Raw genomic sequence first — 144179 nt, forward strand, 5'->3', positions numbered from 1 at the left:
CGGGATGGAGATGAGGTGTCACGAGGTGGCTTTGGATATTCTGACTTTTGAAAAGACATCAGACTGAATGTGGTCTGCTGTGTTGTGGTTGCAGGTGAAATTCCCGCTGCACGAGCCTCAGGTGAAGCTGCTCGGTCTGCCTGTCGGCGACTATGAGATCAGAGTTCGCTGCCGTTCAATAAACTACGGCCTGTGGAGCAAATGGAGCTCCACGATGTTCATGAGCATCCCATCTAAAACAACAGCAGGTACACACACACACACACACACACATTCTTGTACTTGCTGCATACTGAGGACCAGGTATAAGTGCTGACAAAGTGAGGACCAGCATTTCCACTTTATAAATCAACACAATTACAAATATCTACTTCATGAATGACATCTACAAAGAACTACTGGTTGCAGTACCATGAAATGTCTGCAGGTGGAGCCCCAGAACAAAAAGGGCTGTAAAACTTTTTCAATGTTTTTTTTGCATAATTTTTGGTCCAAAATTTGTCGTCATACTATGTCGACCAAAATGTTTAAAAAAAATGTACCCGAAATGTATGGCCCAACATTTGACAAAAGCGTCATACTATACTATGTCATCCAAAATTTAAAAAAGAAATTTGACAAAAACGTCATACGTCCAAATTTTGAAGAAATCTTTGACAAAAAAATTTGGTCCAAAATTTGACAAAAAAATTTGGTCCAAAATTTGACAAAAAAATTTGGTCCAAAATTTGACAAAAAAAATTTGGTCCAAAATTTGACAAAAAAATTTGACACAAAAATTTGGTCCTAAATTTGACAAAAAAATGGGTCCAAAATTTGAAAAAAAAATGAAAAAAATTTGACAAAAAATGTGGTCCAAAATTTGACAACAACGTCATACTATATGATCGTCCAAAATTTGAAAAAAAATTTGACAAAACAATTTTGGTCCAAAATTTGACAAAAACGTCATACTATACGATCGTCCAAAATTTGAAAAAATCTTTGACAAAAAATGTTGGTCCAAAATTTGACAAAAAAAATTGGTCCAAAATTTGACAAAAAAAATTTGGTCCAAAATTTGACAAAAAAATTTGGTCCAAAATTTGACACAAAAATTTGGTCCTAAATTTGACAAAAAAATGGGTCCAAAATTTGAAAAAAAAATGAAAAAAATTTGACAAAAAATGTGGTCCAAAATTTGACAACAACGTCATACTATACGATCGTCCAAAATTTGAAAAAAAATTTGACAAAACAATTTTGGTCCAAAATTTGACAAAAACGTCATACTATACGATCGTCCAAAATTTGAAAAAATCTTTGACAAAAAATGTTGGTCCAAAATTTGACAAAAAAAAATTGGTCCAAAACTTGACAAAAAAAATTTGGTCCAAAACTTGACAAAAACAATTTTGGTCCAAAATTTAACAAAAACATTTTGGTCCAAATTTTGAAAAAAACGTCATACTATACCAGGGGTCACCAACGTGGTGCCCGCGGGCACCTGGTAGTCCGCAGGCAGCCAATACGGTGCCCGCGGGCTCACTTCACTTCACCTCACTTGCATGTATCCGTATGATCGCTCAGTAAAATATCTTTGATATTGTTTATAAAAACTGATAATCGTTAGGAGTAAGCACTGGAATGAATGTGTATGCAGTTGAATGCATAATATTAATCATTTAAATGGTAAACAAACAAAAAAATGTTAACGTGGTAGCCCTCCATATTATTTTTTACCCTTAAGGTAGCTCTCATCTCAAAAAGGTTGGTGACCCCTGTACTATACTATGTCGTCAAAAAATGTTTTTGACAAGTTGAGTATAGCATGTTTACTACCTAAGGAAGTGATTTGAAAGAAATCAAAGTGAGGACCGGTCAAAATGTCCTCACTTTTTAAAAATGACCTCACTTTGTTGGTTAAAAACCCTCACTGGTTCTCAGTATGCCACAAGTACAAGAACACACACACACACACACACACACATACACACAGGGTTTCCATGGTTTACATCATATAAATCCTACGATGTCTTAAGATCATGTTCACGTCTTTATCTTTAACTGTTAGACAGACTTTAACAACAGGAAACTGACGTTAGTAAACCACTCACTCTCCCACACCAAACCTCATAGAGAAAACCAGTGATTTTTGCTCACAGGGACACAGGAGCTGCTGGTACTCTGCTGCCTCGTGTGGTCAATTTGTGTCACTGAAGTTAATTTGAACAAAAAATTTCAAATGCAGAATTTTACAATCACTGGTTTTCTCTATGGGCTTTGGTGTGGGAGAGTGAGTGACTTTGGTGTGGGAGAGTGAGTGACTTTGGTGTGGGAGAGTGAGTGACTTTGGTGTGAGAGAGTGAGTGACTTTGGTGTGAGGAGAGTGAGTGGGCTTTGGTGTGGGAGAGTGAGTGACTTTGGTGTGGGAGAGTGAGTGACTTTGGTGTAAGAGAGTGAGTGACTTTGGTGTGGGAGAGTGAGTGACTTTGGTGTGAGAGAGTGAGTGACTTTGGTGTGGGAGAGTGAGTGGTCTTTGGTGTGGGAGAGTGAGTAGGCTTTGGTGTGGGAGAGTGAGTGGGCTTTGCAGTGGGAGAGTGAGTGACTTTGGTTGTGGGAGAGTGAGTGACTTTGGTGTGAGAGAGTGAGTGACTTTGGTGTGGGAGAGTGAGTGACTTTGGTGTGACTTTAAGTCTATAATATGTTAATAACATGTTCATGTCTTTATTTCACTGTTAGACAGACTTTAACAACAGGAAACGGAAGTTTGTAAACCACTCGCTCTCCCACACCAAAGTCCATAGAGAAAACCAGTGATTTTAACATCACAGCACACAGGAGTTCACAGGAGTTGTTGATCCACTGCTGCCTCCATTAATAAGTTCAAGCATGTCGTTTTGTTCGGATATACTTCAGTGACACAAAGTGACCACACGAGGCAGCAGAGGACCAGCAGCTCCTGTGTCCCTGTGAGCTAAAATCACTGATTTTCTCTATGGGCTTTGGTGTGGGAGAGTGAGTGGTTTACTTGAATTAAATGTTATTTCATAATAACACGTGTTGCTCTGTGTGCAGGTAAGCTGGTGGTGATGATCCTGGTGACGAGCGTGGCTGTGGTGTCTCTGCTGGTCATCAGTGTTGGTGTGTTTCCACAGAGCAGAAGGTGAGCAGACACAGACACAGAGTCATGATGATGTGAACGTGACCTTCACTGAACCGTGTGCTCTCTCTCTCTCTGTGTCTTCACTGCAGAATCAAAGACTACTTCCTGCCTCCCGTCCCTAAACCGAGGATCATGGGAATCGACCCACTGCTCCTGAAGGTAACATCAGAGGATGATCAGAGGTGGTGCTTTCAGTCATCTGTTTATACTGTGTGTGTTACAGTGTTTGTTTATTCTCTGTGGGCTTTGGTGTGGGAGAGTGAGTGGTTTACAAACTTCAGTTTACACAAGGAAAAGTCTGTCTAACAGTAAGATAAAGACTTGAAATCTCAAATGTGAAGGTGCCAAACTGTGCCAAACGAGAGAACGCCCAGACATCTCTTTACTAAAACCTCTGTAATTTCACTCTGCTTCACTTCAGCAGCATCAGACTTTGCACAGCTCATGTCCACATGTAGTTACATGACCTCCGTGTGTTTTTAAGCTCCCGCTGCATATTTTAAAGGTGATATTTGCTTTAAAATGCAATATTTTTTTAGGCGAGAGAAAAAAAATCCTTCAGTTATGCTGTGTTCCATGTACATTTTCTCTGACACAGTGACATCTGGTGGAATCTCACAAGTGTTATCTTCATTTTGATACCAAGATAATCCACATGGAGCTTGTAACTGCAGAGATTTAGTTTGGGCATGTGATTTTAGAGCAGGGCCTCCAAAAAGAGGGTCAGGGAACAAGAGGTTAAGATGTCGTAGACTGAAGCTGACGTAGAGTTTATCGTTGAGCACTTTTCTTCTTCTCTTCTTCGTGTATTTGAATCTTCTCTTTCCCTTGTTTTCTCTTCTCCTCTCGTCCTCCTCTTCCTCTTTTGTTTTTCCTCCTCTCCTCTTCCACCCTCAGAAGGGTCACCTGGATGAAATCAACCGTCACTTCAGCACCTTCCACAGCTACCGTCCTCCCAGCTTCACAGAGGACCAGGTGTGGGACCAGGTCAGCACCGACAGCTTCTGTTTCTCCAGCACAGAGGACGTCAGTGTCCGGGCAGACAACGGGGACCAGGAGAAAGATCCTCTCATGGTCCCACGTGACATCAAACCCATCGCTGCTCATGTTCAGCTTCCTGTCCAGAACCAGAGTCCGTCCTCGTACGTCCAGAGTCCATCTCCGTACTGCTCGTCGCCTCCTGACGCCCACGCTCCTCCACTTCCTGTCTCGTCTCTGTGGTCAAAGCCTGAGCTCGCTGCTCTGCCGGACTACAACGTGATCGGCCACGACAACTCTTTAACTCCTCCCACCGTCGTCACCGCCGCCGTCACCACCGCGGGCCACTCCCCAGCGGACTTCTACACCTGCGTCCAGCTGGTGAATGAGAGCAGTCAGCTTCACCTGGTGCCGTACGTCTCCACGCCGTACTGCGGCGAGTTCCCGCCTCCGCTGGTCAGCGCGGGCGAGAAGGAAGAGAAGAAGAAGAAACTGGCCGAATACCAAGCCAGGAAGAATGATCAGAAAGAGGCTGAGGCGGTGGCGCCTCTGCTGGCCGTCGCCGTGGACAACAAAAGCTAAGCTACAGAAACACGCTGTTTAAACCTCACTGTCAACAAACTTTAAAAACACCTGTTTTACACGTTTTACTCTCACAAACGTCTCTGTTTTCAGGTTTTATTTTGTGTTCTTAAAGGAATCGTCTGGGATATTTTTTATTGAAGCCTGGTGATTGTTCACAGATCCACATTCTCAGAGAAAACATGGCCGCCAGTGTAGAAAAAAACTGATTTTAATCACTTAACAGACGTCAGCTTCAGTCTACGATACGTTAAGAACATATTCACAACTTTATTTCAATATTTAACAGACTTTTCCTTGTGTAAACTCAAGTTTATAAACCACTCACTCTCCCACACCAAAGGCCATAGAGAAAATCAGTGATTTTAGCTCACAGGGACACAGGAGCTGCTGGTCCTCTGCTGCCTCGTGTGGTCACTTTGTGTCACTGATGTTAATCTAAATTAAATATTTTAAAAGCTGAATTTGACAAATTAACTCATTGTAAGTTAGTGATGGAGGCAGCAGTGGATCAACAACTCCTGTGAACTCCTGTGTGCTGTGATGTTAAAATCACTGATTTTCTCAATGGACTTTGGTCTGGGAGAGTGAGTGGTTTACAAACTTCAGTTTCCTGTGAAAAAAAAACAAGGCTATATCTAGTTAAATGTCTTAAAAAATATTGTTTGTCAATTGATCTCATTGTTAGACAGACTTTTACAACAAGAAACTGAAGTTTGTAAACCACTCACTCTCCCACACCAAAGTCCATAGAGAAAACCAGTGATTTTACAGGAGTTGTTGATCCAGCTTTTAAAAATCCTGCATTTTGATTTTCCTCAGTGACACAAAGTGACCACACGAGGCAGCAGTAGACCAGCAGCTCCTGTGTCCCTGTGAGCTAAAATCACTGATTTTCTCTATGGACTTTGGTGTGAGAGAGTGAGTGGTTTACAATTGTCTGTCTAACAGTGAAGATAAAGACGTGAACACGTTCTTAAAGATATCGTAGACTTTAAAGATTTTATTTCAGGTGTAATTCTATTAAATGAGAGTAAGAGGGTGACATTTTATTGAGGAAAAATAACAATAAATCTATAAAAAGTAAGAAAAAAAGTCACGATCACATTTTCACATCACATCTTTATCTGTGCTTTTCTTTAAAAAAGTCACTTTCAGGTTCGTACCTCAAGAAAAAAGTGCAATGTCCTTGATTGACAGCTGTGGTGTGCTGTGTTTACAGTTGTAATGTTACACAGGTAAATAAGCTGCTTCTCTTCAACGACACCATGTGTGTGAGTGTTCACTGACCTGATGATTCTGTCCTCACTCCTGCTACTGTAAACTCAGCTTTGTTCACATTTCTCCTGCTTTTACATGTTGGCAAAAAAAGTGCCAAAAAAAAACTCAGTTACAGAAAAGTGACGCCGACGCCTTTGAGCAAAGACGAGGCTCAGAGCGGCGGGTTTTTCACCATCACTTCTGACTCTTTTACGCCTTCACAGTGAGGGGAAAAGTGTTGACGCTGAGTTGATGATTTCACTGGTTTTGAAACGTGATTGAATTTAATGTCAATGTTTTCTAAATGGACTTTAACAACAGGAGAGTGAAGTTTGTAAAATAACTCACTCACTCTCTCACACCAAAGCCCATAGAGAAAACCAGTGATTTTAGCTCACAGGGACACAGGAGCTGCTGGTCTACTGCTGCCTCGTGTGGTCACTTTGTGTCACTGATGTTAATCGAAACGTGGGTTTTCAAATGCCGAATTTTACTAAATAATATTATAATAATATTTGAAAATCAGTGATGGAGGCAACAGTGGATAAACAGCTCCTGTGTCCCTGTGATGTTAAAATCACTGATTTTCTCTATGGGCTTTGGTGTGGGAGAGTGAGTGGTTTAAAGTCTGTCTAACACTGAGATCGATTGACAAGCAATATTTTTACGACATTTAAGAACGTATAGCTTTGTTTTTTTAACTGAAAACTGACGTTTGTAAACCACTCACTCTCTCACACCAAAGTCACTCACTCTCCCACACCAAAGTCCATAGAGTAAACCAGTGATTTTAACATCACAGCACACAGGAGTTCACAGGAGTTGTTGATCCACTGCTGCCTCCATCACTAACTTTGTAAAATTCGGCATTTGAAATCCTTATGTTGGATTAACTTCAGTGACACAAAGTGACCACACGAGGCAGCAGTAGACCAGCAGCTCCTGTGTCCCTGTGATGTTAAAATCACTGGTTTTCTCTGTGGACTTTGGTGCAGACAGAGTGACTTTCTCAGTCCTCACCTGTGATCATGAAGATGTTGTTGTGTGTTTGTCTCAGTGATCTGTTGATGTGCCTTCACTTCTAAATGAATGTTCCGCCTCACTCACACACACACACACACACACACACACACACACACACACACACACACACACACACACACACTGTGTGTGTCCTCTCACACTCGTGCACTTTGGGTTTTTTTCTTTAATGCAATAAACATGTCTAAAGTTTGTGAAGGGTTTATTATTTCTGACAAGTGACAGAGTCATAGGTGTCAGGTGACACTGGGGGGGGGGTCTCTCTCTCTCTCTATGTCTCTCTCTCTCTCTCTCTCTCTATGTCTCTCTCTCTCTCTCTCTCTCTCTGAGTCACTGTGACCGTCATCAGCCTCAGAACAAACCACCTCCTCCACTCTGACCACTGTACACACAGAGGTAAGAACACACACACTCTCTCACACACAGAAGAGGTTTTTATTTCAGTGTGTGATACCGTTGTTCAAAGTTTGTTGTTGTTGTGTTACTTTAAAGTAGTTTGTTCTGTTCTGTCAGTGATCTGCTGCTCTCAGGCCTGACACACACACACACACACACACACACACACACTGAGGCAGCTGTCACTTCAGGTATAAATAGACTGCGAGGCTTCACACACACACACACACAGACACTAACTCACACAGTCTATGACAGTGATGTCAGTTACTTTTTAAAAGAAATCAGATTATAACAGCAGCTCAGTCACAGTCAGTCAGTGCTCACACTGGTTACTGTTGGTTAGTGTTGGTTAGTGTTGGTTGTTTCACTGGTTGTGGTCGTTTTTTTTTTTTGGTAAGTTGTGGTAAATGAGTCAGTTGTTTGGCTCATTGTGTGTTTTGGTGTTTGTGGTAAATGAATGTGTTGTGTTGTGTTTGGTTGGTTGACTGTTTTTATGGTCAGTTGCTTGGGATTCTTTAGTTTTGTTGGTTGTGGTTTTCTTTTGGTTAGTTGTGGTTGATGAGTTGACTGGTTGATAAGTTGGCTGATTGTGTTTTCATGGTTAGTTGGTTGACAGTGGTTAGTTGGTGTTGTTCAGTGTTGGTTGTTTTTGGGTAGTTGGTTGTGGTTAGGTTTGGTGTTAGTTGTTTTACTGGTTGTGGTTGTTGTGTTTTTGGTAAGTTGTGGTAAATTATTTGGTTGGTTGACTGTTTTTTATGGTTAGTTGCTTGAGGTCAGTTGTTTTGTTGGTTGTGTTTTTTTTTGCTTAGTTGTGGTTGATAAGTTGACTGACTGTTTGTGGAAAATTAGCTGGTTGTGTTTGTTTGTTTGGTTGGTTAGTATTACTGGATTGGTATTGGTTGCATTGCAATTAGGTGTAGTTGGTTGTTTGTGGGTAGTTAGTTGTGTTTAATTAGTTAACTGGTTGGTTGATTGTGTTTTGGTGGTTAGTTGGTTGTGGGTTTGTTTGGTTAGTCAATTAGTTGACCTGTTGTGTTTTCTTGGTTTTTTGTTGATAAGTTGGCTGATTGTGTTTTGGTGGTTAGTTGGTTGTGGGTTTGTTTTGTTAGTTGTGGTTAATTAGTTGGCTGGTTGTGTTTTTGTGTTTTGTTGGTTGTGGTTGTCTGTTTGGAGTCAGTTGTTTTGTTGATTGTGGTTAATTAGTTGACCGGTTGGTTAGTAGGTTTGGTGGTTGACCAGTGTTCCTCCTCCCCGCTCAGAGCTGAGGGATCTGTGTTGCCATGGCGTCGTCCAGTGAGAGCGATGATGGTGGAGATCAGGCTGTTCCTGATGGAGGTGAAGAGGAGAGGAGCGTCAGAGGAGTCCAGGCTCACTACCTGCGTTGCTCCTCCCCCAGGTGAGACGCCACTTCCTGTTTCATGATGTTTCCTCCAGATTAAAAGCTGCTGACTGACTGACCACCTTCTTCTCTCTCTCTGTGTGTCTGTGTCTCAGTTTCTCCATGATGTCTGAGTCCAGATTCTCCAGCATCTCTGGTTCTGATGCCGCCAGCATCTACATGGAGCCCATTCACCTGTCGTCAGCCATCGCTGCCAAGAAGATCATCAACGAGGGTGAGACCAACGACTGTCACTGTTACGACTGTCTTTATCTCACTGTGAGACAGACTTTAACAACAGGAAACTGAAGTTTGTAAACCACTCACTCTCCGACACCAAAGCCCATAGAGAAAATCAGTGATTTTATCTCACAGGGACACAGGAGCTGCTGGTCTACTGCTGCCTCGTGTGGTCACTTTGTGTCACTGAAATACATCAAAATGCAAGATTTTTAATGCTGAACTGACAAAATCAGTCATTGTAAGTTAGTGATGGAGGCAGCAGTGGATCAACAACTCCTGTGAACTCCTGTGTGCTGTGATCAGTGAAAATCACTTGTTTTCTCTATGGACTTTGGTGTGGGAGAGTGAGTGACTTTGGTGTGGGGGAGTGAGTGGTTTACAAACTTCGGTTTCCTGTTGTGAAGATAAAGACGTGTTCTCAAGACATCACAGACTTAATCTGACGTGGATTTTATCAGATTAAGTGGCTAAAATGAGCTGCTTCTCAGTGTTGATGATATTTAAATATAGTTGTTAATTTGCATTTATGCAGATTAATGCAAATACGAATGTCTATTAGCATTAGTTACAATAACGCCTTGACATGACACGTAACAGCATCTTCTTTTCTGACCAATGTAGGTTTTAAATTCCATGTTTTTATAAAAGTACAGACTTTGAAAAAGGCAGAAAAACCTTTCCTGAGTTCATCTTCATCTTTAAATCAAATGAGAAGAAGAAGAATTCAGAGCAGGAATCAGACGAAAGTGACTTTTACATTCAATGACTCTAATTATCTCAAATGGAAGCAGATCCATGTTTCACTCCTTCACCTTGTTACCACACACAGATGTAAATGTTTCTCATTGTCACAGTGTGTGTGTGTGTGTGTGTGTGTGTGTGTGACTCCTGCTTCACATTAGCGTCACATTAGCGTCACATTAGCGGTGGAGCCGTGTTCCATCTCCATCAGTGCTGGTGAATATGAAGCGATGGTTAGCGCTCGCTCCATCGTCTCCATCGTGTACTTTATACAAATAGACTTCATGCTTTTACATGATGATGTAATATATGCAGCAGCTCCATAATTAATGCAAGTATGCCATGTGTTCTCCCACAGCTGGGTTCATACATACGATCATGACCATCTTTAATTTAAGTAGAAGAGTTTTTGTTCAAACTAATGTGTTATTATATTCTCACTGTCTCATTTTCCACTGATATCTATATCTTAAGAACATGTTCACGTCTTTATTTCACTGTTAGACAAACTTTAACAACTGGAAACTGAAGTTTGTAAACCACTCACTCTCCCACACCAAAGCCCATAGAGTAAACCAGTGATTTTAGCTCACAGGGACACAGGAGCTGCTGGTCTACTGCTGCCTCCATCACTAAGTTACAATATTATTATATAATTGTTTTGTCAAATTCGGCATTTGAAAACTCACGTTTCGATTAACCTCAGTGACACAAAGTGACCACACGAGGCAGCAGTAGACCAGCAGCTCCTGTGTCCCTGTGAGCTAAAATCACTGATCTTCTCTATGGACTTTGGTGTGGGAGAGTGAGTGGTTTACAAAAGTAACAGTGAAGATAAAGATGTGAACGTGTTCTTAAAGATATCGTAGACTTGAGTTTATTTGGTGTTCAGTGGCTCAAACTTTTATAGATTTTATTTCAGGTGAAATTCTATTAAATGAGAGTAAAAAGGTCACTTTTTATTGAATAAAAATAACAATAAATCTATAAAAAGTAAGAAAAAATCACACAAAGATCACATGTTGCTTCTCTTTATCTGTGCTTTTCTTTAAAAAGTCACTTTCAGGATCGTTTCCTGTTGTAAAAGTCTGTCTAACAGTGAAATAAAGACGTGAACATGTGACATAGACTTAAGTGGCTAAAAACCTCCTCCTTTCTCCTCAGAGCTGCCTCCTCGTGTGCGCACAGAGTCCATTCCAGACTCCATGTTAGAAACAGCCGAGGGTCTGATGGTGGAGGACCTCTACAACCGGGTCAGGGACATGATCGACGACCGCAGTCCCTACAACACTCCCTGTGTGCTGGACCTCCAGAGGGCCATGGTGCAGGACCGCCTGGAGTCTCCCATGAACCCCGTGGACGAGGTGTGGCCCAGCATCTTCATCGCTGAGAAGTGAGTGGCGTCCGCGGTCACTGAACACGACGGAGGAAGTTCACGAGTTCACGTTACAGACGTTCTGCGTTCTCCGTTCTCAGATCTGTTGCCGTCAACAAGGCTCGTCTGAAGCGAATGGGCGTGACCCACGTCCTCAACACCGCCCACGGCACCGGCGTCTACACGGGCGAGAGCTTCTACGCCGGCATGAACATTCAGTACATGGGCATCGAGGTGGACGACTTCCCAGACTCGGACATCTCCGCGCACTTCAGACCGACGGCCGAGTTCTTGGACGAAGCTCTGCTGACGCACAAAGGTGAGAAAGTCTTCGTTGTCTTAGCTAAAAACAACATCAGATCCAGGTTTGCTCACCGTGTTCTCCGCCTGCAGGAAAGGTCCTCGTGGTGTCCATGATGGGCATCAGTCGCTCTGCCGTCCTGGTGGCCTCGTACCTGATGATCTTCCAGCACATGTCCGTCATGGAGGCCTTGACGTCCGTCAGGAAGAAGCGCGCGATCAACCCCAACGAGGGCTTCCTGAAGCAGCTGCGAGAGTTCAACGATGCGCTGATGGAGGAGCGCGACGACGACGACGACACGCTCAGTCAGTGCTCGGTGATCGACGCTCGAGCCCGGGCTCGCATCTTCAACGAAGCTGGAGATGATGATGAGGAGGAGGAGGAGGAGGACACGGACAAGGAGGACGACCAGAGTATGGTCAAAGTCAAAGCTAACTCCATCATGATGGAGGAGGAGACAGATGGACAGAGTGTGATGAGCAGCGTGGCCTCCTCTGCAGCCGCCGCCGCTCTCAGGAGTGGACTGACCTCAGCTCATGGACCGGAGAACCAGGAACCGACCGGCGCTCCACAGGCGTTGGTCCTCCCCGACCGCGAGGCCAAGGACGACGACGACGACGGTCTCGACGGGATGATCCGCGAGTGGCAGCGCAGAAACGAGAAGTACCAGGACGACGACTGGCTGGAGGCGCAGCTGAACAGCGACGGCGAGGACGAGGAGTCTCTCGCAGGAGGACGACCCAAGAGGATCAGGGACGGCGCGGACGCCGACGTGGAGAGCGTCACCAGCGAGGACGTGCGAGCGGTGAAAGAGCGGCTGAAGCGCCGCGGCAGGCGTCCGCCTTCGGACGCCGTGTCCACGTCCAGCTGCACCAGCTACTCCGATCTCTGGAAACAGAGGCTCAGAGAAATCGAGGAACAAGCCGCCGCTCGATACCGCAAGAAAGACGACGAGGAGGAAAGTGAGAGCACCGCGACAGAAGATGGAGGAGGAGGAGGAGGAGGGAGGAAGAAGATTGACGAGGAGGTGCAGAGCATCCTCTCCGACACCAGCTCCATGTACAACTTCTGCCACAACAACAAGGAGAAGCTGACGCCTCTGGAGCGCTGGCGCATCAAGAGGATCCACTTCGGCTGGAACAAGAAGGAGAACGAGGACGGAGACGGGAGTTCCGCAGGAGACGGAGAAAAGAGCGAGGGAGGCGCGGCGAGGACGCCGTCCTTCCAAGACGTCAACCTGACGGCGTATCAAGCGTGGAAGCTGCGGCAGCAGAGGCGCTACGGCGAGGAGAACCCCGACGAGATCCTGGAGATGAGTCGAGGCGAGGACTCCGCCACGGTCAAACGGAGGCAGAGACGAGAGGAGGTGCTGGAGCGATCCAAGAAGACCTTAGAGGAGAGTCAGTCTCTGAGCGGCTGGGACGACGAGAGCTGCGTCAGTGGAGGAACGATCCCTCTGTCGGCCTTCTGGGCTGGAGCTGGAGTCACAGGAGCTCCCAGCGTCTCCAACGACGACACCGTGTCCACGCTGAGCGGCAGATCCTCCGTCATATCTTCAGTGTCGCAGCCTCGCAGCAGCAGATCAGCTCTTCCTCTTCGTACATCCACCCCGGTTCCTCCCATCCTGCCCGTCCCAACCGTCCAGGGTCCAGGAGGAGAACCCATGGTCAACCTGGCCAGCATCCAGAACTGGATCGCTAACGTTGTGACGGAGACCATCAAACAGAAGCAGAGTGAGATGAGTCTGCCGCCTCCTTCGCGAGCAGCTTCAGAGCTGAGCTTTGGAGGAGCTCGCAGTGTGATCTCCAGCCGAGGAGGAGATGAAGATAAAGCGTCTTTACTGAGCGGAGCTTCTTACTCTGGAGGTCGAGGTCGAGCCGAGTCGCTCCTCTCAGGAGGAGGAGGAGGCTCCAGCAGCCTCTCGGGTCTCAGCGCTAAAGGCTCGGTGTTGGACTCCACCTTCAGCTTGAAGAAGAAGAAGATCACCACCACCAGTGTTCCTCTCTTCAGCCTCTTCCAGGACCAGGTGGACCTGGGCAAACTGGACGCCATGGACAAGGAGATCAAGTCTGGAATGAGGGACAAAATGGCCACCTACGAAAAGAAGAAGATCCTGGAGGACAACAAACGCAGCACACTGTACAAGAAGAAGAAACCAAAGGAGGAGGAGGAAGAGGAGGAGGAGGAGAGGAAGAGGAAAGAGGAGGAGTTTCTGGAGGAGGCAAAGAAGAAGGAGAAACCTGTGAGGACGTACGGTCTGTCGGGCTGTTTGAACCTGAAGACGGCGCTGGAGAAAGACAAGGACACCAGCGTGGACGACTGGCTGAGGAGCGTCAGGCCTCCTCCGAGGAGATCAGGAGCTGCAGAAGATCCCTACGATGATCTGGACGCCTCCGCTTCTGAATTTGATTTCCGCAGAGATGAAGAGGAGGAGGAGGAGGAGGAGGAGGAGACGTACGGCTCCAGGTTCAGATCCAGATTACGAGCAGATCTGACCGGCGACGACGCAGATTATTCCTGCAACGGCTTCAGCTCCAGCAGAGCGAGGAGGACGTACGACGACGACGAGGCTCAGCAGAGCTACGACGACGTCTCCACCAGGAGGCGATACGCTGAGACTGAGGGCGGAGCCAGGAGAGGGAGGGCCACCAAAGAGGAGGAGAAACAGGAGCAGGAGGAGGAGGAGGACGTCGAGACCTTCATCGCTCAGACCAGGCAGAGGATCAGAGCTCGAGCGGCTGCAGAGGCCGAGGACGACGAGGTCCTCGCTGCGTGGAGAGAACAACAACAAGCTAAGTGTCAGAGTCGCAGAGAATCATAGAAAACATCGGAAACAGAAGCTTCTGCTTCATCCAGCGTTAGAACCTGAGTCTGAAGAACTGAAGCACCAGGGGGCGCTGTTTTCAAGGTTTAAAATCATCAGACGTCAGAATGTTAGTTTTGATTTTAAATGTAACCGATCACAATGTTTCAAAACTTTAGTTTATTCTTAGAGTGTTTTTTTTTTGAGGTGATCCAAAAAAACATCACATTTGCAGTACTCCTGCAAAGCCACACGAGGGCGCTCGTTCACTTTTCTAACACAGTTATAGTTTCAGCACAAGAAAAGGCCGTAATAATGACAGAATCTAACAAATACGTTAGGTTGCTAAGTTACGTCTTTATAGAATCCTGTGAACTCCAGCCTCGATGCATTTATTTGCTCTAATTTATTGAGTTTTTAACATTAACGTACGTTTATCTTTCAGAAATAATGACACTTAAATATTCAGAAACGTGTCATTGTCTGATTTTTTTTTTTTACTGTAAATTTGCTCCTAAACATTTGTTTTCTTTCCCCCAAATATGAGGTTTTTGAAACTCTTTGTACAGTGACGTAGTTTTATTCTTACAATAAAAACATCTGATAAATAATGAGTCATGACTGCATTGTGTGAGTCGTTGTGTGGAGAAATGATTGTCATTATAACATCAATACGTCCATTATTATTAGTCTCTGAATGTCATTCTTTAAATATAACCTTCATTAATCAGCTGTGACTGTTATCGTTAGATTAAATATGACATTTTTCTGGTGATATTTTCTGTGTCTTGTGTCTAAACATGACTTTATTTTTCTCTTCAGCTTCATGTTTGTGTCTCAGTGTTTACTGTGTGTTCTCCAGTTGTTCTCTTACATCATAGTGCCGTCTAGTGGACAAAGAGAGTACTGCTTTTGACATGTTATCTGAAAATATGACTTTAAATGATTTACTGATTATTTATTTGAACTAGTCGTCATATTTCAGCTCAACAGCAGTGACGTAACAGACTGAGAGTGAAACACTGCTGTGGTTTTATTGTGAAGTTTCACATCCCACTGAGGGATAAACCTCTGTGAGGGAATGTTGATCTTTAAGCTCTTGTGTTTTCACTGAAATCTACTAAAAACTATATGAATCTTTTATTTTGGGACACACTTTGTCACTTTATTATCCTAACAAGTGTTAAAATGTCAAATTACATCAATTTAAAAACATTAAAGGGCAAGTTTGAAGTGTCTTTAAGAACATGTTCACGTCTTTATCTTCACTGTGAGACAGAGTTTAACAACAGGAAACTGAAGTTTGTAAACCACTCACTCTCCCACACCAAAGTCCATAGAGTAAACCAGTGATTTTAACATCACAGCACACAGGAGTTCACAGGAGTTGTTGATCCACTGCTGCCTCCATCACTAACTTACAATGACTGATTTTAGTGAATTCAGCTTTAAAAATATTTAATTTAGACTTAAATCAGTGACACAAAGTGACCACACGAGGCAGCAGAGGACCAGCAGCTCCTGTGTCCCTGTGAGCTAAAATCACTGACTTTCTCTATGGGCTTTGGTGTGGGAGAGTGAGTGGTTTACTTACTTCAGTTTCCTGTTGTTAAAGTCTGTCTCACAGTGAAGATAAAGAAAGAAAATGATGACGTTTGTGTTTCCAGATCCTCGGTCATCAGATGTGACCGTGATGGAGGACGACAGACCAACAGACAGGAAAGACGAGACAGAAAGACGTCAGACGACAAAGTATAAAAGTGTGTCGTACAGAAGGATCCAGAGAGGAAACACACAACTGAGAATCAATGTGTTTGAGGCCATGATGAACTGATGATAAACCTCACTGTGTTCATGACAGCACTCACGTCAACACAAACAACAAAGGATCAAACAAAGTTATTTCTGTTAAAATGTGTGTCTGTGTTCACAAAAACTACTGAAGTCAGGCGTAAATCTTCATGAAATTGTTAACTGACCAATAATAATTGACCATTTCTTCTTTCCTTCTTGATTGTAATGTTATTAACTTTCACTATTTTCTGCAGATGTGTCAATTAAAAAAAGAACCTTAAAGACTGTCGCTCATCTGCTGATGTTTTACTGCAGTTAGCTTCACAATGAACAATGAAAAAATTACTGATTTTATCATTTAACTTTACTGTAGACTCACAGACAAGTCAATACGTAAAAAAAGTATGTTAATGAATAAACAATTAGTGAGTTAAAATGATTTATTTCCTACGGAAGCGTATTGCATTCACTTGAAAAAAAAAAATCCTGTTTTTCTCACTAATTAATTTTCGGTTTGATTTTTTGAATAATCTTTTTTCTGACTAATATTTTTTTCCCCTGTTTTTCTGTCTAATTATTTCCTGTTTTTCGGAGTAATTTTTTTTCTGTTTTACGGAGTAATTTTTTTTTCAGAGTTTAGAGAGCATTTGAAATAATAAACACATTCACTCCTTTATTGAGAGTTCGATTTATAACAACATGAATGGCTTGTTTAGTTTAATCAAGTTTTACTTTGATCTGGGTTTAAGACACTGGGAGATAGTCCTGTCTTTAAGTCACATAGATGGTATTATCATTAGTTTGTCGACTTAACGCAGGCACCTGAGGACTTTGCGGTTGTTTTAATTGACCCGCTACGGTAGATCATTTATGAGGCATGTATGTGCGGGAAGGAGTCACCATATGTGTTTGCATGGATGTATATCCATGGGTGTATGGGAGTCACTTGCAGGTTGGAGGTTCTCGCGAGAGTTCTCGATAATTCAGAAAAAAAATTACTCTGAAAAACAGGGAAAAAAGATTTGGACGAAAAACAGAAAAAAAAATTACTCCGAAAAACAGGAAAATAATTAGACAGAAAAACAGAAAAAAGATTATTCAAAAAATCAAACCGAAAATTAATTAGTGAGAAAAACATGATTTTTTTTTTCAAGTGAATGCAATACGCTTCCGTAATTTCCCTTGTGTTTCTGCCTAATTTAGAGTTTGTCAATAAACTGAAGTCAACTACAAGTCCCACAATCCTCCGCTCGCCCGCTGACGTCACCGGGACCCCGGACCCGGCATAGCTCGGTCAGCAGCTGTGGCATCGGTGTGTGTGTGTGTGTGTGTGTTTGAGTGTTTTTGAGGACATTTTTCTTCACACTCGTGTCGTTTCGCGTGATTTTATCACAGGTAAGTTCGTTGAAAAACGAACTCCTACGAGTTTGACTCCGGTTTTGAGTCAGAATTCGATGTTTTAGCTTAGTTTGTTGTGATCGTAAAGTTAGCCGGTGCTAGCTAGGTAAGAGCTTGCAAGATGGCCGCCGTGAAACAAAAACAAACGCTAAATCAACGAAGACGTTCGTTTTAAAGTACAGAGAGTGGCTTTTAATGTTGTGTAACATTGAAAAATACCCAGTAAACTTTATGTGTGGGTTAATTTAGGTGTTTAAACTGTGATGATTTGCTTGTTTAGCGTGTGTGCAGCCCCGGGTTGAGGCTGTAGCCCGCAGCGATGACACCGCTGCTGCAGCTGCTGTTGTCCACCGGAGGAAGAGGAAGAGGAAGGAGGTGATGATGATGATGATGATGATGATGGTGAGGAGGAGGAGGAGGATTACACGCAGTTAGCTGACGGAGCGACAGAGCCGAGCCCAGACAACCGGAGCAGGAGCGGGGACACGAGAGGCGAAGATGCCGCGGAGAAAACAATCCAACCCTCAGCCGGTGAAACGTGAGTTCTTCTTCATCTTCATCTTCTTCGTCTTCTTCCTCCTCCAGCTGTTTCTGCTGGGTCACGTGCGTCACGAGACCGTCGTTCACTTGTCACACGTTCTCTCGTCGTTTCCGTTGAACGAAGCGTTTTCTCCTGTGCTTTAAAAACGCTTGTTTTGACGCAGTCACGCGTCTGTTTGTGTGAACGAGGAGTTAAAGTTGGTCACAGAGAAGTTGTTTGACTGGTTGAACGCGTTGACTTTGCAGCATGAGTTCTTCCTCATTATCTAACACACGGTGAGGAAGAGTGTGGAGTTAAAGGGACACTTCACCTTTATTTAAACATGTGAACAACTCCTGTGAACAACACTGTGTGCTGGGATGTCTGTGGACTTTGGTGTGGGAGAGTGAGTGGTGAGAAACTATAGTAAACATATATTTAAGATATCTTTGGAATCTTTGGTTAAGTGTCTAAAGTCACGAGAAAGTATGGATATTATAGATTCTGTGCTGGCAGCCATTTTTTTCAGTAGAAGTACTAAAACATGAACGTGTGTGTGTGTGTGTGTGTTATCTCATCCTGACCTAAGATGGACTCTCCACTTCCTCTCTTCCTCTCTCTGCAGGCCTTCACTCGACCTCCTCGCCTCCTGCTCTCCTTTTCCTTCCTTCCTTTCACCTCACTTCATGTTTTACTCTTTTTATTTTTTCAGAACAGTTGAACTTGGTCGACTTGCTGCTCTCTTTTACCAGAACACGCGCGTTTAACGCTGATTCTCATCCTTTCTTTCTTTCACTCCTCTTCCTTTTCCTGAGCTTCAGCGTCACTCCTCCTCTTCCTCCTCCTCCTCCCACAACTCTTCCTCCTCAACTTATCTCATCCTCACCAATTTCCTCTCGCCTGCAGCCTCTGCTTCCTCTCCAGCTCCTCCCCTCCTCCTCCTGCTTCTTTAACTTCTTCTTCTTCTTCTGAGCATAAATGTGAATTATTTTCCTGTTTCTTCCACGTTTGTCAGAATAAAACAAGAGCGAAAGAATTGAATAAATCAGTAGCTATTTATTTAGATTTTATAAATTGTTTAAAGGGAAAAATACCTGGTTTCAGTTTCTTAAATGTGTGGAAATCTCTAGTGCAGCACTTTTAAATGATATTAAACTTGTTTAATTGTTGTTTTTAAGAATGTATTTAACAGGTTTTAAAATATATTGCATTAAAATCATGCATTAGAATGTCTGGAGTTAAAAGTAGAGCTGAAACGATTCATCGATGAATCGATTTTTAATCGATTACTAAATTAATCGTCAACAATTTTGATAGTCGATAATCGGTTTGAAGCTTTTTTCATGATTAAAACCAGATTTCTGATTGTTTTAGCTTCTTAAATGTGAATATTTTCTTTGTTTCTTTGCTCCACGTAAACAAAGAAATCATTAAAACTGATCAACGTTTTTCTCACATTTTATGGACCAAACCATTCATCGATTAATCGAGAAAATAATCGACAGATTAATCGATTACGAAAATAATCGTTAGTTGCAGCTCTAGTTAAAAGTTTAAAGTTGAAAATAATCACTGTCTGAAATGTCAGCGTATAAAATTAAGATTCAATACCCACGACTCTGAATTTGAATATTTCTTACAGCGAAGACGTAGAAACTATTATAAATACATACTTTCAAAGCAAAAATGCTCATTGCTATAAATCCAAAGGTGTATTTTGGTGTGAAAGCAGCGTTTTTGTCTGATTTTTCTTCACAATGTGTCAGTAAAGTGACACAGGAGGTTAATAATGACGTGAAAATGACGTTTAATACCTGTGTGTGTTTAGTGGAGTCAGAGGACGGCGTGGTGCCGTGTGAACCCAGCTGCCTGGTTCTGGAAAGCGACTTCCTGCTGAGTGGAGACCTGGAGTTTGGAGATGCAGAGATCATGGGTCTGGACAGAGACGCCGGTGAGTCGCACAGAATCATCTCTCAAACGTATTATTAGTCGTGCTTTAAAAAACCCCGAACCCTGGTGTTCAAATGTCGTCTGCTTTTCTTCAGGTTTGACTGTGTTCTCTCTGAGCGTAGAGGAAGAAGAACCTTCAGCTCCATCACACTCCACATTTCCAGCTTTCCTCTCGTGTAGAGGATGCGGTCAACTTCTGGGAGACACTGCTCTGGGAGCAGGACTAGACCTGGGTAACATCTCGACACATTCTCACATTTAAGATTAATGAGGGTATTTCAGGTTTTAAGGTGTTGTATTTGAGTACTGCACACTGTCAGCTTTAGCCTGCTGTATCTTAAAGTGATTGTTCGGAATTTTGGACATAAGACCTATTTTCCAATAGTCTCAAGACGTCTGGAGACGTTTTCAAGAAATTTCATTCAGTTCTTCTAGTTCACAAAACTAACGTCGCATAGCATTAATTTTTGAGGGACTACTTTCTCAGCACTGTACTTCCGGCAGCGGAATCAGTCCGCCTCTGCCGGAAGTATGACGCGCTGCTGCTGCTGAGACATAAATCCTTCAAATTGCAAGGTTGGTTTTATTTCAAACATTATTCTATCAACACAGATATGTACATAGATAGTCTGCCCTTACAATCGATTTGCCTCGGGTGCACTGTGGAGTCAGTATGAGTGTTTCTAATGCCATGCTAGCTGATACCATTGACTTGCGCTAGCCATAGCATCAGCGAACTCGGCAACTAGAAGAACTGAATGAAATTTCTTGAAAACGTCTCCAGACGTCTCCATCACACCGGCTGAGTTGGAAAATAAGTCTTATGTCCAAAATTCCGAACTATCCCTTTAAGCTGTTAGACAGACTTTAACAGGAAACTGAAGTTTGTAAACCACTCACTCTCCCACACCAAAGAGAGATAAGATTAAGATTAGTCCCGCAGTGGGGAAATTCCAATTACTGCAACCGTGAATTACTAACTAACTAACCCGGAGCAGTGAGCTGCCTGCGGCGCTCGGGGGAGCAGTGAGAGGGTTAGGTGCCTTGCTCAAGGGCACTTCAGCCGTGGACTGGTCGCGGATCGAACCGGCTACCCTGCGGTCTCAAACTCGAAGCCCTAACCACTAGGCCACAGCTGCCCTACTAGGCCTCAAAGCCCATAGAGAAAATCAGCGATTTTAGCTCACAGGGACACAGGAGCTGCTGGTCTACTGCTGCCTCGTGTGGTCACTTTGTGGCACTGAAGTAAAGTCTAAATTAAATATTTTAAAAGCCGAATTTTACAGAATAATTCATTGTAAGTTAGTGATGGAGGCAGCAGGGAATCAACAACTCCTGTGAACTCCTGTGTGCTGTGATGTTAAAATCACTGGTTTTCGCTATGGACTTTGGTGTGGGAGAGTGAGTGACTTTGGTGTGGGAGAGTGAGTGATTTACAAAAGTCAGTCCCCCTTTTCTTTTCTCATATAAAATGACCTTTGTTCCAGGTGTTGGTCTGGACCTGGGGGCGGAGCTCTACTGTCTCAGCTGTGAAGAAGGAGTCCAGCACGCGTCCTCTCTGGTGGAACGTTCCACCCTGTCGGACGCTTCCATCAGCAGCAGCTGTGACAGGAAGAAGGGGGCAGACCCAGGTGAGACGTCTGCTGCAGGTGAGCCTCCGGCGAAGCTTCACTCGTGCTCTCTGTGCACGTTCACCTCGCGTTACTCCAACCACCTGAAACGCCACATGAGGACCCACAACGGCCTGAAGCCGTACCACTGCCCCGCCTGCCCGTACGCCTCCGCCCAGCTCGTCAACCTGCAGCGTCACATGCGAACGCACACTGGCGAGAAGCCGTACCGCTGCCCACAGTGCAGCTACGCCTGCAGTTCCCTGGGCAACCTGAGGAGGCACCAGCGCATGCACACGCAGGAGAGACCGCAGAGGAGGGACAAGGAGAAGAAACGAGGACGACAGAAGAAGAAGAACCACGATGAACAAGGTGAGGAGATTATTCTGATTAAGAGATTATTAGAGTTTATATTGTACATTTTACAATGTTAGTTACTTATTGTTCTAACTTAACTACATTTCACTACATTTTACAGTAATACAAGTACTTTTTTATCATATTAGTTACTTATTGTAACTTTACTACATTTTGTGGTAACACAAGTATTTTTTCACAATGTCAGTTACTTATTATTGTAACTTTACTACATTTTACAGTAACATAAGTACTTTTTTTAAAACGTTAGTTACTTATTATTGTAATTTTACTACATTTTGTGGGAACACAAGTACTTTTTTACGTTAGTTACTTATTATTGTAACTTTACTACATTTTACAGTAACACAAGTACTTTTTTACAATGTTAGTTACTTATTATTGTAACTTTACTACATTTGACAGTAACACAAGTACTTTTTTACAATGTTAGTTACTTATTATTGTAACTTTACTACATTTTACAGTAACACAATTACTTTTTTACAATGTTAGTTACTTATTATTGTAACTTTACTACATTTTACTACATTTTACAGTAACACAAGTACTTTTTTACAATGTTAGTTACTTATTATTGTAACTTTACTACATTTTACAGTAACACAAGTACTTTTTTACAATGTTAGTTACTTATTATTGTAACTTTACTACATTTTACAGTAACATAAGTACTTTTTATAATGTTAGTTACTTATTATTGTAACTTTACTACATTTCTTGGTAACACAAAGTACTTTTTGTCACGTTGGCAACATTTTTGATTGTTATTATAACATTTTTATCACAGTGCAATACTTCATCTAAACTAAGTAATATTTTGTCTCATTCATAACTTGAGCTCGTAAAGTTTAAAGTGACGATCAGACGTCAGACTGTGGTAAATGTGTAAACGATGACACGCCTCGACCTTTGTGTGCAGAAGAACATTTGAATCATGGAGCGTACAGTAAATACAAGCTATCGCGTTTATGAAGAGCATCGTTTTAATGTAAGAAAAGAGGAAGTAACCAGTGGAAAGTAAAAGAGTTTTAAAATGAGGAAGAGGGTTAAGCTAACGCTAACCCCTAAAATTAACCTCTGCACAAACATCAGCTCTGAGTTTGTAAAGCAAACGTCTTAATGAGCTCTTTTTTTCCCTCTGTCGTCATCATCATCATCATCATCATCATCATCATCATCATCATCATCATCAGTGGTGTCAGACCTGACTCTGAGAGTTTCTCAGGACTCTGGTTACCTTCATACATTAGGAGGTCTGGCCTCTCCCTCTGCTCCTCTCCCCGTCCTCCTCTTCCCTCTGTGCTGCAGAGTGTGTGGCCTCACGCTGGAGGAGGACGACCTGGAGGGAGACAAGACTGAGGAGGAGGACGAGGAGGACGGGGACACGCAGCAGGTATGTGTTTGTGTTTAGACTCTGTCCCCTCACTCTACCACACCAAAGTCCATAGAGAAAACCAGTGATTTTAACATCACAGCACACAGGAGTTCACAGGAGTTGTTGATCCACTGCTGCCTCCATCACTAACTTACAATTGCTTATTTTGTACAATTCGGCTTTTGAAATATTTCATTCAGATTGACCTCAGTGACATGAAGTGACCACACGAGGCAGCAGTAGACCAGCAGCTCCTGTGTCCCTGTGAGCTAAAATCAGTGGTTTTCTCCATGAGGTTTGGTGGGGGAGGGAAACTTTTGGGACCAATTCCAATTCTTATCTTAACCCTTAATCTTAACTGGTCCTCCAAACCAAGTGTTGAGGGTTATTTTGTCACTTAGAAAATGGGACACCCCTTAAATGCAGATACGTCTTCAGACTGTAGGGGGCAGAATAACGCCAAAGCTGCGTCCAGTCTGTCAACTCCAAAAAAGAAGACAAAGAAAACACTTCATTTGTATCGCACTCGCTTCGCTGCTTTCGACGCCATCTTTGTTATGTGAAAACATGCAATGCATTCTGGGTAGCCTTTGCTCCCAAGGGTGGTCTTGGAAAATCTCAATATTGAGGGCGATACAGCCCTTAAACTTGACCCTCAACTTAATTTTTCTGAGAATCGGGACAGAACTTGCACTAGAGGGAGAGTATTTCAGAGATTGAGGATTAAGATTGAGGATTAAGCAAGGGATTGGAATTCACCCTTAAACTGATGTAGATTTTACGAGGTTTTTCTTTTGTTACGTGGTTTTAATTCATGTAAAAACCATGTCAATTCTTCCTAAAATGACTTCTAAAAAGCTGAACTGTCCCTTTTAATATCTATTTCAGGTGTGTCGCCGTTGCTCGCTGGACCTGCTGTCTAAAGACGCGGCGGCGCCCCCCTGCGGCGCCACCGTGCCTCGCGGATCGCGGCGCGGTCGGCGGGGGACCGCGGTGTACCGCTGTCCCCACTGTCCCTTCCTGTCCCGCTACCCCAACCACCTGGCTCGCCACGCCCACACCCACTCTGAGGAGAAGCCCCACAGCTGCCCCCACTGCCCGTACACGTCCTCGCACCTGGACAACCTCAAGAGGCACCTGCGCGTGCACACGGGCGAGAAGCCGTACCAGTGCCCGTCCTGCAGCTACGCCTGCGGCAACCTGGCCAACCTGCGGCGCCACGAGCGCATCCACTCGGGCGCCAAGCCCTTCCACTGCGTCGTCTGCGGCTACTCCTGCAACCAGAGCATGAACCTGAAGCGGCACATGCTGCGGCACACGGGCGAGAAGCCGTACACCTGCGCCGAGTGCAGCTACACCACGGGACACTGGGACAACTACAAACGCCACCAGAGGAAACACGGACACAACACGGACAACTGGGACAAACACGCTCCTGAAGGCGGATTCAGCTGGACACCAGACGCCCAGGACACACCGCAGTAGTGTGTGTGTGTGTGTGTTCTTGTACTTGCGGCATATTGAGGACCACTGATAGGTTTTTAACCAACAGAGTGAGGTCATTTTTACAAAGTGAGGACATTTTGGTCGGTCCTCACTTTGTTTTCATTCAAATCACTTCCTTAGGTTGTAAACATGCTACGGTCCTCAATTTGGTACAAAAACCCGTTTTCCAGCCCTGGTGTTTCACACACTTTTTGCTCTGGGGCTCCACCTGCAGACATGTCATGGTACTGCACCCAGTAGTTCTTTATAGATGTCATTCATGAAGTAGATATTTGTAATTGTGTTGATTTATAAAGTGGAAACGCTGGTCCTCACTTTGTCAACACTTTTACCCGGTCCTCAGTGTGCAGCAAGTACAAGAGTGTGTGTGTGTGTGAGAGAGAGAGATTAATACCTGGATAATCTTCATTTCTGAAATACTTATGACATTAGCACATTATTCAGTCTGGACGTCGATGCAGTGTCCTCAGGAGTATAGCTGCACAAACCTGTGTGTGTGTGTGTTCGTTCTTGTGTGTGTGTGGCCTCTTAAGGACCTCCTTCTGTCATAAACACTGACCTTGTCAGGACCAGTAGTCCTCATGGACACCAGAACCTGGTCCAGAACTAGTTATGGTTGGTCATTAACTGGTTATGGTTAAGTTAGTGATAACTGTGTGTGTGTGTGTGTGTGTGTGTGTGTGTGTGTGTGTGTGTGTGTGTGTGTGTGTGTGTGTGTGTGTCGGTCTCAGGTTGAATCTCAGGTGCCTTTAATGAACTCTTTGACTGCACTGACTTTATTTATCCACAGGGGGCATTAACATATTAATGTGCGTTCGAAGTGGACACGAGATTATTTGGGATTATTTTTATCGAGCGTTGCGATAAATATCGCTCGGTTTAAGTCGCCCGAGGTGAGTTTTCGTTATCAGGATGATCGCGAAACAGAGGAAACGGTTGATATTTCACGCGAGTGACTCACTCACACATCACACAGTCCTAGTGATTTATTATTTTTTTTATTTAAGTGCCACAAGGGGGAGCTGCATCTTTGCAGTTATGCCTCGTTTCAATCTTCTGACTAAAGCTCCGCCCCCAAACGAATGGAAATAATGTTGTTTTTGTATTGAACAACTTGCAAGCCAAATGTAGGCGGAGTCATGACGGAAGGCTCCACCCATTTTTTCATTTCAGAATCTAAAAATAGTCGAGATAAAAAAAAGTTGTACATTTTGACCATTAAGTGCATTCTTGAGGTTTGAGGTTTTTTAAAATACTTTTCGCAATCATGTCGTGATCATATCCTAATTTTTAATATCGTTATATCGCAATTAGCAACAGCTGCTACACTGACGAAATGCACCCGATAGATCCCGCCCCCTCTGGTTAAAGCCCCGCCCCCAAAACACTGGAACTCGCATAAAGTTTGCGCCATTAGCAACGTTTTTGTGATATTTTGTAATTTGTGTAATTTTTATTTTTTTAATTTACAGGAAAATGTGAAGGCGGAGCACAGATTGTAGGCTCCGCCCAATTTTACTAAGAACGTTAATTTACCGACAAAACGTAAGTGACAGTGACTGTAAAGTGCATTTTAGAGATATTTTAAGAGCTTTTCTTACAATTATCGCAACAATGTTGTCGTCGTATTTACGATGTTTTGTTTTGGTCGGGATTATCCTGACTGTAAATGTTCGTAAAGCTTCGCAGATAATTATCTATATTTAGTTCAAACAGCAGGGGGCGTCCCGTGTTAAAACAACAGAAGGTTTTGAAAATAAGACTTTAAAGGTTTAGTGCAGAATATTTTTTGAAGTGTGGATTTATGTGTAACTTTTGTTCTTAGTCGGCTCATGTCGCCCCCTGGTGGTCTGATTTGTCTTAGAACGAGAATTGAAATACTTTTATATGGAGATGAGAAGATTTTGCGACACTATTCTGTCGCTGTTTTCAGCTCAAGATTTAGATAAAAAATGACTTTTCAGGGAAGTTTGAGTGAAATTTAAATTTATTTGACCAAAAATTTGACTTTTTTTTAATGATGTTAAACTTTTTTTCTTCTTAAAAAGAAACTCAGGCTTTAAGTAAAAATCTAAATGTGAAACTGAATTTTTGCTTCTTTTTTTGTTGAATTTTCCCTTGTTTTTATTTCGCTTTGATTATTTTGACGCGTTTGTCGTTGGCGGATGAACGTCTGGCACTTTTCTGGAACTTTTCAGGAAATAAATCTGAAAAAGATCAAACGTCTGCGTGTCGTGTCTCGTCAGTTAAAGTTAAAGGGACAGTTTTTTTCTTTACCACGTGATCCGTGAGACTGAGAAACTCTTATCATCTCGACATCAGCGTTACATAAACGTCTGACTGAAACTACTTCCTGTTTTCAGGCTGCGGGCGCAGGAAACACCTGCTTCACCCACGGGACGAGGACGCTGAGAGACGAGGACGCTGAAGGACGAGGACGCCGAGGGACATGTGGTTTCTTCAGTCTTTTTAAAGTGCAGCGAGGCGTTGTCCCCTGAGACGTCACCTGCTCACAAGAGTCACCTGAAATGAAACCTAGACGCAACGAAACACTACAAAACAACTAAATATGTGAACATCAGGATGAGGTGTTCCTCAGGGATCTATTTAAGGCCCTTTTATTATCTCTATTATCTCTTATGTATAAGAATAACTTAACATCTGTATGAGGTGTTCCTCAGGGATCTATTTAAGGCCCTTTTATTATCTCTTATGTATAAGAATAAGTTAACATCAGTATGAGGTGTTCCTCAGGGATCTTTTTAAGGCCCTTTTATTATCTCTTATGTATAAGAATAACCTCATAGTTTCAAACATTACTTTATGTTTTTGAGTTTCTGTTGTAAGAAGACCACACCCAGAAAAACAGTGACACTGTGCTGTTCACTGTATCACATGAATGCATCTTGTATGTAAAGCAGGGTGAGTCCCTGTGTGTGTGTGTGTGTGTGTGTTTTTTATTTCAGACCGAGGAAAACAACAGTAAACATCGTAACTCATGGGTTCGGTGAGTAAAAAAAAACATACTTTATCTTGATCTTTTTAGGCTCTTAATTAAAAACTCGCCTCATAAAATCTGCATCAGCTTAATGCTACGATATCTTTGTTATTTGTTCTTCTTTAACAGTAAACTGAAACTCACTCTGCCGCACCAAAGCCCATAGAAAAAATCAGCGTTTTAAATACATTTTAACCTTGTGTGGACACAGGAGTCATTGATCCACTGCTGCCTCCATCACTAAGTTCATACGTCTTATTTTGAACAATTCGGCTTTTAAAATCCTTTGTTCAGATTGACCTCAGTGACACAAAGTGACCACACGAGGCAGCAGTAGACCAGCAGCTCCTGTGTCCCTGTGATGTTAAAATCACTGGTTTTCTCTGTGGCCTTTGGTGTGGGAGAGTGAGTGGCTTACAGACTCGATATCACATCACTTTTGTGGCCGAAATCTTGTTTTTCCAGAACATTTCTCAGCCTAAGTTGTTGCCGGGCGACATCGTGGAGTTCCCGCGGAACAAATACTTCTCTCATTTTGGAATTTACTACGGAGACAGGGACGGCGTTCCGTACGTGGCTCACCTGACCTGTAGAGGTCAGCGCTTTGCTCTTTACTGTCATTGTCATTTTTATTTGAATTCACACACATTTTTAGGATAATTATTCACATGTTTTTGTTTGTTTTTGTCAGATTCCGACGCCAAACTCCCGCTCTTTGGTCGAGCTCTGAGGTCAAAGGTGAGACTGGACCCGCTGGACCTGCTGGGGAAGAAATACAAGGTAACACACACACACACACACACCTTCACACACATTAAAGGTGTCAGTGTTGCTGACCGCGTGTCCACCGCGTGTCTCAGGTCAGTAACATGTTGGACGACTCGTTCTCTGCGAGGGATTTTTACGACGTGGTGAAGCCGGCCATCGACGACCTGCTGAGCACAGACGTGACCTTTGACATCCTGTTCCACAACAGCGAGCATCAGGCCACGCTGCTCAGATACGGAGTGAAGAGGTCCCAGCAGGTCAGTGGGCGGAGCTACTGTAGGTCATCATCATCATCATCATCATCATCATCATCATCATCATCATCATCTTTACCTCAGATTAAGACGATCATCCAGACTGAAGTGACACAGATTAACGATCAGAATTACAACATTTCATGTAACGTCGTGAAAATGAATTGTTGGGAATGAAATAATGTTTCAAAAAGTCACGTTTTATAATATTTTATCAAAAAGTTCACAAAATTGTTTAGGAAATTTATATAAAATTGTTACATTAAAATGACTTGAGTCATAAAAAATGTTTCAAAAAAGTAACAGTGACATTTTTTTTTGTGTGTGTGTGTGTGTGTGTGTCCAGATAGAGAAAATCTACACACACATCATGCCTGCCTGGAAGAAGCCATTTGCGAACAGGGAGCTGTGAGACTTGACCTCCACCACCAGAGGGCGACGTTGTTCTCTTGAACATCAGTTTATATATTATTATATATTCCCATATCACCATTTAATGGTAAACAAAAAAAAGATGAACTTTGAAATGTAATGAAAACAAAAAGACTCGGTTGTGTTCAGCACATCTATGACGTCATCGTACTTTACTGTAAACAATCACAGAAGTGAAGGTTAAATGTAGTGTTTGCATTTTTTAAAAATCTGTATTTGTATATTTGTAACTTTCTGGTACATTTTCTATAAATAAATAAAAAAATAATTTTGCTCTAAAATAATTTTGACTCATTTAAAATTGTTTTCATTGTTATTGTTCTGTGCAATTAAAAACACACGAAGAAGAAGAAGACTACGCCAACGTTCTACTTCCGGTTCACACGCGAGCGGGAGAAACGACATCAGGTTCGTACAAATCCGTTTTTTTCAGTTGCGTCATTTAATTTAAAATAAAAAAAGTACGAAAATAAAGAAATAAATAACCGACTGTTTTATAATTCTCTGGTTTCAGGAAAGGACGAAAGACGAGAGTCGTTTTTCTTCGGCCGGGTGAGTTTTCTTTCTTTCAATCTTTGTTTCCGGTGATTCACGGACATTGACATCCGGTTTTCGAAATAAAATACTGCCGGCAGTTCCGTGTCAGAGACCTAACAACGAGACGTTTGGCTCTTTTTAATCGACAAAATGATCAACTTTGAGATGTAATAACAAACTTGAATGTCGAACACTTGTGACTGTGTTGTGTTCAGGACATCTGTGACTACTTTCATTCTGTAAATCACGTCTTTACTGTACAGTTTTAGAGATATTTCAAAGTAAAAGTCCCATATTCACAATTCAAAATCAATTTTGCGATGCAATAAAAACACAAATGTTAATAAGTTCTGACCAGGACTGACTCGGTTGTGTTCAGAACATCTATGACTGCTGTCACACTGTAAATCAGACATTTCTATTGTACCGTTGTAGTGAAATTTCTAATTTAAAGTTCCATATTTGCACTTTTTAATTGAATAATAATAAATTAATTACTGACCACAGCCTCACGTTTAGATGGTTTTGTATTTTTGTTGATTCAAGGTTGTTGTCATCATAAGGAATATTTATGAGATAAAGTCAAAAGTATATTGATGTTATTTTAAGTCAAAATTGTGAAATAAAGTCAAAAGTATGTGACTAAAACATCACTGTTAAATGTTTAAGAGTCAATTATATGATATAAAAAATCAAATATATCATAAAAGTCATGGTTAAGTGACAAGAAAGTCAGAATTCTGAAATAAAATCATACATTTGTGATGAAAAACGTCTAAAATCTGAGATAAAACTTAAAATCATGAAGTTCTTGACTTAATGTCATAATTTAAATACTTAACATTTGAATAGTTTTTTATTATTAATTATGTTTCTTCTTTGTGTCGCGTAATATCGAGCTCCCACGTCCGTTTCATTTAAAGAATAAATATTGATGTCGATGAACGAGGCTCAAAGTTCAGTTCACAGCAAACAGGAAGTAGAAGGTTTGTGACAAAGTGAAGACATGAGTGTGGATTTGTCTCTTTGTTTCTATTCACAGTCACATTATTATAGGACACAACGATAAAGGACTCGTTTACCTCATGTATACATGTTCACAGACTGAGTGAGGTCACATGACTCCCAGAATGCTTTATGGGCAAAACGGGTACAAAGATCACAAAATAAAATAAACCACAAAAACAAAACAACAGCATTAACACAAAAAACTGCTTCAAAATACTAAGCAACAGAAATAATAATAATAATAATGCACCCTTTAAAGGGAAAGTTCAGGTTATTTGTAGTGTTGTTGTTTGAGGTACTGACGAAAACCACTTCACTGTGTTTTAGTCTGCGGTGTCTGAAGAACATGTTTACGTCTTTATCTCACTGTTAGTCTGTAAACCACTCACTCTCCCACACCAAAGTCCATAGAAAAAACCAGTGATTTTAGCTCACAGGGACACAGGAGCTGCTGGTCTACTGCTGCCTCGTGTGGTCACTTTGTGTCACTGAGTTAAGTCTAAATTAATTATTTCAAAAGCCGAATTCACTAAAATCAGTCATTGTAAGTTAGTGATGGAGGCAGCAGTGGATCAACAACTCCTGTGAACTCCTGTGTGCTGTGATGTTAAAATCACTGATTTACTCTATGGACTTTGGTGTGGGAGAGTGAGTGGTTTACAAAAGTCTTGTCTTGAAGTGAGACAAAGACGTGAACGTGTTCTTAAAGACATTGTAGACTGAAACTGACGTAGACTTGTGGTTCTAATCCATTTTTTCCTGAACGATCCCTTTGTCTTGTAATTGTAGTTTGTTCTCCTGTGGCTCATTGACAGACAGTCCCTTATTATCACTGTTATTTCCACTGTTATTACAGTTATTATTATCATTTTGGATCATTAGAGCAGCTTCTTTCATCACAGTCGCCTCAGAAAAAAACATTTATATACTGTATATATATTAAAAAAAAGGCTCAGAGAGTTTGGTTAAAAGTAATAATAATAAAAATAATAAAAAAAATAGCACAGTAAGTGTGGCCTCATTGCTTTGTTTGTGATTGTCTTGTGTTTGGTTTTGAGAGACGAGACGACGTTAGGAGAAATCCCACACACACTCAGCAGCGTCACAGGGGGCAGAGGAGGAGGAGGAGCAAGGGGAGGAGTTACTGGCGTACGCCGCGTGAACGGCGGACGACGTGGAGGCGTGGCAGGAAGCGGCAGGCGGGCAGGAAACTGGAGGGTAGTCAGGGCTGGACAGAGGCACGGCCGGGTACATGAGGCTGAGGAAGGAGTCTCTGGTGTGTCGCTTCACCTGTCGCCACGACAACAACAACAACAACAAGAGTCTGAAACACAACGCGTCACGTTGTTCGTGAAATAACCGCGACAAACGCACTCACCTGTCTGAAGAAGGCGTGGCTTAGCAGAGCGGACGCTGACGGTCTGCGGACAGAAAACAACAACAACAACAACATAAACACAGAGAGTTTGTGTCACTGTTACACAAGCGTGTTTAAATAAAGTTTGTTGACCTGTGCTCGGGCTGCTGCTGCAGACACTGCTGCACCAGGTTGTGCAGCGTGGCCGAGTGGTTCTTGGGGGCGGGGCTCTGCGGTCGGTCGGTGGGCGGAGCCGTGGCGCTGTGCGTCAGACTCCCCGTGGCCACGCTCTCCCCGATCCCAGAGTCCACGCCGGAGCGCGACACCTTCAGACCGCCAAGCTCCCCCAGAGGGAAGGGGGCGACGTCGAGCAGGCAGCAGTGAGAGCCGCGCAGCTTCTGCAGCAGCATCTGAACACAACATAAAGACATCAGCCTGTCAGTAACTTAGTTAGTTAGGCAGGTGGGTAGGTAGTTATTTAGTTAGTTAGGTAATTAGTTTGTTATTTAGTTAGTTAGGTAGTTTGTTTGACAGGTAGGTAGTTATTTAGTTATGTGGGTAGTTAGTCAATTATTTAGTTAGATAGGTAGTTAGTTATTTAAGTAACTAGGTAGTTAGTTCATTCGGTAGTTGGTTATTTAGGTAGGTAGTTAGTTCGTTAGTTAGTTATTTAGTTCGGTAGGTAGGTATGCAGTTATTCATTTATTTATTTAGGTAGGTATGTAGTTAGTTATTTAGTTAGGTAGTAGTATATTTAGTTAGTTAGGTAGGTATTTAGTTATTTAGTAAGGTAGGTAATTAGTAAATTATTTAGTTAGTTAGGTAGTTTGTTTGGCGGGCAGGTAGTTATTTAGTTAGGTGGGTAGTTAGTCAATTATTTAGTTAGATAGGTAGTTAGTTATTTAAGTAACTAGGTAGTTCCTTCGTGAGGTAGGTAGGTAGTTAGTTATTTAAGTAGGAAGGTAGTTTGTGAGGTAGGTAGGTAGTTAGTTATTTAGGTAGTTGGTTATTTAGTTAGTTCGGTAGGTAGGTATGCAGTTATTTGTTTATTTATTTAGGTATGTAGTTAGTTTGTTAGTTATTTAGTTAGGTAGGTAGTTTTTTTTCGGCGGGTAGGTAGTTATTTAGTTAGGTGGGTAGTTAGTCAATTGTTTAGTTGGGTAGTTAGTTATTTAAGTAACTAGGTAGTTAGTTCGTTCGTGAGGTAGGTAGGTAGTTATTTAAGTAGTTGGTTATTTAGGTAGGTATGTAGTTAGTTTGTTAGTTAGTTATTTAGTTAGGTAGTTGGTTATTTAGTTAGTTCGGTAGGTAGGTATGTAGTTATTCATTCATTCATTCATTTATTTATTTAGGTAGGTATGTAGTTAGTTTTTTAGTTAGGTAGGTAGTTGGTTATTTAGGTAGGTAGGTAGTTAGTTACCTGAGTGGGCGCCATGTCCTGGAAGGGAACTCTTCCACTGACCAGTTCACACGCCACGATTCCTAAACTGTAGATGTCCGACTGAACTCCGTAACCGTGCAGGTCCTGCTCAGGACAGACAGCAGAGGGCGACACCACACACACACACACACACACACACACACACAAACAACACAGAGACACCACAGAGCAAGAACAGACTGTAAAATCCCATGGTTAGTTGCAGCATTAATAACTTTGACCTCACGTGTTTTAGGTGCTGACCTGACGCAGGAGTTCGGGGCTGAGCCACGGCAGGAGGGCGGGGCTATGGTGAGGCATGTCAAACACCGCCCTCATCCTCTTCCCCTCACGCATCATACTGTAAACACTGTGGAGGCCGGAGAGGTAGACACGCCCCTCTGCTGACAGCAGGATGTGACTGGCCTTCACCCCACTGACCACAACAACAAACAACAACAAAGAAACAAACACGGTAAACCTCACTAAAACTGTAACGTTCGTCACCTTTAAGGCCAAAAATGTCCACTCCTTACAAACCGTTATTAAAACTTAATGAAAAATCATTACTGAAGAACTCAAACGTAACTTTTATTAACATTATTAAAAGCTTTTCAGGCAATAAATATGTTTATTAAGCTACATTTAATCCTTATAAAGTCTTTAATGTTATCACAGGTCTATAAACCTGAAACAATGTGTCTAATAAGAGCTTATAATGTGTCTTTAAAGCAATAATAAATGTGTTAACTATACTTAACAATAGAGTCTCTGTAGAGCAATAATTAATGTGTTTATTAACACTTATAATGTCTTATTAAAAGGTTAATTATTACAATGTAAATATTTGATCCACGAGAGATTAATAAAAGGTTATTATTGTTTTCTAGGTTGACATTTTATGTCCATAAGGTGATGAATGTAACAATTATTTATTAAATCAATAAATGACATATTATTGATGAATTAATAGGAGCTCATAATTGTCTTAAAAGCTACAATAAATGTGTGAATTATCCACACACAGCTATAATTATTTTCATTAATCATTTATCACGGGTTTAGTGTCTAATAAGATAAAATAAAAGTGTCTAAGAGCAATAAATAATGTGTTTATTAAACTTATTTTAGTTTCTGGGTTGACACTTTATATAAATAAGGTGATGAATGAATTGTCAGTGTGAAAGATAAACAGTGAAAGGGTACACGAGGGTTAAAGGTCATGATTTCTGACCGGTGAACGTAGCCCATGCGGTGCAGGTACTCCAGCGCTTTGAGGACGCCGTAGAGCAGGTACGCGATCAGAGACTCGCTCATGCCGTCGGGGAAGTAGGTCCTCAGCAACGTGTCGGCAGAACCTGCGAAACACGAGCGAGAAGCTGCTCAGTCACCTCAGCGTTAGAGGACGAGGAAACGTCTGAAACAGCGTCGGCTGACCGTAGGACATGAGCGGCGTCAGGACCCACAGCTGACAGCAGGAGCTGAAGACCAGGCGAGACGTCAGGAGGTTCTGATGACGGAACAGTCTGGAGAGCAGAACCTCGTTCTGGAGTCACAGAGAGAAGAAGAAGAAGAAGAAACACACGTGAGCTCGGGTTCAGTTGTTCCACGCGACGACGTCAAACCAGGTGTGACTGACCATGAGCTGCAGAAGCTCCTCCTCCGTGCACTCGTCCAGGTTGGTGCGTTTGACGGCCACCAGCTGAGCCGTGGGCCGGTGTCGCCCCAAACTCACCCGACTCAGGTTGTTGAAGCCTCTGCCTGGAAAAGAAAAGAGTCCAATCAGAGCTGACGTGACAAAGCTCCGCCTCTCTGTGTGTGTGTGTGTGTGGGCGGGGCCTGGCGTTCTCACCCAGCTCGGACAGCAGCTGGTAGTGGGCGGGGTCAGCTGATAAGCCTGTGATGTCATCACCGCCCTCCGGTCCCTGCAGGGTGAACTCAGAACTGTCGCAGCTCTGCACAAACAGATCAGCGGTCACAATGACAGGGGAAACACTGGTGCATTATGGGAAATTCTGGGGATTTCAAACATGTGGATTTCTTGGCTTCTGTTCACTCGTGTTTAAATCAGAGATTGACTTATGTATGAATTCTAGTAGTAGTGAAACTGAACCTTTACAAATCAACTTTTGGAAGAAAAACTTTTAAGTTTAATCGATATTAAAAGTGAGTAAGATTGTTACAAATGTGGACTTCTCAGATGAATCAGTTTAAAAGTGTCTCATGTGAGTTTTCCGACTTTACAGAAGTGTGTCACGTGTTTAAACCACGCTGTAGCAGCACTTCCATAAAGCCGGTTAATGATGGATGAAGCGCGATGACAGGAAAGGGGGAGGAGCATCAGTGTCTCCATGGTAACAGCTGCTGCTGCTGCTGCGGCTACTGACCAGGAAGTGGTGACTGGTGTCCTCATACTGATCCTCCAGGTCCATCGGCTGGACCTGAGTGTGGGAGATACAGGAACAGTCCTGCAGGGAGGAGGAGGAGGAGGAGGGAGGAGCAGAGGTGAGAGCTGCTCCTTCACCACGAGGGAGGAGGAGGAGCAAACATGGAGGCAGCGAGGGAGATGAGGAGGAGGAAACATGGAGGCAGCAAGGAGGAGGAGGAGGAGGAGACGAGGAGGCAGCAAGGGAGATGAGGAGGAGGAAACATGGAGTCAGCGAGGGAGAGGAGGAGGACGAGGAAACATGGAGGCAGTGGTGGAGAGGAGGAGGAAACTAGGAAACATGGAGGCAGCAAGGGAGAGGAGGAGGAGGAAACATGGAGGCAGTGGTGGAGAGGAGGAGGAGACGAAGGAGAGGAGGAGGAAACATGGAGGCAGCGAGGAGGAGGAGGAAACATGGAGACAGCGAGGGACATGAGGAGGAGACAAGGAGGCATCGAAGGAGAGGAGGAGGAGACAAGGAGGCATCGAAGGAGAGGAGGAGGAAACATGGCGGCAGCGATGGAGAGGAGGAGGAGACAAGGAAACATGGAGGAGGAGACGAGGAAACATGGAGGTAGCGAGGGAGAGGAGGAGGAGACGAGGAGGCAGCGAAGGAGAGGAGGAGGAGACAAGGAGGCAGCGAAGGAGAGGAGGAGGACGAGGAAACATGGAGGCAGCAAGGGAGAGGAGGAGGCAGTGAAGGAGACGAGGAGGAAACGCAGATGTAGCAAGGAAGAGGGGGTGGAGACGAGGAGGAAGAAAGGGAGGAGGAACCTTGTAGGTGGTTAGGAGGAGGAGCGATGAGGCCGAGCGGCAAGCATGATGGGATGTGTGGTCGCTCACATGGCATGATAGATAGATAGATAGATAGATAGATAGATAGATAGATAGATAGATAGATAGATAGATAGATAGATAGATAGAACACACACACACACACACTCACCAAGAAAGACATGGAGTCCTGTTGGGTCCAGTAAAATCACAGGAGCTGTCATTCATCCGTTCACAGGCTGCAGAGACGAGGAAGAAGACGAACGTGAGTTCATGTAAACACTCTCATCCTCTCATCATCTACACAATCACAGGAGACAAACCTGCACACATGTTGTTTATTTAGTAAACAGTTGTGGATTTTCATTATGTTCTACAGAGTAAAACGAGTGCTTTTACTAAGTTTTAACTCGTTAAAACATTTTATGACAGTGTCATTCTTAAGTTTGTATTCATTCTCTGTGTCTTCCCTTTGGTTTAGTTTAAAATCTTCATTATCAGAATAATGAATTAATTACTTGTTTTTTGTGTAATTTCACCTTGTTTTAGAAACTGAACATTTAAATAAAGTTCATAAAAGAATGACTGTGAATAATAATCCACAATAATAAGAACATAATTCGTGCTTACGTCATAGTCGTGACACTTGTAAACATGCTACATGCTACATGCTACAAACACACTGAGCTAACGTCGTCGTTCCGAGCACGAAGCTAACGTTAGCTCGCGCATTAGCCGTGTTTCACGTGCATGAACTCGTTTGAACGATGATTCATTTCGTTTATTTTGTCTTCATTCGCAGACGAACGGAGACGCGAGGACGTTGAATAATCCTCTCACCTTCTGACGTAAACAACTCACAAACACGCCGGAAATCCCCCAAACAACAGCAACAACTGCGCGTTGTCCACAAACTCCATGTTTTCCGTTTGTTTCGCGTCTAAAAAGAAAAAAGAAAAATCAAACAGTGATAAAATGAGAGAGAAAAATCTACCGCTGCTTTTTTTTTTTTTCCCTTAAAGGACTTTTAATTTGACACAGATAACCGACGATGGGCTGTGACGTCACCAGAGCACGTGTCGCACAGTGATGACGTACACGAATATTTCTCAAAAAACTTTCCTTCTTATCCTAAACGTCTTATTTTGTCCACAAAGTTGAGGTTATTATTTTTATTGCATGTGTATTTCATCATTACTGTCGTTTTAGACGTTGAAAAAAATGAGCAAAAAATGGGTTATTGTTTAAAAACACAACTGATTCACTGAATTAATTCAGTTATCATTGAATTTTTTCAGCCCTTTACAGTTTATTTACTATATATTTATAGTAATTATTAAGATATTAAAAGCATAATTTGAGAAAGTAGATTAGATGAAATGTTATTTTATATTTTAATTAAATAAAATAGTATAACATTTTATGTAATAAAAGTCATATAAAGTTAAAAAAAAAAAAAATAACATTTTATTTTACTAATAATATAAAATATTATTTTACAAAAAAAATACAAAAAATAAAATAAATGTAATGTAATTGTACTTCTCCGTTGGTCCACTAGGTGGCAGCGCGTCTGCAGTGCAGCGCTGCGTCACTACCAGGCTCGGCCCTTAGCAACCACTCCAGTCCACATCGACAACGTAAAGGAGACACGACTGTCGCAAACGCGAACGCTCCTTTTTAACGCATATAATGAAGTGAACGTTGGAACATTTATGTCATTTGAATGAATTTAAACACAAACACAGGAAGTGCGCTGCAGTTTGAGCCTTAATTTACAAACGGAGCGGGGTTGTTTTTCTTGTTTTTTTGTTTTTTAGTCTGTCGCTGCCTGTTGAAATCCGGTTAGCTTACCAAATTAAAAGCACGTTCACGCGGATGACGAAATCACACTGGTCACACAGACGGATAGATACAGTAGTAATATAGTATAATTTCTTGTATTATATTAATAAAAACATAATGTAATTTTTGATAATAATGTAATATAATGTATTATCATATAAACATATATATTTTTCATAAATTAATTTTAACATGATGCATGAAAGACACATAAAAGAGACACAACAAACATGGACATGACCAAATATTTATAATAACAGTAATAATAACAACATCATCATCACAAATAAATAATTACATATATGTATAATAAATTATGAATTATTATAAATATCAGTTGCATTTTCCTTTGCATAGCGTGCTTTTATTGTGAAACAGTCCCAGCAGGAAGCAGCTGTAGTCGTTGTCGCTGACTGGTCGCGTTGACAGCAGCAGTGTATGTGTGTGTGAGTGAGAGAGAGAGTGTGTGTGTGTGTGTGTGTAGGAGCGTCTCCAGTGACAGTCGCTGTTCCTGTGTTTCGCGGTCAGGTAAAAACTCTCTTTTTCTGCTTCTTTTGCCCTTTTAACGTCCCTCAGCGGGGACTCGTCACTTGTTTTGTCCGCCTGTGAGCGCTGTGTGGCCGGGGAGGCTGTGGAGGACGAGGCGCTCCTGTCACATGAGGAGGTGGAGGAGGAGGAGGAGGAGGAATGGAGGCTCTGAAATATGAAATTAGTCCTTTTTTTGACAGCTAGCTGTTAGCCTTTAGCCTGCCCAGGTAAGGTTGTTGTGTGCGGGGCTGTAACAGGTTAGTTAGCATGTTAGCTCGTTAGCGACAGAAGTCGTCGCTGTGTGCAGTTGTTCCTTTAGCTGCTGTTAGCTTTAAATAGCTTAGCCACTAGTTTCACCCTGTATAAACAACAGTCTTTGATCTGTGTGGTTGTTATTGTTGTTGTTGTTATTGTTATTGACAGGGCCGGTGCTAGAGTTGTTGTTGCCCACTAATGTGGTGCCCACATCCTGAAAACACATCCAGACACAAGTTGACCAAATATGAGTATTTTTATTTTACGATAAAATGTACTTAATTCATCACTGAGTGACTTGAAAATGCTGTCTCACTCACCAGCGTACAGTCCAAGTGATTTATATTTGAAGTTCCACTAGAGGGCGCTGACATGTTTTTGTCACGTTAGTAAATTGTCGTTATTTGGTCACGAAAGTCGTTCGTAACATGTTTTTGTAATATTATTACATGTTGTAAAATAGCATTTGGCTAACTTATGTTATATTACATTTTGCAATTGTTCGTCGGGAAAGTTGTTTATTTAGAGTTAGTAACATGTTTTTGTACAATTATTTCACATTGTACAATAACAATATGCCAGACGACCTTTTTCTTATGTCATGTCGGTAAAGTTTTCGAACATTTCTTAGTCAGGAGTGTATTTGTATTTGTTTTATAACATGAGTCGGTAGCTTTAGTAAGGTAACGTTTGTGAGACAGTTGCAGTGAATCGGGATGAAAAGGATCCAAAAAGTAAACAAAACCCCCAAAAAACTGTCTAAACTTGACATGTAAAGTGGTTAAACACAGAAAAGTGCTGCCTCCTCCTCCTTGTTTGAGGAAATAAAGTGTCAATAAAAGGTGTAATCTGCCTCTTGTTGACGTCTGTGTGTGCGATACAAGTGTGCTAAAGATCAGGAAACAACAAGTCTTTGTGTCCGTCTGTATTTATTGAAACACATGCACGTTTGTCACTGTTATGACTCACTTCTTTTCTTTTCTTTGTGGTCGTGCAGCACCGACCTCAGAGCTGAAGAAGTGGAGGTTGATCTGCTCGGACTGTGACTGCTCCTCTCTGCTGCCGTCATGGACTCAACGCCTCGTCTTCGACCAGCAGCCCTGTTACACTAATGATGATGATGTTGATGAGCGCTGAAGATCATCAGCAGCAGCAGGAACAGCAGCAGCAGAGGTTCAGCTCATGACTGAAGGTCATGAAGCAGCCAGTGAAGTGAGCGCTGAGGACACCACAGCCTGACGCTGCTGCACACGAGCAACACCATGGCCTCCAAAGAGAGACTGTACGAGGTGTGGATGCTCTACTACACTAAGGTGAGACACACACACACACACACACACACACACACGATATGTAAGGTCAGCAGTCAATGCACTGTGAGCGCCCCCTGCTGCTGAAAGCCAGCCCTAGACACAGATGCTCAAGTCTGTGATGTCTTAAGAACATGTTTCACGTCTTTATTTCCCTGTTAGACAGACTTCAACAACAGGAAACTGAAGTTTGTAAACCACTCACTCTCCCACACCAAAGTCACTCACTCTCCCACACCAAAGTCCATAGAGAAAACCAGTGATTTTAACATCACAGCACACAGGAGTTCACAGGAGTTGTTGATCCACTGCTGCCTCCATTAATAAGTTCAAGCATGTCATTTTGTAAAATTCTGTGAGCTAAAATCGCTGATTTTCTCTATAGGCTTTGGTGTGGGAGAGTGAGTGGTTTACAAACTTCACTTTCCTGTTGGAAAAGTCTGTCTAACAGTGAAGATAAAGATGTGATCGTGTTCCTAAGACATCGTAGATTTAAGCTGACGTAGATTTTATCAAGTACAAAAGTCTCAAATAACAGGAAACTGAAGTTTGTAAACCACTCACTCTCCCACACCAAAGCCCATAGAGAAAATCAGTGATTTTAGCTTGTGGGGACACGTGCGCAGCTGGTCTACTGCTGCCTCGTGTGGTCACTTTGTGTCACTAATGGTAGTCCAAATGTGGGTTTTTAAAAATGCAGAATTTTCCAAAATAAGACATTGTAAGTTAGTGATGGAGGCAGCAGTGGATCAACAACTCCTGTGAACTCCTGTGTGCTGTGATGTTAAAATCACTGGTTTTCTCTATGGACCTTGGTGTGGGAGAGTGAGTGACTTTGGTGTGGGAGAGTGAGTGACTTTGGTGTGGGATTTTACTCGGTAATTCTCCTGTTATCAGTACATTTGCAGCACAATCTCCTAACATGGGATGACAGGGTGTGACGCTGTTGCAAGGATCGTGTGTGGTGGTTGTTGTTGTTGTTCCACGACAGATGAATGAATGAATGAATGAATGAATGAATGAGGCTGGAGTAGAGACGGCACCTCTTGAGTCAGCGTTTGGCTCGATTTAATTCAGCGGGCGATGCGGCGTGTTGGCGTTCCTGGCGTGGAATCAAAGCTGGCTCAGAGCCGCTCCTCACGTGAGCCGCGCTGCACTTAATCTAATCCCGCACAGTCATTAACGCACACTACACACACACACACACATTACACACACACACACACACACACACAGCATCTGTTTCCTGTACATGCAGGATATGGCGTGGGATCATTTGCAGAATTTAAGCACATGCTGACACAAGTGGACGGGATAATGTCAGCGCCGTGAGCGCACGAGTGCACACTTGTCTCAGTCACGTGTGAAAGTGGCAGCAGGTGCTGTGTGTGTGTGTGTGTGTGCGCGTGCGCATGTGTGTTCGCATGTGCGTGCGTGTGTGTGTGTGCGTGCGTTTGTGTGTGTGTGCGTGTGCATGTGTGTTCGCGTGTGAGTGTGTGCGTGTGTGTATGCGTGCGTGCGTTTGTGTGTGCGTGCGCATGTGTGTTTGCATATGTGTGTGTGTGTGCGTGCATGCGTGTGTGTGTGCATGTGTGTTCGCATATGTGTGTGTGCGTGTGCATGTGTGTTCGCATATGTGTTTGTGTGTGCGTGTGCATGTGTGTTCGCATATGTGTGTGTGTGTGTGCGTGTGCATGTGTGTTCGCATGTTTGTGTGTGCGTGTGCATGTGTGTTCGCATATGTGTGTGCGTTTGTGTGTGCGTGCGCATGTGTGTGCGCATGTGTGTGTGTGCGCATGTGTGTGTGTGCACATGTTTGTGTGTGCACGTGCGTGTGTGTGTGTGTGTGTGCACGTGCGTGCGTGTGTGTGTGTTTGTTTGCATTGAGCGAGCATCAAACTGATGCTTTGAGTTCATTGTGGCTGTGAGAATGTGTCCTCGAGGTCAGCGCTCCTGTCCGTCCGTCTTTACCCTGTGATGTCAAGTGTGTGTAGGACTTGTATCTACGTGTGTGTGTGCGTGTGTGTGTGTGTGTGTGTGTGTGTGTGTGTGTGTGTGTGTTTCCACTCACGTGGCTCTTAAATCAGATGAGGAATGTGTCTCCCTGAGCTCTGAGACCTTCTCCTGCCTCCCACTGAAGGGTTAACTCCTCCACAAACAGTCTTCTCAGGCCACAGCAGCAGCAGCAGCAGCCACTCTCTTATCGTCTGCTGTGTGTGTGTGTGTGTGTGTGCACATAAAAACACACGCCTGGTCTTTGACCAGAGAGGATTTTCCCCTCATGTCCACTGTTCACTTGGGAACGATTCCCACTTTCATTTTCTAAACCCTAGCCGATGATGTCATGTCTCGGACCACAGCTGCACATGCACGGATGTGTGTCATCGTTAAAGATCCACAATGTTCTGAAGGGATGGCGAAGTGTGTGTGTGTATGTGTGTGAGCAGACGGAAACTTTAAGCCTACCATAGCTCAAATAATATGTTCACGTCTTTATCTCACTGTTTAGATAGACTTTGTGAACCACTCACTCTCCCACACCAAAGCCCATAGAGAAAACCAGTGATTTTAACATCACAGCACACAGGAGTTCACAGGAGTTGTTGATCCACTGCTGCCTCCATCACTAACTTACATTGTATGATTTTGTAAAATTCGGCCTCTAAAAAACCACATTTGGATTAACCTCAGTGACACAAAGTGACCACACGTGTCCCTGTGAGCTAAAATCACTGATTTTCTCTATGGGCTTTGGTGTGGGAGAGTGAGTGTTTTACAAACTTCAGTTTCCTGTTGTTAAAGTCTGTCTATCAGTGAAGATAAAGACGTGAAACATGTTCTTAATCTGTCGTAGACTTAAACTGATGTAGATTTTATCACGTACAAAAGTCTCAAATAACAGGAAACTGAAGTTTGTAAACCACTCACTCTCCCACACCAAAGCCCATAGAGAAAATCAGTGATTTTTTTAGAGCTGCAACTAACGATTCTTTTCGTAATTGATAAATCTGTCGATTATTTTCTCGAATAATCGATGAATGGTTTGGTCCATAAAATGTCAGAAAATGTAAAAAAAAAAAAACGTTGATCAGTGTTTGTCAAAGCTGGAAATGACGATGTTCTCGAAAGTCTTTGTTTTGTTCACAAACCTAAAAAGATTCAGTTTTAATGATTTCTTTGTTTATGTGGAGCAAAGAAACAAAGAAAATATTCACATTTAAGAAGCTGTAACAATCAGAAATCTGGTTTTAATCATGAAAAAGCTTTAAACTGACTTTCGATTATCAAAATAGTTGACGATTAATTTGGTAATCGATTAATAATCCATTTATCGATTTATCGTTTCAGCTCTAGTGATTTTAGCTCACAGGGACACAGGAGCTGCTGGCCTGCTGCTGCCTCGTGTGGTCAATTTGTGTCACTGAAGTTAATCAAAATGCAGGAATCTTTAATGCCGAATTTACAAAATAACACACTTGAACATAGTGATGGAGGCAGCAGTGGATCAACAACTCCTGTGAACTCCTGTGTGCTGTGATGTTAAAATCACTGATTTTCTCTATGGACTTTGGTGCAGGGAGAGTGAGCAGAGTTCCCTGATGTAAAAGTCTGTCTCACCGTGAGATGAAACACTGTGTGTGAGTTGGTTTTCAAACATAAACGCACCGTCATTGACAAACAAGAGTATTTAATGTAAAATAATTGTCACATATTGGCGTTTACAGTTAAAATGGTGACATAAACACATTCAAACCAGAGCCTATGATTCCACTAGATATGACCTATTGTCCTCTGTCTGTGTGTGTAATGATTGACAGCAGTGGGGGCGGAGTCAGTGACTGTTGACTGTAGACACCTGCATTGATAGAACAGGCTCTTCCTGTTCTGTGTCACTGTTTATCTCTGTCATTATTGTTATTATCATTATTCACCTGATGATAAAACACTTCCTGCTGCTGTGAAACTGGAACTCTGTGCTGCTGCTTCATGGACTCACCATCATCGTTTCACATTAAAAAGATGAATATAATAAGGACTCGAGTCAAATATAACAAGTAGAGATGCAGCGTAGACAATTCTGATCATGATAGGAAAGTAATAACACGATAAAAACAGAACAATTTAGACTCTTTAATGCACCAGAAGAAGTTTTACAGTAAAACAATTGGAGATATTATTATTATTTTCCAAAAACTCTGAAATATAAATTGGTTTTAATGATTTTAAGGAGGATTCTAGAGATCAGGGAGCAATAACTGATATATCAATTATGAGTTATTGTCACTTTAAAAAAGCAAATTAAACAATTTGTTAAAGGCAAAAACAACTTTTAGTTAGCGTTTTTGGGGCTTAAAACGCAAAAAAATGGCACCACCCTCCACAGTGGAAATGTTAAAAACGCTCCACCGTGGCGTTCCCATATATATATATATATATATATATATACGAGAGAGAAGTAGAAGGAAGTTTCAACGCCTTCCTGCGCCCCTGGTGTTGTTGTATGGCAGTGCTTCACAGCGCCACCTAGCCACCTGGCATGCAAACTACATCACATTTCACACACTTTTGCGTCACCGCGTGCGCGCAGATGTCCACCCACAGACGCTCGTCTAAACGCGGAATAAAAAAGTTTGCGTTCAGATCGTTGTCGTGTAAAGCTTAAGCCTTAATGATTTCTTTGTTTCATGGAGCAAAGGAAGCAGGAAAATATATTATTAATATTTAAGAAGCTGTAAAAACAGAAAACCTGTTTTATTTATTTAGAAAAAACACAAACTGGATTGATGATCGTTCAGCTCTCAGCGGAGTTCGCGACTCGCGTCGCTTCATCTCTTCATTATGATGAAAGGCTGCCGTGGATTTATTGATCGGTATTGACCAGTGTGTGTGTGTGTGTGTGTGTGTGTGTGTGTGTGTGTGTGTGTGTGTGTGTGTGTGTGTGTGTGTGTGTGTGTGTTGCCTAGGACAGCTTTAATTAGAGTAATGGTGCAGTGGGAGAAGGAGAAGGAGGAGAAAGTGCCATGCTTTCACATTTCCTCAAGTGGATTACGTCGCTCTGTTTCCAGCTTTGCTGCTTGTTACAGTCTAATCTCTGTGTCTGGTTTACACACACACACACACACACACACACACACACACACACACCCTCAGGCTGCCTTTCCTCTCTCTCTCACTCTCTCTCTGTGTCATATCCATGTTTCCTCATTGCTATGAATATCACTGGAATAACATGATGAGGTCACGCTCCGTTCCGTGTGGCTTAGGCCCCGCCCCCCCCACCCCCGCGTCTATAAATACCCGCCCCTGACGCTGACGTCACGGCCGCGGTCTGTGTCACCGCGAGCAGTGACACGAGATGACCACAGGAGCAGCAGCAGCAGGATGTGGTTTCAGTCGTGACTCCACGCCTGCTGCCGCCCTGCCGGGTCACCCGCAGCCACGCCCTGTCTGCAGGCCGGGGGGGGGGGGGGCGGGGCTTCACTCAGCTGTTGCTAAGAGCTTCCACACATTTATCAGCTGATGATAATTATACGTATAATTCATCGTTTGTCTTTGTGGCTTCAAGTTTTTATTGTCTTTTTAATGTTATTATGTGGTTGGTGGTTAACATTTCTTTAAAGGGTTAGTTCAGTTTATTTGGAGCGAAAACGCAGGAAAAACAGATTCTCGCCGCTCAATTAGAGACTCATCTAATAAAAATCTACATCAGTTTAAGTCTGCAGTGTCTTAAGAACACGTTCACGTCTTTATTTCACTGTTTGACAGACTTTTCCTTGTGTAAACTGAAGTTTGTAAACCACTCACTCTCCTACACCAAAGCCCATAGAGAAAACAGTGAAATAAAGACGTGAACATGTTCTTAAGATATCGTAGACTTAATCTGACGTAGGTTTTATTAGTTTTTTTTACTTTTGAAGAACACAGAAGGAAATATGCGTTTTTTGTTGTTGTTGTTGTTGTTGTTGTTTTGGCTGGACTTATTCTCCTGATCCTTTACTTGCTTGGTTTTCACATTTCACTCTGACGTTATCAGTGAACTATCAGCTGACGTGAGAGGTTCTGTTAAATGTCAGGAGACGCTTCAGGACGACGCTGTCGATACTTGAGTGCAGAGCTCGGGTCGACTCGCGTCGTGTTTGCAGAGCTGTCGCTCACTTTAGTCGATCGGGGGGGAAACATGACACTCGTCCTCTATGAATCAGTGACATCAGAGGTTGATTTTTTTGTGAATGGAGTTTATCGATCTGTGTTTCTCACGCCGGACGACCTTTGAGAGCTTCTGCAGAATGTTTTAACACACACACACACACGAACACGGCAAGACTGTTGTCACTGTGTGTGTTCAGATTCTTCCATGGAGAAGCAGGGTCATGTGGAGCAGGGTGTGTCCCAGTCTGCCACAGTCCAAACCCTCAATGGGCATCTGTGCTGCTGCCTAAAAGAGGACATTCTTGCTCTCATAAACACACACGCACACACACACACACACACACACACACACACACACACACACACACACACACACACACACACACACACACACACACACACACACACTCTGTGCCAGTGCCCGTGGTGAGGCCGGTTATTACAGAGCGAGGCTGCAGACTTAAATCATCGTGCAGTTTTCTAGCAGTTACACCCTGTGTGTGTGTGTTTGTGTGTTTGTGTGTGTGTGTGTGTGTGTGTGTGTGTGTGTGTGTGTGTGTGTGTGTGTAAACAATAACCTGCCACTGAAGTTAAAGAGCAAACTTGATAAAATGACTTTGAGTCACTGTGTCGCGACTCACTCACAGCACAGAGACTCACTCTCAGATCAGCGAGTGACACGGACTCATCTCGTTAAATCTACACCAGATTAAGTCTACGATGTCTTTAAGAGCACGTTCACGTCTTTATCTCACTGTTAGACAGACTGCTGCCTCGTGTGGTCACTTTGTGTCACTGAGTTAAAGCTAAATGATGGATTTTTAATGCCGAATTGTCCAAAAGAACATACTTGAAGTTAGTGATGGAGGCAGCAGTGGATCAACAACTCCTGTGAACTCCTCTGTGCTGTGATGTTGAAATCACTGATGGACTTTGGTGCGGGAGAGTGAGTGGTTTACAACCTTGAGTTTCCTGAAGTTTCAGTATGTTTAATCTATGCCACCCAAAGTCTACGCTATCTTCAGAACATGTTTATCTTCACTGTTAGACAGGAAACTCAAGTTTGTGAACCACTCACTCTCCCACACCAAAGTCAAAGTGACACAGGGCAAAGAAACACACACACACAAGTATTATTCACACGTGGCTGTTGTTTATTCCATTCAGATGTCTCTCTCTCTCTCGCCCTCTTTTCTTCACTCTCTCTCTCTGGCCCTCACACACACACACACTGTGACACGCAGACAGAAGCAGCCTCTCGTCTCCGAGATCCTGAGAAAAACCTCCTCTGTTTAAGCCCCGCCCCCTTTTTAAAGCAGTCATGTTTGTGTCGTCTTTGTCTCAAAGTGACATCATGGGATGTTTCCAGTGTGTTTTCATCATCTGTGATTTTTCAGCTTCTTAAATGTGAATATTTGAGGTTTGGGAAACTCCAAATCAACATATTCTTTAATTCTTTAATCCAGAGATTAATCCATCATGAAAATAATAGTTTTTTGCAGCTCTACAATCATTTGTGGTCTCCAGGTGGAGAAAAGTTAATGAAAACTTTCTTATTTATCGATGATCAAACGTCTTGTCATCGTTATTCAGCGTCTTAAATGTAATTGACGTGTGTTTTCTTTGACTTAAAACATTCGTTGTCAGTTTGAGACCAAAAAAACTGCAGTTTTCCTCATTAAATTGAACAAAAATCCCCACTTTAATAATAAGCAAATCAGTCCAATGAAGATCAGATATTTAAGATACAAGTGAATTTCTTTGGTGAGGAAATAGAGATAAAATGCAGCAGCGTTTTCACTGAGTCATGTTCTGGTGATTTATTTCCTCCTTCACAGGAGTTTTATGTTTTAAAATGGCTTAAATGTCATTAATGTGATAATCACACTTTAACAATCGCTGCAAAGTACACAATACAATAACACAATGTTGTTCTAATCTGACCCAGATTCCTCACACTCTCGCTCTCCAGGCGTCTCAAAGTCCAATCAAAGGATCAGTTGGAAGCCGCCAGTCGCTCATTACACCTGTGGGATTAAAATAATCTCATTCTGCAGGTTCACCATGTGAAAAAATACTGACTGATGTGTCACGTTTTTAAATTCAAATTTAAATATTTGAATGAATCCTTGTGTGTTTACTGTGGCGTTTTACTGTGTTAAAGCCATAGCGACGGCGATAAAAGAGCTTTTTATTGGGACGTTAAAGAGCTGATGCTCTCGGGAGAATTGACTGACACTTCATGAGTTTTACCAGGCTTTTAAAGGGCCCATATTTTGCAAAATCAACTTTTTAATCATTTGAGTACTGATATTTGGGACTCAGGGGGCCATACCAGTCCCCAAAATGTGAAAAAACAAGACTCAGTCATGTTTTAGTGGTTCCACTTTGTGTAAGTATAGGCGATAAAACACGCGATGTTTAAACCTCCCGCGGAATGACGACATAGCAACACATTTCACCGTGAATGTTGGCTGTACTTCACAGCTCCACCGTAGCTCCTCCTTGTCCTTGTGAAATACGAGAGTGCAGGCGAGGGAGGAAGAGCGGCTGCACAGCGGAGCACAGTGTTTTACACAAACTTCCAGCCTCAGAAGACTTTTGTGTGTCCAGTGGATATATTTTATTTATGAAAAAAATGTTCACAAGCTCCACAAGCCCTTTGTTGTTGATCGTGTGTGTAAATTCCTATGCTAGAAAAACACCTTGAACCCACCAGTTACGTGCCTGCGGTTAGCGAGTGGCGTGTGTGGATCGGTGCTATGAAGAGCACGCGTTTGAAAGCACTGCAGAAAGATGTAGATGTTGTCCTGCATTTCTTCTCAACCAAAGGCTGCCTTTCTGTCGTGTTTCCACGTTCTCGCCTCATTATTGATCCACACACGTCACTTTCAGCTGCAGTTACACTGGTGCATTCAAGGTGTTTTTCTAGCATGGGAATTTACATACACGCTGCGCCGCGCGGCGCATTAATCGTTTTTCTTCGATTTTAATGTTTTTATGATCGTGAGAAGCCTAAATCGTGGTCACTCTATGCATTACGGTGAAACTCAGTAACAACGGGTAAACAGACATTACTATGGGGTATATGGAGCGGGGGTTGTGACGACGCTGCATGACAATAGGTGATAAGTGGCGACAGTATAGCTGTGGATAGTAAGTTAGATCGACACTCCCCTGGAAGCATTGGATGTGTGTTTACCTGGGTCTCATTCACATGTAAATGATCAGGCACAAAACCGAGCGTTCTGAAAAAGGCTGTTTTGGCAGAGTTATTGAACTGCTATTGTGCTTCATCCTTATGATATTTTGACTAAAGCATGACACAGACATGTTCATTAGGGCATCAGGACCTACTTTAACTTGGGTTAATAGGGTATATTATGGGCTCTTTAAAGTAGGATTAAAAACATCTCGTCTTCACCGTCGTCCCTCTGAGAGGGGGACGGGACGGGGACGTCTCTGGTCTCGTGTTCCAGGAATTTATGAAATGTGGACGAGAATGTGGTCAGGCCGGTTTTCCACCCCCAGCGTGTCCGTGTTTGAGCTTCTGATCCCAGAAAAGATAAAGACGCAAACACACACCTGAGGCGTTCCTGTCTCCAGCAGAGGACGGTTCCCTCAGCCCTGACCTTCATGACCTTCTCTCTGTCCTCTTGTCCTCAGAGGGATCCAGACTACCTGAAGCTATGGCTGGAGATCTTCATCGGAGCCTACGAGCGCTGTCTGGACGTGGACTTCGAAAAACCTCCTTCAAGGTAACGATGATATAGCTGAGTGTATGATCACGTGATTTCCTCCTGTTCCCCTGGCAACAGCAGAGGCCACGCCGTCTCAAAACTCTGAGCTGTGAGCGCCCCCTGCTTTGAGTCTGAAATATGGAGGATTTTAACTTAAGCCTTCAATATCTACAGAACATGTTTCACGTCTTTATCTCACTGTGAGACAGGAAACTGAAGTTTTAGCTCACAGGGACACAGGAGCTGCTGGTCTACTGCTGCCTCGTGTGGTCACTTTGGGTCACTGAAGTCAACGAAAAGGGAGGTTTTTAAAAGCCGAATTCACTAAAATCAGACGCTGTAACTCAGTGATGGAGGCAGCAGTGGATCAACAACTCCTGTGAACTCCTGTGTGCTGTGATGTTAAAATCACTGGTTTTCTCTATGGACTTTGGTGTGGGAGAGTGAGTGACTTTGGTGTGGGAGAGTGAGTGGTTTACAAACTTCAGTCTTTGACTTCCACTGCTGCCTTTTCTTTTTTTTTTTCTCTCCCTTGCTCTTGCATGAGCAGTGCAGCTCACATGCTGATTCTGTTTCCATGGAACAAATGTCTGAATGCAGCCTTTTAAAGGGATAGTTCAGGTATAAACAGACGAGGAAAAACGGAAACAAAGATTTGCATGATATAATATCTGTCAGTTTGAGTCTGTCATGTGTTATTATGTCTTTATCTCACTGTTAGACAGACTTTTCCAACAGGAAACTCAAGTTTGTAAACCACTCACTCTCCCACACCAAACCACATAGAGAAAATCAGTGATTTTAACATCACAGCACACAGGAGTTCACAGGAGTTGTTGATCCACTGCTGCCTCCATTACTAACTTCAAATGTCTTATTTTGTAAAATTCGGCATTGAAAAACTCACATCTGGATTAACATCAGTGACACAAAGTGACCACACGAGGCAGCAGTAGACCAGCAGCTCCTGGTTTTCTCTATGAGGTTTGGTGTGGGAGAGTGAACGTCAGTTTCTGAAGATGTCGCGGACCTACAGATGCGTCATGTTCATCTTGCTCTCTCGGTTTGACGTGGTGTCTCCAGGCCAGAAGAGCTCCCCCCGGTGTTGACCCTCCTCCCCGACAACATCCTGCAGGTTCTGCGTCACCAGCTGCTGCAGTGTGTGCAGAAGGCGTCTGACGGCCTGGAGCCGGAGCAGCAGAACCTGGCTCTGCTGCTGCTCAAGTTCCTCATCATCGTCTGCAGGTCAGCGCACACACACGTTCACACACACTCACTCACACACACACACACACACACACACACACACACACACACACACAGATAAACGCTGAAGTGTGGATTTGTCTCTGGTGTTTCCCTGAAGGAACCTGTCCAACGTGGAGGAGATTGGCACCTGCTCTTACATCAATCACATCATCACCATGACAACGCTCTACATTCAGCAGGTCAGACTGACTCCTCCCCCTTTTCTCCTGCAGATCCTGCAGTTTAAGACATAGATAACCCAGATTAGGATTATTAGTTCCATTATTTTCACACTTGTGTGTGTTTTTTGTTGGTTTTTGTGCGTCGCTGCAGCTCAAGAGCAAGACCAAAGAGAAGGAGATGGCCGACCAGAGTCAGGCCGAGGAGTTTGTACGCCACGCGCTGGCGTTCTGCGAGAGCCTCTACGACCCGTACCGCAACTGGAGGCATCGAACCTGCGGGTAAACGACAACAACAACAACAACAACAACAACAACAACATAATTATTCTCAGCAGACAAAGTGATTTATTATGATGGTGAACATATTGTGTGTGTGTTGTTTGGACAGAGAGCAGCTGGGAACAGTGGAGAGGAGCAGACAGAAGTACAAGGCTGCTACACTCACTGTGGAGTTTGTACCCTTCTTTTACCGTAAGACACACACACACTCACACACACACACACACATTCACTCAAACACTCACACAAACACTCACACTAACACAAACACTCTCACACACACACACACACTCACTCACACTCACTCACACACACTCTCACAGACACACTCACACACTCTCTCACACACACACACACACTCACACACACACACACACACACACACACACACACACACACACACACTTCCTATCTCACAATATTTCCTTGACATTGTGAGATATGATTGACTGATTGACAGAGAAAAAGAACAAACGATGAACCTTCATACACAAACACAGAGTGTTGAACTCCTTCAGGTGTTTTCTCGACAGGTTTCAGAGTAAACAAGAGCGTCAGTGTGTGTGAACGTATGTTTAACTCTTTAATAATGTGGACTCAGATGCCTCAGTGGCTCTTCTCTCCTCTTCTTCCTCCTCCTCCTCCTCCAGTGGCTCTTCTCTCCTCTTCTTCCTCCTCCTCCTCCTCCAGTGGCTCTTCTCTCCTCCTCCTCCTGGTTCAGTCCTCTCTTTGTGTTCCGTGTTCTCCAGATGAAGTGATAATGAAGAGTCTGACACTGTCGGCCATTTTAAACAAACACTCCTGTCTCTGTGTGCGGCTGCTGCTGCGGTTTGATACCAAAGATAACACACTGGTGTGTGTGGGTTCAGACGTGTGTGTGTGTCTGTGGGTTCAGACGTGTGTGTGTGTGTGTGTGTGTGTGTGTGTGTGTGTGTGTGTGTGTGTGTGTGTGTGTGTGTGTGTGTGTGTGTGTGTGTGTGTGTGTGTGTGTGTGTGTGTGTGTGTGTGTGTGTGTGTGTGTGTGTGTGTGTGTGTGTGTGTGTGTGTGTGTGTGTGTGTGTGTGTGTGTGTGTGTGTGTGTGTGCGCGAACGAGTGTGCGCGAACGAGTGTGTGTGTGTGTGCGCGAACGAGTGTGTGTGTGTGTGTGTGTGTGCGAACGAGTGTGTGTGTGTGTGTGCGAGTGTGTGTGTGTGTGTTCAGACGTGTGTGGGTGTGTGTGTGCGTGTGTTCAGACGTGTGTGTGTGTGCGCGAACGAGTGTGCGAGTGTGTGTGTGTGCGCGAGTGTGTGCAAACGAGTGTGTGTGTGTGTGAACGAGTGTGTGTGTGTGCGCGAACGAGTGTGCGAGTGTGTGTGTGCGCGAGTGTGTGCAAACGAGTGTGTGTGTGTGTGTGTGTATGTGTGCGAGTGTGTGTGTGTGTATGTGTATGTGTGCGAGTGTGTGTTCAGACGTGTTTGTGTGCGTGTGTGCGAGTGTGTGTTCAAACGTGTGTGTGTGTGTTTTATGCAAAGAGTAAAGTATGAGAGAGAAGAGAAGAAGCAGTGTTGTGTTGTGGCATGAAGGAAAGAGACGATCACACGTGTTGACAGATGAGTTAATGGATGACGATGACCACCGTGAACCAGAGGTTATTGACAGGACCTCTGTGTGTGTGTGTGTGTGTGTGTGTGTGTGGATCTCACTGACCTGTTGTCTGTCCTTTTGTGTATTGATCAAAAAGTACAGAAGAAACATAGCGAGGCATGGTTGTGTTTGCATATCTACAGATGAAACTTATGCACTGTGCGTGTGTGTGTGTGTGTGTCTCTCTCTCTCTCTCTCAGAGTGCTTCCAGGAGAGCGAGCACCTGAAGGAGAGTCTCAAATGCTGCCTGCTGCACTTGTTTGGTGCCATCGTAGCAGGTGATCAGGTAAATGTTTACCTGCTTTACAAAAAACACCCGTTTTAACGTGAAATAACCTCAAGAAAAACTGAATTTAGACACTTAATATAAGATTAACTTGATAAAAAAGATCAACTACATTATGTCTACGATGTCTTCAGAACTTCTTTATGTCTTTATCTTCACTGTGAGACAGACTTTAACAACAGGAAACTCAAGTTTATAAACCACTCACTCTCCCACACCAAAGCCCATAGAGTAAATCAGTGATTTTAACATCACAGCACACAGGAGTTTACAGGAGTTGTTGATCCACTGCTGCCTCCATCACTAACTTACAATGACTGATTTTGTTAATTCAGCTTTTAAAATATTTACTTTAGACTTAACTCAGTGACACAAAGTGACCACACGAGGCAGCAGAGGACCAGCAGCTCCTGTGTCGCTGTGAGCTAAAATCACTGGTTTTCTCTATGGGCTTTGGTGTGGGAGAGTGAGTGGTTTACAAACTTCAGTTTCCTGTCAAAAAGCCATGTCCAATGTCCCTCACCTCTCATTGTTTCCTCTGTATCCCCCCCACCACCACCACCACCACCTTTGTCCCCCGGGGCAGAAGAACGCCGTGCTCGCCATCTCCCCCGCCACCATGGAGGTGCTGATGCGAGTGCTGGCCGACTGCTCCACGGGCAGCTGTCCGTCGGACGAGGGCGAGGACTGGGACAGCGAGGCCCCCGACAGGAAGGCCCTGCTGACGCTGGGCTGCCTGCGCGAGGTGGTGCAGCGCCTCCTGGCGTCCAGCTCCGACCAGCGGCAGGTGGAGATCGCCTCGGTGCTGGAGAACTACTTTAAGCTGCTCAACTCGGACCCGGCGGCCGTGGTCGCTGCACGACAGCAGCAGCAGCAACAGCAGCAGCAGCAGCAGCAACAACAGGCCAAGGGGCGAGTGCCGACGCTGGGGCGACACTGGGAGAGTCGCTTTGTGGCGCTGCAAGTGCACATGCTCGGTAGAGATGAACTTTAATTACATTAAACTAGTTATTTCTGCAGAGTTAAAGCCAGTATTTGAACTGGTGTTTGTGTTTTTCTGCCTCAGACACGATCAGGGACATGTTCCTGTGCTCAGATCGACCCGTTCTTCAAGCCATTTTCCTCAACAGCAACTGTTTCGAGCATCTGACGCGACTGCTGCAGAACAGCAAGGTAAACACACACACACACAGCTGTTCTCCACCACTTTATTCATCTGATAACACAAGAATATGATGATTTTTTTTCATATATTTATGACATTATTACCTCTATAACAGGTGTTCTCAAAGTTTGGAATTTTTTGAATTTAGGGACCCAACATTGGACTGAACAGAAAGAAATCCCATTTGTAATAATTTTGCAGTTCTACAGTTTAGCGTTAATTAATATAAGCGTTAATATAATGTAATTTAAGCATTAATATAATAACGCTTTATAATTTATTGGGTAATTACTCAGTATTTTGGCCATTGTTCTTATCTTCTAATTACAGGTTAATACCAAGTAACACATTTCTGTTACCATATATTTACTGGGTAAATAGCTAGTAATTGGGGGCTGTAGCTACCTGCTTATTACCAGCTTATAACCCAATAATACACTAAAATTCACCATATAGAAACCAGGTAAATACCCAGTATTTTTGTTTACACTTATTGGTCTGTATCCAGTAATGTCCAATAAACATTTAACAAGCTTAGTAGCTCCTGGATTAAAACTATCAACTGTAATTCATTGCTGGGCCGTCAGAAATGTTTCTGCGGGCCGCCATTGGGCCCCAGGCCACACTTTGAGAACCAGTGCTCAGCCTGTTTTGAATTCTGAAAGATTCCTACACCACTAAAATATAAATCATAACAATAAAAATCAGAATCAGAATCTCTTTATTGTAATTGCACATAACGAAATTAAGAATTAAGTCAAGGTTTACAGGTATTTTCATGTCACAACGACACAAATAACGCCTACTTTTTCATGTTATAACACCTTCTATCCTCTTTTTCCGTTAAAAAGCATTAGTTTACTGGAGAGCAGGGATATAATATAAATTCATCTTATTTCACCGGTCAATGGTGTGTTTTATGTGTCAAAGACAGTATTTGCCTGCTGACATCTAATTCAAAGTTGATTTTTTTTAATCGTTTTGGACTAATTTAGTCACATCGAAGTGTGGTGAATCAGTAAAGTTTGGAAAATAGCTTTAAAACAATCACCAAATCAAAACTTTGGACAGAATTGATATGAGGTTCTTTATAATAACAACAACAATCATGCACATGTGTTCTGTTTTAGGACAAAAGTTGATGTTTTAATGTACTTTAAATTACTCCCGTGAAGGAATAGTTTACAAGCTTGAAAACGAAGAAGAGTTATTTCAGAAAGTGGACGGAGAGGAACAGGCTTCCATCTTATTCTTTACTAAATATGTGGTTAAAATGTTCTGTTTTTGTTAAAAATATCAGGATAAATTAATGATTATTACCTGCACTAAAGTGTGGAAATTAGCTTCTTTTTTTTTAGCCCCTCCAGACATTGCATGTTTACCTCTCCACAGCAAGGCTGGATCACCAACACGCCTCCTCCTCCTCACGGTGACCTCTGTGAAGGTCACGGCTTCTAACCCCCCCCCCCCCCCTGTCCTCCACTGACAACCTCCCTCTCCCTCTCCCTCTCTCTCTCCTCCTGTCTCCCCTCTTCTCTCCCCCACATGTTGACAATGTTGCCTGTTGTGTGTGTGTGTGTGTGTGTGTCAGCTGGTTAACGCGAGGTGCACGGCTGCAGACAAGGACCAGAAAGATTTAACCAACAACAGGTTACTGACAGCAGAGAGGGACACTCAGGTACCGCCGAGAAATAATACAAAATAAAAGACCACACCCCCTCCTCCTCCTCCCTCCTCCCTCCGTCCCTCCCTCTCTCACTACCAACACCCATCAATCACCTCCCTGCCCCTCCCTCACCCTCTGCTGCTGCCACGCCCCCCTTCCCTTCCACCTGGAGCTGGAGGCCTCTCCACAGCAGGACGCACACTCTCACATTCAGACACACGGTGGCGCTGTTGTTATGAGGAGATTAAAGAAACATGCCGCGTTTAAGGGATTAAAAATCAACATCATTTGCATTTTAATGACTATAAAGTAACTTCGATGCATTAAAATAACACAACAGGTGCTCAATCTTTGCTATATTTTATGAATTCTATGTCTTTTGGACTTTGAATAACTTTATTTTGAAAAACTGTCGTTCTTTCTAAATGAGCCAAGCGGTAATAGAACTACAAAAATGGCCGACATGAGCTTGGATATTTCCGAAAACTCGAGGGTTCCACCTGCGGCAGAAAAAAAAAGTCGTAAGATTGAACATATAATCTTAATTTTACCAGGAGAATATCCACATTGAGATTATTAATCTCAGGCGAGGGGCGGAGCCTGGCTAAATTTGATGAATTCTACTTCTTTTGCAACTTTATTTTGAAAAACCATTCTTCTTTCTCAATGATCCAAGCTGTCATAAAACTACAAAAATGGCCGATGTGAGTTTGTATATTTCCGATAACTCGCATGAAGTCATAAAATGTAATTTATAATCTTAATTTCATCAGGAAAATGTCCACATTGAGATTATTAACCTCAGGCGAGGGGGCGGAGCCTGACAGGACGCTGGATTACCCGTTGCTCTTGTTACTTTAAAAGTCCTTTAATTTGAAACACAGTCACAGAAAGGTCACCTTTGTTCTTCCCACACACACTGAGCCTTTATGAGGTTTAATCCGTGTATTGATGTGGATTACGTGCACACACACGCACACACACACACACACACACAGCAGTGTGCCCTCAGAGCGGCTGTAACCTGATGCTGCAGCAGCATTGAAGCCACACTGCAGCAGCAGCAGCAGCAGCTGCTTTAACTTTGTTTTCACCAAAACAAAAACGACAAAAGTAGCCTTGGATGTGTTCTCGCTGTGGAGAGACCACACCCACTCAGACCCCGCCCCCTTTCACCCCCCCCCCCCTCCGCCCTTCATTGTCCTGGTGTTCTGCGGTGTTCCCCTGGGCTCCACTGGAATGCTATCACCTCGTCCTGGTGTGTGTGTGTGTGTGTGTTGTCACAGAGTTGGTGATGATGATGATGATGATGATGATGATGATGATGTCATCAGAGTGTATTGATTGTCCCTCTCCAGCAGGGCCTCAATGATCCAGCATGTGTGGGTCATGAGCAGCACAGAGCTGCTGGACAGGGATGTGTTTGCATGCTTTTTTCTTCGGTGTGAGGACAAAGAGTCTGTTTGTGTTGTTCTGTGTGAGGAGTGGGCGTTTTTTTTATTTACTTGTTTGTTTTTGACCGAACCCTAACAGCTTCCTGCTTCAGCTTCATCTTCACCCTGGTTTTTTGTTTTGTTTTTGTTTTACCTGGAGCAGAAAGATGAATTTTAACTTAATTATCTGCAGTAGAAGCTTCGATGTCGGCTTCTCCTGCAGCAACAAAAACGATGATTTAACTCACATTTTCTCACTAAATGAATCAAACTCAGAGGCATTACGTTTCCTCCTCCTCCAACTGTGATGCATGTGGCCTTAAATAAGTCAATCCTAGCATCATAAACCATGTTCATGAACGTGGCGTTAATTTGTGTGATAACATCCACCTGGAATAAGAGGAGATTCACCTTCCACCAGTATCTCACCTGTATACTTGTTCTTCAGGTGTTTCAGGGGCGACTCGACTCCCTCGCTGTAGCCACCATCAAAGCCCTGACTGTAGTGATGCACAAATCACCAGCTGCAAAGGTAACAAAGGCCCCAAGATACAACTGTTTTCAATGTTTATGAATGTTTATAAATGATGGGGCCTGGTATAGAGCCTTGTGGTTCACCACAGTGATGTTTTATACATGAGAGAGGGTAAAAGAAATGTGGTTTGAGAAGTTAATAAAAGTTGCCTGAGTCCTTTTTGGTACTGTGCTAAATCATTACCTGAAGTTGAGATGTAGAGATTAGAATAGGGCCCAGGGTTGAGCCTTGTGGTACACCACAACTATGTTTGATCGACGAGAGAAGGAAGAAAGTTTTAAGGGAGAAAAAAAAACTTGTTTTGAGGGGTTTGCTTAAGTTAATGTATCGCTGCTACGTCTGTTCTTGAAAAAATCTGTTGAATCTATACCTGAAGTTGAGATATAGAGGTTAGAATAGGGCCCAGAATGGAGCCTTGTGGCACACCACAACAATGCATTATAGACAAGCGAAGGAAGGAGGCTTTTAACGTATGTAAATTGTGGTTTTAGAAGTGAACCAACGTTGCTTAAATCCTTTTTGGTCCTGAACTTAAAAATCTGTTCAACCGTAATCTGAAATTATAACACGGAGAGAAAAAATAGGGCCCAGAATCGAACCTTGAGGGCTTTCAAGGTTAAAGAAATGCAGTTCAAGAGGTTTCCTGAAGTTGCTTGAATCCTTTCTGGAACAATCTGGTAAATCATTTCCCAAACTGAGTTACTGAGAAAAGAGTGAGCCTTGTTGTACACTGCATGTAGTAAAAGTATTAGAAGAACAGATGCCATAAATTCAGAGTATCAGAGTCCTGATTTGTGCCACTCCTGCAGGAGGTATTCAAGGAGAGGATCGGTTACAACCATCTGTATGAGGTGCTCATCTCACTGGGCCAACCGTCCCGACACCTTCTCAAAGAGCTGATGAACATGGTGAGAAGAACAGTATCTCCAGATCTTTATTGTCTCGCAGATACACGGCGTCTGTTGTTGACTGAATCTCTGTCCGTGTGTGTTTCTGTTGAGGCTGTGGAGGGCGAGCACAGCTCAGTTGGGCTCCTGGGCATCAGTAACGTGGAGCCCTTGCTGCTGCTGGTCCAGTGGCTCCCGGAGCTGGACTCGTCGGAGCTGCAGCTCTTCACGGCCGATTGGCTCCGCCGCCTCAGCTGCCTTAATCGCCAGACCCGCGCCACCTGCGTCAACGCCAGCATGGTCATGCGAGCGCTGGCCGCCCTGGAACGCCATGAGCGACTTCATCGAGCTTGTGCCGAGAGCCTCCTGGGGCTGGTCGGCTCGCTGGGCTCCCAGTCCTTGAGCGCGAGGGAACTTCTGGGCTTCCTGCGCCTCCTCAGGCCTCCAGAGTCGCGCCAGGCTCATCCCTATGTGGGTCCCGCCTTGAGAGCCCTGCTGACTATGGTTCGCAAACAGGGCCTGGAGAGTGCTATGCAGTATTTTGACCTGTCGCCCAGCATGGCCGGCATCGTCGTGCCAACAGTGCAGCGCTGGCCAGGCTCCGCCTTCAGCTTCCTTGCCTGGTTGTCTCTGGACCAGGATCAGTTGGGTCCACCCAGCAAAGACAAGAGGAAACAGCTCTACAGGTGAGATGACACAACCACGTTTATTGACCAAACTTTAAGAAACGCTTCTGCTTTAAACAACGTCTCGCTTCATTTTTACGGCTCTGCAGCTTTTTCACCCCGGGAGGAACGGGGTTTGAGGCCTTCATCAGCTCCGCCGGTGTCCTCGTGGTGGCCGTTTGCACCAAGAAGGAGTACGTCACCGTCATGCTGCCCGACTACTGCTTCTGTGACTCTCTCTGGGTGAGTTTCAGACGTCGTATCAGACGTCGTATCAGACGTCGTATCAGACGTCGTATCAGACGTCTTATCAGTGTTGTTTTTGACAACCATCTTAGATTTAGTCTTAGTCTTTTGGACGAAAATGCTTATTAGTTTTAGTCACATTTTAGTCATTTCTATATGTGATAGAAATGACTTCCTGCACGTTTATCTCGTCGCCGTCTCGACATCGTCATGAAAAAAAGTGGCGTCGATGAAAAGATTTTGTCATCATTATCGTCGGCGAAAACAACACTGCGTCGTATGACAATAAACACAGTTTGGCTGCAGTGAGCAGCTCTCGTGTGTGAATGTCTTCCTGCAGCACAGCATCGGCGTCGTTCACGTACCAGGAAAGAGGCCGTTTGGACAGAGCCTCGTCTACATTTATGTTGATGGACAGCAGAAACTGTCTGCGCCCCTCAAGTATCCCACCATGACAGAGGTGAGACCTGCACATACTCTGAACACTTTTATCGAGAAAAGAATGGGGCCCAGGGTGGAGCCTTGGGGGACACCAAAAGTTTCCGTTTTGTGATTTGCTTTCGTCTCTTTGACTCGCAGCCGTTCACGTCGTGCTGCATCGGCTCGGCGGGTCACCGCACCACGACGCCCCCGCCCTCCCAGATCCCCGACCCGCCCTTCTCCTCCGCCACCACGCCCACCACTCGCTCCTCGCTGGGCAGCATCCTGTCGCCGCAGACGTGGGGCGGGCTGCTGGGCGGCAAACCCGAGTCCGTGACCAAGCTGATCTCGGCGGGGACGCAGGACAGCGAGTGGGGGAGCCCCACGTCGCTGCAGGGCCAGCTGGGAAGCGTCATGGTGTTCCACGAGCCGCTGCAGCCCAACCACGTCAAAGCCATCTGCAGCTCTGGTAAACAGTAAACAGGATGTGACGCGAGAAGGAGGACGGACACACTCGTCCTTCACCTTTAACCCTCACTCGTCTTCTTTGTCTCGTGCACAGGACCAAACTGCATCTCACCGTTAAAGGCCCAGGAGTCGGAACACGGCGACGTTTCGTCCAAACTGCTGCTACACTACTCGCCCAAGGTGATTGGAGCGCTGTGGTGTCAGCCCCGCCCCCTCAGGATCAGCCACATCATCCTTCATTTCCTGTGGTGGATGAAAAATCGATGACATGGATCTGTGTCTGTGTTTGTTTGTCTCATCACAGGCCTGTAAGAATCCAATCTGTCTGGATCTGTCGCCCAACAAACTGCACGGACGACTCACTGGGAACAAAGTCGTCAACTGGGATATCAAGGTGGGAGGAGCCTAATATTCATGACATACTCAGTATATGTGATGTTTCCTTGCATCAGAATTAACATTTTGATGGAATGTTGTGTCACATTTTGAATTTATTTTACAGAATATTGATATAATCTCAGTTTGAATTTATATTTGTTAGCGCTGTAACGATAAACAAACTCACGATTCGATACATTCCACGATTATTTTTAAATTTAATTTTTTTTTATTTAAACAACATTTACTTATAGCAACTTAATGTAACATTTAATAACAAATATTTTAGAACACTGAACAGATTTGAACATAAATAAATAAATAACCAAAGATTTCTGTAACAAAATAATACTGTGGAAAAGTACAAAGTAAATGATCAATCAGACTGGGATTTGTCCCCAAAGCATACTGGGAAGTGTAGTTCTTCATGAGAAGCAGTTTTGTTCCAGTGGGAATAACTTGTTTTGATAAACAGCAAAGGTAAGACAACATTTCCGCTTGTATTTCTTGAAAGTCGGTTGTTGTTTTGCTCTTATTTTGGGGCTGGATCCGTGAATCTTGTTCGTAGAGTGATAAAAATCGGTGAATTCTCCGCTGTTTACATAATCACGATGACACTCCGGTGCCTCTTTTAAACGTGTGCGCTGGAACAGGTTTTTTCCGCTCCTGCGGGTTCGATCCATCTGTGTTTTAACTGTGTTTGGTGAACATAAGACTGGTTTATATGAGCTTTTAGCTGAGTTTCTGACCTTTCTGTGGGTATGCAGCATGTCTGTGTTTGTTCAAGTTAGACATGGTTTTATGACGCTTTTGACAATGTAATATTTGTCTCTTTAGGACATGGTCAACTGTGTGGGCGGAGTCTCCCTGCTCTTCCCCGTCATGGAGCAGTTGTCCCTGACGACGTCGGACCAGGACCAGCACGGCGGCGACCCCGCTGCGGGGTCAGAGTTCATCACCCCGGACGTTTCCACTCCGGCAGACGGAGACTGGGTCATCCTCCCGTCCAACAGAGCTTCAGGTGCGTCCTCTCTCCTCCTCCACGTCCTTCACCACATCGCGGAGCAAAGAGCGGGAGACGACACGTCTGTGTTTGGATGTTGTGTTTCAGAGGCTCGTCTGGAGAAGAACCTGGTGGCCACCTTCCTGTTGGTGCTGAAGCACTTCCTGCAGAGGCATCACATCAACCAGGAGAACCTGCTGCACTCACACGGCGTGGCCACACTTGGAGCTCTGCTTCAGAAGGTCTGTGCTTTTAATCCTCAATCCAGTTCAACAAGGGCGTTCCGCTGTGTCTTTACTCTCCTCTTTGTTTGTTTGTTTTGTCTCTACGTGTTTACGTGTTTATTCAATTCAGGTTCAAAGCCTGAATCAACGTTCCACACGCATGGAAAGACAACAGAGACTCAGATTAAATATTGTCCACAGAGACACAGATTAGAAAAGTCCACAGAGACGCAGATTAAAGAAAGTGTGAGAGATGATGTGATAATAGCTGCTCAAAGCAAAGAGACCACACCCTGGAATAGAAAATAAACCACGGTTGTAGTAATTCATTTCTATAAATAACCGTCTATAATTGCAGTTAATTCAGTCCTGTGTTTGTCCTCATTGTCTCCTCTCTGTCCTCATTGTCTCCTCTCTGTCCTCATTGTCTCCTCTCTGTCCTCATTGTCTCCTCTCTGTCTCTTCAGTTGTCTCCTCTCTGTCCTCGTTGTCTCCTCTCTGTCCTCGTTGTCTCCTCTCTGTCTCTTCAGTTGTCTCCTCTCTGTCCTCATTGTCCTCTCTGTCTCTTCAGTTGTCTCCAGGTCACGTGGACGTTAGCGTGCTGGTGGCCGTGCAGCTGCTGATCGAGCAGGTGACGTACGAGAAGAACGCGTCTCTGCTGCAGCAGCTTCACACGCATCTGCTCTTCAACTTCAACATCTGGAGCAGAGGAGACTTCCCGCTGCGCATCGGTGAGAATACAAGACCAGAACCAGAACCAGAACCAGAACCAGAACCATGTTCATACAAGACCAGAACCACTGAATTCTGACTCTTTAATCTGGGAGATCTGAGATGAAATTCACAGAACTCTAAACTTTAATTTGAGAGTTATTTTTCTTAACATTTTGAGATGCAAAAGAATTCTGTCCTTTTAATCTCAGAACCCTTCAAGTCATTTCAGAATTATGAGGTTTTTCTCATACATTTTTGAGATTAAAAAGTCAGAATTCTGTTTTTGTAATCTCTGAACTCCAACTTTCATTTCACAGTTTCTTTTCTTAAAGTCGGAACTCTTCATCTCTGTTTATTTGTGTTTTTTGTTTCCAAAAGAAGAAGTCAGAAGAATGAGATTAAAGTCAGAACACTGAGATTAAAGTCAGAAACACTAAGATTAATGTCAGAAACACTGAGATTAAAGTCAGAACACTGAGATTAAAGTCAGAAACACTAAGATTAATGTCAGAAACACTGAGATTGAAGTCAGAACACTGAGATTAAAGTCAGAAACACTGAGATTAAAGTCAGAAACACTGAGATTAAAGTCAGAAACACTGAGATTAAAGTCAGAAACACTGAGATGAATGTCAGAAACACTGAGATTGAAGTCAGAACACTGAGATTAATGTCAGAAACACTGAGATTGAAGTCAGAACACTGAGATTAAAGTCAGAAACACTGAGATTAAAGTCAGAAACACTGAGATTAAAGTCAGAACACTGAGATTAAAGTCAGAAACACTGAGATTAATGTCAGAAACACTGAGATTGAAGTCGGAACACTGAGATTAAAGTCAGAAACACTGAGATTAATGTCAGAAACACTGAGATTGAAGTCAGAACACTGAGATTGAAGTCAGAAACACTGAGATTAAAGTCAGAAACACTGAGATTAAAGTCAGAAACACAGGGATTTAAGTCAGAAACACAGGGATTATTATGTTAAATGACAGATTAAGCTGCTGTACTCTATGTCTAACATGTGTGTGTGTGTGTGTGTTTGTTAAAGGTCATATCCAGTACATGTCCACTGTCATCAAAGACAACAGGAAACAGTTCAGGAAAAAATATGGCGTCCAGTTTCTGTTGGACACCATTCGTCTTTTTTACGGGTGAGACTCTAATCCCGCTGTTCCCACACACACACACACACAGAGTTCATGACCCTGGCGTGTTGTGTCCACTCTGCAGGAAGAACAACAACAACAAGGAGAGCGACCTGAGCGAGGACGACGTCCGCACCATCCGCGCGTCGCTCTGCGGCCTCGTCAAGTACTACATCAGCAAGGGCATGACGCAGGAGGAGATGAACAGCATTCTGGGATACATGGCCGCCATCGGAGACGAGGACCAGGTCAGACGACATCATCAGACGTTTGGTTTTTGATTTGAAGAAATGTGGAGTAGGTCGGGGTGTTATTTTCAGCGAGGATGACACACATGCACAGGAAGCTGGAAAACTCATTTCCTCTTCTACAATTGACTTATTTATCTATAAAGCGTCTATAAAGCGTCGGTTGAGCATGAACCGATGGTGTGCATCCTTGATTTTAACATTTTTTGGAGGAGTTTTATTTTCACTGATTTATCATGCTGCACCAGGGAGGCAGCGGCTCATCAGGAAAAAAAAGTATCTCGGAATGACTTGAAATTTACCATCATAATAGTCGGCATCACCCTGAACAAGGATCTGTTGAAAATATTTGCAAACCTCTTAAGGAATAATTTTAATGAATTTTTTAAATTCAGTAAATGATCCATTTGCCCTGATGCACTTTGACAGTGAGCTGAGTTTCTTCATAAAAACAAAAAGTATCTCGGAATGACTCGAAATTCACCATCATAATAGTCAGCATCACCCTAAACGAGGATCCGTTGAAAATATTTGCAAATCTCTTAAGGAATAATTTATATGAATTTTTGAAATTCAGGAAATGATACATTTGCCCTGATGCAGTTTGACAGTGAGCTGAGTTTCTTCATAAAAACAAAAAGTATCTCGGAATGACTCGAAATTCACCATCATTATAGTCAGCATCGCCCTGAACAAGGATCTGTTGAAAATAAATGCAAACCTCTTAAGGAATAATTTTAATGAATTTTTTAGATTCCAGGAAATGATTTATTTGCCCTGATGCACTTTGACAGTGAGCTGAGTTTCTTCACAAAAACAAAAAGTATCTCGGAATGACTTGAAATTTACCATCATAATAGTCGGCATCGCCCTGAACAAGGATCAGTTGAAAATATTTGCAAATCTCTTAAGAAATAATTTTCATGAATTTTTGAAATTCAGGAAATGATCCATTAGCTCTGATGCACTTTGACAGTGAGCTGAGTTTCTTCATAAAAACAAAAAGTATCTCGGAATGACTCGAAATTCACCATCATAATAGTCGGCATCGCCCTGAACAAGGATCTGTTGAAAATATTTGCAAACCTCTTAAGGAATAATTTTAATGAATTTTTTAGATTCCAGGAAATGATACATTTGCCCTGATGCACTTTGACAGTGAGCTGAGTTTCTTCACAAAAACAAAAAGTATCTCGGAATGACTTGAAATTCACCATCATTATAGTCAGCATCGCCCTGAACAAGGATCTGTTGAAAATAAATGCAAACCTCTTAAGGAATAATTTTAATGAATTTTTTAGATTCCAGGAAATGATTTATTTGCCCTGATGCACTTTGACAGTGAGCTGAGTTTCTTCACAAAAACAAAAAGTATCTCGGAATGACTTGAAATTTACCATCATAATAGTCGGCATCGCCCTGAACAAGGATCAGTTGAAAATATTTGCAAATCTCTTAAGAAATAATTTTCATGAATTTTTGAAATTCAGGAAATGATCCATTAGCTCTGATGCACTTTGACAGTGAGCTGAGTTTCTTCATAAAAACAAAAAGTATCTCGGAATGACTCGAAATTCACCATCATAATAGTCGGCATCGCCCTGAACAAGGATCTGTTGAAAATATTTGCAAACCTCTTAAGGAATAATTTTAATGAATTTTTTAGATTCCAGGAAATGATACATTTGCCCTGATGCACTTTGACAGTGAGCTGAGTTTCTTCACAAAAACAAAAAGTATCTCGAAATGACTTGAACTTCACCATCATAATAGTCGGCATCGTCCTGAACAAGGATCTGTCGAAAATATTTGCAAACCTCTTAAGGAATAATTTTAATGAGTTTTTTAAATTCAGTAAATTATCCATTTGCCCTGATGCACTTTGACAGTGAGCTGAGTTTCTTCACAAAAAAAAAAAAGTATCTCGGAATGACTCGAAATTTACCATCATAATAGTCTGCATCACCCTTAACGAGGATCCGTTGAAAATATTTGCAAATCTCTTAAGGAATAATTTATATGAATTTTTGAAATTCAGGAAATTATCCATTTGCCCTGATGCACTTTGACAGTGAGCTGAGTTTCTTCACAAAAACAAAAAGTATCTCGAAATGACTTGAAATTCACCATCATAATAGTCGGCATCGTCCTGAACAAGGATCTGTTGAAAATATTTGCAAACCTCTTAAGGAATAATTTTAATGAATTTTTTAAATTCAGTAAATTATCCATTTGCCCTGATGCACTTTGACAGTGAGCTGAGTTTCTTCACAAAAACAAAAAGTATCTCGGAATGACTTGAAATTTACCATCATAATAGTCGGCATCGCCCTGAACAAGGATCAGTTGAAAATATTTGCAAATCTCTTAAGAAATAATTTTCATGAATTTTTGAAATTCAGGAAATGATCCATTAGCTCTGATGCACTTTGACAGTGAGCTGAGTTTCTTCATAAAAACAAAAAGTATCTCGGAATGACTCGAAATTCACCATCATAATAGTCGGCATCGCCCTGAACAAGGATCTGTTGAAAATATTTGCAAACCTCTTAAGGAATAATTTTAATGAATTTTTTAGATTCCAGGAAATGATACATTTGCCCTGATGCACTTTGACAGTGAGCTGAGTTTCTTCACAAAAACAAAAAGTATCTCGAAATGACTTGAAATTCACCATCATAATAGTCGGCATCGTCCTGAACAAGGATCTGTCGAAAATATTTGCAAACCTCTTAAGGAATAATTTTAATGAGTTTTTTAAATTCAGTAAATTATCCATTTGCCCTGATGCACTTTGACAGTGAGCTGAGTTTCTTCACAAAAAAAAAAAAGTATCTCGGAATGACTCGAAATTTACCATCATAATAGTCTGCATCACCCTTAACGAGGATCCGTTGAAAATATTTGCAAATCTCTTAAGGAATAATTTATATGAATTTTTGAAATTCAGGAAATTATCCATTTGCCCTGATGCACTTTGACAGTGAGCTGAGTTTCTTCACAAAAACAAAAAGTATCTCGAAATGACTTGAAATTCACCATCATAATAGTCGGCATCGTCCTGAACAAGGATCTGTTGAAAATATTTGCATATCTCTTAAGAAATAATTTTAATGAATTTTTTAAATTCAGTAAATTATCCATTTGCCCTGATGCACTTTGACAGTGAGCTGAGTTTCTTCACAAAAACAAAAAGTATCTCGGAATGACTTGAAATTTACCATCATAATAGTCGGCATCGCCCTGAACAAGGATCAGTTGAAAATATTTGCAAATCTCTTAAGAAATAATTTTCATGAATTTTTGAAATTCAGAAAATGATCCATTTGCCCTGATGCACTTTGACAGTGAGCTGAGTTTCTTCATAAAAACAAAAAGTATCTCGGAATGACTCGAAATTCACCATCATTATAGTCAGCATCGCCCTGAACAAGGATCCATTGAAAATATTTGCAAATCTCTTAAGAAATAATTTTCATGAATTTTTGAAATTCAGAAAATGCTCCATTTGCCCTGATGCACTTTGACAGTGAGCTGACTTTCTTCACAAAAACAAAAAGAATCTCAGAATGACTCGAAATTTTCCATCATAATAGTCGGCATCGCCCTGAACAAGGATCCGTCGAAAATATTTGCAAACCTCTTAAGGAATAATTTTAATGAATTTTTTAAATTCAGTAAATTATCCATTTGCCCTGATGCACTTTGACAGTGAGCTGAGTTTCTTCACAAAAACAAAAAGTATCTCGGAATGACTTGAAATTTACCATCATAATAGTCGGCATCGCCCTGAACAAGGATCAGTTGAAAATATTTGCAAATCTCTTAAGAAATAATTTTCATGAATTTTTGAAATTCAGAAAATGATCCATTTTCCCTGATGCACTTTGACAGTGAGCTGAGTTTCTTCATAAAAACAAAAAGTATCTCGGAATGACTCGAAATTCACCATCATTATAGTCAGCATCGCCCTGAACAAGGATCCATTGAAAATATTTGCAAATCTCTTAAGAAATAATTTTCATGAATTTTTGAAATTCAGAAAATGCTCCATTTGCCCTGATGCACTTTGACAGTGAGCTGACTTTCTTCACAAAAACAAAAAGAATCTCAGAATGACTCGAAATTTTCCATCATAATAGTCGGCATCGCCCTGAACAAGGATCCGTCGAAAATATTTGCAAACCTCTTAAGGAATAATTTAAATGAATTTTTGAGTGAGCTGACTTTCTTCAAAAAAGTGAGCTGACTTTCTTCAAAAAACATTAAGCACATTTGCGTTGCACAGTGTTTGTATTATCTTAGCCTTTACGTTCCTCATCATTCATTACCATAACTGAAACATCTTCTTCAGCTCCCACTATAGGAACACATACTTCTTACAGGAGCTGCACTAGTGTTTAAAAAATAAAAAACATTTTCCCTCTGTTTTTCCTGTGTTCCCATGTCTCCCCCTGTCTGTCACTGCGTGTATCACCTTACACTGCAGTTCTATATATAGAGACTTACATCACCTTCTGTTCACATGTGGTCAATATAATCACGTGATCATCCTCCTCCTCCACAAATCTACAGTTTTATGCTTTTTAAACGAATATTGTGATGTTAAAATCACTGATTTTCTCTATGAACTTTGATGTGGGAGACTTCTTATGTGGACTGTGTGTGTGACGGTGTTGTGTGTCTGTGTGTGTGTGTGTGTTGCAGTTGTGCGTCCTCCTGGAGCTGCTGCTCAGCCTCTTCCAGAGCAGTCCGGCCCGGGACCAGCTCTTCCTGCTCCTCTTTGAGCCCGGAGCGGCCGACTCCTGCTACTCTCTGCTCCTCAACAACAAACACTCGGACCGACTCCGGGAGCTCGTCTTCAAGGTCAGTCGACGACCTCTGACCCCTGGAAACACACACACACATGCACAGACTTTAACGCGTTGCCATGAATACACATTAACCCTCAAATCTGCCAGTTGAGTTGAAAATGGTTGAAAAATTGTGTAATTTTTTGGTCTTTTAAGGCAGAATGTGTTGCTGTCAATCACGCCCAACATCTGTGATATTTTCTCGCGTCGAACCTGGTCGTTATTTTTGCCGAAAAACGCGTCCATAGGGTGTCTTTTCTAACCCACACCACCATAATAACTCGTACTCGGATCTTCGGTCGTCACATTAACACACAAGTAATGTAGTGATTTTGTCTCTCCAGCTGTTTGAGCGCATGCTGCGCTGCGACCGCGTCTACGAGAAGAACAAGCAGCGCCTGAGGCTGAGGGAGGCCGGTTACTCCGGGCTGTCGCTGCTCTTCTCTGAGCTCCACATCACACCAACGCTCGTCCGCTGTCTCCTCAACCAGGTCCTGCACACAGGTCAGTCCTCCATCATCATGCATTTGTGGAGAACATTTTCAGATACTAGTGTCAAATTCTGCTTGACTTAAGGCTGATTAATGGATTATTTTTGACCATTTCCTGCATTTTATGAATAAAACAACTGTTGGATTCATCAAGAAAAGTCCACAAATATACACTTTTATGCTTTTTAAACACGATTACTGAGGGATATTTAAGGAAAAACACATTATAGCCCCTTAACTAAAGACTCGCTGAATACTCGCTTAAATCTACGATATCTCATGAACGTGTTCACGTCTTTATCTCACTGTTAGACAGACTTTTATAAACCACTCACTCTCCCACACCAAACCCCATAGAGAAAAGCAGCGATTTTAGCTCACGGGGACACAGCAGCTGCTGGTCTACTCTTAATCCACCACTGCCTCCATCACTAAGTTCAAATATGTTATTTTGTCAATTCTGCATTTAAAATCCTTCGTTTAGATTGACCTCAGTGACACAAGGTGACCACACGAGGCAGCAGTAGCCCAGCAGCTCCTGTGTCCCCGTGTCGCTAAAACGCTGATTTTGAGATAAAGATGTTAAAGTAATGTCGATTTTACGAGGTTTTTCTTTGTATACGTGGTTTTAATCCACGCAAGACAAACTTGACTTTCCTGGTTGTCATGGTTACAGATAACGTGGTGAACTACAAGGACCTGATGTCTCTGGTGCAGCTCACGCACCGGGCCGGACCTGCCGTCAGACTCATTGTCTGCAAACGGGTGAGAAACCGCTGAAATGCTGACGTTTACCTTTACTCTGAAGGTGTTTGTAACTGTGTGTGTGTGTGTGTGTGTGTGCAGGTGTACCAGCTGCTCCAGTCTCAGCAGGACGCTGCCGTCCAGATCTCAAAGCAGCAGTGTTGGCAGGACACGCTGATGCGTCTGTACCTGCGCAGCGACGGCTCCGTGCCGCCGCGCTGCTCCGACGCCGTCAGCACCTGCAGCCTGGAGCTGAGCCGAGGCGCCGCCAGCTACACCTACAACCGCCTGGAGCTGCCGCCGGAGAGGAGGACGCGCGTGGGCAGCGGCGGCGGCAGCGGGCGCGTGGAGGACGACCGGCTCAGCGTCGGCGACGCGCGCTCCGTGGACAGCCTGGACAACGGCGACGCCGTCTCGCTCCTGGACACGCCCTCTTCGTCCGCGTCGCTCCACGCCAAGCCCTGGGTGGTGGGGAAGTCCGGCGGCCTGACGCTGGACCTGTCGCACCTGCAGGCGTTCGAGGGCGGCGACAGCGGCAGCCAGACGCCCGGCAGCGCGCCCAGCACGCCGTCGCCCGTGGAGGCGGCCAAGCCCTTCCCGGGGATGTCGGGGGACGCGTCCAACGAAGACAGCTTCCTGTTCAGTGACAGCATCTCGCTGGGAGAGTCCTTCAACAACGCAGAGGTGACAGTATTTCACAGGATTTCAAAATAAAAGTCTTTGTTTTGATATGGAATGATACATAATTCACAATAAACATGTATTTATGAGGCGAAATTAGGTACTTTTTGGGTCCCTACACACATTTTTCACAGAAGTTAAGATTTTTTTGTTTGTATAGGTTTTTTAATTAATTTAATTTAATTTTAATTAATGTTAATTAATTACTAAAAAAATACTTTTTAACTTTTTAGCTTGATATTAAGTTTAATTTCACCGAAATTGCTCTGGTTTCCAAACACTGGGTGCGTCACAGGAGAGTTTTTTGTGTATATGTTTTAAATAAATTGAATTTTAATTAATTACTTAAAAAAAAGACATTTTGACTTGAGATTAAGTTTTATTTCACTGTCTTTTAAGTTTACTGTCTTTAAAAAGTGGTTCTCAAACACTGGGTGTTTTTAAATAAATAGAATTTTAATTATTTACTTTTTTTTTTTTTTTTTTAATAAATTTTAACTTGAGATTAAGTTTAGTTTCACTGTCTTTAAGTTTACTGTCTTTAAAAGTGGTTTTCAAACACTGAGTGGGGACCCACAGATGGGTCACAGGAGAGTTTTTTGTGTATATGTTTTAAAAACAAATTTATATAAATTAATTACTTAGATTTCTTTGTGTATATTTTTAAAGTAATTTTAAGTGTCTTGGTGACTCTGTGTGGCCCTCTAGAGGACGGAGGAGGAACTGTGCAGCATGCTGCTGGAGATCGTGCTGTGCGTGATGTGGCGCGGCGTGGAAGGCTCCGACGACTCGGCGTGGCTGGAGCGTGGCCAGGTCTTCTCCGCTCTCACCAAACTGGGCACCAGCAACGAGCTGCTGCTCCCCGTCGACCACATCAAGCTCAGGTACGCCCCCTGCTGGCCCCCGAGCGGCCTCTAAAGACGCGAACAAACACTAATATATAATCTCTCTTGTGATTTTTTTTCGGTAAATGTCCAGTCTGATGGAGCGGATGTTGGAGAGCGCGGTGGGCGATAACCGCGAGGCGTCGGCGGCCACGCTGCCGCAGCACACGGAGAACGCGGTGCGGCTGCTGCACATGGTGCAGGACTTCCTGCAGGCCGAGGGTCTGGTGAGTCCGGCCCTGTGGACCGAGAAGGTGCTGGAGGAGACGGTGACGCTGATGGACAGCCTCATGGTGTGGTACTCTGCCGGAGACCAGTGGTTCCAGCTGTCGCAGCTCGGACTGAGGCTGCTGCTGGGCTTCATGGCGCAGGAAGACGCCGAGGTGAGACGGAGGTTTCACAAACACGGGCTCCTGGGCCCGTCTGTGGGTCACAGGAGGTGCTTTTCTGGGTTCTCTAAGTACATTTTTCTGAATTCTCCCAGTCTTAAAGTTAAGTTTTTAATAAAAATGGATTTTATTTATGTTATTTAACAAATTTGTTACAAATATGGCTGTAAATATGTTGTACAGATTTGCTGTTTGCTCAATTTTGGTTCCCAAACACTGGGTTAAGACCCACAGATGGGTCACAGGACATGTTTTTGGGGTCCCTTAGCAGTTTTTCTGAATTCTCCCAGCCTTCCAATCCAATCCAACTTTATTTATAAAGCACTTTAAGAACAACAACAGCTGAAACAAAGTGCTGTACATCACAGATAAATGAATATTAAATAAATTAAAACAACTAAAACATACAAACCTGTGACCTAATAGACCTGAGAACAAACAATATGAAAATACTGTAGAAAATATAAAAACAACACAAATGAAAAAGGTCATACAATAAAAAAGGATCGAAAGCGAAAGAGTAAAAATGGGTTTTAAGATGCATTTTGAAAGCCTTAAAGTTCAGTTTTTAATAAAAATGTATTTTATTTATGTTATTTAAGAAATCATTTGTTTATTTATTACAAATATGGCTGTAAATAAGTTGTACAGATTTTCTCATGCTCAAATTTGGTTCCCAAACACTGGGTTGGGACCCACAGATGGGTCACAGGAGATGTTTTTTGGGATCCCTAAACACATTTTCAGCATTTTCCCAGCCACAACAAATTATTGGTTAAACAAATCAAAATGATATTAACTATTTCAAATACGGCTGTATATGAGTTGCTATTTTATGCACATATTTGTTTTCTTGCCATTTATGTTGTGATTTCTATGTCTCGATAGTTTGTGTCCTGAAAGAGTTTTTGTTGTGTCCCCAAAGTAAACTTGTGTGTTTTATTGATTTATCAAACAAATGATTTGTTTACCGATTCACAAATTTGCTCTGGTCACGTTTTACATGTCGTGGTTTCACTGACGATCATCTCTAAATGAAGTGTTTCCCTGTGTCTCAGGTGTGCGCCATGGCCACGGCCAAGCTCAACGGCATCCTGCAGACCAAGGAGGTGTCGAGCCAGGACGAGGCCTGCTACCTGCTGGGGAAGGTGGAGGGAATCCTGCGGCGCTCCATGCAGGAGTCGCAGGAGGAGCAGGTGGAGCAGGAGGAGGAGGAAACCTACTCCTTCCTGGTCCCTCTGCTGAGGACGCTGCTGTCCAAAGTCCACCGTCTCCTCTACATGGAGCTGCACCTGCCGCAGCTCCCCGACACCAACGGCAGCCCGTCCTTCTTCGAGGATTTCCAGCTCTACTGCAAGTCGCCCGAGTGGCGCGTCTACCTCGACAAATACGTGAGAACGACCTTCTTCTTCTTCTTCTTCTTCGTCTCCCGCCACCGCTGCGCTACGTTAAAAATGAAACTTGTATTGACTGAGACGTTTCCCCGCAGATAATCCCGTACATGAAGCAGTACGAGATTGAGACGTTCAGTCAGGGACACGAGACCATGGCTCTGTACTGGAAGGAGTGTTACGAGGCGTTCATGGTCAGTCTGCACCGGAGAGAGAGGGAGCGCGGCGAGAGTAAGATACGCTTCCAGGTCAGAGTTCACCCACTCTCTCACTCACTCACTCACTCACAAAAACATCAGGATTCTAAATCCATTCAAAGTTTCCAAAAATGCTTCAGGTGAGTTAGTGGCTCCATGTGAGGATTTAAAGGATAAAACAACCAAATAGCATCATTTTAACACATAACGTTAGCGTACCTGTGTACTGCGTATGTTAAAGTTTAGCATTACTTTAGAGACTCATTTTAACAATCCGGAGTCAACAATGACATCACGCTCGTCTTTTTCTGGTCAGTCGTCATGGAAACACATCATGCGTTAACGTGTGCTAACGTTTGACAGCACTATTTAAAATACATTGTTGGTTTAATCTTGTAATCTCAAACTTAAATGAATGAGAGTTTCATTTTCGCATTAAATTTAATAATTTGAAGTCTAAACTGTTGAATTAAGACACCGTTTTAGGATTTAAAGTCCTCGTTTTCAGTCGATCTAAAGATAATCCCATAATTAAACATCTCGATTCTAATTTAAAACTCATAAATTAGTCTTGTAATCTTGACTTTATCTCTGAGTGATGACTTTAATTTGAAACTCGACTTCAGATTGGAATAGATTCTGTTTCAAATGAAAAGACCTGCTTTACTACAGCGTAGCAGAAAACCAGGGTTTATAGTAATGATAATATAAATAATAATCAGATTAGAATTATAATCTCAAGATTTCTGATCATTTCAGAATATGTTTTAACACATATACACAAAAATCTTGAGTAAAAGTCACTTTTCACTTTGTATGAAAAGTTTTTTATTTTTTTTGTTTTTTTTAATCTGTGACATCACTTCCTGTTCCTCAGGAGCACTTTGTGGAGCCCTTCTCGCGGCGAGGACGTCAGGAGAACCTTCGCTACAACAGCATGTTGAAGCAGCATCACAGCCTCAGCGGCGCCATCCTGAGGCAGTGGAAGGCGGCGCGGCGAGGCCTGGTGTGTGAGAGAGGACCGTGGGCCGACAGGTATGTCTGCTGCTGCTGATGCTGCTGCTGCTGCTGCTGAAGCTGCTGCTGCGTTTGTGTTTATATCAAGTCAAACATGAGATAAACGTGAGTGTTGTTCTCTAACAGGCATCAGGACGACATGCACTACAGAGTCTCCAGCGCTGAGAACTTCTCCCGTATGAGGCTGAAGCTCGTACGCAATTACAACTTTGATCCTCACCGAGAAGCCAGCGCTCTCAGAGACAACCTGGGTGAGAACACACACATGTAATCCTTTAAAAACCCTTAAAAAATCCTTTTAAAAACCCTTTAAAAACCCTTTAAACATCCTTTAAACATCCTTTAAACATCCTTTAACCATCCTTTAAAAATCCTTTTAAAACCCTTTAAAAACCCTTTAAATATCCTTTTAAAAATCCTTTAAAAATCCTTTAAAAACTATTTAAAAATCCTTTAAACATCCTTTAAAACCCCTTTAAAAATAATTTAAAACACCTTTAAAAATCCTTTAAACATCCTTTAAAAACCCTTTAAAAACCCTTTAAAAACCCTTTAAACATCCTTTAAAAACCATTTAAAAACCCTTTAAACATCCTTTAGAAATCCTTTAGAAATCCTTTAAAAACCCTTTAAAAATCCTTTAAACACCCTTTAAACATCCTTTAAAAACCCTTTAAAAATCCTTAAAAAACCCTTTTAAAACCCTTTAAAAATCCTTTAAAAATGTCACTCTGGACAAGATACGGATTAAAAGTTACCAAAATCTTCAATGAGTCACACGGTGTGGGCACTAGGGGGCAGCAAATTGCAGCAAATTTTAAAGTCTCGCCAAAAACAACAAAAACTGTTATAACTCAACGATACAAGACCCAATCTGAAGCAAACTTGCTTGTATTGATAAAAACCCCTCCATGAAGATGTCTATGTGGAAATAATCAATTTTGAACATAGCGCCCCCTACAGCAAATTTACTCAAACTGCCAAAAACAACAAAAACTGTGATAACTCAACTATAAAAGGTCCAGTCTGAAGTTGCTGTGATAGATGTTCGTCCCACCTTGTGTAACCGTGTGTCCTCGTGATCTCAGGTGTTCATCAGCAGCGCGTGAACGCCGAGTCTCTGCTGCTGGAGGCGGCGAAGCAGGTGAAAGTCAGCGACCTGGACGACGACATCCTGGATCTGCCCGAGGACGACCCTGCTGCTGCCGCTGCCGCCGCCGCCGCCACTCAGTCTGAAGCCGAGGAGGCCGCGCAGAAGGAGAAGCTGGTGCTGTTTGAAGACTGTGAGCTGGTGACGGTGGTGGACGTGGTGCCCGGACGCCTGGAGCTCACCACGCAGCACATATACTTCTACGACAGCAGCCAGGAGAAGGAGGAAGGTGAGAGTCTTAGGCTTATTTTTTATTAATCTGCAGATTCTGAGGAAGACTCATAGAAAATAAAGTGTTTTTTCTTTTTTTATTTATTTATTTATTTATTTTTTTCTCTTTTTCTTCTTCCTTTTTCATGTGTATGACGTTGTGACTGTTATGTTGTCTATGTCTTGTGACCTTCTTTCATGTGTACATGTAAATGTACAGACACGTGGTGACTTTAAAAATAAAGTACAAAAAAAAAATATAAAAAAAATAAAGAAAATAAAGTGTTTTTGTGAGAAATTCAGCTGCTTATAAAGCAGGAAAAACATAAAAAGTATGAAAATAATCCATTAAACATTATATCATGAAGTAAAACGACTTAAAATTAAAGATTAAAGAGCACCAGGCTCCACTAATCTGGATTAAAAACACACAATAATGAATGAATACACAAATAGCAAGAATTAAAACTATGATGAATAAATAAATAATGTGCAGAATCACACGTGTTTAACTCGTTTGCTGCTCATATTTCCTGTTATGTTGCTGTGAATCTGGATTAACTGCTGGATTATTTGAGTCTAATCTCGTCACCATCTCGTCTTAAGGCGTGGGCCACGACTTCAAGTGGCCGCTGTCTCAGATCCGTGAGGTCCACCTGCGGCGCTTTAACCTGCGGCGCTCGGCTCTGGAGATCTTCCTCATCGACCAGACCAGCTACTTCCTCAACTTCAAGAAAGAGGTGAGAGAGCGCCACCTGTCCACAAAACTGAGGAAATAAATAAACAAATAAACAAATGCATGTGTTTCTCACGAGTGACTTTGTGACTTTGTGACTTTGTGACAGGCGAGGAACAAAGTCTACGGACGCATGTTGATGCTGCGATCGCTCAATCTGTACGGAACACGCTCTCCACAGGAGCTGCTCAAAGCCTCAGGACTCACACAGGTCTGAATCAGTGTTGTTATTATTATTATTATTATTATTATTATTATTATTAATAAGTTTAATGTTTTGTTCTTTTATTGTGGAGAATCAGGAATGTTGAGTCAACGCCTTCTTCTGTTTTCCTCTCAGAAATGGGTGAACAGGGAGATTTCCAACTTTGACTATCTGATGCAGCTGAACACCATCGCAGGCCGGACGTACAACGACCTGGCTCAGTATCCTGTGGTACGTCCTTCTCTGCTGTCACTCTCTCACTCTGTCACTCTCTCACTCTGTCACTCTCTCTCACTCTCTCTCACTCTCTCACTCTCTCACTCTCTCACTCTCTCACTCTCTCACTCTGTCTCTCTCTCACTCTCTCACTCTGTCTCACTCTCACTCTGTCACTCTCTCACTCTCTCACTCTGTCACTCTCTCACTCTGTCACTCTCTCACTCTGTCTCCCTCTCACTTTGTCACTCTGTCACTCTGTCACTCTGTCACTCTGTCTCTCTGTCACTCTGTCACTCTGTCACTCTCACTCTGTCACTCTCTCACTCTGTCACTCTCTCACTCTGTCATTCTCTCACTCTGTCACTCTCTCACTCTGTCACTCTCTCACTCTGTCACTCTCTCACTCTGTCATTCTCTCACTCTGTCACTCTCTCACTCTGTCACTCTCTAACTCTCTCATTCTCTCACTCTGTCACTCTCTCACTCTGTCTCTCTGTCACTCTCTCACTCTGTCACTCTATCACTCTGTCTCCCTCTCACTTTGTCACTCTGTCTCTCTGTCACTCTGTCACTCTCACTATGTCACTCTGTCACTCTCACTCTGTCTCTCTGTCACTCTCTCACTCTGTCACTCTCTCACTCTGTCACTCTCTCACTCTGTCACTCTCTCTCTCTGTCACTCTCTCACTCTCTCACTCTGTCTCTCTGTCACTCTCTCACTCTGTCACTCTCTCACTCTGTCACTCTCTCACTCTGTCACTCTCTCTCTCTGTCACTCTCTCACTCTCTCACTCTGTCACTCTATCACTCTGTCACTCTCTCACTCTCTCACTCTGTCACTCTCTCACTCTGTCACACTCTCACCCTCTCTCTCTCTCACTCTGTCACTGTCACTCTCTGTCACCAGTTTCCCTGGATTTTGTCAGACTACACGTCAGAGGAGCTTGACCTGAGTGACCCTCGCTCCTTCAGAGATCTGTCAAAGCCTGTGGCCGTGATGAACGAACGTAACGCCAAGGTGGTTCGAGAGAAGTACGTCCGCTGATACTAAAGCATGTGTGTCAGTGATTTAGAACAAGAGGAGAAAGGCAGAATAATCTAAGAGTCTGGACGTGTTCTTTCTTCAGGTACGAGAGCTTCGAGGACCCGACTGGAACCATCGACCGCTTCCACTACGGCACTCACTACTCCAACGCTGCTGGAGTCATGCACTACCTCATCAGAGTGGAGCCATTCACCTCCATGCACATACAGCTGCAGAGTGGACGGTGAGAGGGATAGACCACTGGGACAACAATGTCCAACTGTCCATCAGTTAAAAAGACTTAAAAGTCCTACGTATCATTCCAAATTATACTTATAATCCCAAATTATACTTATAATTCCAAATTATACTTATAATCCCAAATTCTACTCATAATACCAAATTCTACTCATAATCCCAAATTCTATTTATAATCCCACATTGTACTTACTTAAAATCCCAAATTTGATTTATAATCCCAAATTCTATTTATAATCCCAAATTCTACTCATAATCCCAAATACTACTGAAAATCCCAAATTCTATTTATAATTGCAAAATCTACTAATAATCCCAAATTCTACTGAAAATCCCAAATTCTATTTATAATCCCAGATTCTACTCATAATCCCAAATTCTACTTATAATCCCAAATTATACACATAATACCAAATTCTACTCATAATCCCAAATTCTATTTATAATCCCACATTGTACTTACTTAAAATCCCAAATTTGACTTATAATCCCAAATTCTATTTAAAATCCCAAATTCTACTCATAATCCCAAATTCTACTGAAAATCCCAAATTCTATTTATAATTGCAAAATCTACTAATAATCCCAAATTCTACTGAAAATCCCAAATTCTATTTATAATCCCAGATTCTACTCATAATCCCAAATTCTACTCATAATTCCAAATTCTACTCATAATCCCAAATTCTACTTATAATTCCAAATTCTACTCATAATCCCAAATTCTACTTATAATCCCAAATTCTACTTATAATTCCAAATTCTACTCATAATCCCAAATTCTATATTTCTAATTTGTCCTTTAAACAGTGTCTTTTGTCCTCTCCTCTGCTCAGGTTCGACTGTGCAGATCGTCAGTTCCACTCCATCCCTGCCACGTGGCAGACGCTCATAGAAAACCCCAACGACGTCAAAGAGCTCATCCCAGAGTTCTTCTACTTCCCAGAGTTCCTTGAGAACCAAAACGGTAAAATGTTAAAACTCAAAAACCTTCTCACGTCAAGTCTGTCGCCTTATCTTTGCTTCTGTCCTCCTCCGTCCTCCTCTGTCCTCCAGGTTTTGACCTTGGTCGCCTGCAGATGTCTAAAGAGCGCGTGGACGACGTGGTGTTGCCTAAATGGGCCAAATCCCCTGAAGACTTCATCTACAAGCACCGCAAAGCCCTGGTCAGTCTGTCTGAGATTAAGTGAAGAAGCGCCGCCATCGTGTGGATTTTCATGCCGGATTATAATCCCAGTGTGTGTGTGTGTCCAACAGGAGTCAGATTACGTGTCCGCTCACCTTCACGAGTGGATCGATCTGATCTTTGGCTTCAAGCAGAGAGGCCCCGAGGCCGTGGAGGCGCTCAACGTCTTCTACTACTGCACATACGAGGGTGAGAGCGCCACACACTGGGGTCAAAGGTCAAGACAGGAGGGGGCGTGGCTCAGGGATCTTTAACTAACTAATGTTCTGTCACATTTTTAATAGTTATTCTGAGAAAAATAAAAGACTCCTCTTTTTATTTTGTTACTACTTAAAGTTCCAAATCCTATCCTAAATCTACTTAGAATTCAGAATTCTATGTATAAATCCAAATTCTACTTAAAATCCCACATTCTATGTATAATCCCAAATTCTATTTATAATCCCAAATTCTACTCATAATCTCAAATTCAACTTCGTTATTTATAGAAAAATAAGACTCCTCTTTTTATTGTGATAAAAAGAGGAGTCTTATTTTCTTTATTTTATTTGTCACTAATTATAGTTCTAAATCCTACTTAAAATTCTAAAATCTACTTATACTTCCGAATTCTATTTATAATCCCAAATTCTACGTATAATCCCAAATTCTATTTATAATCCCAAATCTACTTAGAATTCCAAATTCTACTTAGAATCCCAAATTCTACTCATAATCTCAAATTCAACTTCGTTATTCTTAGAAAAATAAAAGACTCCTCTTTTTATTGTTACTTTATTTTATTTGTTACTAATTATAGTTCCAAATTCTACTTATAATCCCAAATTCTACTTATCATTCCAAATTCTACGTATAATCCCAAATTCTACTCATAATCTCAAATCCGATTTATAATCCCAAATTCTCTGTGGATTACCTGTCTTTTCATTGTCTTTGTGATTCCTGTGAAATAATCCGACTGATGTCGTCTGCTGCAGGTGCCGTGGACCTGGACTCCATCACTGATGAGAAGGAGAGGAAAGCTCTGGAGGGAATGATCAACAACTTTGGACAAACACCGTGTCAGTTACTCAAGGTGACCACACACACACACACACACACACACACACACACACACACACACACACACACGCACATTGTTTCTCCTGTGATGAAGTTCTTCAGCTCACGTGGACATCTTTGTGTCTTCAGGAGCCTCATCCAGTGCGTCTGTGTCAGGAGGACGTGGACAAGAGGAAGACTCAGCTGGACTCGTCTCCTCTGAACATGTTTGAACACCTCAACGACCTCAAGTCCTTCTTTGTCCAGGTTTGATCTCCACGATTATGAGGGTTTTAGTGGAAGGGACTGAGAAATGAAGGCTGTTTATGTGAACGATGTCTTTAAGAACAAGTTCACATCTTTATCTTCACTGTTAGACAGACTTTAACAACAGGAAACTGAAGTTTGTAAACCACTCACTCTCCCACACCAAAGTCACTCACTCTCCCACACTAAAGTCCATAGAGTAAACCAGTGATTTTAACATCACAGCACACAGGAGTTCACAGGAGTTGTTGATCCACTGCTGCCTCCATCACTAACTTCAAGTGTGTTATTTTGTTAAATTCAGCATTTGAAATTTTTGGTTCATACTAACCTCAGTGACACAAAGTGACCACACGAGGCAGCAGAGGACCAGCAGCTCCTGTTTCCCTGTGAGCTAAAATCACTGATTTTCTCTATGGGCTTTGGTGTGGGAGAGTGAGTGGTTTACAAACTTCACTTTCCTGTTGTTAAAGTCTGTCTAACAGTGAAGATAAAGACGTGAACGCGTTCTTAAGACGTTGTAGACTTAAACTGACTAGTTTTTCCAACCGAAAATCTGAAGTTTGCAAACCACTCACTCTCCCACACCAAAGTCCATAGAGTAAACCAGTGATTTTAACATCACAGCACACAGGAGTTCACAGGAGTTGTTGATCCACTGCTGCCTCCATCACTAACTTACAATGTCTTATTTTGTAAAATTCGGCTTTTAAAATATTTACTTTAGACTTAACTCAGTGACACAAAGTGACCACACGAGGCAGCAGAGGACCAGCAGCTCCTGTGTCCCTGTGAGCTAAAATCACTGGTTTTCTCTATGGGCTTTGGTGTGGGAGAGTGAGTGGTTTGCAAACTTGAGTTTCCTGTTGTTAAAGTCTGTCTAACAGTGAGATAAAGATGTTAAGATGATGACTGCCTCCTTCTGGATTAAACCTGAACTGTCCCTTTAAATCCTCATGGTCTCAGGGCATCAGTGACAACGTGCCTCTGGTTAAAGCTGTGGTGCCAAAGAATCAGTCGCATTCCTTCATCACCCAGGGGAGCCCTGACACTCTGGTGAGCTCTGCTGTTGAGACTTCATATAATTAATTATTACCATTTACATTTAATTAAAGATGAGATTTAATGACTGAATGTTGTCTCCAGGTGACGGTGAGTCAGAGCTGCTTGGTGGGGACTCACGGGTGGCTGCCGTACAACAAGAACATCTCCAACTACTTCACTTTCATCAAAGACCCCACGGTGTCGCACACAAAGTGAGAACACACCTTTAAAACACACACACACACACACACACATGTATTCAGTCTGAAGCTGTTTGTAACCACAGTCTCTCGTCTCGTCGCGTTAGGACCCAGCGTTTCCTGTCGGGACCCTTCGCCGCCGGCGTGGACGTGACCACGGGTCTGTTTGTGGTCTCTCATGACGGGAAGCTGCTGTTCAGCGGCGGACACTGGGACAACAGTCTGCGCGTCACCTCGCTGGTCAAGGGCAAGACTGTGGGTCAGCACATCAGACACATGGGTAAAGACGCTGGACTGAAGGAAGACGCCTGTATCTCTGTTGTGTTTGTGCGTGGTTTAGTCTTCAGTGTTTTTTCCTCTGTGCCGCAGACATCGTGACCTGTTTGTCCACCGACCACTGTGGCATCCACCTGATCTCCGGCTCCAGAGACACCACCTGTATGGTGTGGCAGGTCCTGCAGCAGGTGACCACCAAACACACCACACGTCCTGTTTTTACTTACTGTTGTCAGGAAAAGTCGCTTTGTTTCCGTCTGGACGAACAGAAAGTTGAGACTTTTATTTTGAAAATCTGCAAGGTTTTGTTTTAGTTTGGACAAATACAAGTCAAGACTTTTATTTTGAAAATCTGCAAGGTTTTGTTTTAGTTTGGACAAATAAAAGTCAAGACTTTTATTTTGAAAATCTGCAAGGTTTTGATTTAGCTTGGACAAATACAAGTCGAGACTTTTATTTTGAAAATCTGCAAGGTTTTGATTTAGCTTGGACAAATAGAAGTCGAGACTTTTATTTTGAAAATCTGCAAGGTTTTGATTTAGCTTGGACAAATACGATCAAATCTTTTATTTAGAAAATCTGCAAGGTTTTGTTTCAGCTTGGACAAATACAAGTTGAGACTTTTATTTTGAAAATCTGCAAGGTTTTGTTTAAGCTTGGACAAATAGAAGTCAAGATTTTATTTTGAAAATCTGCAAGGTTTTGTTTTAGCTTGGACAAATAGAAGTTGAGGCTTTTATTTTGAAAACTCTAGCTGGTGTTTTAGCGTGAATGAACAGGTGCTGAGACTTTTATTTTGAAAACTGTGGGGTTGTGGGTTAGGTTGTACAATAAGAAACTGACCTTTACTTTGAAAATTGTGATGTTTTGTTTCAGTGTGAACGGAAACAGAGACTTTTACTTTGAAAACTGCGATGTTTTGTTTTAGTGTGAACAGCAACTGAGACTTTTATTTTGAAAACGGAAGCTTTTATTTTGTTTTTTTTAGTTTGTTTATTTTGAAAACTGCAGTCTGTTTTTAATGTGGATAAAAAGAAACTGAGGCTTTTATTTTGAAAACTGCAAAGTCTGTTTTAATGTGGATAAATAGAAACAGAGGCTTTTATTTTGAAAACTACAAAGTCTGTTTTAATGTGGATAAATAGAAACTGAAGCTTTGTCGAAATAAAAGTTTCAGTTTTCAAAATAAAAGTCTCAATTTCTATTTATCCACATTGAAACAAACTTTGCAATTTTCAAAGTAAAAGTCTCGGTTTCTGTTAATCCACTGTTAAATCAAAACCCTGCAGCTTTCAAAGTAAAAGTCTCACATTTTTCAAAGTAAAAGCCTTGGCTTCTGTTTGTTCACATTAAAATAAAACCTTGCAGTACGTTAAAAAATAAAGGTGTTCAGAGTTTTAACTGCTTCCTGTTTACACCTGAGTGGTCATGTGATTGAAATGCTCTTCAGGACTGAGGTTGATATTTTCAGAATAAAAGCCCAGCTTTAACGACGTCTCTGCTGTCGTCAGGGCGGAGCTCCTGTGGGTTTGTCTCCCAAACCTGTGCAGGTGTTGTACGGACACACGGACGAGGTGGTCAGCGTCTGCATCAGCACGGAGCTGGACATGGCTGTGTCTGGATCACGGGTAACACACACGCACACACACACACACACACCAGGCTTTATGCTGAGTCATGTGTCCCATGTTCAGTCACATGCTGAGTCACTGAGCTGGAAAACAGGGTTTTAGAGTACTGTCAGGTTTAAAGAGTGTTGTTATGATCGCAGACGTGGATTATCATAAAGAAGCTTAAACACTTAACTGTTAGAGTCTCCACATGGTTAAAGACATAGTTCACACTTTTTTAAAGCATTAAGCAATGATTTTTAGCAGCTAAATAAAAGACTCGTCTTATAAAAATACGTGTCAGATTAAATCTATGTTATCTTAATGTCTTTATTTCACTCTTAGACTTTTGTAAACCACTCACTCTCCCACACCAAAGCCCATAGAGAAAACCAGTGATTTTAGCTCACAGGGACAAAGGAGCTGCTGGACTACTGCTGCCTCGTGTGGTCACTTTGTGTCACTGATTTAAATCTAAACGCATAGTTTCAAAAGCCCAATTTTTACAAAATAAGACATTGTAAGTTAGCGATGGAGGCAGCAGTGGATCAACAACTCCTGTGAACTCCTGTGTGCTGTGATGTTAAAATCACTGGTTTACTCTATGGACTTTGGTGTGGGAGAGTGAGTGACTTTGGTGTGGGAGAGTGAGTGGTTTACAAACTTCAGTTTGCTGTTGTTAAAGTCTGTCTAACAGTGAAATAAAGACGTGAACATGTTCTCAAGATGTTGTCGACTTAGACTGACGTAAATGTTATTAGTTTACTACTTTTTTTTACATGCCTAAAATCTGTTTATAAACCACTCACTCTCCCACACCAAAGCCCATAGAGTAAATCACTGATTTTAACATCACAGCACACAGGAGTTCACAGGAGTTGTTGATCCACTGCTGCCTCCATCACTAACTTACAATATCTGATTTTAGTGAATTTGGCTTTTGAAAATCTTAATTTATGTTTATTTAAGTGACACAAAGTGACCACACGAGGCAGCAGAGGACCAGCAGCTCCTGTGTCCCTGTGAGCTAAAATCACAGATTTTCTCTATGGACTTTGGTGTGGGAGAGTGTTTAAAAATGTAAGGTAAACAGTAAGTTAAAGCGGTAGACATGTTTTTTAAGATACTATAGACTTAAATTGGCAGAAATAAAACATTTTTTGTTAAATTAGGGTGACATTGACAAGATATTGTCTCTCTTGAAGCCAATTTGACCATATTTTTATTCAGCGTTATTGTTTTTAACAAAATAAACAAAGCATGTGAAATGAAAGGTAATAACAACACAGATGAATTACACCTGCAGGACGGGACGGTGATCATCCACACGGTGCGTCGCGGTCAGTACATGCGCTGCTTGCGGCCGCCCTGCGACAGCTCCCTGCCTCTGTCCATCCTCCACCTGGCCGTGTCGTGGGAGGGTCACCTGCTGGTCCACACCTGTCTGGAGGGCAAGGCCACGCTCAAGGTGAGGCAACTGGACCACCAGCAGATTTAAACAGTAACAGAAGCAACAGGAGAGTGAACGAGTGTTTATGTTGTTGTTGTTGTTGTTGTTGTTGTTTCCCCCTCAGGATAAAAACGCCCTGCACCTGTACTCTGTGAACGGCAAACACCTGTGCACTGAGACTCTGAAGGAGCAGGTGACTGACATGTGTGTTTCTGGAGAACACGTGGTCACCGGCAGTGAGCAGGGATTCCTCACCGTCCGTGACCTCTACAGGTAAAAGAAGTCGTGATGTCTCACTGTTTTTTTCACGTTTGTAAACCACTCACTCTCCCACACCAAAGCCCATAGAGAAAACCAGTGATTTTAACATCACAGCACACAGGAGTTCACAGGAGTTGTTGATCCACTGCTGCCTGTTGATTTTAACGGTGGATGAACAACAGCAACTGAGACTTTTATTTTGAAAATGGAACCTTTTTATTTTGTTTATTTTGAAAAACTGCAAAGTCTGTTTTAATGTGGATAAATAGAAACTGAGGCTTTGTCAAAATAAAAGTTTCGGTTTTCAAAATAAAGGTCTCCGTTTCTATTTATCCACAGTGAAACAAACTTTGCAATTTTCAAAGTAAAATTCTCGGTTTCTGTTAAATCAAAACCCTGCAGCTTTCAAAATAAAAGTCTCACGCTTTTCAAAGTAAAAGCCTTGGGTTCTGTTTGTTCACGTTAACTTAAAACCTTGCAGTTTCAAAAAATAAAGGTTTTCAGAGTGTTTTATTACTAAGCAACCAACTGCTTCCTGTTTACACCTGAGTGGTCATGTGATTAAAATGCTCCTCGGGACTGATGGTTGATATTTTCAGAATAAAAGCCCAGCTTTAATGATGTGACCACTGTGAGCTAAAATCACTGATTTTCTCTATGGACTTTGGTGTGGGAGAGTGAGTGGTTTACAAACGTCAGTTTCCTGTAGTTAAAGTCTGTCTTACAGTGAAGATAAAGACGTGAACGTGTTCTTAAAGATGTCGTAGACTTAAACTGACGTAGATTTTATGAGGAGATTGTTTTGTTAAAGGTACAGTGTGTGAAATTTATCTGTGAATTTGCACGTCGCAGCTGAAAATCCCTCAAAACTCAAAAAGTTTTTGGATTTATGTTGGTTTTTAAGTTTGTTCCACTGCATCACCTCCTCCTCCTCCTCCTCCTCCTCCTCCTCCTCCTCAGTCTGTCCCTGAGCTCCGAGCCCATCTCCATGCGAGTGCCGGTTCGCTGCGTCTCCGTCACCAAGGACCAGAGCCACGTGTTGGTGGGTCTGCAGGACGGCAAGCTGATCATCGTGGGCGTGGGGAAGCCGGCCGAGGTAAAGAACTCACTGAGGAACTACATCGCTCAGAGTCTGGAGGGATCTCCGCTCATGGCCTCGCCGCTGCTGGCGCCGCTCAGAGCGCGCTCGCCAACGCGGCTGCTGCACCAGCGCGACCAGCTGGTGTTCAGCCCCGCCTCCAGCTCACACAAACGCTAGCGCTCGCGCTCACTGCACTCACCCGTGGCTAAGCCCCGCCCCCCTCAAACACAGAGGGCCAATCAGAACAGAGAGAGTTTGTGGCGTCTTAAACGCGTCAGTGAGTAAGAATTAGAGACCTCTAGTGGTGAAATCAGTCGTAACACTGTGTTATCGCAGCAAACGCAGCTAACATCGTATTATGTACCTGTGTGAGTTACGGAGGGGGCGGGGCTTAGCCATCAATCATTCTCAGGGTCTCCGCCCACCACACACACACACACACACACAGTGTTTTGTTTACCTGGGGTTAACGTCCCTCTCTCATTGTTTACCTGATGTCACACGACCACAAACAAACAACATTAATGTAAACATTAATAATGTAAACGTCGTTGTTGTTGTTTACATTTGAGGCACATTGTTTTTTTCACACCTCGTCATCTTTTCTGTTCAAGTCGATCATAAACTGATCAATCACTCATCAATCATTTCCCTCCTCCTCCTCCTCCTCTTTCACTTCCTCTTCCTCCTCTTCCTCCTCCTCCTCCTCTTCCTCCTTCTCTTTCACTTCCTCCTCCTCCTCCTCTTTCACTTCCTCCTCCTCCTTTTCCTCTTTCACTTCCTCCTCCTCCCCCTCCTCTTTCACTTCCTCCTCCTCCTCCTCCTCTTTCACTTCATCCTCCTCCTCCTCCCCCTCCCCCTCCCCCTCCCCCTCCTCTTTCACTTCCTCCTCCTCCTCCTCCTCCTCCTCCTCCCCCTCCTCTTTCACTTCATCCTCCTCCTCTTCCTCCTCCTCCTCCTCCTCCTCTCAGATGCGTTCAGGTCAGATCAGCAGGAAGTTGTGGGGCTCCAGCAGGAAACTGACTCAGATTTCTTCAGGAGAAACCGTCTACAACACGCAGCACGACCATCATCACTGACCAATCACAGCCCTGACTCCTCCTCCTCCTCCCTGACTCCTCCCCCTGCACGCCGTCAACCCAGTCAGCCTACACACACACACACACACACACTTTTACCTTAATCTGACGACAGGATGATGATGTTCAACACACGTGTGTGTGTGTGTGTGTGTGTGTGTGTGTGTGTGTGTGTGTGTGTGTGTGTGTGTGTGTGTGTGTGTGTGTTTTCCTGCGCTGGATTGAGCGTATGGTGCTGGCGCTGTGGTTCAAATCCTCAGCAGCACACACACACACACACACACACACACACACACACACACTCACACATCATATGTTGTTCAGATGCACTGGTTATGACGTGTGTGTGTGTGTGTGTGTGTGTGCGCCCTCATCAGTCACATGACCAAACTCCGCCTTCTTCCTCACTCACACATGATTTTGTTTGTTGTTGTTTTTTTTGACAAATATTTGGACAAACGACAAACAAACGTTGTCGCGTTTTTCTGTCGGACTGTAAATAAAGACGTTGTGATGATGTCACGTGGAGTCAAGACTCCGCCCCCCACATCCCTGTCAGCTGTCAATCATGATGGTTTTTTTCCATAAACATCGATCACGTTTTTTTTGTTTTGTTTTTATTTAAATTACGATGCGACCACACATTATCTAATCTGCTGACACGGAGGAGGCGGGGCTACTGACCTGTACTGCCACCAGGGGGCCATCTTCATTTTCACACTACAAGCTTCCGTGCGAAGATTTAAGACACTTTGATTTCCTGCGAATGATGTTTTTTTTTTACTTGAATCCGTGTTTTTGTTCGTGAATCTTAACGAGTGTTTCCGACGTCTGAAGAAGAGAAATCGTTAAGGGCTGTTTTGTTTTTTTTACAGACGTCCGTGTTGAAAGCAATACTCCCCGTTTTTTCTCGTCTTCCGATAAATTGACCGGGATCGTTAAATGTGCTCTAACCCCGCCCACCGTCGTCTTCACGTCTCTTTTTACGCATTTAATTTGCGTAAACAAACGCAAAATCATGCAAGAAACGCGACATTAAAACATCTGTTTGCGTTAAGTTTCCTTGCCGTCGTTCGTCTTGATTTTTTTTGTGATTTTTTATATTTAGCTTTATTTAAACGTGTCAGTGAGACGCAGACGTCCGTCCGTCCGTCTTCTCGTCTCTGGTCCACGTTCAGACTAAAGTCCACTGTTCGAGTGCCTTTATCTCGCTGTGACGTCGTGTTTTCTCTCTCGTTACTGAAGCTCATTCCACTTTAATCCACACTTTGAAACAAAGTCGTACTCGTCTGTGTCCTCTCACCAAAATGGATGTGTATATATCTGTGATTATTTATGAATACAGTATATATATATATATAAATATAAATATAAATATTATGTACAGCATGATTTTTATTTCATCGTATTTGAAAAATGTCCTTTTGCACTTTCCAGGTACTAAATAGTTTTAACTGGGCTCATTAATCTGTACAAAAGCTTTGTATACACACGTGGAAATGATCATTAAAGTCTGTCCTGAACTCATCTGCGTCTGCACCGACCGTTTTTATCATAAAACACAAACACAAACAAAGAAGGTGAAATGGACTTTTATTCACGTTTGTCTTCATGCAGTGACGAGGTACGAGCTGATGGAGGCGCTCTTCTGCTCACAGTCTGCTGCTGTCCAGCCGCTCTCGCCTGCACAACAACAACAACATTATTACTATTTATAGAGTGATGTTTAATATCATTTAATATCACATTTTAAATATATTTGTGTATTTGTTAAATGTGTGTGTGTGTGTGTGTGTGTGTGTGTGTGTGTCTCGTACCCATGCAGAACATCTGCACACACCCGTTCACTGGTGTGGATGTTTGGAAGTCCCGGCATCCAGACGCTGTAATTCCACTCCCTGTCTTAAACCATCTGGGATTGACAACATGGGTTCAGTACCCTGTCTGAAACCCTCTGGGATCTGATGAACGGGTTCGGTTCCCTGTCTAAAACCATCTGGGATTGACTTCTCAGGTTCGGTTCCCTGTCTAAAACCATCTGGAATAGACAACATGGGTTCAGTTCCCTGTCTGAATCCATCTGGGATGTTGTAAACAGGTTCGCTTCCCTGTCTAAAACCATCTGGAATTGACTTTAAGGGTTCAGTTCCCTGTCTAAAACCATCTGGGATTGACAACATGGGTTCAGTTCCCTGTCTAAAACCATCTGGAATTGACTTTAAGGGTTCAGTTCCCTGTCTAAAACCATCTGGAATAGACAACATGGGTTCGGTTCCCTGTCTGAAACCATCTGGGAGATGAAAAGAACTGGGTTCGGTTCCCTGTCTGAAACCTTTTGGGAGATGAAAAGAACTGGGTTCGGTTCCCTGTCTGAAACCTTCTGGGAGATGAAAAGAACTGGGTTCGGTTCCCTGTCTGAAACCTTTTGGGAGATGAAAAGAACTGGGTTCGGTTCCCTGTCTGAAACCTTCTGGGAGATGAAAAGAACTGGGTTCGGTTCCCTGTCTGGACCCATCTGACATTGACTTCTCAGGTTCGGTTCCCTGTCTGAAACCATCTGGGATCTGGTGAACTGGTTCAGTTCCCTGTCTAAAACCATCTGGGATTGACAACATGGGTTCGGTTCCCTGTCTAAAACCATCTGGGATTGACAACATGGGTTCAGTTCCCTGTCTGAAACCATCTGGGATTGACTTCTCAGGTTCAGTTCCCTGTCTAAAACCATCTGGGATTGACTTCATGGGTTCAGTTCCCTGTCTGAATCCATCTGGGATCTTGTAAACAGGTTCGCTTCCCTGTCTAAAACCATCTGGAATAGACTTCATGGGTTCAGTTCCCTGTCTAAAACCATCTGGGATCTGATGAACGGGTACGGTTCCCTGTCTAAAACCATCTGGAATTGACTTTAAGGGTTCAGTTCCCTGTCTAAAACCATCTGGGATTGACAACATGGGTTCAGTTCCCTGTCTGAAACCTTCTGGGAGATAAAAAGAACTGGGTTCGGTTCCCTGTCTGAAACCATCTGGGATCTGATGAACGGGTTCGGTTCCCTGTCTGAATCCATCTGGGATTGACAACATGGGTTCGGTTCCCTGTCTGAAACCTTCTGGGAGATAAAAAGAACTGGGTTCAGTTCCCTGTCTGAAACCATCTGGCATTGACTTCTCAGGTTCGGTTCCTTGTCTGAAACCCTCTGATAGTTGAGGATCAGAAGGTAGCTCCACTCGTACCCATCCACCAGCTTGGTTCTTCTGAGCAGGAACATCATCAGGAACTGGAGAACAGAAGAACATTTGTACATTTGGCTTTGACGTTTGTATCAATTGCGATAGTTTTATGGTCTGGTTTCCTCACGGTCGTCTTTCAGCCAGTGTCTTCTCTCCATCTCACCAAACCCTTTCCCCAGAGACGCTCTGATGTCAGCTGGAGGAAACAAGAACAATGAGAGTCCTGGTCCTGGTGTGAAGCTCCAGATGTTTGGTGTCGGTGGTTTACGTACCCACTCTCCTGCTCATGTCACTGATGTCACGTTGCACCTGAGCAGGAAACCTGCTGCGATCATCACTGTCTCCAGAGACGAGTCCAGAACCAGAGTCCTGGTCCAGCTGGAGGGTGAACGTCCTCTGGGAACCTGGACGAGCTGCGATCGGGAAAGCTCGGATTCCTGGGAAACGGAAACGTGAATAAGCGCAGGTTAGCGTTCGGGATGCAGGTGGTTTGGTTTTTATCAAAAGCAGAAACCACTTGGAGAACATTCAGGTGTGTCGTTATGACCACGGTTGCTATGGTAACACGCAAACAGGTTAAAAATCTGCGTTGTTCACCGTGGTGACGTGAGTCACATGACAAGTTTGACGTCTGTTGAACGAACGGTCTGAGATTAAAATTACGAGATTAAAAGTCTTGGATTAAGTCCAAACTAAAAACAATAAATTCTTAAAAATCTTTTATTGTTGCTCTGATTTAAATGTATGTATTTGTATGATTTTATGGCTGAAACATTTCTCTAATCTCTAATCTAATCTAATAAATGCTGAGGTTTTCGTGACGAATGATTAACTGTCGTCGTAAAAGTCTTTAATCTCTAATGGTCAAAGGTTGAATTAGGGCTTGGTTGATTATATTATGACAGATTTGTTGCCGTGGCGACAAAATAGGTCAGAAAAATATGGTTAAAAAAATGAATACAAAGTAAAAAAGTATCAGTTTATATGAAAAACAACCTCATTTAAATATATAGACATAATAAAACTATTCATACAAGAGTAAAACAGACATTTTTTACTTCTACATCTGAACTCATTAAATCACTTTATTTAAAAACAACAAAAAAGGTTTATTTAGAGTCAAAAATCACCACAATAATAATAATAATAATAATAATAAAGTTGATTTATATTCTTCACAAATGTCACCAGTTTAGTTTTAAGGTGATAAATGAAGTTTTTCTCACCTGACAGAGTCAAGAACAGCAGCAGCACTGACGTCAGCATCCTGTCAACAACAAACAATCAACAACAAACAATAAGAAGAAGAAGAAGAAAAAGATCAGTTTGAGTCTGCGTCGCTGCTTATTTACCTGAGGTGTGACTGTAAACAGTGAACGACTGTAAACAGTGAACGACGGTGAACGCAGCTCGCAGTCAAACGGCTGCTCATTATAAACAGCCCTGAAGCTCCGCCCCTGAAGCTCCGCCCCCTTCTGATAAAACACTATGACAAACTTTGACCTGAGCCGTTTTACTGATAAATGTGAAATAAATATTTATTACGCTGAACAATGAACAAACAAAGACGTCACAGACGTAATGAACGACTGAACTCAAGAAAAATTAAATTCACATACACATAATAAAACTATAATCGCAATAATCTGCATATTTTATGTTGTGTAAATGTCTTAAGTGTTGTATTTTATCTCTTAATGAGTCTGTTTCTTTTATTTTGACAGGAACAGGAAGCTTTACATGTGTTGTTTTACATTTATTAAGTCAATTCTTATCAAATTTGGTCAAAAGTGTTTTATTTCTGGTTAAATTTCATTTAATTCTTAGTTTAATTTCACAAAGTTGACGCCCGTCATCACTGAAGAGGGTGAGGTCAAAGGTCACGTTGGTCATGTTGATCATTTACATTTCCTCATTTTAATCTTTACTTTATATATCAAGCATCATCATTTAATTTAAATTAATGCATGTTTTAAAATATATATCTTTATATTTAAATATATATTTTAAATATATGTGTGCATTTAATATACATATATATATATATATATATACATCTGTGTATATTTCTTTGTAATTTGAGGATTTAAATTTTCAAAAGTACAAAACAGTTGCATAAATAAATAATGAACAGTTAAATAAGAATATGAAGAGAAATATAAAGTACAACTAACTATATTTTATTTTATTTATTATAATGATATCGCAGTTGTCCTGTTTTACTCTTTTAAACTTTTTTAAAAACGATTAAAACGTGAACATTTTAAAACGTGACTCAGCAAAATCAAGCTAACGTCACCAGGAAGCTAAGCGGCGAAGCCTTCAAAATTAAAAGTTAAAAGAAAACAAAAATAAGGTAAAAAAAGAAAAGAAGAAAAGAAGAAAAACATCTGACATTAACTATATATGTTATCGTAATAAATATATCACTGTTTATTGAAAATTTAATTATTTAGCTATTTAATTTTAGCGCTTTGGCGATTAGCGCTTTTATTTTTTTGAGTCTTGGCCGGATGTTGTAAAAAACCAGCCCGGAAATGGAAGTAAAATACATATCGCGAGACCTCAAACACAACGCGCTGTTGCCATAGGCTGCACGTTACGTTACGTAAGAAGCGCGACGGTGACGACACGTCGATGCTAACACGGGCTAAGTTAGCTCGTGAACTTGCTTTAAAAGTCAAACAGTCGCCGCGTTTCCTTCACAGAGACGCGGAGGAGTCGAGAGGAAAAGACGGACGGACCACTGTGTGTGTGTGGGACTGCGCGTGAGAGACGGAAACACGTAAAGACTTTGTCGTAGAAGAAGAAGAAGAAGAACATTCGTCCCGGAAATGGCTTTAGCGACAGCGCTGCGACGACTGAGCGACGCCGGGTTACGAGGTCTGTGTGGACGGACAGCGGCGCTGCTCACCGCCGGAGCCCGAGCCGGAGCCGGAGCCCGAGCACAGAGGAGCTTCACCGCGGGGACACACGCTCTCAGGTCGGTCACTGTCCTCACACAGAGGCGGAGGGAGGAAGGGAAGGAAAACAGAGCCAAAATGGACGCGTTTGTCCTCAGTTTCTTAAAGTTCACAGACGAAACAAAGTCACTTAAAAAAAACAACTTATGTAACTTTAGAAAAAAGTGTTAAAAATATATATATTATATAGTTATTACAACGTTTTGTAGTTTTTTTTTATTGAACAGTGAAAAATACAAACTCTAATGAGGAAAATGGCTCAGATTGTTAAGTTAAGTATAATATAAACAAAGAATATTTAAGGAAAAATAAATAACAAATACACTAACAATAAATATACTTTAAATAAGGCATTTTAAATTAACAAACTGCAGCAAATATGAGAGATTATACTTTAACACAACGACTAATCTCTTGGGTTATTCTACTTGTTTACATGTTTTTAAGGGACAAAAAAAAAGAAGTGTTTTTTTACCCTGTAATAAAATAACGTTAATAATGAAAAAACATAATCTGATATAATTGTAAAGATGAAACATCATTAATGAATCATTTATAAACACTGTGATACAGCATCAGGAACTATGACATTATGAACATTTACTGGTGACAAAATAACTTAAAAAATGTTGTAAACGACTCAAAAGAGTCATTTAAATGTCTGTTACAACTCTGTCAGACATTTGACCATTTTAGATCAACATAAAAATATGAAAACATGTACGATAATCTAAAAAATAACATTAAAAAGTGAAAGGAGAACAAAAAAAGTGTTGCGTTTGTGACGTCGTTCTTTAGTGAATGTGTGAGAATGTTGTCGTTTTATGAAATAGTTTGTTAAAGTTTCACTCACAAGTTAAACCATTCTTTAGAATGGAATCATGTGTTTTTTAAGAACTATCACCTGTGTTAGAAAATGGTACAAATATAACGAGAACGTTGCTCTGATGATTGTCACTAAAATGTTCCAGAAAACGTCGACGTATTGACAAAAAATTGTCTGAATGATCAAAATCTGACCCGAGTGACTGGAAAAGCTGCTTTAATGTTACACAATATTTACATTATTACCTTAAGAACTTAGTTTTTACTTTTTATTTAGTATATTTGTACTTTGTAACAGATGAATGAATCACATTCTTATCAAACACTGAATCTGAGTGAAATCCCGTCAGTGTCTTTATTTCATGATTCAGACGTCTTCATCAGTGAGAGCAGGATTCTTTGTGTCCTGTTTGTTTGTTTGTCTCATTATCTCCTGACAACAAGACCTTTACACAACCGTTAGCCCAGAGGCCGTCGCTCACCTCAACACTGCAAACGTCCTCAGGATCAACACAAACACACACCAGTGTATCCGCGGGGTCTTAAAAAGTCTTAAATCCAATCATTTGAATTTAAGGCCTTAAAATGTCTTAAATTCTCATAAAATCTCATAAAAAGTCTTAAAAATCTAAATCGAAACGCATTTTATCTCACCGTTAGACAGACTTTTCCAACACTCACTCTCGCACACCAAAGTCCATAGAGAAAACCCTTGATTTTAACATCACAACACACAGGAGTTCACAGGAGTTGTTGATGGAGGCAGCAGCGGATCAACAACTTTAAATAAGTTATTTTTTTGAATTCGGCATTAAATATCCTTCATTCAGACTAACCTCAGTGACTCAAAGTGACCACACGAGGCAGCAGAGGACCAGCAGCTCCTGTGTCCCTGTGAGCTAAAATCACTGATTTTCTCTATGGGCTTTGGTGTGGGAGAGTGAGTGGTTCTTAAGACATCGCAGACTTAAACTGAGTGTTTTAAACATTTGGATTTGATGAAAAATGGTGATTAGAGTCAAACTGCTGATGTGTTTCTCTGCTGTTTTTGTCCGTGTTGGTGTGTAAACACACACAGTCAAGGTGGTCCAGTACACACACACACACACACGTCCTTCAGTGTGTGTTTGTGTGTTTAAGTAGTGTGTGTTTTTGTGTGTCCACTTTGAAGGCTTCTTCCTCTCAGGGACAAACAGTCGCTGTCGTTGCTCAATCGCTGTTGACGCTCAGCTCAGGGTGAAGGTTTGGTCCACGAGGACCGGCCTTAAACTGTCCATCAGTGTGTGTGAGTGTGTGTGTGTGTGTGTGTAGCAGATTATGGAGGATTTTCACTGATCTCAAGTTTCCTTCAAGTTCACTGAGTTTCAGTCATTTTTCTCATATGAGCTGCAGCAGTTAAACAACAGCCGTTCTGTGCTTTTGATTCACTTCTCGTCATCGTTGGACGTCCAGTTCAATAACACGTCTGTCAATATGTCTCCGTTTGTCTTTACCGGACAAAATATACTTCTGACAAATACGAAAACAGCAAAAATGAGACGTCGCAGCAGTTTTAAATCATCAAAAATCACAATATCTGTCCAAAATAATCACGTGTGTGTTTTTTTTTGACCAGGCACCGTCTACAAATGACCACACCTACATCTGTGGTGATTTTAGCTGAAATTGTGGATTAAAAATTACCCCAGAAATGAAGAAAAAGAACGTTATTTTTCAAACGGATGTTGTCGTATTCTGTACGGGAGATAAGTGAAGTCGAAAAATGAAGAATCTGAACATTTGCTTGACCTTTGTTGAAGATTGTTTTAGTTAATGTGTGCTTGTGTCTGCTGATCATTTAAATATTTGAGTTAATATGAGAACACAGTGAGAACAGTGTCTGGTTACCTGTTGTGCTTTAAAAATAAACATAGAGTCATTTATCTGTTTCAGGGTTTGTACAGGTGCTGGAAATCCTTCTGTGGTTTTGGTTCATTCTGTCACTTTAATTGTGATAAAATAGTGAAATAATCCCTTTTTAATGTAAATATTTATTCAGCAGAGTCACCAGGTGCTGGAAAAAGCATTGAAAATGACCTTCAAAGTGCTTGAATGTGACCTTGAGACCGTGTGTGTTTGTTTTTCCAGGTCTGAAAACAAGGTGACGGTTCACTTTGTCAACAGAGACGGAGAAAAGATCACAGTGAAGGGTTCACCTGGAGACTCTCTGCTGGACGTCGTCATCGACCAAGACCTCGACTTTGACGGATACGGTAACGCACGCACACACACACACACACTGACTGTAACGGCTGTACAACACTGTGCTGAATCTGTGTGTGTGTGTAGGAGCGTGTGAGGGAACGTTGGCGTGCTCCACGTGTCACCTGATCTTCGACGAGGACACGTATAAGAAGTTAGGACCGGTCACAGACGAGGAGCTGGACATGTTGGACCTGGCGTACGGACTCACAGACACGTAAGACACACACACACACACACACACACACACACGGTTGAATCGTTTGTTGATAAGTTTGTTGACTTTACTTCTTCATTTAAAGGTGATGTAAGTTTGTTTGAAACTGTCAGAAAGTGAGTTAATATTTAGAATAGTTGAATTCAGTTGAGACCTGAGGCTTTTGAAGTGTTCATCAAACAAACAAACAAACAAACAAACAAAGTGATGCTGTGAGGGGGCGGAGCCTGAAGTGGAAACTTCGATCATTTCACTGTTCCTGTCGTCAAAATGACAATATGATGGTTCAACTCACTGCCTGATTCATATCGTGTATTATTATGACATAAGAATGCAGATATAAATCAAAACAAACTGATTTATTTCATATTTTTCATACTTGAATGTAAAGAAATCAGTTTGGGCTTAAATTAATATACAAAGTAAAGTTGTATCATGTTGAAAAACGCCCAAAAACACTATATTATGTCATAAAAATACTGATAAAATGTCCGAATGTCTTTAAAAATGCTCAAAAAACACTATAATATGTCATAAAAATATAAATAAAACGTGTTGAAAAATGCCCCAAAACACTATATTATGTCATATAAATACAAATAAAATGTCAGAACATCTTTAAAAATGCCCAAAAACACTATAATATGTCATACAAGTACAGACACAATGTCTTGGTGTGTTAGGAAATGCTAAATAAATCCATAGTATGTTAAAAAAAATGTCCAAAACATACTATATTATGTCATAAAAATAAAGATGAAAAATCCAAGAGATGGTAAAATGTTAAAAAATAAAATAAAACAATTTATTCAATATATTTTGTAAAAAAATTACATATTTTTTAAAATGACTAAAGTAACCATGGTAACATGCCTTGTTTTATCTGCCAGGTCTCGTCTGGGTTGCCAGATCTGCCTGAGCAAATCTCTGGAGGGAATCGTGGCCAGAATTCCAGAGAGCGTCGCTGACATCAGACAGACGAGCACAGACGGATCTGTTTAACGCTAACTAACAAACAAGCCCCGCCTCCATGCTAGGTCACAAACAAGCCCCGCCTCCATGCTAGGTCACAAACAAGCCCCGCCTCCATGCTAGGTAACAATCTACCACCGGTACTGCTCTGCTGCCATGGCGACGGGTTTGTTTGTTTGTTTTGTTTTTTTAAACTTGACGACGACAACTAACAAAACAATGATTGTTTTAGAAAATAAATGATGTTTAAGAATAAGAGATATTTATTATTACATCGAAGCTTTTTCTGTTTTTTTTCTCGTTACTTTGTTTTCACGTGCAGTTGTAAAAACATGAAGATGTTGATGTATGTTGAGACTTTAACTGACACCACTCACTGTATTTTATTTTACTACACACACACACACACATATATATAAATATATATATACAACTATATAAATAAGTGAATGTCTGATGTATCCTGGTGTGATCGTACAAACTGAAGAACACACATCCACAAGAATTCAATAAATAACAACAATGATTTTAAAAAATGTATGTGTTTCATGCTGCTTTGTTCACTGATTTTCTCTATGGGCTTTGGTGCAGGGAGAGTGAGTGGTTTATAAACTTCAGTTTCCTTCATTAAATGTTTTTTACATCCTTGAATGATGGTGAATTAAAGAGTTATTTTATCTTTTCCTGGTAGTTTTCATGTGGTTTAAAATTTAAACTCCACTTAAATAAATGGTGAGTGTTTGTCCACCAGAGGGCAGCACTTGTCAGGAGCTGTTACTAATGATATCAGTTCACATCTTCACCAGCAGGGGGCTCAGTGTAACTATAACTATACAATCCACTGATTTACTGTGAAAAATGTCGCAGCGTTACCTTGGCAACAGGTGAGTGACAGCTCGTGTGTTCTTTCCACGTGGGGGCGGAGCCTGAGCCACGCGCGCAGGTGCGTGTGTGTGCGTGTGCGCGTGTGTGTGTGCGTGTGTGTAATTAGAGGGCAGGTGTGGCTTTTTCACTGCACCGTGAAGTCAGAAGATCCTGCTCTCATGTCAAAACACACACACACACTACTTCCGGTTTTCAAAATAAGTGTGGTAAAAGTGAAAAAAAAAATATAACAGAGTAAAATAGATTAACATAATTCAGTCTGCTAATTTAACACACATGAGTTTAATTGATAAAACACACTGTAATTCATGTTATTTGTACTTATTTATTTAAAATAAAAGTGTCTGTAATAATAAAATAATAAATAATAATATTAATAATATTGGTGAAAAAACTCTAAAGATAAACCAGAAGGTTTTTAAAAACTAAATGTAAACATAAACGATGACGTGAAGAACGAGGAGGACATGTTTTATTTTGTAGTTTGGTTCCTGTTTCCTGTCGCTGTGAGGAACTTGACTTGTGCTGCAGCACAAACAGCAGAACCTGCTGCTCCTCGTCATCTTCCCACCTCAGTGACACATTCTTCACTGGAGGACAGGATGATGATGACGAAGAAGAAGAAGAAGAAGAAGAAGAAGAAGGAGAAGACCACCTCCTCCTCCTCCACAGTCCAACACCAGAGACAACAGCAGGACCAGGTCTGTGGATGTGGACTCCAGCAGCAGCAGCAGCAGTGTGGTGGTGAACAGACGGTGTGTCCAGCAGAAACTGATCCAGGAGGTTCAGGATCTTCAGGGTCTTCAGGAGGAACCTCAGAGGAGCTCAGAGTCACAGTCACAGACGGAGAGCAGAGACCATGGACCAAGAGATGAAGATCACTGACAGCATCGAAGACAAAGGTTCTTCATCACACACACACACACACACGCACACACACACACTTGTGTTTTTCTGTCAAATGGAAAAAATCTAGATTTTACCACTAATTTTAATAAGATCATATTTTGAGCTTATTAAAATTATAAAAGTGACCATAACATGACCTTGTGTGTGTGTGTGTGTGCATGCGTGTGTGTGTGTGTGTGCAGGTCTTCTGGAGAGCAGTGTGCGTCTGAAGCCTCATGAAGCTCAGAGTTACAGGAAGAAGGTTCTGTGGGTTTCCTGGTTCTCCATCGTCATCACCATCATCCTCGCTTTCGCTGCGTTCAGTGAGTTCATCTTTAACTCACCACATGTTAACTAGTCCTCATCGTCATGGTTAACTAGTCCTTGTTTAGTAAAACTCACCACAGCTCTTTGCTGAGTGTTTCTATGGACACCAAAGTCACTCACTCTCTCACACCAAAGTCACTCACTCTCTCACACCAGTCACTCACTCTCCCACACCAAAGTCACTCACTCTCTCACACCAAAGTCACTCACTCTCTCACACCAAAGTCACTCACTCTCTCACACCAAAGTCACTCACTCTCTCACACCAAAGTCACTCACTCTCTCACACCAGTCACTCACTCTCCCACACCAAAGTCACTCACTCTCCCACACCAAAGTCACTCACTCTCTCACACCAAAGTCACTCACTCTCTCACACCAGTCACTCACTCTCCCAAACCAAAGTCACTCACTCTCTCACATCAAAGTCACTCACTCTCCCACACCAAAGTCACTCACTCTCCCACACCAAAGTCACTCACTCTCTCACACCAAAGTCACTCACTCTCCCACACCAAAGTCACTCACTCTCCCACACCAAAGTCACTCACTCTCTCGCACCAAAGTCACTCACTCTCTCACACCAAAGTCACTCACTCTCCCACACCAAAGTCACTCACTCTCCCACACCAAAGTCACTCACTCTCTCACACCAAAGTCACTCACTCTCCCACACCAAAGTCACTCACTCTCCCACACCAAAGTCACTCACTCTCCCAAACCAAAGTCCATAGAGTAAACCAGTGATTTTAACATCACAGCACACAGGAGTTCACAGGAGTTGTTGATCCACTGCTGCCTCCATCACTAAGTTACTTCAGTGACACAAAGTGACCACATGAGGCAGCAGAGGACCAGTAGCTCCTGTGTCCCTGTGAGCTAAAATCACTGGTTTTCTCTATGGGCTTTGGTGTGGGAGAGTGAGTGGTTTACAAACTAACAGTGAGATAAAGACGTGAACATGTTCTAAAGACACTTGTCTCTGATGTCTCTGTGTCTTCACAGCTGTCTCCATCATGCGTCACAGTGCGTCAGCGTTTGGTTTCGCTGTAAGTTTCCTCGCTTCACTGCAGTTCAGACAGAGTCCAGTAAACGCTGCAGCTCAGTGAAGTTAAAGTGTTGTTGTTGTTTGTTTGTTGTTGTTCGTCTGCAGTTTGACGCCACGCTGGACGTGTTGTCCTCCATCATCGTGTTGTGGCGCTACAGCAACGCTGCAGCCGTCCACTCTGCACACCGTGAATACATGTAAATATTCACTTTTAAGACTTAAAGTGATGAATCGAGGAGTTGTTTGATTTATAGCATGTTGGAAAACGTGGAAAAAACATGTTCTCATATGAATGTTTGTTATTTTATAATCAGACAAACATGGTATATTCACTCAAAGATGCTTGTTGTGTCTTTGCTCGTTACTTCAGGAGTTCCTCAGGGATCTGTCCTTGGCCCAATAACATTTACATTTATTCACTTTATTATATTTAAGTTATCAAATGTTTCCAGATAATAATATGATTTATTTTGTGTTGTTATTGTTGTTTGTGTGTGTTTTCTTCTCTGCAGAGCCTGCATCATCCTCGGCGTCGTCTTCATCCTGTCGTCCCTGTGCATTCTGGGTAAATCCATCCATGACCTGGCCACCAGGCTTCTGCCTGAAGTGGTGAGAACGATCCCGATAACTTCAGGTTTAACTCGGGTTCATCGAGATAATTCCAGGCTTAAACTCTGAGTTTACCTCTAAATCTTATCTGAAGATGATGGCGATTAATTGACGATTCATCGACGATTCTTTAACGATTCATTATCGATTCATTCACGATTCTTTTTAACGATTCTTTGTCGACTGAGTGATAAATTCTATTTTCAGAAGCGTGAGATTTGTGACATTCTTCAGCTCACACACACATTCTTGCACAGCATGCTTATGAAGGACCGTCATTAACATGATGCATTCTCAGGCCCCTAAACTTAAGCTTAACTTTAGCCTTAAACTAAACTTAATTCTAACCATTAAACCAGGTCTTAACCCACCACAAATAAATATGTTGTGAGGACCAGACAAAATCCTCATAAAGAGACACACACACACGCACACACACACACACACACACACACACACACACACACACACACACACACACACAGATCCTCTTGTTAGAGGTCACACAGAGGTCAAAGTTCACTCAGCTCGTGTCTGTGGAGTTTTAAACACACACACACACAACTGTGAGTTCTTTTAATTTGAGTCATGTTTCTTTCTTACTTTCTTGTCTTTGTGTCTCTGTGTGTTTGTGTCTTTGTGTCTTTGCGTCTCTGCGTCTCAGGACGACTTCCTGTTCAGCGTGTCCATCATCAGTGGTGTGGTTTGCGTGGTCTTGGCTGTGATGAAGTTCATGTTGGGGAAAGTCCTCACGAGTCGAGCTCTCCTCACAGACGGTGCGTCCACTCGTTTGTCTCCTGACCTTTATTATTATTATGATTATTATTATTATGGTCTGTCTGTCTGTAAATGGAGAGAGTCTTTTATTTTGTAGGATTTAACTCTCTGGTGGGAGGAGTCATGGGCTTCTCCATCCTCATCAGTGCTGAGGTGTTCAAGCATGAACCCATGGTGTGGTACCTGGACGGGACAGTAGGGGTCCTCATCGGCCTCGTCATCCTCGCTTATGGAGTCAAGTGAGTGTCATCATTTGACAGGATGATAAATATATATATATATATATATATATATATGTATATATATATACATGTGTATATAAAGATGATATCTCAGTATGTTCTAGAGAATGTCCTTGTCCTTCAGGCTGCTGGTGGACATGGTTCCACGAGTTCGACAAACCAGAAACTACGAGCGCTTTGAGTGACGGACAGAAGAGACAGAGGAGGACGGACTGAGGGACAGTCCCTCACACTGTCTCCACAGACAGTCGCCGTCAGTCCTGCAGCTGCCACTGGAGGCGCCAGTGAGCCCAGGATCCAGGAGGACGACGACTGTGTGAGCGGAGAGAAACGTCTTAGCACTTTGACGTGTTTTATTATGTGACTGTGTGTTTTATTATGATTATGTGACTGTATGTACAATACCTTTGTTTTCAAACTGTTAGTGGAGCCGACATGGTGGAGCTGTGAGCGCCCTCTGCTGGGTGGCAAGGAAAAACTGATTTTAGCCACAAAACAAAAGACCACCTCATAAAGTCTACTTTATTTCACTATAAGACAGATTTGCAGATGCAAACTTCTCCCAAAGATCTTCTATCTCTTTTATGACACATTCATACACATTGACCTCTTGTGCCATCTAGTGGCCGTGCCTGCAACATACATAACAATATTTAAATGTGAACTTTTATGTTTTTAAACGTGTGACATTAAAATTAAATGAAGATTTAATTAAATGGTTGTCTGTGTTTCTATGGAAGTAAATATGCCTGTTTTATTGAATTAGGATTATTGAATTATTATAGTAGTTTTCAGTCACGTGACTTCTCACCCAAAACAAATATGGCGACCGGCACCGGAAACGCCGTTAAACCGGAGTCGGCGTGACCTTCGATTTAAATTCGATTTCACATTAAACACTTTAATTCACATCGTAACGTGAACGAACAGCGGAGGGTTCGAGAATCGGTCTTTACGGTCCTCTGAACAGCGCTACCAGTGGCTGGCAGTGGGAACTGCAGCCCCTCACAGTCCCGTGTCCAGTGACGGCTTTTATTTTGCTTTTATTGAACAGAACATAACCAAACTTACATCATTCACATGAATCAAACTTCATATAAATTGTAATGAAAATACAAAATTATATTAGTAATAAACACAATATCAACAATGAAGTCTCCAGTTTACATTATTATATTTTGTATTGTACAATACAAAATATAATAGTCCTGAAGCAGACAAGAGTTGTAATGCTCAAATTGGCCAGTAGAGGTCTCACTTAGATTACAATTTAGGGATCACTGAGTGTTCACAGTATTAAAGGTTAAGTTGCAATGTTAATATGTTCAATCATGTGTCAAATTAAATAATACAGATTTATTTGTTAGTCTTAGAGAACCAACTTTCTGTATAAATTGATAATTCATTTTTATTTTATTTTATTTTAGCATCAGGACACAGACCAAAAAATGAACTCTTACCGTGAAATTATGACGCTATTCTTGATGAATTAATGTCAAAGTAGAGCAAATTTTAATGCTTAAATATGCAATTTATTCACAAGTTATTACAATCCAACACACTTATTGATGCTAAAAAGTACTATTTCTTTATGATAAATATGTTTTTACGATACTTGTTAAAATAAATAAATAAATAAAATAAAACACAAGTTCCATTTTGGAATACAGTTTTCTTTTACAGATTCATAAACAGACACTTTGATTTGTCAGAATATTTACAAATCCATTACACAGAGACACAGGAGGACAAGATGACATACATGCTCACGTCAAATTAAGTTGTTAGAAAAAAATCATCAAATATTCAAAATGTTTTCTAAAAACGAATAAAACAAATGTTACATAAAATACAACACACGCCCATGTTCCAATGAGTCGATTAAGTTTCAGCTCTAATTAAAACAAGTTTTCTAATTATTATTCGTGCTCGGGCCCTAAAGAAAACAAAGGGGCGGGGTTAGCGACCACAATAATATCGAGAATCGCAGACAACAATTGTGGCACATTTATTTATTTATTTTTCTTCGCGACAGTAAATTTTCACATCATAATCGTGTGAATAATTTCACGTTTTCCGCGGATCGCGAACGTGCAGACGGTCCCTGGCTGGCTGCTGTGCTGGTGGGCGGGGTCAGCGAGCACAGGCTCGAGCCTCACCTTCCACTCAGTCAGTCCGTCCGCTGCTCCGCGCGCACACAGCGACACCTCCGCTACCCTCTCAACCCGGCGAAGGGGCACCGTGTTACCGCCGCACAACGACCACGGAGAGCCGCAGACACTCGCCGCCTTTTCGTGAAGGTAAGGTCGCTTTTGTCACCGTCTCTGGCCGCCGGAACGATAACGGTTTAACACCGCAGCAGTGAGCCCGTGAGTGGGGAGTGGGCGACTTGTCATTGCGGCTGTGTGTGTGTGTGCGCGCGCGCGCGGCTCTCTCTCTGTGTGTGTGTGTGTGGTGGTCGACGTCGTCTCCCCTTTAAAAAGAGGAAAAAAAGCTAAGCTATGCTAACAGCCGTGCTAGCTGCTGTCGCTCTGTTTTAAACGGACGTCTGAGCTCGAGAAGCTAACAATCAATGCTAAGCGTGTGTCCCATTGTTAGTGAACGGCAGCCTTAGCTAGCCCCATTGAACAGGTTGTAACTGTCACTGACGAGCAGCTGCTGCTTATTTTTACACCGTTTGTTGTCAATTTACTTCATTTTCCCCCGAAATATTTACATGTTTTTGTCGTTTTTATTCAGTTATTTCACGATTTGTAATCATTTATTGTCATTATTAATCATTTAAATCTACCAAATTGTCCACACAGATACATTTTCAGCTACAGAAAATGACTCTTTTGTTATGTGGTTGAAAATGTTAAAACATATATTGATGGTGCTCTTAAATGTCTTAAATTTTTGTTATTTTTTGGTAAATGGAGCAAAAACCAAACTCCACACTATGAATATTTAAAATTAGAAAACATGATTTAATTAGGGCTGCAGTTGGAAATGATGATCTACACAAATGTCTTGTTTTTGTTCACAAATCAAAATGATTTCTTAGTTTTATGGAGCAAAGAGACCAGGAAATATTCACCTTTAAGAAGCTGAAACATGATCACGCTTGTTTGAATGAATAAAAGTCAGTTTCTATGCAGATGATACATGATGACGTTTCTCTGATTATGTTCTCTAAAAAAAAAAAAAACATGAAAATATTCATATTTAAGAAAACGAAAAATCAAAACAAACTAGAAAATATACATTAATTTAAAGAACTTGTTTTAGTGTGTAAGCAAACCTACGTTGTCAATTTATTTAGTGCAATTTTTGATATTGGTGCCAAAAACATTTGTGTCACAAATATCACGATATAATTCAGTTAAAATGCAGCCTGTTGTCATTTTTCCAGCCTGTGTGCTGTCATTTATTTATTCTTTCTGTGATAAACACTAGAAGCTGCTGATGTGATTATTGTGTTATTATTATTTATAGTGCAGTGTTGTTGGCGTCTTCTCTGCTGTCAGGTGATGATGATGATGATGATGATGATGGTGATTTCTGATAACTTTATCCTGAGATAAAAGGGAGTGAAAGAAAGACAATAGAATTATGAGTGATGTGTCAGAGGCTCATAAAATGCTTCAAAGTATAAAGAATGAATTAACGTCAACTCTTATTTCTAATATAATCGGAATGTGACTGTCCTGAATTTTTCTTCTCCTTTTCTTCATCTTCTGTCTTCTATGACTTTGCCATATTCTGTCTTCCTTGTCTTCATCTTCTTTGTCTCTTTCTCTTCATCATCGTTCCCTTTTTCTTTGTCATCCATGTCTTCTTTGTGTCCTTCGTCCTTCCTCGTCGTCTACATTGTAGAACTTTCCAGCAGTTATTCAGCGTGTGCAGGGCGATTGTCATCAAAGCAGTCGTCATCAAAGCTTTGATGACCAAAGTGCTTCTTGTATATAGCTAACCCTTTATTTGTTTGTCGTCATCTGTAACTGATCATCAGAACCCGTACGCTTTGTCGGTTTACAACCTGTTAAGTAGTGTATTAAGTAGTGTTTAGAATAAAATCCCTTAAAGACACTCGAGTTGTCCACCATACTTGTTGTGGTCGCCCTTTCCAGAGGGAATCTTTGTCAAAGAACACCACAACAGGCAAGCCATAGCTGAGGGCCAACAGGGCCGTTAAAGGGCTAAAGGGGCCACTGCAACGGAGGAGCCGAGGACAAGAGCTAACGGGACCGTTAAGGGGCAGAAGAAGAAGAAGAAGAAGAAGAAGAACCACAGTTGTGAGTAAAGTAGAGCTGCGTCGACTGCTGGTGAGGAGACCAACAGTCACTGAACAAACTACTAAATACCGAGGTTTACTTTAATTTCGCACTGCACACGCTGGATAACTGCTAGAAAGTTCTACATACATCTTTGTCTTTCTCTTCCTCATCGTTTTTTTACATCTTCGTCCTCTTCTTCGTCTTCCACGTCTTCTTTGTCGTCTTCTTCAGCTCCTTCTTTATCTTCTGTCTTCTACGTATTCAGCTTCTCCTTCGCCTTCCATGTCTTTCCAAGTCTCCTTTGTTGTATTCGTCAGCTTCTCCTACATCTTCTGTGTTCTACGCATTCGGCTTCTTCTTCGCTTTCCTCGTCTTCTACATCTTATATCTTCTTCTTCTCTTCCTCATCGTTTTTAACACCTTTGTCCTCTTATTCGTCTTCCATGTATCCTTTGCCGTCTTCTACGTCTTCTTTGTCGTCTTCCATGTCTTCTTATTCGTCTTCCACGTCTTCTTTGTTGTCTTCCACGTCTTCTCTGTCGTCTTCTTTATCTTCTGTCTTCTTCGTCTTCCATGTCTTCTTTGTCGTCTTCCACGTCTTTTTTGTCTTCTATCATCTACGTATTCAGCTTCTTCTTAGTCTTCCATGTCTTCTTTGTCTTCTTTGTGGTCTTCTTCTACATCGTCTTTATCTTCTGTCTTCTATGTATTCAGCTTCTTCTTCATCTTCCACGTCTTCTTTGTTGTCTTCTTTATCTTCTGTCTTCTTCGTCTTCCACGTCTTTTTTGTCTTCTATCATCTACGTATTCAGCTTCTTCTTCGTCTTCCATGTCTTCTTTTCGTCTTCCACGTCTTCTTTGTCGTCTTCCATGTCTTCTTTTTCGTCTTCCACGTCTTCTTTGTTGTCTTCCACGTCTTCTCTGTCGTCTTCTTTATCTTCTGTCTTCTTCGTCTTCCACGTCTTCTTTGTCGTCTTCCACATCTTTTTGTCTTCTATCATCTACGTATTCAGCTTCTTCTTCTTCTTCTTCCTCGTCTTCCATGTCTTCTTTGTCGTCTTCAGTTCTTCATCTTCTATCATCTACGTATTCAGCTTCTTCCTCGTCTTCCATGTGTCTCTCTTGTTTGTCTCCTCCCTCTCTTTGACAGTCAACAGCTGTTTTAGATGTTGAACATCACAGTGGATCACACATTATTCGCGTCGTTTGTACACGACACTAAAACATCTTTTTTTTACACAGAATAATTCTATTAAACTCACATTCTCGCGCCACATTTTCCCTCCTATAAACAGTTTTACTGGCCCTTTAATTGCCGGCGCTGGTCGTTAAAGGTAACGATGAGAACGCGGAGGCGGAGGAGCCGAGTGTTGGCTAATCTGAAGTGTGCAACACGAGTAGGTTGATGGAATCAGGTTAGAAGCTGCTGATGTGATTAAACCAGCGGTATCAGCGTCTCTTTGTCTTCAGAGACGGATGTGGTGGAGGTGGAGGTGATGGTGGAGGTGATGGTAGGGAGGGGGGGTCAGTGAGCTGAGGCTCAGTGTAGTGAGTGGTCAGAGGTGAGCACTGACCGCTGCCCCCCCCCGGCTTAATAAAGACTTCTTTCACTCACATTTTTAACCACAGACCCTGGGATTATAAATCCTGAGCAAAAGGAGCTTTGCTTCACTGGCAAGAAATCGTTGCAGTATGTGTGTGTGTGTGGACGGACAGTGTGTGTGTGTGTGTGTGTGTGTGTGTGTGGTGGAGGGGGGGGGGTTGTGTTTGTGGGTGGAGAGCCAGCAGAGTCAGTGGAGGGATTGAAGATGGAGGAGAAGTGGGCTGTGGTGATGGATGCCACGCAGGGAAGTGGAACACTCGGCCTTTCTGTGATTAAAGGGCTCCTGTTCTCTCAGTGTACACACACACACACACACACACACACACACACACACACATACACACACACACACACACACACACACACACCTGTCTGTTCTTATTTGTGTGCTCGGTCAGTGTGGTTACTGATCTCAGAAATGTCTAAACGTGATTTAATTTCCAGCCAGAGTCCACGCGCGAAGGAACGCACACACTTAAAGCGACAGAAGCAACACAAGTGCGTTTTGTACGAGGCGTAGTGAGTGTAGTGAGCGCCACCTACTGTCTACAGAGGTTCACCCTCAGTGAAAACATGGCTGTGTGAACAGATTTTAGCCACTAAATGAAGGTCTCTATGAACCACTCACTCTCCCACACCAAAGCCCATAGAGTAAATAAGTGATTTTAGCTCACAGGGACATAGGAGCTGCTGGTCCTCTGCTGCCTCGTGTGGTCACTTTGTGTCACAGAGTTAAGTCTAAATTACATATTTCAAAAGCTGAATTCACTAAAATAATATATTGTACCTTAGTGATGGAGGCAGCAGTGGATCAACAACTCCTGTGAACTCCTGTGTGCTGTGATGTTAAAATCACTGGTTTTCTCTATGGGCTTTGGTGTGGGAGAGTAAGTGGTTTATAAACTTCAGTTTCCTGTAGGAAATGCTTGTTTAATAATAAGATAAAGCGCAAAAAATGGCCTTAAATGGGTGTTTAATTTCTCCCTCACAACAGAAACCACTCACTGTCTCCTTGTGTTTGAGTTGATTAAGAACATTATGTTTTATGTCACTGAGGTTAAAACAAACGGGCAGACTTTTCCACTCCTGAGGCCTTTTTAAAGGGTTTTTAGAGGATTTGGACGTGCATTAAGAGCAGCGGACTTAGGATTAGCTTTATAATTCAGTAAATTCCACACACAGGCTGTGGATTTAGTGGAGTTTCATCGTCAAAATGTGAACATTTAAAAATACATGTTGGCGTGTTTCAGCCGTGAAAACAAGCCGTGGCACTCGACGTGAATGTATTTGTTAGATTTATCTTGATAAATGTAAGATTGTTGGTGCACGTTTGAGGAAAAGATGACGAGTTTTATCTGTTTTCGGCACAAACGCAGAACGTTTGTTTCTCTAATATATTTATGAAGTCTTCTTGTGTCCAGACTCTTTCAAAACAAGGACAGTGATGTGAGACTCAGCATGTTTTTCCTCCTCCTGTGTGAAAGTGCTGATGTGATTCCTGTTGGTGACAGTGAGAGGTTCACTGACTCTCAGTAGCGTCTGCTCTTTCCAAGGACGACTGCATTTCCAGGCCGGTCCTGGCGGAGGTCAGAGGTCAGAGGTCAAGCTCGGCCTCTTCTCGTCCATGAGCAGTCGATGCACAGCACAGATAGACCTTTTCTTAAGAGTTATTGTGGAATTTAAACCTTTTATTCTTGTTTTAGGAACACGGTGATAATACAAATCTCACTTCAGTGGCAGTTTTCAGCCGTTTATACTGTTTTTGTGAACATTATATGTTGAAATTATAGCAGTTATATATAAAAATACAAAACAAGATATTCACTTTGTACTCAGACATCTGTTTATTCTTCATTTATTCATATGTGGCACAAAGCTGAGCCGATTATTCAAATGATAACAGTTAGATGAAAGGCAAGGTGTTTATTGTAATCTCGGGCTCAGCGAGATCTCTGAAAAAACCCGGTCCGGTTACGTAAACAGCGGTTCTCCTGAACAGCAGATCCTCCTGCTCCGGGCACTAGTCCGGGCACATCCTGGTTGCGTACATTGAACCGCAGAAGAAGAATAACGTCCGTTGTGGAGGTGTTTCACGAGCGACAGTGTCTTCTGACTCTGGGTCTGACTCCGGGTCAAAGGTCGTCAAAGGGACTGAGGCGGGGAGTCGTGAAGAAGCTATTTTTAAACTCTGTTAAAACAATGTTTTGATAATGAGGAGCAGTGCATCCACCGTTCCAGAGGGGGGAGCTGCGCTTCTGAGAGCAGGTGTTGTGCTGATTATGTCACTTCCGGGTATTGGCCAATCACAAGACTCTGTCTTCTGGGGGTCAGAGTTCAGTCTGAAATATCGTGGCTGAGGACAGCATCAGTAAGGAGAGATTTCTATTGGCTCGTTTACAGCAACTAGGAGGTTTTTGAGCATAAAAACAAGTTAATGTATGTAAGTAGACCTCCATAACTAACATAGCAACAGGACCACTCTATGTGACCTTTAAAAGTCCTTTGTTTCCATCTACTTCAGTGACACAAAGTGACCACACGAGGCAGCAGTAGACCTCCTGTGTCCCTGTGAGCTAAAATCCCTGATTTCCTCTATGGGCTTTGGTGTGGGAGAGTGAGTGGTTTACAAACTTCAGTTTCTTTGTTGGAAAACGACTCGGTAACGACAAGATAATGATGTGAAAACATTCTGAAGATATTACAGACTTTTTTACGTCTTCTGTTGATATTATAACACATTTGACCTTCGTCTGGTGATCAATCGTGGAATCGTCCCAGCGAAGAGAACACTAACATTGATTTAATGAAGAGCAGGGAGCGTGCACGTCACCACATACTCCACATATCTGCTTACACACTGCACACAGTCTGGTGAGGTGGTCAAGCTGCTCCTCTGGAGGCTCTGATGAATAATGGAGAGAGGCGGGGCTTAAGTGAAGGAGTGCATTAAGATGCAGGGTCACACTGGTCTCCATGGCAGCAGCAGGGACACAGCATCAGCGTCAGGATCAGCTCAGAGATGATGACACGCGTCACTTCCACCTCCTCGGAAAATAGCTTCACAACTTTCTTTTGTTTACATTCCACGTTACGTCGCCTCTCAACAGGAAGTCGGTGTCACGTGACGGCCTCTTTATTAGCGTTTGGAGGTCTTAGCTAACGCTAAACCGACACTTTCAGCACACAAGATGCACTTTACTTGGGGTGGGGGAAAAAATCACATAGGAATCACGATTCTAATCATCCACGATTCTGAATCGATTCATAAACTTCATTCACTATTTTGAAAAAACACACAAAACACCAGTTTGTGTTATTTGTGTACATTTTATTTTTGTAACTTCTGGTAGAAAAAAGAAGCTAGCATAAGCTTTTATTTATGCTAGTTATTTTGTTGTACAGTAAGTAAGTTTTTATTTGTTTTGAATGCAAATGTTTGCCTTTGTGTGATCACATGATCACATTATCTTATACAAACTGGATTGTTTTGATGCCATAATTTGCCTTAACACACTATGCATTGTATCAATTTTTGAGCCGAGAATCGTTTGAATCGAATCATGACTCTAAGAATCGGATTAGAATCGAATCGTGAGCCACCCAAAGATTCACATCCCTACACTTTACTGTTATTTTATTCACCGTTTATTCTTGTCTTAGTTATTTTCATGATCTAATCATTAGGTATTTGTTCCAAAGAAGTCCTAAAATGCAAAAAAAAAAGTTTTTCTGCTTTTCCGATATCTTTCCAAGCCTAAAAAGTAAGAAACGACACATTTAAAGGTACAGCGCGTCTCTTGATACGTCTCGTCTCAACTCTTCTGAGCTGGATTGTCGGGCGTAAACGTGACCGTCGCGTTGACGCCGCGTCTTTCCCTCAGACTCCGCTCTCCTGCCCAATGAACCTCTATCACTTCCTGTTTGCTGTGTACCGTGACCGTGCAGGTCGCTATGACGCTCTCAGTGACCTAAAACTGTGATGTTTTTCGGGCGTCTTCTCTCTGCCTCTCCTGACCGTGTTTGTCCACATGTATTTGACATTTCTTGACTTGGATTGTTTGTTTTCTAGCTGCCGCTGCAGCACAGCTCTGGCTGTTCAAGCTCAGCTATATGGAAGCTTATTTAAAAAGAAATAGAGACGTTATCCATAATTGATGGGCAAAGCTACATCTTGAGCATATTTCTCTGCTCTGTAGTTATACAACAATCTCTCAGGCTGTATATTATTTAAGTTTTTCTACCTGAAGTCGCCCTTTTCCTCCCTGAGCTTCACTGTTCGTCCGTTGATGAGATGGACGGCGTTGACCTCGCTCTGCCATCTGGAGCGTTTGTCTATGATATAAAACAAGGGCAAAGGCTGGAACCATATCAGAGCCCCAGATGATTAATTTGACAGTGATGCAGTGATATCGTCGTTTAAATCCTCAGGATTTTCCCCCGGGAGAATAAAGAAGTTCATGAACCACAGCAGAGGAATAATACATACATTTAGTCAGAAGATTATAATCTAATCTGAGCAAAAAACTAGGAAACGGAAGGCTCACGTGATAGAATATGCATCATCCTGTGAGATCTTCACTGTTATGACTGCAAACTAAACTTTATGCCATATGTAAGAATGTGGCCAAAAACAGTTACTACACTCAAATTCAATATACCGAGGTCTTTTAGTTTTTGCTTTCTCCGCTATTGTAGCTCAGACATAACTGGCAACCCGTGGTACACGCCAAAACATGATTTCAAAACAAAAACATGATTTGCGATCTGAAAAAGATTTTTTTATGCCAATATTTTGTCTGTATTGTTGTTGTTGGTGAGTTCGTATTGTATGTTTGTTAAATGAACATTATTCCTGGTCCTCTGTGACATATTAGGAGGATTTAATAGCCAACATGTTCACGTCTTTATCTCACTGTTATGACCCTATGTCACTTTGTTAACCACTCACTCTCCCACACCAAAACCCATAGAGAAAATCAGTGATTTTTAGCTCACAGGGACACAGGAGCTGCTGGTCTACTGCTGCCTCGTGTGTTCACTTTGTGTCACTGAGGTATGCGGTGCTTTATCGGTCTCTTATAGCGACCGTCATAGATGTCTTCTCAGTTTTCTCTTATGTTGTTGTTGACCTCGTCGTCTAATTCCTTCTCATTGACTTTTTTGTGCTCCTCAAACATCATCAGCTGCTAAAGATTTAGCTGCTGTTTTCATTTATATGCAGAAAATAAAGTGCTCTCCGTGTTAAAGCTGTAAAACTGGTGAAGTGGTTTCAGGATGAAGATCATACAGTTATCTGCTACAGTTATCTGCTACAGTTATATGACAGGGAACACATTTCCCTGTCATTTCCTTGTTGTTGGTGTGTGTGTATCTGTGCTGCGGCGTGTTTGATGATTCACTTTTCAGCTGAAATTCCAGCTCTTTCATCGCCGCCGTTGTCCTGGACAGGAAGTCGTCCTCTGGAGTGACTTCTGGGGGGACGACGCTCGGTTTCTCTCGGGGCTTGAATGAGTCGATTGTTTCTGTCCTCGTGGGTTTTTTTTTTCTTTTTAATGTGCTGATGAAAAAGAAACCTTCAGCAGGTTGTTTCGTTATCATCTCCCGTTGCCGAGGATAAACTTTAGCTGGCTGTCAACGCGCTGGAGTTTGACTGGGAGCCAGAGGGCGTCGTGCCAGACAAACGAAGGGTCCTGAATTAGAGCAGGAGGTAACTGAGAGGACGTGTTAGCACCGACACGCAAGGTTACAAGAGATTCAGCTGTAAATGTGACCTGGTTTTAGCTCGTTTTTATTAGTTTCAGTGTTCGTTTTTTGTAATATTATGAAATTGGATTTAAAATATCGATTTGATCATTCAAAAAGATTGTATTTTATTGTATGAAAATGCACTTGTTCTTTGCACCGTGGTTTTTTTTGTTTGTGGGTGAGTTTTGGAGCGACAGCTCAATTGACCGCAGCTATCCAACGTTTATAATCTGACAAACGTAAGATATGTTTACAGTTATTTTGTCATATGTGGACGGGGGAAAACCTGGAGAGTGAGTTCCAGACGGACAGTGACTCCAAAATCCAAGCCCAGGACACATCAGGGAGAGAAAAGGTGTTCAAGTGCACTTTGCTTCTTAAAAAGCCTGATATTCATTCTCTATTTGTAACTTTCTTGTTGGGTCTGTGGTTTCATGAGTCAGCAGAAATACAGAAGCCTCTCATCTCTTTGTTTGCTCAGACCTGGAATCTTTGGTTTTCTTCCGTCTTCAGTTTAAAAAAATGCAAATTCATCTCTAATTTCATAACTTCATTTACTTCCTCCTTTGTGTGGAGAGAGGAAATCTGTGCAGCTCTCAAGCTGTTGGGCAGAGGCGTGAAGCAATCTGCAGCCTGATGACATCAGATGTCGTAAATCGCCACCTACCATGTTATTTATCAGAGAGAACGTCGGCTCATCTCAACATGGACACTCGCTCTGCTCTGATTTATCCAAAAATAATCCATTATTAATATTAAAAATCTCTCTTAAATCCGTACGACAGAGAAATCATTCAAACTGAATCAGTTAAGAACGTCATCATTAGTATTTTTCAGTTTTGCGTCATTTTTCTTTAGTGTGGACAAACTGCTTTAGTGTGGTTGAATTCATCAAGATTTATTTTGAAAACGGCATTGTGAAACTGAGACTCTTATTTTGAAATGTCAGGGTTGTGTTTTCATGATGAGACAAATGGAAACTGAGATCGTGTCTCGTCATAAAGCGGACGTTTACGTTGAAGACGGGTTTGAGTTGACCTTTATTTTGAAAATGATTTAGTGTGGATGAATTCGAGTTGACCTTTATTTTGAAAATTATTTAGCGTTTACTTTGGATACTGCAGGGTTGTGCTTCAGTGCTTTAATTCAAGTGTGCCAGAACAGTTGACGCATCATTTTTTTATATTGGAAATACTGTCTGTATATATACATAAACACACACACATATATATATATATATATACATACACACACATACATACATACACGCATACATACATACATACATACATACATACACACATATATATACATACACACACATGTATATACATACATACACACACATATATATAAACATACACACACATATATATAAATACATACACACACATATATATATATATACATACATACACATATATATACATACACACACATATATATATATATACATATATACATACATATACACACTCATATATATACTTACACACACACATATATATATATACACATACATATACACACGCATATATATACATACACACACATATATATATATATATATATATATATATATATACATAATATATATACATATACATACTGCATGTCAGTGCAGTGCACAGACCATAGAAAAACCATGTGGGTCGACCTCTAATATCTTCTCATGCTTCTTTGCATCCATTGTGGTGTTGGAGGGTTCTGACCTGGTTTGTAAGAACATTATGAAGCTGCAGCTCAGGAGCAAGGCAGCAGCAGCAGTGGCGTCTTCCCTCTGCTCTGCCTCACAGAGCGTCACAGCAGCAGCAGCAGAATGCAGATGAGCGAAGAAGAAGAAGAAGAACATCTAATCTATTCTCTGCTTTATCTCTCCTGCTTTGCCCTGATTGCAGTGTTTCAGTCGTCGATGTTGTTGTTGTTGCCTAAAGCCAGGGGTAATAATTTAGCTGTGTGTGTATATAGATCGCCTCAAGGTCGGTTTAGACTTGATGAACTATTTAACGGCTCCACCAGTGCTGCAGAGCCGCTCGGCTTTTTACACCACGGGCAAACAACGCTGGAGGGTCGGGGCCAAATGTGTTGATACTGGCTCAATCAGCAGGGAGGAGAGCGAGCCGAGGAAAACGGCGTATTACACTTTAATGTGTGCATTAATCAGCCTGCTCACAGCGCAGCGAGCAGCAAGTGTGTTTAATGAGCAGAAACGTTGAATAAGCACCAGAGTTAGTCGTGATCTGAGGCCGATCAGAGGAGCATCAGTGTCGTCGGCCGCAGAAAAGCTGCTCAAAATGATGTCAAAGAAAACATGAAATATAACATCTGCAGATATGACAACCAGCAGTGTTTACACTAAAAACAATTCAATAACAAAATATAAGAAGTTTTCACATTTTGACGTGGGTTTTAAATTTAATGTGGATGAAGGGAAACTGAGACTTTTACTTTGAAAACTGCGTGGATTGTGTTTCAGTGTGGCTGAACAGAAACTGAGACTTTTACTTTAAAAAAACTGCAGGGATTGTGTTTCACTGTGGAGGAACAGAAACTGAGACTTTTACTTTGAAAACTGCGTGGATTGTGTTTCAGTGTGGATGAACAGAAACTGAGACTTTTACTTTGAAAACTGCGTGGATTGTGTTTCAGTGTGGCTGAACAGAAACTGAGACTTTTACTTTGAAAACTGCGTGGATTGTGTTTCAGTGTGGCTGAACAGAAACTGAGACTTTTACTTTGAAAACTGCGTGGATTGTGTTTCAGTGTGGATGAACAGAAACTGAGACTTTTACTTTGAAAACTGCGTGGATTGTGTTTCAGTGTGGCTGAACAGAAACTGAGACTTTTACTTTGAAAACTGCGGGGATTGTGTTTCACTGTGGAGGAACAGAAACTGAGACTTTTACTTTGAAAACTATGGAGATTGTGTATTAGTGTGGAGGAACAGAAACTGAGACTTTTACTTTGAAAACTGCAGGGATTGTGTTTCACTGTGGAGGAACAGAAACTGAGACTTTTACTTTGAAAACTATGGAGATTGTGTTTCAGTGTGGAGGAACAGAAACTGAGACTTTTACTTTGAAAACTGCTGGGATTGTGTTGAGACTTTTACTTTGAAAACTGCAGGGGTTGTGTTTCAGTGTGGAGGAACAGAAACCACAGTCTCTTCCTGATTGGCTTGTACTGTTTCCTGTTGCTTAGCAACCATCTACAAGTGACAAAAAACAGAAGTTAAAGACGGAAGAAGAATTCCAGCTTTTCCTCTGACGTGGAATATTTCCTCCCGTTGGTTTTGGGAGCAGGAGAAAGTGGATAAAGGGTAGATCATGAGGGCTGGTGTTGTGGGTGTTGTCAGTGAAGAAGATGGATTGTGGCCTCTGTAAATGTTTAGATTTGCACTGAAGTGTAAACACTGGTGCATAAATGAATCCCCTGCAGCTGCATCACTCATAAATGTCACTGCGTCTCTTCCAGGAACTGGAGGAGCTTTTATTCTCTGTTTTGTTTAGTTAGAAGTTGCAGAAATATTTAGTTTAATGTTCAGTCAGGTTTGATTTGTGTTTGAAGAGCAGATTTATGTATATATAAATATATATATATAACCCTATATAACACAAAGTCAGTATTCTGTTGTAACAGTATTTACCTACGACGATCCTTCTATGTCAATGTTGGTTTGGTCCAGTGACGACACACTGCAGCTCTGTGCACTAAAGTCACATTTCAGGTTTTTTTTCACAGTTACTGACTCATGATCAGCATCACGGAGGATTGGCCGCTAAACAAAGTCCTCTTTAGTTAAATCTGCTCAGACGCAAGTCCAAAGTATCTGAAGAATGTGTTCAGTGCTTTATTTCATTGTTGGACAGACTTTTCCTTGTGTAAACTGAAGTTTGTAAACCACTCACTCTCCCACACCAAAGTCCATAGAGTAAACCAGTGATTTTAACATCACAGCACACAGGAGTTAACAGGAGTTGTTGATCCACTGCTGCCTCCATCACTAACTTACAATGTCTTGTTTTGGTAATTCGGCTTTTAAAACCCTGCATTTTGATTTACCTTAGTGACACAAAGTGACCACACAAGGCAGCAGTAGACCAGCAGCTCCTGTGTGAGTGGTTTACAAACTTCAGTTCAAATGCCTGATTTTGTCAAATTTGGGGTTTGAAATCCTTTGTTCAGATTGACCTCTGTGACCTTTTAAAGTCCAGTTCTCGCTCAGATCACTTGTTTTACTGAAGAGCTGCTGTGTTATTGGGATTCAGTGAACAACAAACGATGAGTCAAACTCTGGTGTTGGATGACGTCCCCAGTGTCTCACTGTGAGACGACGTGTCAGAAATGTTCTATAAAAAGAAGGTGGTACAATGGTGCGACGACCACACCTCAGAACCTGAGGGAGGGGTCGACCGTCCTCACCTTCTGTCTGTGTGTGATAACATCGTCTGTTATGGTCTCATTCACAGCCATCGTCAGTGTTTTAACACGTGACATAGAGCAGTAACACGGAGACGTCCTCACTGTCATTGTAGGAGTCAATGTGGGGGTTGGTTTGGGTGGTTAGTGCAGGATTACTTGTTAGATTGTGATTTGTAAATAGTTATCGTCAACTGTTGGCCTTAAAGGTGAAGTAAGTAGTTTATAGTGCCATCTGGAGGAGAGGCTGAAATTTACAACAAAGAACTGCTCCTCTGCTCACCCCCTCCCTTCCCTGAGCGCTACGGTGTCCTCAGACGGTCAAATTTCGTCCTCGTCGTCTTTCTCCGTGTCAGCAGATGAGGTTCGTGAGGTGAGGGAGAGGGCGAGGGAGAGGGAGAGGGAGAGTGAGAAGGAGAGGGAGAGAAGAGGGAGAGGGAGAGGGCGAAGAAGAGGGCGAAGGAGAGGGAGAGGGTGAGGGAGAGGGAGAGGGCGAAGAAGAGGGCGAAGGAGAGGATGAGGGAGAGGGCGAAGAAGAGGGAGAGGGCGAAGGAGAGGATGAGGGAGAGGGCGAAGAAGAGGGAGAGGGCGAAGAAGAGGGAGAGGGCGAGGGAGAGAGGGCGAAGAAGAGGGAGAGGGCGAGGGAGAGGGCGAGGGAGAGGGTGAGGGAGAGGGAGAGAGGGCGAAGGAGAGGATGAGGGAGAGGGCGAAGAAGAGGGAGAGGGCGAGGGAGAGAGGGCGAGGGAGAGGGCGAGGGAGAGGGTGAGGGCGAGAGAGAGGGAGAGGGCGAGGGAGAGGGCGAAGGAGAGGGCGAGAGAGAGGGAGAGGGCGAGGGAGAGGGCGAAGGAGAGGGCGAGAGAGAGGGAGAGGGCGAGAGAGAGGGAGAGGGCGAAGGAGAGGGAGAGGGCGAGAGAGAGGGCGAAGGAGAGGGAGAGGCGAAGGAGAGGGAGAGGGAGAGGGCGAAGGAGAGGGAGATGGCGAAGGAGAGGGAGAGGGCGAGAGAGAGGGAGAGGGCGAGAGAGAGAGAGAGGGAGAGGGCGAAGGAGAGGGAGAGGGCGAAGGAGAGGATGAGGGAGAGGGCGAAGGAGAGGAAGAGGGCGAGAGAGAGGGAGAGGGAGAGGGCGAAGGAGAGGGAGATGGCGAAGGAGAGGGAGAGGGCGAGAGAGAGGGAGAGGGCGAGAGAGAGGGAGAGGGCGAGAGAGAGGGAGAGGGCGAAGGAGAGGGAGAGGGCGAAGGAGAGGGAGAGGGAGAGGGCGAGAGAGAGGGCGAAGGAGAGGGAGAGTGAGAGGGCAAGAGAGAGGGAGAGGCAGAGGGCGAGGGAGAGGGAGACGAAGCGTAGAGAGAGGAGGCGGGACTTCCTCTACAAGTAAAGCGACGCTTGATTTGTTCTCTCGCGTTTGTCCTTACAGGCTCCGGTAGAAACATGGCGTCTCTCTGCTAACAGTGACTATGCAACCGCGGCCCGCGACCATGTTATTTTACATGACTTTTTGAAACACTACGAAAATGAAACAACAACTATTAAACAGTGACTAACCCGCTCACCTCTCTCTGTCTTCAGGATGAACTCGGTCACTCCTGGTCCACTCAGCTGCTCCTGAACCTGAACCATGGCTCAGAGACAGACATCATGCTTCTGAGGCCGCCTGACAAACACCACCACACCTACAGTCAGTGAGGTCACCATGCCTCGCCTGCCTCCCTGATTCCCTTCTACAGCCTCTCCACTCAGTGCCACATCACCCACCCCCCCCCCCCCCCCTTTGTAACGTCACCATGGCGACCCCCTTCCTGTGGAAGCTGTCCTCCCAGAAGCTGGGCTTCTTCCTGGTCAGCTTCGGCTTCATCTGGGGCATGATGCTGCTGCACTTCACCATCCAGCAGAGGGCGAGCCACGAGAACAGCGCCGTGCTGCGTCAGCAGATCCTCGACCTCAGCAAGCGATACATCAAAGCTCTGGCCGAGGAGAACCAGAGCGTCATGGACGGGCCCTACGTCGGTACCATGACGGCTTATGGTGAGTAGACCAGGCTGCAGGGTGTTTTCAGATCATAGACCTGTGCTCCTCCATGGGCCAGGAGGAGGAGGAGGAGGAGGAGGAGGAGGAGGAGGAGGAGGAGGAGGAGGAGGAGGAGGAGGAGGAGGAGGCTTCATTAGGAACATGAGATTAGAATTGATCTCTCAGGCTCTGAGAAACCAGAGGATAAATCAGAACTCCTGCAGGTTAAATCATCTCTGAGAGAAGCTGCAGCATGTGAGGAGGAGAACAGTGAGGAGAACAGTGAAGAGAACAGTGAGGAGGAGAACAGTGAGGAGGAGAACAGTGAAGAGAACAGTGAGGAGGAGAACAGTGAGGAGGAGAAGAGTGAGGAGGAGAAGAGTGAGGAGAACAGTGAGGAGAACAGTGAACATCACTAACTTACTACTAACTTACAATGTCTTATTTTGGTAATTTGGCTTTTAAAAATCCTGCATTTTGATTAACCTCAGTGACACAAAGTGACCACACGAGGCAGCAGTAGACCAGCAGCTCCTGTGTCCCTGTGAGCTAAAATCACTGATTTTCTCTATGGACTTTGGTGTGGGAGACTGAGTGGTCTCCTGTTGTTAAAGTAAAGAAACATTAGTGAAACATTAGTGAAACATTAGTGAAACGTTGCATCGACACAAACTCACCATTTTAATAACAGACCAAGTCAAGTTCCCGTGGTCACATCATTCATTCAGTACAAACTCCATTGACTGTAAAGTATGTGATTGTTGTGTTTCCAGGAAAACGTCGTCCTGTCTGGTTTGTTTTGCTGCATTTTTTCAAAGTGATTTTCACAGTCAGAGCAGATCAGTCGTCCACCGTCACATCAACATGTGACGAGCTGGATTAGATCCTGAGTCTGCACCAGGCTGCACGCTTCCTGTGGTTAGCTCATCCGACCACGATTTGTCATGATATGTTTTGTTAATCGAGTTTGGTCGGAAACAGGGTTTTTCCTCCATAAATGTCTCCTGAAGGCCTCTTAGTGGAAGGAAGCCTGTTGATAAGAGTGAAACGTGTGATCGAGTTAAAGCAGAAGTCTGACGTGAGGAGGACGTGATCCATCCTGAAAGTGATCCCTGACAAATCCACCTGACACTTGTTCTCAGGGAGTTTCTCTGAGCTCCGGCTGATCCTCTCCATCCTCTGCAGAGGCCAAGGTCGCCGTGTCCTCCTCCTCCTCCTTTGTGTTAAACAGACATGGAGACGCTCCACATGATACTATTCAGCAGTGATGGCTCAGGTTTTTACTCTTCATTGTGATTGTACGAGGTCACGACATATCAGCTGTGTGTGGAGCTCCTTGTGGACAACATGGCTGCCAGCCAGGGACACGGAGGACTTAAGAAGAATATGTTCTGCTCCTTTATCTCACCGTCAAACAGGAAACTCAAGTTTCTGTCACGTTTTAACCCGCTCACTCTGCCACACCAATGTCCATAGAGGAAATCATCGATTTATCTTCGCAGCACACAGGAGTTGTTGATCCACTGCTGCCTCCATCACCAAGTTCAAATGAGTTGTTTTTCTGAATCTTAATTCATATTTATTTAAGTGACACAAAGTGACCACACGAGGCAGCAGTAGACCAGCAGCTCCTGTGTCCCTGTGATGTTAAAATCACTGATTTTCTCTATGAGGTTTGGTGTGGGAGAGTGAGAGGCTCAGAAATTGAGTTGAGCTGATGCACATGTTCAGGCTGCAGCTCATCATTATTTTCATCATTGATGAGTTGTTGGTCCATATGAAATGTCTTGTCCACAAACCAATTATTACTAATATTCACATTTAAGAAGCTGAAGAATCTGATCACAAAAACAGTTAACGATGAATCTAAATCTCCTGAATGTCCTCGTCTTCACTTCCTCTGTTCAGAAACACTGAGACAGGTTAGCAAAGCGTCCCCGGGTGTGTTATTACTCACCTGGTTACCGTAGCAGCACAGTTAGTCAACACTGTGGTGAGTCCTGTCTTTGGACACGAGGGACAACAGTCTGTTCATCAACAGAATCAGGATGGATTCAAGTTATATCACCCTTTAAATGGAGATTTTGCTGTCGAGGCTGCTGCTCCAAACCTGTCCCTGTCCCCGTCCATGTCCATGTACATGTACATGTACATGTCCCCGTCCCCGTCCTCATAGATTAGATTAGATTAATTGTTAACTGTCCTCGTTCCTGTCCTCGTTCCTCTCCTCATCACTGTCCCGTCCTCCTCCTTGTCCTTGTCCTTGTCCTTGTCCTTGTCCTTGTCCCTGTCCTCGTCTCCGTCCTCGTTCCCGTCCTCGTTCCCGTCCTCGTCCCCGCCCCTGTCCCCGTACCCGTCCTCCTCGTCCCCGTCCTCCTCGTCCCCGTCCTCCTCGTCCATGTCTTCGTCCCCGTCCCTGTCCTCCTAGTCCCCGTCCCTGTCCTCCTAGTCCCCGTCCTCCTCGTCCCCGTCCCCGTCCTCCTAGTCCTCGTCCCCGTCCCTGTCCTCCTAGTCCCCGTCCCTGTCCTCCTAGTCCCCGTCCTCCTCGTCCCCGTCCCCGTCCTCCTAGTCCTCGTCCCCGTCCCTGTCCTCGGAGTTGTTGATCCACTGCTGCCTCCATCACTAACTTACAATGTCGACACTTTTTGATTTCGGCTTTTGAAATATTTAATTTAGACTTAACTTCAGTTACACAAAGTGACCACACGAGGCAGCAGAGGACCAGCAGCTCCTGTAACTCCAAGTGGTAAAATCACTGATTTTCTCTATGGGCTTTGGTGTAGGAGAGTGAGTGGTTTACAAACTTCAGTTTCCTGTCTCACAGTGAGATAAAGACGTGAACGTGTTCTTCAGACACAGTAGATGGAGATAGTCTTTTGTCCTTTGTCATTAAGCTCACCTCCCAGCGCTCTTTTCCTTGCAGACTTGAAGAAGACCCTGGCAGTGCTGCTGGACAACATCATGCTGCGGCTGGGTAAACTGGAGTCAAAGGTGGAGAACATCTACAACGGCACCGCGGGAAACCTGACCAACGGCATCGGCACAGCCACGCCCAGCGCCACCAACCCGGAGAAGGTCAACGTAGCAGGTGAGATCGTCAGAGGCTTTGAAAAGTGACTTCATTTGTTCTGTGGAGCAAAGAAACATGAACATGTTCACGTTGAAGAAGCTGGAAAATCACTCAAACTTGTATTTAAAGCCGGACAATGTCACAAAGAATCCTTTTTGAGCATTCATGTATTTATTCAAGTCAACGACAGACGTTCGCTGCTTGAGTTTTGTGGAGAAAGTTGACGCAGAGAGAAGTTGAATAAGAAGTTAAAGTGTCTCATAAAGGACGACGTTGCAGAGAGTTGTGAGCGGTTGACAGGACCAGACCACATCCTTGGACTTAATTCAGATCAGGCTCAGTGCTCACGCTGCGTAACCTCTTTTTATTACTTTTCATTGATTTTCCTGCCAACGTTGAGATGATGGATTGAGGCGCGCTGACGGAGCGAGGTTTATCTGAGGTGGTGCTTTATCTGGACTTCTGCTGCCGCCGTCTTTGTCTTCTCTTTGTCTTCAGGACTCGATACTTTGTTTTTCTTCAGCTCACAAAAAGCAAATCTCACACACACGATAAGTGGAAACTGGTTAAAAAGACGTCATCAGCAGATGAATGTTGTTTGTTTTTCTCTCTGAAGAAACTCATGTGTTCTTCAGATTTAAACAAAGAACAGAATATTAATAAAGCTTTTCCAGTTGAAATTAATCAACTTTAAATCAGTTATTTTGATTGAAATGATAAAATTCAGTCAGTTATTTTGTTTGAAATGATTAGAAATGGATTTAAAGAGTCAGTTAATTTAACCCGAATGATAAATAGGTCGACTTTGAAGCTTCTCAAATCTATGTTGTTTTCTTCTTTTTGAACGATGAATATAAATGAATATAAATGAATATCTCAAGGTGTTTTTGCCGCCTTTTGTCAGAGAGAATAACTTCATTTTAATAAGAGAGTTCATTAAATAATGAGTGGCTCATAAAACAGGAAGATCTCTGGAAATGGGCGGCGGCCCAGTTTAATTTTCATGTGATTTTGGCTCCTCCCACTTGAATAAAAATACGTTATTAAGAAAAAGCGTAGTGGTTCAAACACGTTTAATCACTATTTCCTTCTGTAGTTTCCTCAGGTTTAAATATGGCCACAGCAGACCAGACATTGATGTCATAAATAAAAAGTGCCTGGATTAGGATTAGTGTCATCATAAATAGAGTCAAAGTTTGTGTTGATCACAAACTGAGAGCCCCCAGCACTTCAGTGGAGCCTGACTCCTGTCATGGAGGGAGGAAGTGGGTGAATGAATGAGTGAGTGAATAAATGAATGGGTGAGTGAGTGTGTGAGTGCTCCTCCTTGACTCTAAGGCAATTACAGAGATAAGAGTGTGTACAGTCAGGAAACATGTCTGCCGTCCACAGAAGCCTCTTATCAAGATGGAAGAGCAGCAGCCGCCTCTATTTCCTCCTCCACTGTTTATGTTTCTATGCAGACAGATCACAGATTATCGCCCGGTCTCGTTAGTTTAGCCCTGGATTTAATTGTCAGTGTCTCGGGTTCAAGGACAGAGTCGAGTCTCTTAACCCATTAAGGCCTGAAGCGCCTGGAAAAAATGTCTCTCAAACCTGAGCTTCAGTGCAGAATAAATGACTGATTTCTCAGCCTCTGTATCAGATATACAGTAGAACACAATTCAAAAAGTATTTGAGAGCTCACACCTGTGGCTTTCCTGTGAAATTTAGTTTATTTAGATACAAAAATGTACAATTAGAAGACGAAACTCCTCAAAATCACTGCCTTCAGAAATCTTTCCGCTGTCAAAGTCCTCCATGTTTGTGCGAAGTCATTTCAAAACAATGTCGCGAGGAACCCTGATACCCTGAAAATTGACGTATCCGCTCTCCCGGCGTCTATGGTAGAAGTGCGGCAATGTTTCCCCTGCGTCAATGGGTTAGTGTGTTTCGTCCAAACTCTCCCACACCAAAGCCCATAGAGAACATCAGTGATTTTAGCTCACAGGGACACAGGAGCTGCTGGTCTACTGCTGCCTCGTGTGGTCACTTTGTGTCACTGAGTTAAGTCTAAATGAAATATTTTGAATGCCAAATTCAAAAAAATTTAGTCATTAGAGAGCGAGTGGATCAGTGGATCAACAACTCCTGTGAACTCCTGTGTGCTGTGATGTTAAAATCAGTGGTTTTCTCTATGGACTTTGGTGTGGGAGAGTGAGTGGTTTACAGACTCTGTCTAACAGTGAAGATAAAGACGTGAACATGGTCTGTGATTATTAATCAATGACTGAATGAAAGGTCAGTAACTTTGAAGAAGGATGAGTTGTTTTTTAAGCAGCAGGAGGAGGAGGAGGAGGAGGAGGAGGAGGAGGAGGAGGAGGAGGTGATGAAGAGTCTCTGTCAGGCTGCAGGTGACAGTGATTTGCTGCGTCCTGTCGTCCGTGACTCTGCTGTTTCTCTAGTTTTTCTTCTCAGTAAACGTAAACACTGTGAGCTCAGGGCGTCTTCACTGCTTTGTGTCTTCTCAGTTATCGATCGTCGCTCAGTGAAAGACGAGTGTGTGTGTGTGTGTGTGTGTGTGTGTGTGTGTGTGTGTGTCAGCCTCACAACTTACATCATCATCTCATTCATCTCATTCTGACCTCTTACTTTTTTATTTGCGATACTTATCCAGGAGTGTCGGGCTCAGGGATTATTCCCCCTGTGACATCAATACTGGAGTATTTTAATCCTGAAAACAGCCTCAGTCCTGGGTTTAGATCGGAGTCAGTCCACTCCTCAGAGGACGGATCGATGATAATAAAGTACACACACACACACACACACACACACACACACACACACACACACACACACACACACACAATGCTGAGTGCTAATAAGTGTCTGAGAGAAGCCGTCTGCTCACACACTCCACAGAAAGACACTTTCACACCTTTATTCTCTTAAAACGTTCATTTTACTCATGTTTTTCTACATTAAGGATGAAGATAAAGACTAATAATTCACACTGTGGCTCATCAGTATATTTATATTTAATCAATATTGTAATGTTTTGTTGTAGATGTTGGACTTTGGTTATTTCAGTTTTTAGTAATTCAGTCAAATGTGATGATATTTCTGTGCTTAAATGATATATTGATAGAAAGATAACATGAAAGTAGTAGTAGTAAGAACTCCTTTTTCACTTATCAGGCTGATTATTAGCAGAATTTAATTGTTTTTTACACACAAAAATATCATTAATTAAAGATAATCACACTTTATATGAAATCCAAGATTTTACTTTTATAGCTTTATTCTTCAATTCAACACCTTTACTGTTATCAGTAATGTTGTCTCTCCCTGTTTTTTAAGGCTGTTTCTGTTTCTCATATTAAGTTATTATATAAAATAAGAACCTTTTTTTCACTTCAAAGTCAGATGGTTTTATAGTTTCCTATTCTCATAAATATCAGTTTAATAAAGAATAAAAAAAACAGGACATAAAGTGAATGGATTATCCTCCAGTATTTGTCGTCTATTGTCACTTTAATGAACTAAGAGAAACAGCTTTATTTTAATCACGGATCAAGATATAAAGATATAAAGATATATCACGCGTCGAGACGCGGGCTAAAAATATAGCGATGTTATCTATGAGACGTCTGACGCAGGGTTTTTATTCTAAATCTGTGTAAACAGGAAGTGTGACTCGTTAGAAACGCCGCGGAAATAAAAGCACGGGTTCCTCTTTTGTTAGACGGATGACGAGGTGAAGTCAGAAGAAGAAGATGATGATGATGATGATGATGATGATGATGATGATGATGATGATGATGATGATGATGATGATGATGTGAAACCCTGAAAGTCAACAATGCAGCAGGAGGCTTTCATGTGAGGAGGAACTGTTACCTCCACATCCTGTTCTGACCACAGTCTGACGTCTGCTCACGTCTGCTGCTTCAGGACTTTCCCTCCTCACACACACCGTCACCGTGTGTGTGTGTGTGTGTATTTTTACATTTGCGTATCTTTCACTCACACACACACGTATGCAAAGCATCAGACTTTGTTTACAGCTCTGCGATGACGACAAACAAACAAATGCAAACGACAACAACAACAGGCTGAGGCTGTTTTTCTCAGCTTAAAGAAACTATGAGGAACTAGGATTATAAATTAGCGATTAAATGTCTCTTTTTTTTTTTCTTGACAAATGTTTTTATTGTATTTTTAGTCCATTACAAATAAACAACACAAAACATAATACATATAGTATAGTTTATAGGCATGTACATACAAAGGTTGATACCAACTTGATCATATAAGTGTACCCTTATTGTGATGCGTAAAATTAAAAAAAATTAAAAATATATAATATAATAAAAAAAGGGGGGAAGAAAAAACAATAATAGTAATAATAATAATAAATATACACACAAATATATATAATAAGGAAATAATAATAATGAATAAATAAATAAATAATAATAAATAATATAGTAATATCAAAACAAAACGTGAACAATAGACTATAGAGATTAAATGTCTTTTCCTGCAGCTTTATTATATTATGCATTTAAAACATGAAATATGAACGATTCTCTCTTTTTATGTTAAAAAATAGAACAAATTGTGATAAAGACGGGGTCAGATGTTGAATCGATGTACATGCTCGACTTTTACCTGTCGCTCTGTTTTTTAGTCATTAAAAATACATAAAACTCTCATTTTTCTGCAGTGAAAGTCATTAAAGAGGGACTTAATGAATATATATTGCAGCTCCCTCTTTATTCCCCCGAAGGCTTCAGTCTACTTTTGTAATTACAGATTCAGCGTTCAACGAGACGCTGAGATGCGAACGCACCATGAACAGCCTCTGGTTATTGACTCCATGTTGTCAAGTGGTGTGTGTGTGTTTGTTTGTTGGTTCAGTGCAGCACAAACAAACCTAAAGCACAGATATACTCACACACGGAGTCAAACACACACATATATTTACATATATGGAGGAGCAGTGAGTGGTGTGAGAGGAGCTCAAACACACTTACATTCTCCCCTCCGACCTTAATTCAATAATTGTGGACGCTGAGACGTTGTGGGTCATTTTCAGGGGGATTCACGCTGCACTCGCCGCCACAGAGACGACGTTTGAAAGCACAAAGACGACAGGAAACACAAACTATTGTCTCCTGCTCTGTTTACTGTGCTGATGAAGCCACAGCTCTGTGAACATTTGCTCTTTTCTTTATCCACATTCACGCCTTTTTTTTTTCTCCAACACACACACACACACGCACACGCACACACTAACTGGTTGCAGAATTGATCTGTTTAGCGCAGCTCTGTGTTTCTCTTAAAGGTTTTTCCCCCCTGTGGAGTCGTCTAATTTTAGACTGGACTAATAAAATCTACATTAACTCAAGTCTGCGATGTCTCAAGAACATGTTCAGGTCTTTATCTTCACTGTTAGACTGACTTTAACAACAGGAAACTGAAGTGTTTTGATGCTGTGTGAACCACTCACTCTCCCACACCAAAGCCCACAGAGAAAACCAGTGATTTTAGCTCACAGGGACACAGGAGCTGCTGGTCCTCTGCAGTGGATCAACAACTCCTGTGTCTCTGTGATTTTAAAATCACTGATTTTCTCTATGGACTTTGGTTTGGGAGAGTGAGTGGTTTACAAACTTCAGTTTCCTGTTGTTAAAGTCTGTCTAACAGTGAAAATAAAGACGTTGAACGTGTTCTTAAGACATCGTAGACTTAATCTGACATAGATGGGATGATGATAAAAGCTTTTTCTTCCTGAGAACCTGAACTGTGCCTTTAGTTATTTTCAGCTCAGTACCAGAACGTCGTGTTTACAGCAAATGCGTGTGTGTAGCAGGTAAACAGAAATGCGTGAGTGTGTGTGTGTGTGTGTGTCAGTCGTTATATTCTCTTCTATTTAAAGTCATCACAACAACACGTTCTCTCTCTCTCTCTCTCTGTGTGGAAACTGAAGGTTAAAACCACAACTTTGCAGCGTTTTTCTGTGGAACATTCGTCATCGCTCTGCAATGAACGAGGGCCACTCAAGGTTTTCTGGCCACCGTGTGTGTGTGTGTGTGTGTGTGTGTGTGTGTGTGTGTCTGTCCTTGTGCCGCTCACCGTGCAAAAAAACCAGAAGAAAATCTCAATCTCTTCTCGGGGATATTTTTGGTGGGAGCGTCACATCGGGAACAGTGGGAACGATCAGATCGCTGGAGCTCAAAAGAGGGATTGATTACAGCCAGACGCTGCTGCACTCAGCGCCGCAGAGGAAGGCCCAGGAATGGGAGAGTGGATGTGGGCAGGAGAGCAAGGCAACATGGGAAAATAATCTGGATCCAGAGGCAGCAGAGCAACACATGTGTGTGTTTAGACCAGCACCAAACACGTGACCCTCGCACTGGGAAACCCCTCTGCTGTCGTACCGTTAAACCAGTCTCTGTGATTGTTTCAGCTTCTTAAACGTCAATGTTTTCTGCTTTCTTTGCTCCACAAGACAAAGAAATCATTTTAGTTTGTGCACAAACGAAGACACTTGAGAGCGTCTTCATTTCATACACGGGTCTGATCAATATTTGTCTGCGTGTCTTTATTCCAGTGCAGGTTTCAGCTCATAATAAGGTTTCACATGAGATACAGATGATCGAATATATGATGCTCTACTTGCACAACAATGAAGGGATCTTTTTTTACACAGTCAGGTTCCACCAGAGAACACTGACCTTTAATCAAGTGAAATCATCAAATTACTTCTTTATTATCAAGCAGTTCTTTTATAGAAATCTAAATAAGGACTCAAATATCAGCCATAAGACAACATCATTATATTCCATTGATCATAGAGAAAATAAGTGATTTTAGCTCACAGGGACACAGGAGCTGCTGGTCCTCTGCTGCCTCGTGTGGTCACTTTATGTCACTGAGTTAAGTCTAAATGAAGTATTTTAAAAGCCAAATTCACAAAAATAAGACATTGTAAGTTAGTGATGGAGGCAGCAGTGGATCAACAACTCCTGTGAACTCCTGTGTGCTGTGATGTTAAAATCACTGGTTTTCTCTATGGACTTTGGTGTGGGAGAGTGAGTGGTTTACAAACTTCAGTTTCCTGTTGTTAAAGTCTGTCTAACAGTGAAGATAAAGACGTGAACGTGTTCTTAAAGATGTTGTCGACTTAGACTGACATAGATGTTATTAGTTTACTGCTTTTTTTTACATGCCTAAAATCAGTTTGTAAACCACTCACTCTCCCACACCAAAGTCCATAGAGAAAACCAGTGATTTTAGCTCACAGGGACACAGGAGTTCACAGGAGTTGTTGATCCACTGCTGCCTCCATCACTAACTTACAATGAGTGATTTTTGTGAATTCCGCATTTGAAAATCTTAATTTATGTTTATTTCAGTGACACAAAGTGACCACACGAGGCAGCAGTAGACCAGCAGCTCCTGTGTTCCCGCGAGCTAAAATCACTGGTTTTCTCTATGGACTTTGGTGTGTGAGAGTGAGTGGTTTACAAACTTCCAATGGTTCAGGTTCCTCGAAATCATCTGTGATGTCATGTGACGGAGCAATGCACAGTGCATGTAGGGGGCGTGGCCTCAATAGCCCTGCAGTGAGTCGTGAGCGATGTCTCTTTGATATTCAAGCATCAAATATGATGATGTCGTACATTATTTACCAACTGTATTTAAGTTCACGACCTTACGTTTTTCACAAATGTCCACTTCATTCCCATGGAAAGCTTTAGGGAATTATGACGGCGACAACAAACCCTCCCGCACAGTCAAATAAGCTCCGCCTCCATCGCCGTCTGCAGCTGCTCACATGCTTCACTCCTCCTGCGTCCATCACTGGACGTAAACAAACACGTTCTCAAGCTTCCTCCTGCAAAGTGCATCTAAAATTAGTCTTTCTCTGGCAGTGGATGCCTCCTCTCTCCTCTCTCCTCCCTCCTCTCCTCCCTCCCTCTTCCCTCCTCTCTCCTCATCACTTATTTCACATCCCTTTACTTCTGCAGCGTCTTTGCTCAGGGAAAAGAAACTGTCAACGCTCTTTGTCGTCGTGACACCGAACAAATCGACGCTGGTTCTTCTGCAGATTTCGCAGATTTTACAGAGAAATGAAAATCAGGGACAGTGGAGGAGGAGAGAGAGAGAGAGAGAGAGAGAGAATAACATAAACCAGATGTTCTCAATGTAATTCCACAGCTGTCAAATATCACATGACGTCATGGACTTGGACAAAAACACTGAGAGAGAGAGAAGGAGAAAAATAAGCTCTTGTTATTGAGAGAGGAGGATATTTTTATGAGCTCGTCTGTCTTTATTATGTCATGTGTTACACATTAACCTCTTCATCATCTGTTCCATCAGCACTTCTCCTCTGTTTGGCCTCATGAGCGCTTGTGTTTAGTGGCTCGTCGTTGGCTGCAGCTTGGTTTGCAGCGTGGTTTCAAGACTCTTGTGTTGTGTGTGATGATGATGATGATCGTGAACGCTGCAGGACCAGCTCTGCACAGGGTTCACTTCAGTCCAGACCACTTCCTGTTTGTGGTGGAGCTCTGAGTCTTGATGCACGTCTGGTCTTGGTCTTGACGACAACGTTAGCAGCTGCAGCAGCAGTTTAGACGGTTTCTGCAGAACACGGGCCAGGAAACTGGTATTGACCACGTTGGTTTTTAGTGTCGTGTCGTGGCCTCTGTCTCTGCGGTGCTTCACACCTCACACACACACACACACACACACACTGTGGACATCAGTATCCACTCTGCAGGAGGTGATAACAGCAGTGTGTGTGTATATGTGTGTGTGTTTTATTTACTCCTGCAGCAAATAAACACAATCAACACTGAACACACAGCTGCTGCTGCTGATTAGCTTCACCACGCACTCTTTATTTATTCATCTATTCACCATAAACTCACATAAACTGAGTTATTTGGTTCAGAACATGTCAGAGGATTGTAAATATTCACATTTAAGAAGCTCAAATGCATCATGAATTCATAATGAACATTTAAACGGTATTTCAATCCAATCCAACTTTATTTCTAAAACAACAACAGCTGAAACAAAGTGCTGTTACGTCAGAGATAATTTGATAAATCAAACATACAAACGTGTGACATCACTGGCGTAAGAACAAACAATAAAACAATAAAAATACTGTAGAAAATATCAAAACGGCACAAATAAACGGGTCAGACAATAAAACTATAACAAAGATACTGGATGGAAAGCCAAAGAGTAACATTTCAGTGATATAATCAAGTCTGACAAGCACACAGTAACCACACAGTAACCACAGGCCTCAGCTGTCAATCATGTTGATATTCAACACACTGAAGAGGAAAAACGCTGAGTCATCGCTCCTCTAAAATGTCCTGTGCAGACACAGACAGGAGGACATTGATTGTGGCTCAAGTTAGAATGTTAAATATCTCTTTGACCCTGTGGAGGAGGCGGGGTCATCATGAGCTGGAGGAGGCGGGGTCACCATGAGCCGTGGGGCAGAATCTAGAGATTCACCCCCAAAATAAAGATTAAATTTCCATCGCTGTGAAGACGAGACCGTCCTGACCCTCATTGATTTCCTCTCTCCTCTTCCTCTTCACTCAGATCTTCTAAATGGAGCTCAGGAGAAGTGCGATCTGCCGCCGCTCGATGGTTTCCCTCACTGCGAGGACAAGGTCAAGGTGAGTCACGCGCTCGCATCATCGCGGCGTTCTGTTTGTTTGAAAGGAGCGAAAGTAAAGCAGACGAGTAACCTGAGAGAGGAGGAAGTGTTTGACTGACACCTGATCTTCAGGGAAGTACAGGACATCCTCAACATGTGTGGAGCTAATCATTCAATACAAGCTGACCTTTATATTTAGCCCTGCTACATGATTTACCTCCACTCACTCTCCCTGCACCAAAGTCCATAGAGTAAACCAGTGATTTTAACATCACAGCACACAGCAGTTCACAGGAGTTGTTGATCCACTGCTGCCTCCATCACTAACTTACAATGACTGATTTTAGTGAATTCGGCACATAAAAGATTTAATTTAGACTTAACTCAGTGGCACAAAGTGACCACACGAGGCAGCAGAGGACCAGCATCTCCTGTGTCTCTGTGAGCTAAAATCACTGGTTTTCTCTATGGGCTTTGGTGTGGGAGAGTGAAACGTTAAGTTTCCCGTCTGTTGGTTATAGAAAATATGTAATCTGTTATCAGATTAGCCGTCAGAATGTGTGTGTGTGTGTGTGTGTGTGTGTGTGGAGCTGATATGACACTATCACACACACCCATCTGCCCACACACACACACACACACACACACACACACACACACACACACACACACAGTCATTTCCAACTGACAAACTCATTTTTATCAGTTTATACATTTAAATTAGTTTTTTAAATGTTCCTCCACAAATGTCTTGCTCAGAGTCTAACTTCCTCCTCCTCTTTCTCCTCCTCCTCCTCCTCCTCTTCCTCTTCCTCCTCCTCCTCCTCCTCCTCCTCAGTGGATGAAGGAGATGTGGCGTTCAGACTCCTGCTATTCCAACTACGGCGTGGACGGCTCCGCCTGCTCCTTCTTCATCTACCTCAGTGAGGTGAGTCCAACACCATCATCATCATCATCATCACTAACACTCACAAATGATAGGTAATACGTGTGTATTAATACAGGTAACAGACAGTAGATATTGAGTATTTTACAGTGTATATCCACACTGGTGCGACGACCTGCTGGAGTTCCTGGAATTATAATACTTCTCAAAAAAAAAAAATTGGCACGATAATCAGAACTGGGGGACAAAAATGTTGATAAAATAAGTGCAATATGTGAAAGAGGCTCACTAGTGCCCCCCAGAGGTGAATCTAAGTAGCACCAAATGTCACCAAACTTGGTGGAAACATCGTCGCCGTCCACGACGAACAGAAAAGTCTCCTGAGACCCACGGCCTCAACGCAACAGCAGGTCGGCCATTTTGGATTTTAGCGGTGACTTGCACGTTTTTTCGTAAATGAACGAAACTCGGTCTGAGCGCGACAATCGTACCGACATAAAAAAAAAAAAATAGGATGTCGCAGACCCTTCGCCGCGAAACAGGAAGTGCCCTGTGACTTTGTGACGTACAGGAAGTGCCCTGTGACTTTGTCGTACATTGGCCGATCTGCTCTTTGCCGTCTGCTGCAAAATAAAGTCCTGTCTGTTCGCTCTGAATCACGAGCTCATGGAAGAGTGTTTTTGCCAGAAAAGTGAGACTTGAGCTGTGTAAAGGTCACTGGACTGTTATGAATATTGTAAATGATGCTGCTGCTGATGATGATGATGATGATGGTCAGGAGAAACCATCGTCATCATCATCATCATCATCAGCAGCTTCAGCCTGGTCTTTGTAAACAAACATGTATTTGTCAGGATTGAGCACATATATTCCTCTCCTCTGGGTCATGTGAGGCTGCAGTTGCCATGACGACGTGAATGTGTTTCCATGTGGGAATCGTTCGCCCTGAGAGACACAGACACGCTCGCCCTGTACCATGTATAATTCATACCTGTGGTGGACCACCATGTTAACCTCACAGAGGGTCAAACCACAGCACATCAACGTGTGTGTGTGTGTGTGTGTGTGTGTGTGTGTGTGTGTGTGTGTGTGTGTGTGTGTGTGTGTGTGTGTGTGTGTGTGTGTGTGTGTGTGTGTGTGTGTGTGTGTGTGTGTGTGTGTGTGTGTGTGTGTGTGTGTGTGTGTGTGTGTGTGTGTGTGTGTGTGTGTGTGTGTGTGTGTGTGTGTGTGTGTGTGTACATGTGTGTGAGACACACATGTACACACACACATATGTAGTGGTCTGTGGTCGGGGAAACAGAGGAATGAAGTGTGGAGACAGACAGAGAAGCAGAAGCTCACACTTCATTTCCATCACATTCAAACCTCTGGTGAAAAGAGGAAACAACAGAGCGGTTGATGCTGCGCTGGTATTTTTAGCTGCTGATAGAAGAAAAGAAAACCTGTCTTTTCTCTCTCTGTGTCTTTTATTTTCTAAAGGTCTTAAAATAGAAGCAGATATCACGTTAAAAATACTGTTACTAACACGTGGATTTGTGTTAAAAACGTTCTCCCAAACCTGGAATGGACGAGGTTTTCAGAGGAAAGTGATTGAGTTTGAATGATTTCTTTGTCACATTTAAGAGGCTGTTTTATTGTATTATTTATGTATATATTTCACTTCTCAACACTTTTCTTTTATTATGGTCCAAAAACTGATGAAATAATGAGATTGAAAGTCCTGTTCAGTTGTAACTGAGGCTTATTTGACATCAACAGTTTCAAACACTGGCTCATTTCCTTAAAACTACAACCATCCTTTATATGTAAATGTAAATGTAAGATAAACGCTGTCATTCCTTTGCCTGTGGTGTGAATGTTGTCGTGACTGAGAACAGTTTCTGTACGTAAGGTGTGTCTCTGTCTTCACCTCCTTTAGTTCTTACTATAATGTGTGTGTGTGTGCGTTTGTTTAACAGGTGGAGAACTGGTGTCCACGTCTTCCCTGGAGGACAAAGACGCTGGGAGAAGAAATGGACAGAAGGAGACAGGTGAGACGACCTTTAAACATCTGCAATATCACCTCTTTATCTCACTGTGAGACACAGGAAACCACTCACTCTCCCACACCAAAGTCACTCACTCTCCCACACCAAAGTCACTCACTCACTCACACCAAAGTCACTCACTCTCACACCAAAGTCACTCACTCTCCCACACCAAAGTCACTCACTCTCTCACACCAAAGTCACTCACTCTCCCAGACCAAAGTCACTCACTCTCTCACACCAAAGTCACTCACTCTCCCACACCAGTCACTCACTCTCCCACACCAAAGTCACTCACTCTCCCACACCAAAGTCACTCACTCTCTCGCACCAAAGTCACTCATTCGCCCGCACCAAAGTCACTCACTGTCCCACACCAAAGTCACTCACTCTCCCACACCAAAGTCCGTCACTCTCCCACACCAAAGTCACTCACTCTCCCACACCAAAGTCCATAGAGTAAACCAGTGATTTTAACATCACAGCACACAGGAGTTCACAGGAGTTGTTGATCCACTGCTGCCTCCATCACTAACTTCAAACGTCTTATTTTGTCAAATTCGGCTTTAAAAATATTTAGTTTAGACTTAAAATCAGTGACACAAAGTGACCACACGAGGCAGCAAAGGACCAGCAGCTCCTGTGTCCCTGTGAGCTAAAATCACTGATCTTCTCTATGGACTTTGGTGTGGGAGAGTGACTTATCCCCCCCCCCCCCCAGAGGCTGGGAACAGAGTGACTTTATTTTACATTACGATTAAAGGTTTTGATGAATTACAGATCAATCAGTCGACAAATAAACGTCACTTACTCCAGCTTTAACTAGGAAACGAGCTCAAATCTAACTGGTACTGGAATGTTGAAGTGTCAGATTACATTTCAAGTCTGCCAGCTGTGCTCTGAGTGGAATGAATATATTCATTTTAAAGAGGTGTGTGTGCGCGTGTGTGTGTGACACAGACTTTTCCATTAGCATAAATTTTTTAAAAGTTATTTCCTCTCGACACGAAGCCACGACAGTGACACGATGAGACCTATTTTAATGGAATATTTAATTTCACCGAGCCTTCAAAATAAATCCTGTCACGAAACACGAGAACCTCACATGAAAAAGTCAACAGTTGGAGCTTTTTATTTATTTAGGAAGAGCCAAGTCAAGTCGCCTGTTTGTCGTTTGATGATTACGTTCACACACACACACACACACACACACACAGTGAGGTGTGGTGACCTCACAGCTAACATCTCAGTGTTGTTGTAGCTACACACGTTAGTTTAGGTAGAAACGTGTAAATAAACATCTATAATGAGTTTGTATTTGAGAGAATGTCCTGTTGTTAAATCACTTATAGAAAGCAGCTTTTCACCTGCACAGTAGTTATAATACTGACTCCGCCCCCTTCTCTATCTTTGATTAAAAGCAGTTTCTGTGATTTTTCTGGTTTCTTTGCTCCATAAAACAAACAAATCATGAGTGAGTTTTCTGACATTTTCTGGACCAAGTAACAGCTGGATTAGAGGAGAAAATAATCTGCAGATGAATGGATTATGAGAATAACTGTTAGACCTAAGGGTAAATGTGAATGTTTGGATGTTTAGCTTTGAAAGTGAGACTAAACGTCGACATTAAAGACAAAAAAGCTGCAGTTTTTGTGCTTTTTTTTCCGATGAAAACAAAGAGAAAAATCTTAATTTAAAGTCCAGGCTGACGTCATGTGAGGACCAGGCTTAATCTGGATGAATGTGTGAAAGTGAGTGTAATCCCACTCTCTGGTTTTTAAGAGAACTCACTGTGAGGAAGTGAGGAACGCTAATGCACTCTCTATGATGTCACTTCCTGTTTGTCGTCTCCTCTCCTTTCCTTTCCTCGTTTACTCTCCTCTCTCCTCTCCAGGATAAAAACCCTCTGGCTGTTTGAAAACAGCAGAAGTAAAAAATTAAAATGATTAAAGATGAAGTCGTGTTGTGAGATTATAAATATATTTATGTGTGTGTGCGCGCGCGCAGGCCGAGGTCCGCACCAGCTTCGACGAGCTTCACCGCGTGATGTCACAGAGGGAGGAGTTTCGTTGGATGATGCTGAGGATCAAGCGCATGGCCGAGCCGTGGGTCAGCGCCATCCGATCACTGGCCGAGAAACAGAACCTGGTCAAACGTCAGAGGAAGAAGGTACGATAACATCTAAACCACTCACTCTCCCACACCAACGCCCATAGAGAAAAGCAGTGATTTTTAGCTCACAGGGACACTGGAGCTGCTGGTCCTCTGCTGCCTCGTGTGGTCACTTTGTGTCACTGAGGTTAATCTGAAGGAAGGATTTCAAAAGCCGAATTGACAAAACGACTCATTGTAAGTTATTGATGGAGGCAGCAGTGGATCGACAACTCCTGTGTGCTGTGATGTTAAAATCACTGATTTTCTCTATGGACTTTGGTGTGGGAGAGTGAGTGACTTTGGTGTGGGACAAAAACTGATTTTAGCCACTTACGATCAATGATTTGTCAAATGAAATCAGTTCGTGTCTATGATATCTTCATGTTCACGTCTTTATCTTCACTGTTTGACAGACTTTTCCAACAGGAAACTGAACTTTATAAACCACTCACTCTCCCACACCAAAGTCCATAGAGACTTATCAAACCAGTGATTTTAACATCACAGCACACAGGAGTTCACAGGAGTTGTTGATCCACTGCTGCCTCCATCACGAAGTTCAAATGTCTCATTTTGTCAATTCGGCTTTTGAAATCCTTCTCCTGGATTTAACTCAGTGACACAAAGTGACCACACGAGGCAGCAGTAGACCAAAAATCACTGATTTTCTCGGTGGACTTTGGTGTGGGAGATTAAAAATCTGACTTCTTATGTTTTTTTTTAGGAGTTTACTTTTTGCAGCTTCTTCTTCTGTCACAAACAAAGTTGACTTGATGTCACTTCTATATGTATACACACAGACACACACAGGGACCTGTTCTGAATAATGTACTCCACACTTCCCAGTGGTGGTTTAAATAATTCACCTCACATTCCTGTGAAACCACGGTGCTGATGCAGAGCGGTCATTAATCGATCCTCAGCGGATCAGGCAGCCAGCTTCTCGTAATGTCTCCAGATATTCCCAAAGCTGCCTCTTAATCTCTTTGAGAATATTAATCCTCACATATTAATCCCTCTCTTGTGTGCTCTGGCTGTCAACAGTGAAAACTGCACTGGTCACTTTAAACAAAGCCTGCTGTGTTACGTGCTGCTGCTGCTGTTTCTGCTGCTGCTGCTGCTGCTGCTGCAGGAACACTGTGTTCCTCTCGTCCTGCTCGTTTGCGTTTGTGTGTTTTTGTGTAGAATTCATGGCGGGTGTTTCATTTCCCTCTGCAGATCCTGGTGCACTTGGGTCTGCTGACCAAGGAGTCGGGTTTTAAAATAGCTGAGAACGCCTTCAGCGGCGGTCCGCTGGGCGAGCTGGTCCAGTGGAGTGACCTCATCACCGCGCTCTACCTGCTGGGCCACGACGTCCGCATCTCAGCCTCCATCGCCGAGCTCAAAGAGTCAGTGACACACACACACACACATTCTTGTACTTTCGGCATACTGAGGACCAGCATTTCCACTTTATAAATCATCACAATTACAAATATCGACTTCATGAATGACATCTACAAAGAACTACTGGGTTTTTTTTGGGTTTTTTTTTAATTGTTGGTCCAAAATTTGACAAAAACGTCATACTACACTATATCGTCCAAAATTTGAAAAAATCTTTGACAAAAAATTTTTGGTCCAAAATTTTACAAAAACGTCATACTGTACTATGTTGTCCAAAATTTGAAAAAAAACATTTTAGCCAAAACTTTTGGTCCAAAATTTGACAAAAACGTCATACTATACATATCGTCCAAAATTTGAAAAAAAAAATTGACCCAAAATTTTTGGACCAAATTTGACAAAAACGTCATACTACACTATATCGTCCAAAATTTGAAAAAATCTTTGACAAAAAATTTTTGGTCCAAAATTTGACAAAAACGTCATACTGTACTATGTTGTCCAAAATTTGAAAAAAAACATTTTAGCCAAAACTTTTGGTCCAAAATTTGACAAAAACGTCATACTATACATATCGTCCAAAATTTGAAAAAAAAAATTGACCCAAAATTTTTGGACCAAATTTGACAAAAACGTCATACTACACTATATCGTCCAAAATTTGAAAAAATCTTTGACAAAAAATTTTTGGTCCAAAATTTGACAAAAACGTCATACTGTACTATGTTGTCCAAAATTTGAAAAAAAAAATTTACCCAAAACATTTGGTCCAAAATTTTACAAAAACGTCATACTACACTATATCGTCCAAAATTTGAAAAAAAAAAATTTACCCAAAACTTTAGGTCCAAAATTTTACAAAAACGTCATACTATACTATGTCGTCCAAAATGTGAAAAAATCTTTGACAAAAAATTTTTGGTCCAAAATTTGACAAAAACGTCATACTGTACTATGTTGTCCAAAATTAAAAAAAAAAAATTTACCCAAAACTTTTGGTCCAAAATTTGACAAAAACGTCATACTACACTATGTCGTCCAAAATTTGAAAAAATCTTTGACAAAAAATTTTTGGTACAAAATTTGACAAAAACGTCATACTGTACTATGTTGTCCAAAATTTGAAAAAAAAAATTTTAGCCAAAACTTTTGGTCCAAAATTTGACAAAAACGTCATACTATACATATCGTCCAAAATTTTAAAAAAAATTTGACCCAAAATTTTTGGACCAAATTTGACAAAAACGTCATACTACACTATATCGTCCAAAATTTGAAAAAATCTTTGACAAAAAATTTTTGGTCCAAAATTTGACAAAAACGTCATACTGTACTATGTTGTCCAAAATTTGAAAAAAAAAAATTTACCCAAAACTTTTGGTCCAAAATTTTACAAAAACGTCATAGTATACTGTATCGTCCAAAATTTGAAAAAAAAAATTTACCCAAAACTTAAGGTCCAAAATTTTACAAAAACGTCATACTATACTATGTCGTCCAAAATGTGAAAAAATCTTTGACAAAAAATTTTTGGTCCAAAATTTGACAAAAACGTCATACTGTACTATGTTGTCCAAAATTAAAAAAAAAAATTTACCCAAAACTTTTGGTCCAAAATTTGACAAAAACGTCATACTACACTATGTCGTCCAAAATTTGAAAAAATCTTTGACAAAAAATTTTTGGTCCAAAATTTGACAAAAACGTCATACTGTACTATGTTGTCCAAAATTTGAAAAAAAATTTTTTAGCCAAAACTTTTGGTCCAAAATTTGACAAAATCATTATACTGTACTATGTTGTCCAAAATTTGAAAAAAATAAATTTACCCAAAACTTTAGGTCCAAAATTTGACAAAATCGTCATACTGTACTATTTTGTCAAAAATTTGAAAAAAAAATTTCTACCCAAAACATTTGGTCCAAAATTTGACAAAAACGTCATACTATACTATATCGTCCAAAATTTGAAAAAAAAATTTTTTACCCAAAACTTAAGATCCAAAATTTTACAAAAACGTCATACTGTACTATGTCGTCCGAAATGTGAAAAAAATCTTTGACAAAAAAATTTTGGTCCAAAATTTGACAAAAACGTCATACTATACTATGTTGTCCAAAATTAAAAAAAAAAATGTACCCAAAACTTTTGGTCCAAAATTTTACAAAAACATCATACTATACTATGTCGTCCAAAAGTTGAAATTTCTTTTTGAAAAATTGAGTATAGCATGTTATAGCGACCTAAGGAAGTGATTTGAAGTGAGGACCGGCCAAAATGTCCTCATTCCCTAAAAATGACCCCACTTTGTTGGTTAAAAACCCTCACTGGTCCTCAGTATCCCACAAGTACAAGAACACACACACACACACTGAGCCCCCTAATACA

At 42.3% G+C, this 144179-nt stretch overlaps 8 protein-coding genes across 8 annotated transcripts in view; 7 read left to right on the forward strand and 1 right to left on the reverse strand.

The window, feature by feature from the left end:
* The first annotated feature begins 7333 nt into the window (after positions 1-7333).
* On the forward strand, positions 7334-14860 carry dusp27 (dual specificity phosphatase 27). The gene is made up of 6 exons (XM_083908514.1): positions 7334-7402; positions 8665-8801; positions 8900-9018; positions 10932-11160; positions 11244-11461; positions 11536-14860. Exons 2-6 carry the CDS (start codon positions 8686-8688, stop codon positions 14262-14264), a joined length of 3411 nt encoding a protein of 1136 aa, XP_083764640.1. The 5' UTR covers positions 7334-7402; positions 8665-8685; the 3' UTR covers positions 14265-14860.
* Positions 14861-17920: 3060 nt separating this feature from the next.
* On the forward strand, positions 17921-24759 carry LOC310943217 (zinc finger protein 513-like; the record flags this gene model as incomplete). The annotated part of the gene is made up of 6 exons (XM_083908743.1): positions 17921-17976; positions 19787-19909; positions 20004-20141; positions 21396-21890; positions 23093-23292; positions 24163-24759. Exons 1-6 carry the CDS (start codon positions 17937-17939, stop codon positions 24757-24759), a joined length of 1593 nt encoding a protein of 530 aa, XP_083764869.1. The 5' UTR covers positions 17921-17936.
* A 3019-nt stretch (positions 24760-27778) lies between these two features.
* Positions 27779-29212, forward strand: plaat1l (phospholipase A and acyltransferase 1-like; the record flags this gene model as incomplete). The annotated part of the gene is made up of 5 exons (XM_083908744.1): positions 27779-27787; positions 28244-28373; positions 28470-28558; positions 28639-28803; positions 29147-29212. The coding sequence occupies 5 exons, from the start codon at positions 27779-27781 to the stop codon at positions 29210-29212; spliced, it is 459 nt and encodes a 152-aa protein (XP_083764870.1).
* Positions 29213-30782: 1570 nt separating this feature from the next.
* On the reverse strand, positions 30783-37760 carry stradb (STE20 related adaptor beta). The gene is made up of 12 exons (XM_083908650.1): positions 37594-37760; positions 36926-36992; positions 35942-36022; positions 35407-35509; positions 35194-35315; positions 34992-35100; positions 34789-34912; positions 33819-33990; positions 33555-33659; positions 32288-32544; positions 32156-32198; positions 30783-32067 (listed from the first exon to the last, which is right to left on the reverse strand). The coding sequence occupies exons 2-12, from the start codon at positions 36935-36937 to the stop codon at positions 31849-31851; spliced, it is 1347 nt and encodes a 448-aa protein (XP_083764776.1). The 5' UTR covers positions 36938-36992; positions 37594-37760; the 3' UTR covers positions 30783-31848.
* Positions 37761-40555: 2795 nt separating this feature from the next.
* Positions 40556-89383, forward strand: nbeal1 (neurobeachin-like 1). Its single transcript, XM_083908942.1, has 53 exons — positions 40556-40694; positions 50508-50599; positions 51665-51826; positions 51948-52029; positions 52163-52290; positions 52400-52482; positions 54115-54200; positions 54787-55177; positions 55267-55373; positions 56957-57043; positions 58913-58996; positions 59809-59907; positions 60001-60572; positions 60662-60794; positions 61138-61257; positions 61377-61686; positions 61780-61865; positions 61990-62079; positions 62901-63084; positions 63175-63308; positions 63862-64021; positions 65058-65160; positions 65240-65402; positions 70110-70268; positions 70600-70759; positions 71423-71511; positions 71593-72174; positions 72880-73055; positions 73150-73438; positions 74503-74835; positions 74934-75083; positions 75910-76067; positions 76176-76300; positions 77138-77428; positions 78016-78149; positions 78255-78356; positions 78486-78581; positions 79477-79601; positions 79697-79837; positions 80688-80818; positions 80908-81017; positions 81109-81226; positions 82015-82112; positions 82229-82345; positions 83312-83401; positions 83492-83601; positions 83697-83869; positions 83959-84053; positions 85377-85493; positions 86782-86943; positions 87050-87198; positions 88147-88282; positions 89239-89383. The coding sequence occupies exons 1-53, from the start codon at positions 40644-40646 to the stop codon at positions 89344-89346; spliced, it is 8331 nt and encodes a 2776-aa protein (XP_083765068.1). The 5' UTR covers positions 40556-40643; the 3' UTR covers positions 89347-89383.
* Positions 89384-95260: 5877 nt separating this feature from the next.
* On the forward strand, positions 95261-100279 carry fdx1 (ferredoxin 1). Its single transcript, XM_083908652.1, has 4 exons — positions 95261-95556; positions 98489-98613; positions 98690-98819; positions 99710-100279. The coding sequence occupies exons 1-4, from the start codon at positions 95408-95410 to the stop codon at positions 99819-99821; spliced, it is 516 nt and encodes a 171-aa protein (XP_083764778.1). The 5' UTR covers positions 95261-95407; the 3' UTR covers positions 99822-100279.
* A 1256-nt stretch (positions 100280-101535) lies between these two features.
* On the forward strand, positions 101536-104752 carry LOC310943040 (transmembrane protein 163a; the record flags this gene model as incomplete). Its single annotated transcript, XM_083908532.1, has 8 exons — positions 101536-101578; positions 101768-101887; positions 102897-102940; positions 103045-103136; positions 103452-103548; positions 104213-104324; positions 104423-104564; positions 104692-104752. 8 exons carry the CDS (start codon positions 101536-101538, stop codon positions 104750-104752), a joined length of 711 nt encoding a protein of 236 aa, XP_083764658.1.
* A 1982-nt stretch (positions 104753-106734) lies between these two features.
* The window catches only part of mgat5 (alpha-1,6-mannosylglycoprotein 6-beta-N-acetylglucosaminyltransferase), a 53939-nt gene continuing 16494 nt past the window's right edge, over positions 106735-144179 (forward strand). Inside the window, exons 1-8 of the mRNA XM_083908521.1 lie at positions 106735-106867; positions 122155-122610; positions 125516-125680; positions 135281-135357; positions 136177-136266; positions 138183-138254; positions 140259-140420; positions 141624-141793. Of these exons, the coding sequence (XP_083764647.1) occupies positions 122370-122610; positions 125516-125680; positions 135281-135357; positions 136177-136266; positions 138183-138254; positions 140259-140420; positions 141624-141793 (977 nt within the window). The 5' untranslated portion in view covers positions 106735-106867; positions 122155-122369. The remainder of the gene's footprint in view (positions 106868-122154; positions 122611-125515; positions 125681-135280; positions 135358-136176; positions 136267-138182; positions 138255-140258; positions 140421-141623; positions 141794-144179) is intronic.

The sequence above is a fragment of the Microchirus variegatus genome (genome assembly GCF_963457635.1).
Source record: "Microchirus variegatus genome assembly, chromosome: 22".
NCBI lineage: Eukaryota > Metazoa > Chordata > Actinopteri > Pleuronectiformes > Soleidae > Microchirus > Microchirus variegatus.

Bases quoted from the DNA above. Each gene is read 5' to 3' on its own strand.
- dusp27 (XM_083908514.1), top strand. From the start codon at position 8,686: ATGGCGTCGTCCAGTGAGAGCGATGATGGTGGAGATCAGGCTGTTCCT. The intron at 8,802-8,899 runs GTGAGACGCCAC...TCTGTGTCTCAG, and splicing joins CTGCGTTGCTCCTCCCCCAG to TTTCTCCATGATGTCTGAGT. The intron at 9,019-10,931 runs GTGAGACCAACG...CTTTCTCCTCAG, and splicing joins CAAGAAGATCATCAACGAGG to AGCTGCCTCCTCGTGTGCGC.
- stradb (XM_083908650.1), bottom strand. The intron at 34,913-34,991 runs GTCAGCCGACGC...CGTGTTTCGCAG, and splicing joins GACGCCGCTCATGTCCTACG to GTTCTGCCGACACGTTGCTG. The intron at 32,068-32,155 runs GTGAGTGCGTTT...TCGTGGCGACAG, and splicing joins GCCACGCCTTCTTCAGACAG to GTGAAGCGACACACCAGAGA.
- nbeal1 (XM_083908942.1), top strand. From the start codon at position 40,644: ATGGCCTCCAAAGAGAGACTGTACGAGGTGTGGATGCTCTACTACACT. The intron at 60,795-61,137 runs GTGAGTTTCAGA...GTCTTCCTGCAG, and splicing joins GCTTCTGTGACTCTCTCTGG to CACAGCATCGGCGTCGTTCA. The intron at 75,084-75,909 runs GTCAGAGTTCAC...CCTGTTCCTCAG, and splicing joins AGAGTAAGATACGCTTCCAG to GAGCACTTTGTGGAGCCCTT.
- fdx1 (XM_083908652.1), top strand. From the start codon at position 95,408: ATGGCTTTAGCGACAGCGCTGCGACGACTGAGCGACGCCGGGTTACGA. The intron at 95,557-98,488 runs GTCGGTCACTGT...TTGTTTTTCCAG, and splicing joins GCGGGGACACACGCTCTCAG to GTCTGAAAACAAGGTGACGG. The intron at 98,614-98,689 runs GTAACGCACGCA...GTGTGTGTGTAG, and splicing joins CCTCGACTTTGACGGATACG to GAGCGTGTGAGGGAACGTTG.